Source organism: Hypanus sabinus, chromosome 29 (genome assembly GCF_030144855.1).
Source record: "Hypanus sabinus isolate sHypSab1 chromosome 29, sHypSab1.hap1, whole genome shotgun sequence".
Lineage (NCBI taxonomy): Eukaryota > Metazoa > Chordata > Chondrichthyes > Myliobatiformes > Dasyatidae > Hypanus > Hypanus sabinus.
This window is the reverse complement of record NC_082734.1, coordinates 5,562,370-5,706,548: the sequence shown is the minus strand read 5'-3', so window position 1 is coordinate 5,706,548 and position 144,179 is coordinate 5,562,370. Positions and strand designations below refer to the sequence as shown.

At 43.9% G+C, this 144,179-nt stretch overlaps 1 protein-coding gene across 2 annotated transcripts; it reads left to right on the top strand.

The window, feature by feature from the left end:
- Window positions 1-23,328: 23,328 nt before the first annotated feature.
- Window positions 23,329-139,033, top strand: LOC132382917 (receptor-type tyrosine-protein phosphatase H-like). 2 transcript variants are annotated; one of them, XM_059953477.1, is made up of 25 exons: window positions 23,329-23,877; window positions 49,168-49,195; window positions 62,106-62,342; window positions 64,489-64,767; window positions 67,129-67,407; window positions 69,773-70,051; window positions 72,418-72,696; window positions 75,068-75,346; window positions 77,717-77,995; window positions 80,366-80,644; window positions 87,257-87,535; window positions 89,910-90,188; window positions 97,517-97,792; window positions 101,040-101,345; window positions 104,389-104,661; window positions 106,184-106,277; window positions 111,298-111,351; window positions 121,573-121,654; window positions 123,057-123,147; window positions 126,493-126,569; window positions 130,168-130,302; window positions 132,934-133,056; window positions 133,777-133,934; window positions 136,455-136,590; window positions 138,088-139,033. In XM_059953477.1, exons 1-25 carry the CDS (start codon window positions 23,776-23,778, stop codon window positions 138,226-138,228), a joined length of 4,824 nt encoding a protein of 1,607 aa, XP_059809460.1. In that variant the 5' UTR covers window positions 23,329-23,775; the 3' UTR covers window positions 138,229-139,033. The 2 variants fall into 2 exon arrangements, with proteins under 2 accessions (XP_059809460.1, XP_059809461.1); XM_059953478.1 differs by lacking the exon at window positions 69,773-70,051 and having other exon boundaries at window positions 23,331-23,877.
- Window positions 139,034-144,179: the final 5,146 nt, after the last annotated feature.

Below are 144,179 nucleotides of genomic sequence, written 5' to 3'. Positions count from 1 at the left end.
TCACCATGGAGAGTTCCTTTCTCTGAGTCAACTTGGAAACAGACCCTTCAGCCCATCAAGTCAATGCTAGCAACCTAGCATTTACACACACTAGTCCTAACCTGACTTACTTTATTTTTATTTTTATTCAGAGATACACCACAATAGGTGTATTCTTCTGGCCCATTGAGCCTACGCTGCCCAATTACACCCATGGGACCAAATAACCCACTAATTGGTTAGTATTTGGAATATTGGAATTTGGCAGATGAAAGTTTGATTTCAACACTTAAGAGAAGTTTGGATAAGTACATGGATGGGAGGTGCATGTCAATGGGACTAGGCAGAATTAGGGTTTAGTATGGGCCATAGGGCCTGTTGCAGTGCTGTGGTGCTCTGCAGCTATGATTCTATGTGGGAGGAAACATACATCTTCACAGGGAGAATGTGCAAACTCCTTACAAACAGTGGTGGGAACTGAACTGAGTCACTGGGGCTGTAATAGTATTACACTACTGTTGCCACCCCTTTATTCTTCCCACGTTCCCATCCATAATCCCCCCCCCCAACAAAATCCCACCACTCACCTACACACTAGGAGCAATTCACCTGTCAACTTGCACCTCTTTGGGATGAGGGAGGAATCTCTGGGGCACCCGAAGGAACACCATGTGGTCACAGGGAGAACGTGTAGACTCCACACAGACAGCCCCCGAGGTCAGGATCAAATACCTGCACTTCCACTGTCCCCTCCTTTACCCTGACTCCAAAAGACATAGGAGCAGTATTAAACCATTCAGCCCATTGAGTCTACTCCACCATTCGATCATGGCTGATTTATTTTCTCTCTCAACCCTACTAACCTACCAACCCTTTCAGACGTGGAAACAAGCAAATCGGAGGAATCCCTCACGTGGGAGAACGTTCACACAGAGAGCACACAAACTACAAGGATGGTCCTGAGGGCAGGATTGAACCTGGGAATCTGGAGATGTGGGGCTGTGCTACTGTCAGCCTCCCCTCATGCCGGTTTCTGCACAGTGTTGACAAGAGTTAACCATCCACTTTGTACTTTGGCTTCCAAAACTGGCTTGATTTTCATTTGCATCTGTAAAGAGACAGACGTAAAGATGAAAATTAGAAAGGCTACCTTTGCTCATTGCAGCCAAAAAGTTCTATATTAACTTCATCAATCCACAGGACTTGTTTCCAAAATTCATCAGGCTTGTTTAGATTTTAACTGATGAAGTTAAAATAGAACTTTTTGGTCACAATGATCAAAGGTATGTTTGGAGAAAAAGGGATGCAACATTTCATGAAAAGAATACCTCTCCAACTGTTAAGCACGGGGGTGGATCAATTATGCTTTGGGCTTGTGTTGCAGCCAGTGGCACGGGAAACATTTCACCGGTAGAGGGAAGAATGAATTCAATTAAATACCAGCAAATTCTGGAAGCAAACATCACACCATCTGTAAAAAAGCCGAAGGTGAAAAGAGGATGGCTTCTACAACAGGATAATGATCCTAAACACACCTCAAAATTCACAATGGACTACCTCAAGAGGCACAAGCTGAAGGTTTTGCCATGGCCCTCACAGTCCCCCAACCTAAACATCATCGAAAATCTGTGGGTAGACCTCAAAAGAGCAGTGCATGCAAGACGGCCCAAGAATCTCACAGAACTAGAAGCCTTTCGCAAGGAAGAATGGGTGAAAATCCCCCAAACAAGAATTGAAAGACTCTTAGCTGGCTACAGAAAGCGTTCACACGCTGTGATAGTTACCAAAGGGGGTGTTACTAAATACTAACCACGCAGGGTGCCCAGACTTTTGCTTCAGGCCCTTTTCCTTTTTTTGTTTTTCAAAACTGTAAAAGATGGAAATAAAAAAGTAATCTTGCTTAAAATATTAAAGAAATGGGTCATCTTTAACTTTATGCCTTTTGAAAATCAGGTCATCTTTTATTCGCTTAGATAGTCATAGTAACAGAAATTTTGACCGGGGTGCCCAAACTTTTGCATGCCACTGTAACTGACAGGATGATGCAAAAAGAGCTTTACTCTGCAACAATTCCATATGTATCAATGCAATTATGACGAAAGCATCTCAGTGGCTTGTGGCATTGGTGGACGTACATAACAGAGAGCGGATAGAGTGCAGTGCCTCAGGGAGGACCTCCTGCCATCGAGAGACCGGCAACCCTTTTGACTTGAGGGCTAAAAGTGTGGCCTTCCACACTGTGGCATTCTCCCGCTCCACCTGGCCATTACCCCGGGGATTATAACTCGTGGTCCGACTGGTAGCAATGCCCCTAGCTAGCAGGTACTGGCGCAGCTCCTCACTCATAAAGGAGGACCCTCTGTCGCTGTGGATATAGCATGGCTATAGTTTGTTAGGAGTTTGAGGAGGTTAGTAATGCATGATTGTCATTTAACCATACATGAATACTGAGGGGTCAAGGTGCAAAGACACATTACCAGCAGTCACACGCAGTAAGCACAGACACGATCACAATCGGGCAATAAGAGCCCCGACGCCCAGTCCTCAACAAGCCCTCATAGAATATGCATGTGTATAGACCAGACACCCTCCCCTCCTCCACCCCAGCCCACCAATATCACCTGTCGAGCAGTCCTATCACCCACTAGGTGCCACCACGGCTTTGAAGCATATAGAATATTAATAAAAGCACAACCACACAGATATATGTAGGTAGGTAGGCCTCCGTTAGTCTCGATAGACGATGGATTCGCACCTTGGAAAGTTTCCAGGGCCCAAGCCTGGGCAAGGTTGTATGGGAGACCGGCAGTTGCCCAAGCTGCAAGTCTTCCCTCTCCACGTCACCGATGTTGTCCAAGGGAAGGGCATTAGGACCCAAGCAGCTTGGTACCGGTGTCATCGCAGAACAGTGTGTGGTTAAGCGCCTTGCTCAAGGACACACAAAGTCTCAGCCAAGGCTCGAACTAGTGACCTTCAGATAACTAGACAAACACTTTAACCACTTGGCCACACTCCAACTCACAGATATATACTGTGTGCTCAATATGGCAGTGTTCTGGTTAGCATAATGCGGTTACAGCACCAACAACCTGAGTTCAATTCCACCTCTGTCTGTAAGGAGTTTGTACGTTCTCTCCATGACCGCGTGGGTTTCCTCCAGTACATTCCTAGCACATACGGGTTAGTGGGTCAACGTGTGTGTAACTGGGTGGGTCAGAAGGGCCGGTGATCATGCTGTATCTCTAAAGAAAAGGAATAGTTATGACACCTAATGCAATCTCTCACACTCCATAGATATGTGTAACATGGTTTCCAGAAATGGCTGGCACCCTGGGAGTGTGTGAAGCAACCTTGAAACTTACTGCATGGCCTGACTTTGTGTGACGCTCTCCAAATCTAATCTGAGTTGTTCCTGGAGACACAAGAGACTGTTTGATCTGCCAAGTTTCTCCAGCAGGTTCTGCTATTGCTGCCTTGGGAGTATTTGGTATAACAGAGTAGAGGGAGCTTTACTCTGCATGATATCAGCCCTCATCTGATCCAGGCAACGGGGCCTGGAATTTCAGTGGGGGATCGACCTGATATTCAGATGATTTAAATAGATTGAAAAGGCTGAGGGTCGGGCCGGTTCTGCCTGCAACGTTTACTGTGCTCTCTGCTGAGACCAAGTACTGTGGGCCCACCTCAGCTGCTACACGCTTCATGTCTGTGAGCTTCACAGCGATTTGCCCCACTATGTGAAGCTATGGGCCTACCCCGGCTGGTCCAGGTACACAGACTCAATTTGGTTGGAGTACTGTTTGTTGCTTGCTTTGATAGCTTACATGATTTGTGTGTGTTTTTTTTTTCCTTCTTTTTCTGTGCAGTGGATGTTGGTCTTTTTTTAATTGGGTTCTTTCACATTTCTTGACTGCCTGTAAGCAGATGCATATCAAGGTTGTATAACTTACATGTTCTTTGATAGTAAGTGTACTTTGAAACTTTGAAACACGAACCAGTTCTTAATGTGATTTATAAATTGCAAGCAAGCAGTGAATTGAAGTTAAACGCTTGCCTTTACACTTCCTCAAGAGCAGGCTCCCCCACGGACTCAGTGATTGCATACACATCAGTGAAGCATTAACACAATGGGGCTGCGCTCACTGCCCTGCAGTAATCCAGGCAAATATAGACTGGAGTAATTTGCAGCCTCAGGAAGCTTGTAATTACTGTACGGTATTTTGTTTCAGCAGCCGGAATCTCACAGCCTCCGCGTTTTGCAGAGAGGAGTAAATGCCGCGAGGAGGAAGAACGAGCGGGATTGTCCGACCCTCGCTTCCAGTCCTAACCCCTGCGTTTTCAGTCTATCTGGGACAGCGTTTAGATAATCCAAACACCGGGTCAGCCCCCCCAATACCTGGGCACTGCCACAGCGATACACTCTGGGCCTGGACCACGTTGCCCAGCCTGACCTTTCCAAATCGGCTTGCAGTTTAGATTGATCCAACCTCACTCCGAAGCTCCTCTAATTCACTCGCTCTAACTCCATCTCCAACTCTAACACCATCCCGACCATGCCTCGACCTCACTTTGACCACTTCTCCTCAAGCGTGCCAGGCTCCGACTTTGCGTCGCATCCGCACGGCCCAGCCTTCGAGTCGGCCTTGCTTTTGCTCACCTCTTCGTTGGTTGCGGTGATAGTTTACCACAAATTACCACATAAAAAATGTTATTGATAAAGTATTCAGTCTTATTTCTTGCTCTATTAACTATCAGTAAGCTGTTGCCCAACTTCAGTAGCACCACCTTAAACAGGAAATTTAAATTAATATTTGCTATTTTCACACAACTCTCTGCTACTAAACTCTCTACCTTCCTCCTGTACTCCGGCGCATCATTATTTGAGATATGGCCTACGAAAGTGATATCATCTGAAACCTCTAACACTTTGTCTCTTTGTCTCCATTTTCTCTTGTTTGCCTGCATGATGCATCATCAATAACTCACTCTGAGACGTAAGGCGAGATATCGGCTTTTATTGACTGGAAGAAGGACCAAGCAGTGAGTGACCATCATACTACATCCTGGAGACTGAGAGGCCGGGCTCAGGCCTTTATACCGGGGTCTGTGGGAGGAGGCACAGGAGCAGTTGGCAGGGGGCGCGTCCAGACAGGTATACATTGTTCACCACACTGCAATAAACCAGTACTACCACAAGAGGTCTCCCTGTGTCAGAAACACTCAGACATTTTTCACATCAACGCAGTGTAAATGTACTGACTCCAAGAGGACCACAAGCTTGTTGTAGGGTTTGGAGGCTTGCGTCCCTCAATGACCTGGAGAGCTATGCTGGCTGGAGTCCGGGCTTTATGCTTTGGCTCTTGGTAGGGTCACCCATGCCAAACAGGTCAAAGGGTAGAGGCCAGACTAAGAGTGGCCCATCGGACCTCCAGGTTCGGGGGTTCAGCTCAGGGTAAAACAAAATTGTTACGGAAGCAGCAATGATGGATCCTTCTACATCTGAGTGTGACGGTATTCCCAGTACACGTTATTTATGAAGCGGAGAAGCAATAATACAGTTGCATGTTTAGCTATATGTTGTGTATGCTTTTTATGTCAACACAGAGTCAATTACAGAGTACATTTTTAATCTGTTAATATTATTATTCATCTTATGTCCGGTGTGTGATATATGTCCTGTGATTTGCACCTTGGTCCCTAAGGAACGATGTTTTGTTTAGCTGTGTATGATTGAATAACAATAAACTTGAACTGGAACTTGGAGACTTCTCAGTTCAATGACAATTAATCCTGATAATAAATGCTTGTTTTTCCTGTGGGGCCCACAGAATAAAGGGAAGTGCTGAATAGGATAAATAGGACAACACAGAAACATAGAAAACCTACAGCACAATACAGTCCTCTCGGCCCTTAAAACTGTGCTGAACATGTCCCTAACTTAGAAATTACCTAGAGGTACCCTCTACTTTTCTGAGCTCCCTGTACCTGTCCAGGAGCCTCTTAAAAGACTCTATTGTATCCATCTCCAGCACCGTCGCCGGCAGCCCATTCCACACACTCACCACTCTGCGTTTAAAAAAAACTTACCCCTGACATCTCCTCTGTACCTACTTCCAAGCAATTTAAAACTGCGCCCTCTCGTACTATCCATTTCAGCCCTGGGGTAAAGTCATTGACTATCCACATGAACAATGCCTCTCATCATCTTATACAACTCTATCAGGTCACCTCTCATCCTCCGTTGCTCCAAGGAGAAAAGGCCAAGTTCACTCAACCTATTCTCATAAGGCATGCTCCCCAATCCAGGCAACATCCTTGAAAATCTTCTCTGTAGCCTTTCAATGTTTTCCACATCCTTCCTGTAGTGAGGTGACCAGAAATGAATAAAGGATAAAGGAGGGGAAGCTGTGCTTGGAGGCAGATGATGTGGGCAAGGTCCTTTGAGTCAGTATACTCAGCAAGTTGGGTGCTACATTCTCTCTTGCATATTGACTTCCAAAGATTCAATATTTCTCATCTCTGTCCTCAGTGGGTGGAACCATTATTTCAACCCTGTATCGGATCTATCAAACTGTTCATTTACTGTACACTTCATTGAGATCAAAGTAAAGTTCAAAATTCAAAGTAAATTTTATTATCAAAGTACATATACAACTCTGAGATTAATTTTCTTGTGGGCATACTCAGCAATTCTATGGAATAGTAACTACAACAGGAATCAGCCATATTGCAGAAGACAGCAAATTGTGCAAATGAAAATATATATAAATAGCAATAAATAACAAGAACATGAGATAAAGAGTCCTTAAAGTAAGATCATTGATTGTGGGAACATCTCAATGATGAGCGAGTGTAGTTATCCCTTCTTGTTCAAGAGTTCCATGGTTGAGGGGTGGTGTGAGTCCTGAGCCTGACCTCAGTGGTTGGGAAGATGTTGGAGTCAATTGTTAAGGACAAGGTGATGGAGTATTTGGTGACACAAGACAAGATGGGAGAAAATCAGCATGAGTTCCTTAAGGGAAATCTTGCCTGACGATCCTGTTGGAATTCTTCGAGGAGATTACAAATAGGATAGATAAAGGGGATCCAGTGGATGTTATATATTTGGACTTTCAGAAAGCCTTTGACAAGATTCCATACATGAGGCTGCTAATTAAATTAAGAGCCCCTGGTATTACAGGAAAGTTACTGGGATGGTTAGAGCATTGACTGATTGGTAGGAGGCAGTGAGTGGGAATAAGAGGATCCTTTACTGATTGGCTGCCAATGACTGAGATGCAAAGGGACCTGGGAGTCCTTGTGTAGAAGCCCCTGAAGTTTAACATAAAGGTAGAGTCGATGGTGAGGAAGGCAAATGAGAGGGAATGAGACCTCTCTAATTAACAAAGTGTTTTTGTCCATAGAACTGCCACTCACTGGATGTCTTTTTTTTGTTTTTCACACCATTCTCTGTAAACTCTAGAGATTGTAGATATCTGCTGTGCATGAAAATGCTAGGAGATCAGCAGCCTCTGAGATACTCAAACCACCCCATCTGGCACCAACAATCATTCCGCAGTCAAAGTCACTTAGATCACATTTCTTCCCCATTCTGATGTTTGGTCTGAACAACAGCCGAATCTATTGACCATGTCTATATGCTGTTATGCTGTGAGTTGCTGCTGCGTGATTGACTGATTAGACATTTGCATGAACAAGCAGGTGTATAGGAGGAACCTGATAAAGTGGTCACTGAGTATAGATATCACTCTGCAGCCCAAGACTTCCCTCCACTTCTATCAGCAACTCCGCCATGTCATCTGTGATCATGCCTCTGACATCCACATCCAAATTATTCAGATATTTGACAATCAGGAAATGTCCCAGCTTCAGTCTTTCTTGGGACACAGGTGTCCAAACACAAAAACAACTCTCTGTCATCACTCTCTGTTGCACTGGTCCCTCCCACAACATTTTCTGTAACTTAAAATGCCTTTATCACCTCCCTTTCCCAGTTCTGACAAAGGGCCTTTGACCTAAAGCTTTAGCTGCTTCTATTTGCTTCTCACTCTCTCTCCTCACCTGCCCCCATCTACTCCCACTCTTTCCTTCTCTCCCATGGTTCACTGTCCTCTCCTATCAGTTCTCTTCTTCTTAACTTTTTACCTCTTCATCCTATCTCCTCCCAGCTTCCCCTCACCTAGTCTGTCTGATGGCACTCTTGCAAAGCACCTTGGGGGATCTTACCACAATTTATCCAAATTTTTGTTGGGGTCCAGGGATTATTCTTTCTTGCCCCATTTCAGCCTATCCTCCCCTGTATTGTCCTCCTTGCCATCCACAGGACCACACTGAGTCAGCCAGCCACCCTTCAACCACTTAACACCAACAAATTGTGAACAAGGCCCCCTTATTTTCATTTTGACACAAGGGACTCCAGTTGATAGAATCTGGAGCAATACGGAGGAGCTCAACGGGTCAGGTATCTACTTGAAGGTTTTCAAGCCAAACCTTTGACTCTTCATTTCCCTCTATAGATGCTGCCCCACGCACTTGAGTTCCTGCATCTTGTCTAACTTGAGTTATTTCCTGCCCTACATGCTCTTGGCTCTTTGTGGCGATGTGGCTCTGCCATCCCATTGGTTCTAGCAAACACGAGGAAATCTGCAGATGCTGGAAATTCAAACAACACACCCAAAATGCTGGTGGAACACAGCAGGCCAGGCAGCATCTGCAGGGAGAAGCACTGTCGACGTTTTGGGCTGAGACCATCAGGACCCTTCGAAGAGTCTCGGCCCGAAACATTGACAGTGCTTCTCCCTATAAATGCTGCCTAGTCCATTGTTTCTAGAACTAGACTCAGGTGACCCTGCAGATGCTGGAAATTCAGAGCAAAATACACAAAATGCTGGAGGAACCATATAACTAACCATATAACAATTACAGCATGGAAACAGGCCATCTCGGCCCTTCTAGTCCATGCTGAACGCTTACTCTCACCTAGCCCCACCGACCTGCACTCAGCCCATAACCCTCCATTCCTTTCCTGTCCATATACCTATCCAATTTTACTTTAAGTGACAATACCGACAATACCACTTCTACTGGAAGCTCGTCCCGCACAGCTACCACTCTCTGAGTAAAGAAATTCCCCCTCATGTTACCCCTAAACTTTTGCCCACTAACTCTCAACTCATGTCCTCTTGTTTGAATCTCCCCTACTCTCAATGGAAAAAGCCTATCCACGTCAACTCTATCTTTCCCCCTCATAATTTTAAATACCTCTATCAAGTCCCCCCTCAAACCTTCTAAGCTCCAAAGAATAAAGACCTAACTTGTTCAACCTTTCTCTGTAACTTCGGTGCTGAAACCCAGGTAACATTCTAGTAAACCTCCTCTGTACTCTCTCTATTTTGTTGACATCTTTCCTATAAATTTGGTGACCAGAACTGTACACAATACTCCAAATTTGGCCTCACCAATGCCTTGTACAATTTTAACATTACTTCCCAACTCCTATACTCAATGCTCTGATTTATAAATACCAGCATACCAAAAGCTTTCTTCACCACTCTATACACATGAGATTCCACCTTCAGGGAACTATGCACCATTATTCCTAGATCACTCTGTTCTACTGCATTCCTCAATGCCCTACCATTTACCATGTATGTCCCATTTTGATTAGTCCTACCAAAATGTAGCACCTCACACTTATCAGCAATAAACTCCATCTGCCATCTTTCAGCCCACTCTTCTAACTGGCCTAAATCTCTCTGCAAGCTTTGAAAACCTACCTCATTATCCACAACGCCACCCATCTTATATATAGCTGCTCCTGAATCATTGAGTGGGTGTCTTCAGGCTTCTCACTTGAAGTCAATCTGGGAGGACTTTGCATGTTTTTTTTTCCTGTGACCCCTTGCATTTCCTGCAGGTGCTCGAGTGTCCTCCCACATCTCAAAGATGTACCGGTTGGTAGATTATCTGGTTACTGTATGCTGCCCACGGTGTGTGTATATATATATCTATCGGTGGTCAATAGAATCTGGGGACGGTGAGAACAAACACATTCCAAGCTGCAGGAGTACGTCCTGGGAGATTTGGTGGGGAAGGACCACAGTATAGGGTTCTCTGCTACTGGAGAGGGTGCGGCCAGAGCCCGGGTTGGGTGAGGAAACCGCTCAGTTACCGTAAGCAAGCAAGCAATTTTATTTGTGTAGCACTTACCAAACATAAGGCAGTTCAAAGTGCCTCACATGGAACAAGATATAAAAATCAAGCATCAAATTTCAGGCAATATATAAGAGATTAAAATCACAGGAAAAATAGATATGATAAATAGAAGTTACAATGCAGGAGATTCTAATTAAAAGCTACAGCGAAAAGAAAAGTTTTAGGTTTCGATTTAAAAGAGCTTAAAGTTGGGGCAGACTTCAGATCCTCCAGAATGCTATTCCAGATACATGGAGCATACTAACTAAAAGCTGCTTCACCATGTTTAGTTTTGACCCTGGGGACAGTAAGCAGACCCACCTTGGATAGCCTGAGAACTCGGGAAGGTTCATGATATAGCTGGAGATCAGAAATGTACTTGTCCCGAGACCATTCAGTGCTCTATAAACCAATTTTAAAGTCAATCCTCTGGACAGGAAGTCAGTGAAGAGAAGTGAAGTGATATGGTCTACTTTCTTGGTCTTTGTGAGGACTCCAGAAGCAGCGTTCTGAATGAGCTGCAGTTGTCGGAGGGATTTTTTACAGAAACCTGTGAAACGCCTACTAAAAATGAATGCATGGACGAGTTTTTCTAGAACTTGCTGCGACATAAGCACCTAACTCTTGCTATATATTTAAGACGGTTGTAGGCTGACTTTGAAATTGTCTTAACATGGCAGTTAAAATTTAAGTCAGAGTCCATCACATCGCCAAGATTTCTAGCTTGGTTTGTGATCTGTAATGACAAGGATTCTAGGTGAGCACTGACTTATCGCCATTCTTTTTTGGCACCAAAAACAATTATTTCAGTTTTCTCTTAGTTTAACTGGAGGAAGTTTTGACCCATTCAATCAGTGATTTGTTCAATACAGTTTTTAAGTGACTGTGTGGAACCATAGTCACTTGACGGCACAGTTGCATAAATCTGAGTGTCATCCACATAATTAGGGTAAGATACTTTGTTGCTCACCATGGTTTGAGCTAGAGGGAGCATGAGGGAGGGAGTATATGACTTTTGAGGCATTCAGCATGTCATTTTTGTTTGGTTGGATGCCAATCAATACAAAATAGACCTTGCCCTGTAAATACGATATAAATCTCTGTACCGGAAAGACCTACCTAATTTTCCAGTCTGTCCAGTTGTAATAAAGAGCTCATGTGAGTGGAAACTCTGCTATTGGTATATAGGAATGCAACAGAACAGGACTGAAAGCATTGACTATGAATACAAAGAATGAAAAAGTATTGCAATGTTTATTCTTTGTTATGAATAAAGTCTATTTAGATGGTAAAAGTAATACAGTGTGAACGTCTCCTCATGGGAGAGTTTGACAGGAAAGTGTAGAGGGAACTTTACTGTCTGTCTCACGTTTTATTTTTGAATTTAGACCTAGTTCCTCATTTTGTTTAAAAAATAACTTTTTTTAGAACACTTAAATTAAAGTGTTATCCTTGCTAAGTGGATGCACTCTAGTCTGCACTGGATACATTCCAGTGATCGAATGGACTGTGCATCCTCCCTCCCCTCCTGGAGTATTAATGTTTTCTCAGGAGAGTGGCAGGCGGTCGGCTCGTAGAGATACTCCAATGGCCTGTCGACTGGAGTATGAGTGGCACCTTGGCCAGTGCCAGGAACAGACCCTCTGATAAGACAGTGTTAGAAGCATTTCACAATCAGTATCAGGTTCAACATTACCGGCTTATGTAATGAAATTTGTTAACTGTGCAGCAGCAGTACAATACAATGCAACATGATAACTAAAGGAAAAACTGAATTGCAGTAGTTATTTATATGTGTGTGTGTATAAATATGTATATGTAAATTGAACAGTTAAGTTAAAATAAATAGTGCAAAAACAGAAATAAACAAAATACTGAGGTAGTGTTCAAGGTTTCAATGCCCATTCAGAAATCAGGTGGCAGAGGGGAAAAATCTGTTCCTGAATCACTGAATGTGTGTCTTCAGGCTCCTGTACCTCCCTCCCGATGGTAACAATGAGAAGAGAGCAGGTCCTGGGTGGTGGAGCTGCTTAATGATGGATGCTGCTCCTTGAAGATGTAGTGGATACTACAGAGGTTGGATGGAGCTGACTAATTTTACAACTCTCTGCAGCTTACTTTGGTCCTGTTCAGTAGCCCTCTCTCCATACCCAGATGGTGATGCAGCCAGTCAGAATGCTCCCTGTAGTATATTTGTAAAAGTTTCCAATTGCTTTAGGTGACAAATTAAATCTCCTCAAACTCCTAATGAAATATAGTCACTGCCTTGCTTTCTTTGAAGCCACAGTGACATGGTGGGACCAGGCTAGGTCCTCGGAGATACTGGCACCCAGGAAGCTGAAATTGCTCACTCTCCCCTCTTCTGATCCCTCTGGGAGTACTAATGGTACTAATGCATGGATTCCCTCTCCTGGAGGTGATTTGATGTGATGGAGCACAAAGAACTTTATTGTCAGTCTCACCCATTATAAGGCTTACCTGAGAAGTTTGATGGGGCTCTACAAAAACTGCTTCATAATGAATTTAAGATGCAGTTTTTTCCTACTCTGGGGATTGCAAGTGAGTGAGCTTTCCAGTAAACCTATTCAAAGGTGGCCACGTCTGCCCCGGGGCACTTAATCCTCTTCATTCTCCCCTGGTTCCTCCCCTTCTTACCGAACAGCATACTGGCAATTCATAAAGCAAGGAATAACAACAAAATACTTTATGAATAACACTTTTTCCTGTAAAAATATATGGTAAGCTTTAGACATGTCTGCTCTGAATTTCCACAACCACCAGCCTAACTGAATAAACAAATAGTGTAAGAAAGATGGGTTTATGGACTGTACAGAAATCTGATGCTGTTCCTGAATCATTGACTTTGAGTCTTCAGGCTCCTGGACCTTCTCCCTGAAGGTAGTGATGAGACGACAGCATGTCCCAGATGGTGATGCCATCTTCTTGAGGCACCATCTTCTGATATGGTGGAGAGGGTTGTGCCTGGTGATGGAGCCAGCTGGGCCTCCGACTCTCCACTGACTCCTGTAGTCCTGTGCATTGGCGACTCCATACCAGGCTCTGATACAGCCAGTCGGCTTGCTCTCTGCCACACATTTATAGAAATTTGCAAGAGCTTTTTGGTGATACACAAGTCTCCTCAATTCCTGACGAAGTCGAGCTTCAACTGGCACAGTAGCATCGCAGTTGGCATAACGTTATGACAGGGCCAGCCGAAAGATCAAGGTTCAATACCAGCCACTTCTGACAGCCCAATCGAATCAGGAGCGGGAGAGGAAGCAAACCCTAGGTTAGTGAGTGGGATTTAAAAAAGAAAAATTTGCGGTCTTTTGGCATTTTCCAGCATTCCAATCAAATAGTGATTAGCAAAGGCAAATAAAAATAAGGTTGGGACAAGCGGAGCAGCGATTGTTGGAGTGGACCAGTATTAGAGCGTGGACGCCTTGGCTCAACAGGCTTGGGCAAGAAAAGGCTAGGTGAGGTACATAGCTGGTAAGTTTCTTCTTCTTTCATTCTTCCTCTGTTTGTACAGAGTTAGAGCAGTGAGGATGGCTCCAGAGCCTGTGTTGTGTTCTTCATGTGAGGTGTGGAATCCAGGCAGACCTCCAGCCTCCTAGAGAACCACATCTGAACCAGGCACACCAAACTGCAGCTTCTCAGAGAATGTGTCAAGGAAGTGGAGCTACAGCTGGATAACCTTAGACTCATATGGGAGACTGAGGAGATGATAGCTAGGAGCTACAGGGAGGTAGTCACTCCTAAGTTGCAGGAAGCAGGTACCCGAGTGACTGTCAGGAGAGGGAAAGGAAATGGGCAGCCAGTGCAGAGTATCCCTGTGGTGATTCCCTCAATAATAAGTAAAACACTTTGGCAACTGTAGGAGGGTGGAGGGGGGCAACCTACCACTTGGCAAAGACTGGGTCTCTGACACTGAGTCTAGCGCTGTGGCTGAGAAGGGAAGATGGGGAGAAGAGGATTACAGTAGTGATAGGGGATTCCATAGCTAGAGGAGTAGACATGAGATTCTTGGATGCAATAAAGACACCCGGATGGTGTGTTGCCTCCCAGGTACCAGGGTCAGGGATGTCTGAGATCAGGTCCACACAACATTCTAAAGGAGAAGGTGAGCACCAATACTGGCACCAATGATATAAGTAGAAAAAGGGAGAAGATCCTGAAGGGAGAATTTAGGGAGCTAGATAGAAAGCGGAAAAGCAGGACTTCCAGGCTGGTAATCTCTGGATTGCTGCCTGTGCCAAATGCCAGTGAAGGTAAGAATAAGATGATTTGGCAGATGATCGTATGGCTGAGGAACTGGTGGAGGGGACAGAGTTTCGGATTTCTGGAACGTTGGGATCTCGGGTAAGACCTGAACAAAAGGGACAGGTTATACCTGAACTTCAGGGGAACCAATATCCTTGCAGGCAGGTTTGCTAAATGTGTTGAGTGTTTAACCTAAATTGGCAGGGGAATGGGAGCCAGTATGACAGGACTGAGGATGGAGAAGTTGGTATGCAAGCAGAGGCAGTGTGCAGTGAGACTGTGAGAGGGACCAGGCAGATGATGGGGCAAAATTGCAGTCATTAGGATGAGTTGAAGTGTAACAGGGGGACAAAGTTGAAAAGGGTGATGAATACAGTGCTGAAGGTGTTATACTTGAATGCACACAGTAAACAGAATAAGGTAGATGATCTTGTAGCACAGTTAGAGACTGGCAGGTATGATAATTGTGGGCATCACTGAGTCACGGCTGAAAGAAGATTATGGTTGAGAGATTAACATCCAAAAGTATACACACTGTATCACAACAGTTGGTTAGGCAGAGGAGGTGGTGTAGCTCTGTTGGTAAAAAATGAAATAAAGACCTTGGAAAGAGGTGACATTGGATCAGACAATGTAGAATCCTTGTGGGAAGAGTTAAGAAACTGCAAGGGTAAGCAGATCCTGATGGGAGTTATATACAGGCTTCTGAACGGTAGCCAGGATGTGGACTAAAAATAACAACACAAGGTAGAAAATGCATGCCAAAAGGACAATCTTTTGGGAGTCATTGAGGATTTCAATATGCAGTTGGATTGGGAAAATCAGGTTGGTGCTGATTTTGGATCCCAAAAGAGATAGTGTGTAGAATCCTTATGGGATGGCTTGTTAGAGCAGCTTGTGGTTGAGCCTACATAAGGGATCAGCTATTCTGGATTGGGTGTTGTGTGATGAATCAGATTTAATTAGTGAGCTTAAGGTAAAGGAACCCTTAAGAGACTGTGATTATAATATGATAGACTTCACCCTGAAATATGAGAGGGAGAAGCTAAAGTCAAAGGTATCAGTATTATAATGGAGAAAGGGCAGCAACAGAGGCACGAAAGGGGATCTGGCCAAAGGTGATTGCAATGGGACACTAGCAGAACAGCAATAGTTGGATTTTGTGGGAGCAATTCTGAAGGCACAGGATAGATACATGTCAAAAAACATGAAGTATTCTAAAGGGTGGATGATACAACCATGGCAGACAATAGAAGTCAAAGCCAATGTAAGGGCAAAAGCGAGGGCATGTAACAGAGCAATAATTAGTGGGAAGCTTTTAAAAGCCAGCTGAAGGCAACTAAAAAGCCATAAGGAAGGAAAAGATGAAATATGAAGGTATGCTAGCCAATAATATCAAAGAGGGTACCGGATGTTTTTCAGATATATAAAAAGTAAAATACTTTACATTTATTGTCACCAAACAATTGATACTAGAGCGATCACATCATCATCATATCATCACAGCGATATTCGATTCTGCACTTCAAGCTCCCTGGTGCAAATCGAAGTAAATATAATAAACATTTAAATTATAAATCATAATTAGAAAATAGAAAAGGGTAAGTAAGGTAGTGCAAGTCAGGTCTGGATATTTGTATGTACAGACCAGATCTGGGTCAGTAAAGAAGCTGTTCCCAAATCTGGCCATATGAATCTTCAAGCTCCTGAACCTTCTCCCGGAGGGAAGAGGGACAAAATGTGTGTTGGCTGGCTGGTTCATGTCCTTGGTTATCCTGACAGTACTGCTCCAACAGCGTGCGGTGTAAAGTGAGTCCAAGGATGGAAGATTGGTTTGTGTGATGTGCTGGGCTATGCTCACGATCTTCTGCAGCTTCTTCCGGTCTTGGACAGGACAACTTCCATACCAGGTTGTGATGCACCCTAGAAGAATGCTTTCTACGGTGCACCTATAAAAATTAGTGAGGGTTTTAGGGGACAGGCCAAATTTCTTCAGCTAATAGAGGCAAAAGTATCTATTGAACCACAGGAAAATGATGCTGGAGGGTTAGTAATGGAGACAAGGAAATAGTGGATGAAATGGATAAATATTTTGCATCACTCTTCAGCAAGGAAGACACTAGCATTATGTTGGGAGTTCAAGTTTGTATGTTCACCCTGTGATCACATGGGTTTCCATAAGACCATGATATATGAGCAGAATTAGGCCATTTGGCCCATAGAGTCTGCTCCACCATTTCATCATGGCTAATCTATTATTTTTCTCAGCAGCAGTCTCCTCATATCCCTTCATGCCCTGACAAATCAAGGATCAATCAACCTCTACCTTAAATATACATAAAGACTTGACCTCCACAGCTGCCTGTCCCAAAGAATTCCACCGATTCACCACTCTCTGGCTAAAGAAATTCCTCCTCCTCTTTGTTCTAAAAGGACGTCCCTCTATTCTGAGGCTGTATCCTCTGGTCTTAGGTTCTCCTATCATAGGAAACATCTTCTCCACATCCACTCTAGCTAGGCCTTTCACCATTCTATAAGTTTCAATGAGGTCACCCCTCATTCTTCTGAATTCTAGTGAATACAGGCCAGAGCCATCAAACAGTCTTCACAAAACAAGCTGTTCAATCCTGGAATCATTTTCATGAACCTCCTTTGAACCCTCTTCAGTTTCCTCCAGGTGCTCCAGTTTTCTCCCATATTCCAAAGACATACAGGTTAGTGTTAACGAGTTGTGGGTATGCTATATTGGCACTGGAAGTGTAGCAACACTTGTGTGCTGCCAAGTATGGTCCTCACTGATTTAACTTGATGTAACAGATACATTTCATGGTATGTTTCAATACACCTATGTCAAAATTAATCTCTTGCCTTATTGGTTCTACCCAATTAGCATGTGCATCAGCCAATAATCCAGAGAATATCACCTTTGAGGTCTGCTTCTTAACTGGGCACCTAGATTCTCATATTAACTATATAAAAGGTTTTATTTGCCCTGCCGATGGTATTGGTACCTACATGTACCATGACCACTGCATCTCTTTGCCCCAAGCCCAGAGTAAATGTCAGAATTTTAGAAGAAATATGCTGGCGTTGGAGAGGGTCTAGAGGATGTTCATAAAGATGATTCCAGGAATGAAAGGGTTATCATACCAGGAATGTTTGATGGCTCTGGGCCTGTACTCGCTGGAATTTAGAAGGATGGGGAGATCTCATTGAAACCTTTCGAATGTTGAAAGGCCTAGACAGAGTAGATGTGGAAAGGTTGTTTTCCATGGTGGGGGAGTCTAGGACAAGAGGGCACAACCTCAGGATAGGGGGCATCCATTTAAAAGAGAGATGTGGAGAAATTTCTTTAGCCAGAGGGTGGTGAATTTGTAGAATTTGTTGCCACGTGCAGTTGTGGAGGCCAGGTCGTTGGGTATATTTAAGGCAGAGATGGATAAGTTCTTGATTGGATTACGGAAAGAAGGCCAGGAAATGGGGTTGAGGAGGAAAAAAGGGTCAGCCATGAATGAATGGTGGAGCAGACTCGAATGGCCAAATGGCATAATTCCGCTCCTATGTCTTATGGTCTAACCACTGTTCTGACGAAGGGTCTCGGCCCGAAACGTCGACAGTGCTTCTCCCCATAGATGCTGCCTGGCCTGCTGCATTCCACCAGCATTTTGTGAGTGTTGTCTCACATTAAGGGCTCTGTATCTTGTTATTTATATTTGCACTTGCACAGTTTGTTGTTCATTGATATGGTTTAACAGTGACTGCTCTATAGATTTGCTAAGTATTCCCATAGGAAAAAGGTTCTCAGGGTTGTATGTGGCAACATGTGTACTCTGTTAATAAATTTTACTTTAAACTTGGAGATACTCTCTATCCACTCTGCCTATGCCTCTCATAATCTCGTAAACCACCATCAGATCTGCACTGAGAAAACAAGTTTATCCAGCCTCTCGTGACAGCACCAATCAAGTACCCTCCCTGCACAAACATCACACTTCTAAACTAACGTCAGGGTTAAGTTGAACCTACTATCCTTTCTCAGAAAAGTCCACATCCTGGTGATTGCTGCATCATTTGACTTCAAATGACTGATAACTGATAGTGTTGAGTTCCCCAAACGGATGGGGGGGAAGGGAGAGGATCTTCCTAGGTCGGTGAGATATGTGGAATGCCGACTTGCATTCCACAGCCTTTACACTGCTTCCAAAGGTCAAAATACTTCATTATCAAATTACGCATTTATTTAGAGACACAGCGGAGACAACCCCTTCTAGCCCTTCGAACCACACAACCCTAGCAACACTGACAAGCCCCAATTTAACCCTTTCCTAATCGCGGGACAATTTGCAATCACTAATTATCCTACTGACTGGTATATTTTTGGACTGTGAGAGGAAACTAAAGCATTAGGGGAAGACCCAGCCATTCCACGGGGCAAGCTTCCTCCTTACAGAATTCAGCAGGATTAAACTCTAAACACCGGCGCCCTGATCGCCAATGTAATAGCATTATGTTAAACGCTACATTCCCCTAAGAGGATCATTGGGCTTGGAGGTTTGCCTTGTCATTGGGCTTGGAGGTTTGCGCGCCTCAGTGACCTGGAGAGCTACGCTGTCTGGAGTCAGGGCTTTGTGCTTTGACTCCTGGTAGGGTCACCCATGCCAAACAGGTCAAAGGGTAGAGGCCAGACTAACAGTGGTCCACTAGTCCTCCAGGTTCCGGGGGGGCGGGGGATTCAGCTCACGGGCTAACAACCCTGACTGGTCAAACAAAACTGTTACAGAAGCAGCAATGAAGAATCCTTTTACACTTATGTGCAATGGTATACGGCCAACGCCTAACCGAGATGGAAGACCTTCATTGCTGCCCTAAATGTCAGCAGTGCAACAGGCAGTGACTAAATAACCACTACACTACCTTGGTGCCCATCATCGAAATATTTCACTAAATGTCCCGTGTATGTCACTATATACAAACCTGAGATTCATTTTCTTGTGGGCTTTCACAGTAGATCCAAAGAAACACAGTAGAATCATTTTATTGAGATACACCGCCTAGCAACCCACGATTTAACCCTAGCCTAATCACAGAACAATTTACAATGACCAATTAACTTACCGACCTTTGGACTGTGGGAGGAAACTGAAGCACCCAGGGGAAATCTATGTGGTCACAGGGAGAACGTAAAACTCCTAGCTTCCCTCATTGATCAATCAACCAGGTGACTTTATCAACCATTCATCCTCAGGGCAGCCCAGGCTCTCAGAGGCATATCAGAGGTACTTCCACTCTCCCACCCATCCTTTCTCATTTTTTTCCTGCACTGTTAATGAACATTTTCTCTCTTTCCCAGTTATATTTTAGAGATACAGCATGATAAAGGGCCCTTATGGTCTAATGAGCCTGTGCTGTCCAATTTTACACCCGTGTGACCAATTTTACACTCATGTGACCATACAGCTTTGGAATGTGGGAGGAAACTGGAGCACCCAGAGGAAACCCACGCAGTCACGGGGAGGGCAAACAAATTCCTTGCAGGCAGTGGTGGATCTGAAGCCAGACTGTTACCATAGTGCTGATTCTGAATACTGGCCTTGACCTGAAACATTACCCCTGTTCCCCTCTCCATGGTCGCTGCCTGTTATGTTAAATATTCTAGCATTTTCGGGTTTTATTTCAGATCTTCAGCGCTTTAAAAAAAAAAGCATCCATCCTCTCCCCAAGGTCATGTGTTTACCAGCTGGACTGAAAAGACAGCAGGTGTAGCTGTTTGAGGCCTCTGCACTTGGGCAATCGCTCTCTCTCTCAATGGTGGGGGAAGAGTCTGCTGTCGATTCTCGAGCTGGAGAAACTTGGAATAAAAAGCAGGCTGTTACATCCAAACAACAAGCTGTTTGTTGGTCTCCCCTCTCACTGCGGAAAGACTCCCCTGTGTCCCTTGTTAGTGAGAGAGGGAGCCGATTGTTAGGTGAACAATGGTTTTTGTTGGACTGCAGATCATGGGCTCCTTGGGGGCTTTGCTGTTGCTTGTTTGGAGGGGGGTGGGTGCTGATGCTTCCTGCTGGGACGAAAGTGGGGGGTGGGGGTGGGAAGCGGAGGGTTCATGCTTTTCTGCTGCTTGTGCATGGGAGGGGTTGGGGTTCTAACGTTTTCTGTTATTCAAGGTTTTTCTTTTGTTTTGTGGATGTCTGTGAAGAGTAAGAATTTCAGGTTGTATATTCTCTGATATTAAATAGAACCGTTGAACCTTTGAAAATCAAAATCTAAGCTACAATGTTGTGAAAATAAAATTACATGGATTAACGCCTTAATCAGCTTCTCGCACACACTGAGGGCAATGCATCCTGTGGATTGCTATGCTTTGGATGGTAACTTGAAGCCATGATTAGATTTTTAAAAACTGTAAAGCGTTTTGACAATTTCAGTAATAGCTTCCAGCTATGGGCACTTTATGGGAAACCTCCTGTACAGCATTCAGAGAGAGAGGTTGTATATTGCTGCTATGTTATATGTGCTGGCTATCTTGTCCGTGAGAGGAGTAGGCCTCAAGCCACGGTGTCGCCTGGTTAATTACGGCCACCAGGAGAGAGGCATCGGAGCTGGTGTGCTCCACCGGGGACAGTGTGGCGTGACATTCAGGCTGGGGTCAGTGCTGCCCCTCCTAATGTTCACTGGGCAGAAGACAAGCCCTACTGAGGTAGTCTGCAGATTTCTGCGACGTCAGGTGATTCCCTCTTTTAGAGCCCGGCTTTTTCTTTCCATCTTATACATGCTATGTGTGCTTTGTACTATGTGTGAATGGCTAAATGACAATTAAACTTGAATTGAATTGAATTCATTAATAAGTCACTTTCACCCACAGAACTGCTGCTCAAAGGATGTATATGTCTATGTATACATCCATTGTACATGTGCATGTATACGTCCATGTACATGTATATATACATGTACATGTTCTATGTACATCTCAAGAGTTGATGTCTTTTGGGAATAGGTTGTTCCATAAATCTAGATGGAGGTGAGATGAAGGAGTTAATACTTGCAGAAACTAGGCTGTTTAGTGTCTGCAATTGGAAAGAGGTGAATGAATGGCTTAATCTGAGAGGGGTAACAGTCAGCACTTATGGCAGAACATGAGTAAGTGATTTAATCTGCTGGAAACTGGCAGCTGTCTGTAGCTGGGAAAAGCTGACAGAAGGGTTTGTCTGTTGCAAAACCCTACGTTGGAGAAGTTCTGAGTGAAGGCATGGAATTACCAGAAAACTTACAGTTCAGCATCTGTACATGGGAAGGCATGAAAGGGTTAAATGTGGTGTAGAGTGGTGCAGTCTTCACGTGAGGGAAAATGGACCACTCATTGTCTGATTAAGGGCGCGGATGCAAATGTAAATTGAATACAGTGGATTCTGGTTAGTTGGGACACATTAGCACTAGTACATTATGGCTCAATTAAAAGGCTGCCCCAACTAGATGAAGTTTCATGGAAGTAGTTAAAATGACATAAAAAGACAAACTACCATTTAACTGAGTAACCAATTGTGTATTTAAATGAAATACAGAACAAATTAGAACACCTTCAATACTATAAAACTGTATATTAGTTCCTCATAGCTATCGATGGAAGAATTGATCGAGTGTATACTGTTGAATGCTTTTGGTTGATTGATGAACAAAATCAATGTGGACAACTAGTGTAGATAATGGACTGCCTTCATACAATGTCTGCCGCAATTTCACCGGCCATATCTTTATTTTCATTGTAACATTCAAGAAGATTGTCGTACCTTCAAAGTCCTCATAGTTCCTAACTTGTTGAAGTAGTGAAATGGTTTCATTTTTGGTCCCAGACACTTCTGGCATTTCCAAGCCTGAATGCTTGAAACTGCATTGAGCAAAACAGTTCTGAGTTGTCTTGCTGCTTATTTCTTGCCAATTACCATTAACAAAGATCACTGTTTTTGAACATGCAACTGACGCTAATTACAAAATTTGCTCTAAGCACAGTGTAGTGCCTAACAGCCACACAAGTGCGCATGACTAACCTTAGTTAGAAACTGTTCGGCAACAATCTCCTGTCCCAATTAAGCAGCTTAGTGTCCCAAATAAATTAAGGGAATCCCAGCTATTTTCTCGATTTGTTTGTGCTCTTCAAGAGTTGCCCCAAATAAGCAGCTGCCCCGATTAACCAATGGCCCAATGAACTGGAATCCATCACATTCAAAACCTGGATGAGGAAGGAACCTGGATTAGCCCAGTCTCAGAGTTAACCAGCCAAGGGAACAGGCTGCTGACTGAGCATGGGAATAACGAGTGAATATCATAAACTATGCCAGCCAGTTGTGCAGCGGTATCCACACTAGACTTCAAGGCGATGGGTCCTGGGTTCGAATCCGGCCGGCTCCATACACACTTTCCAAAGGTGGCCACCCGATGCACCACAAGGCACAGAGAGGAATAACATAACAACATTCAAACTATAGGGAATAGACTATTCAGAATCTGTCCAGGGAAAGCGTTAATGAAAATTTAAACAAATGGTGTAGATGGTGAAAACCAAAACTAAAAGCACACAATGCCAGGACAGGCCCAATCTGTATGAAGAGAAACAGGATTAATGATTTGATTCAATGACTCTTCATCAGAACCAGGAGAGAGAATAAGGGAACTGATTGAACTGCAGGGAGAGCGGTTTCCAGGGCGACCAGAGTACAATAGTTAATTTATTGTGAAGGCAGTTATGGCTTGTTTCTGGGCAAAGTGTAGCAGGTTGAGTTGATAATCTAGGCTGCCCAGAGCCACCCTCCCAGCGGAAAGAGTTGTTTTTTTCTCATTCCACTGACTGAAAGCAAGAGAGTCTGCGCAGAAGAGACAATGCATACACCTGTACAGATTGAAACTAAATCCCCTGTGGCAGGCAATGGAATACCTGAAACTTCTTGAAATAAAGAGCTGCTTTTCCCTCACCTGGAGCTGACATGAAAACAAAACCCAGCCGGCAATCCCACGGCTAGAAATGCACTGCGGGACTCTGCAGGCAGTGTCTGGGTCAATACCCCCTGCCACCTTTTGCGATCGGGGGGGAAAACACACACCTGGGACTGAACTGTGCTTCTGTGCAGAGAGCGGCTGCTAATGGGCTGGTGACATACACACGTAGCAAAATCGAGCAGGTTCATGAACTGACTGCTACTTTCACTTCCTTATTGGGTTGGGCTGAACACACAGAGCAAAAGTCAAGATCACGCCATTGCAACTCAGTCATTAATGGAGATTCTGTCACAATGACAAACAGCTTAACACCAGCACAGGGAAGGAAATGATGGTATCTGCCGGCGGAGGTAAATGAAAGGGAAGATTCTGAATAGGATGAGGTGGTCTTGGATGGAAAGAGGAATGAGACCCTTTAACTGCTGGCTGCTGCTGCTACCACTGCTCTTGACTTGGGTGAGTCAAACCTTTTCTGTCACACTATTTAATAGACTGTTTAGTTTCACTTGGGTATGACGGCGCATTGTCCCAGTCTTGGGAGTTAATTATTTTAGGAAAAGAAAAATGGGGAGATATAAAAAAAAATCATATGTGCAGTGTAACAGAAAGACAAGTTCCATGAAGGGTCTGTTAAAGAACTGTGAGGGTAACAGAGAAGGTTATTTAAATTAATTAATTTAAAGATACAGCGCAGATTAAGCCCTTCCGACCCTTCACTTCAAGTTGTCCCAGCAACCTCTGACAACCCGATTTACCACTAACCCAATCATGGGACAATTTACAATGACCAATCAACCAGTACGTCTTCAGACTGTGGGAGGAAACCAGAGCACCTGGGGAAAAGCCACACGTTCTGCAGAGAGGACTCGCAGAGAATGCCTGAATGAACTCTGAACTCCAACACCCCGAGCTGTAATAGTGTCGCGCTAAGCGCTACGCTGCCGTGGAGCCCCCTCCCCCCCCCCCAGATCCAGATCCCCACTGCCTTATAAGCAAAGGGAATCATTGGGGAGGACATACCAAGACTCCTTGCCGGAATCGAACTCCGTGCTCTGAAGCCCTGAGCTGTCATTGTGTCATGCTGGGATGGTTGAGTTATTACAGGGAGTCGGGGTTAGGGTGAAGGGCTGTTTGCAAAATGATTACAGCCGGCTATGAGACCCCTTCAGGAGGGCGTAATGGTGGCCTACAGTATGACAAGAAGAGGGTGAGGACAAGAAACCTCTTCTCAGGCCAGAAATGGTTAATAAAAGGGGTCATAATTTTCAGATGGTTGGAGGAAAGAATAATTTTTACATTGTACTGCTGCTTCAAAGCAACACCTTTCATGGAACCTGTCAGTGATATTAAACCTGATTCTGATTCTAATTCCAAATTTGATTCTGATCCAGATTCTATAAGAATTCTGATTCTGAAAGGGGATGTGAGAGTTAAGCTCTTTACACAGTGAGTGGTGGATACGCGGAACTCCCTGTCAGGGGCAGTGGTAGAGGCAGATACATTGGGGGCGTTTGAGAAACTCTTAGATAGGGACATGGATGATTGGAAAATGGAGGACTATGGAGGTTCGATTAGTCTTAGAGTAGGTGAAAAGTTTGACATGACATTGAGGGCTAGAGAGACTGTACTTTGCTGTAATGTTGTATGCTCAATGTGTTACAGTAAGGGGAGTGTTAAAACCGGGGTGAGCATGACGGCACAGTGAGGACCTGTTATATTGGGGGGCTCTTACTCTAAGAGGAGTAATGGAAGTTGCGGTAAGGCAAGGGTAAAAGACAACGTCCAGGCATGGATGACTGTGGCAGTGAGTAGTCACACCCAGACAAGGAAGAGCTTTGAACTGAGACTGCTAGAGTCAACTTGCCCATTGCAGGCAGATGGTTGGGGGGTAATTGCGTTAGTGTGCACTGACGACAGATGAGTGAGATCTCTCTGTTGAGACTTTTCTGGAAAGCTCTTCCAAAACCATTGCATCTCTTCACACAATAGGAAGTGCTGGAGACAGATAAGAAAGGATTAATGGAAGAATGTGAAACACACTCAACAACTTAGGAACAATTGCTTTACTAACTTCAAAGTTTTAGCTTGTAGTTTCAATTGACTTTTAACACCACTTGTGAATTGTGTTATGATCTCGCCAAGGAATTCAAACATATATAATTTGGCAAGTGGTCAACATCCGTATCTGAAAAGCCAATTCTGTCTAAAAGTAACACACAAAGGTGCTGGAGGAGCTCAGCTGGTCAGGCAGGATCTATGGAAATGAATAAACAGTCGATCTTTCGTGATGAAACCCTTCATCAGGACAGGAAAGGAAAGGGGAAGGTACCAGCACAAAAAGGGTGGGGGAAGGGGAAGAAGAATGAGCTGGAGGTGACAGGTGAAGCCAGGCAGATGGGAAAGGTGAATGGGTGGAGAAGAAGGAATCATAGGAGAGGAGAGAGGACCAGAGGAGAAAGGGAAAGAGGAAAGGACTCAGGGGTAGAGATGAGCAGAAAGGAAGCTGTAAAAGGTCACAGTAAAAGGGGATAGAAGAAGATGGGAGGAGGAAGGGAAAAAATTATTTTACCAGAAAGAGAAATCAATATTCAGATTTGTGCTAATTAGACAGGAGATAAGTATAGCAAGTTTTCTGTCCTGAACCGTGTGAGTGCCAGGGGCCATGCCTTGCTCCTTGTGCACAAATAAAATAAAAGTATATTTGAGTCATAAGAGTGCGTGTGTTCTGGGCCCAGTTCTTTTAGTTATTTTATCACTGGTAATACAGTGATGAAATCAGGGAGTGATAAGGTAAAGGGAATGTAACGCCAAGAGAGTGCTGCAGAGAGAAATGATGCAATATTGAGGGTGATATGATAAGGTAACAGCTTCTTACAGGAAGAGGGATGTTACAGGAAGGCCAAACTTTTCATGAGTTCAGAAGAATTGAGGGTTATTCCACTTCATCGGAATACTTCTCAGTTCCTAGGGAAGTCTCGATTGAGGAGACGTTTGAACGTAACAAAGCCAAATACCAGGAGATGGTAGGGCAGTGCCAGAGACAGGGGTAGAGGGTGCGATGCGAGCCTACAGAGGTGGGCTGTCGAGGTTTCCATGGCTGCTCACTCTGTAGAACCTACTCTCTCCTTGGATGGTCTCTCCATTGTGGGGGTTGCAAAGAAAAGAGCCACCAGGATGGTCACAGAGGCAGCTGAGTGAGCCTCCACACGGACATGGACCAACGCTGATGGGACACATGCCAGGGACTGTCAACCCAGGCTGGGTCACCTGGGTGAGGGTGCCTGATGTTGAAAGCACCGAAATACTCGATGATCCCAGGTTACATCACTGATGATGTGTCCCAGCGCAAATGAGAATGTACCTCAGCATCTTTACTGAACCATTCCCTTACTGCCTAGCGCCATTGTCCCTCTCTGTAAACTCACCTCACTGTAATACTGTTAGTAACACTCTGTCAGGCCCTGTAAAACTCACCTCACTGTGATACTCTGTGTAACTCTCTGTCCCTCTGTGAATCTCACCTCACTGAAATACTCTCTGTAACACTGTCCCTCTCTGTAAAACTCACCTCACTATGATACTTTCTGAACTGTCCCTCTCTGTAGAACTCTCCTCACTGTGATACTTTTTGTAGGCATCTGTTAGTCTCGTGAGACTATGGATTTGCGCCTTGGAAGGTTTCCAGGGCGCAGGCCTGGGCAGAGTTGTATGGGAGACCGGCAGTTGCCCTTGCTGCAAGCCTTCCCCTCTCCATGCCACCGATGTTGTCCAAGGGAAGGGCATTAGGACCCAAGCAGCTTGGCACCGGTGTCATCGCAGAGCAGTGTGTGGTTAAGTGCCTTGCTCAAGGACACAACACGCCGCCTCAGCTGAAGCTCGAAGCAGTGACCTTCAGATCACTAGACCGATGCCTTATCCACTAGGCCACGCGCCAAACCTACTTTCTGTATCTCTGTAAAACTCACTTCAATGTGATACTTCTGTAAATTCCGTAACACTCTGTCTCCCTCTGTAAAACTCTCCTCACTGTGATACTCTGTCCCCCTCTGTGAAACCCTCACCAACCAGTAATCACCCCTGCCCTCTTCCTGATCCAGACTGTAACACCACAAACATGACAAAGTCTTCAGATGTTGGAAATCCAAAGCAACATACACAAAATGGTGGAGAAACTCAGCAGGGCTGTCAGCATCTCTGGAAAAGAGTGAACAGTCAATGTTTTGGGCTGGTCTGAGACCCTTCTTTTGGACTTGAGAGCAAGGGTGAAGGAGTTAGACCAAGAAGATGGGGGGAGGGGAGAGAGAAGTGCAAGGTGATAGGTGAAAGGTGAAACCTGGAGATGGGGTATAGTAAAGAGCTGGGAAGTTGTTTGGTGAAAGAGATAAAGGGCTGGAGAAGGAGGAATCTAATATGAGAGGGCAGAAGATCATTGAAGAAAGAGGGTAGGGGGGAGAGTGCCAGAGGGAGGTGATGGGCAGGTAAGGAGATAGGGAAACAAGAATGGAGAATGGTGAAGGTGGGCAATTACCAGAATCGCCTCCAACCTGAGTTTGGCCTCATCATGGCAGTAGACAAGGCCGTGGACTGACATGTCGGAATGGGAATGGGAATCAGAATTGAAATGGGAGGCCACCGGATGTGTGGTGGATGGAGCAAAGGTGCTCGATGAAGCAGTCTCCCAATCTACTACACACCATGTCTCACAGGATGCCACACTGGGAGCACTGGTTACAGTAGCTATGACACCAACAGACTATCAGGTAAAGTGCTGCCTCACCTGGACGCACTGTTTTGGGGACCATAAGACCATGAGACATCAGAGCAGAATTAGGCCAACGGCCCGTCGAGTCTGCTCCACCATTCCATCATGGCTGATTCAATGTCCCTTTCATCCTCATTCTCTCGCCTTCTTCCTTTGACACCCTGATTACAGTTTCATCCACCCTCATCCTGTTTCGCATTCAATGGTGAGCACAATCAAAATGTTAAAACAAAATGTGTGAACCCCTCAGCATTCTAAAATATCTGTTGAATGTGTCTCACTCAAGTGACTTTTCTGATGTTTCCTATTTCTCAGTAAGGCTGAGACCTCGAAAGGAGGAGCAGCCCAATTGGTACGTGCTATAGTGTCAAACTTCTACATCGAAGCTTGTTTTTCAGGATTTCCTTTCATCATACAGGTTGTTTGAAAATTTCAGCACTGATTCCCCTGGTTACTCACAAGAAATTACAATGAATTTTGACTTGAAAATTTCTTAAACAACACATGCAAAATGCTGGAGGAACTCAGCAGGTCAGGTGGCATCTATGGAAATGAGTAAACAGTCGATGCTTCCTATCAAGACCCTTCATCAGAATTGGAAAGAAAGTGGGAAGAAGCTGGAATAAAAGAGTGGTGGGGAGGGGAAGAGGCTGGCTGGAAAGTGATAGGTGAAGCCAGGTGGGTGGGAAAGGTCAAGGGCTGGAGAAGAAGGAATCTGATAGGAGAGGAGAGTGGACAATAGCAGAAGGGGAAGGAGGCTGGCTGGAAGATGATAGGTGAAACCAGGTGGGTGGGAAAGGCCAAGGGCTGGAGAAGAAGGAATCTGATAGGAGAGAAGAGTGGACCATAGGAGAAAGGGAAGGACAAGGGGACCCAAGGTGAAGTGATAGGTAGGTGAGAAGAGGTGAAGGGTCAGAGTGGGGAATAGAGAAAGGGAGGGGAGGGGGAGTTTTTTAAACTGGAAGGAGAAATCAATATTCATGTTACTGGAGACCACCCAGGAGTAAGCATTTTTTTACTTAACACGTCTATCTACATTTCCTTCTTGGTGTGACTCCCTTCACTGTAATGACTTCATACTTTTACTCCCCCTGCTGTAATCTTCCCCTGCCTGGGACAGTGCCTTGCTGTAAAGGCTGATTTATACTTGTGCGTAGGGGTTACGCCATAGCCCTGGTTTTCACTTCTGCTTAGGCTCTACGCCATAGTGAGCATGCGTTGGTGTGCGCCAGAACGCTAGTTGGCGGTGGGGTTTCTATGCCACTGTGTTGAGTTTCTTCGTGAGAGACGTGGACGAGGAAATGCATTTCAAACATTCTCGCATGTCAGCAGGTAGATTTGACGATTTGGTTCCTCTATTTCATAATGGTGTACAGACACGGCGGAGAAGAAGCAATCGGAAACACGTAGGAGGAAATGCAATGCTACTAAGCGGACCAATCACAGTTGTTGCAGTCTGCATCGCCGCAACGCTTGAGCTACTTTTTTGGGGAGGTGCACGTCACCCTACGGCGTAGGGTACGCGGTACCTACGGCATAGATGCGACGTACAAGTATAAATCAGCCTTTACACCCTCCACACCTGGACAGCATTCACATTCTAACCTTCCCCTCGAAGGAAATTCCCCTCACTGTACAATGAAACACGCTCCTTGCAGAGGCGTTGTTTCTGTGGTAACATTTCCATTGTTGGGACTCTCTTCTCACCGTAGTACCCTCCACGCAGTAACACTCCCCTCCTTGTAACATCCTAATACCCCTCTCATACCACCCTCTTGCTGACATGGTGGTCCAGCAAGTGAGGTAATTTATTACTTAGGAATAGAAGAAATAGGATTCAAAGTTAATTTATTATCAAACTACATAGATGTCACCATCTACAGCCCTGAGATTCATTTTCTTGCAGGCTTTCACAGTAAATACAAAGAAGGACCTTCGAATCGATGAAGACCTACACACCTAGCAAAGGTGGGCCAGTAACCAAGGAAGACAAACTGTGCAAATGCAAACAATGTAATGATAGCAATAAATAATGGTGGGAACACAAGTTGTAGGGTCCTTGACACTTGGTGGAGTCAGTTCAGAGTTGAGGTGAGTGAAGTTATCCATACTGGTTCAGGAGCCTGATGGTTATAGGGTAATAACTGTTCCTGATCCTCGTGGTGAGGGACCTGAGGCTCCTGTCACAAACAGGAGAAAATCTGCAGGCGCTGCAGATCCAAAGCAGCACACACAAAATGCTGGAGGGACTCAGCAGGTCAGGCAGCATCTATGGAGAGGAATAAACAGTTGTCGTTCCGGGCCGAGACTCTTCCTTTCCAGTCCTGATGAAGGGTCTTGGCCCAAAACATCGACTGTTTACTCTTTTCCATAGATGCTGCCTGGCTTTCTGAGTTCCTCCAGTATTATTAAGTCTCCTGTGCCTCCTTTCTGATGACAGTGGTGAGCGGAGAGCCTGACCTGGATGGTGGGATCCCCAATGATGATGCTGCTTTCGTGTGGCAAGAAACCACACTCCACTTCAAACATACCCAATGACTTGGCCTGGCAATGGATACCACAGATTCACCACTCACTGGCTAAATAAATTCCACCTCATCTCTGTTCTAAATGGACATCCTTCTATTCTGAGGCTGTGCCCTCTGGTCCAAGACTCTCCCACTATTGGAAACATCCTCTCTAGGTCTTTCAATATTTGGTAGACTTCAATGAGGTCCTCCCCCTGCCCATTCTTCTATGGCCCAGCAAGCATAGGCCCAGGAGCCAAAAAAAAAAACACCTGCTCTTCATATGCTAAGCCTTTCATTCCTGGGATCGTTTTCCTATATTTCTGGAGAGAATCATTCAAGCCTGTTTAAAGTACCTAGTCTTTGTTGGACTCTCTTGATTGCAATTATATCCTTCCTTACCTAAACGACCAGACTTATACCTCATATTGTCTTACAGAACATAGAACAGGACAGCACAGGACCAGACACCTTGGGGTTTTCTGATTTACTTTTGAGCTGGTTCAGCACAACATTATGGGCTGAAGGGCCTGTTCAGGTTCTGTGCTGTTCTCTGTTCTATTACAAACTGATCCCTATGGAACATCAGTGCTCATGCCATTCCAGCACCACCCTCTGTCTTCTGTGGACCAGCGAAATCTGAGTCTAAACTACCAGGTGACTGTAGATACTCTGCATTTTAATTGTTTGAATCATCCTACAAGGAGGGACTTTTTCAAATGCCTTACGGAAGTTCATATAGTGCCCCACCCTCATCTTGCCTTTTAATGCATATTTTGCATTCTTTTTCTTACCTCAATGCTTCCATTTTGTATTTTAAAGTATATATTTATGACTGAGCAATATTGCAACAATAATTTCCTTCAGGGTAAATAGTTTTATCTTATTAAGCAACTTTTTCACCAACTCAAATATCTCAATCAAGTTTGAAATCTGACGCAAAGCAATGTTGTCAAATCAGTCCATGTTTCCCCAAATGAAGGCAAACCCTAGCAATAGCAATACTCTCCAATGGCTTCCCTACCACTAACGTGGGGCTCTCTGGTTTATAGTTTCCTGCTTTATCCCTATTTCCCTTCTTGAACAAAGGAACAACATTGGCTATTCTTCAGTCCTCAGGAACCGCCCCCCCCCCCCCCCGACCAATGGGGTGGTGCAGGCTCACATCAAGGTTTTATATCATTTCAATATGATCCCTTTACTCTTACACTTCAGTCTAAGTTGGTGTTGGTGACTACTTACCTACAGCAAAACCCAGAACAAAGGAAAGTACTAAACATTTTATTAATAATGATCACCATTAGCAATGGAGAGATGTGCAGAGGCAAGTCTAGACCCAGGGAGGTGAGGGCAGAGGCAAAGGCGAGGCATGGTAGAGGCAAGAGTCAGGGTGGTCCCGATGACTGATTGATTTAAGCACTCAGCCAAATTGGAAACATCGGGTACTGGCTGAATCATGGCGGTAGGGGCCAGGCCCCAGAGCAGCCCAAGAGTGAGGAGCTGAAAAGCTTGAGCATGTAGATATTAAGAAAGAGGATGTGCTGGAGCTTTTAGAAAGCATCAAGTTGGATAATTCACTGGGATTGGACAAAATGTACCCCAGGCTACTGTAGGAGGCGAGGGAGGAGATTGCTGAGTCACTGGCGATGATCTGTGCATCATCCGTGGGGACAGGAGAGGTGCCGGAGGATTGGAGGGTTGCGGATGTTGTCCCTTTATTCAAGAAAGGGAGTAGAAATCCTTTCAAGAAAGGGAGTAGAGATTCTGCAAAAAGCGCAGAATCAAATATTGTTGTGATGATTGTACGCTCTAGTATCAATTGTTTGATGACAATAAAGTAAAGTAAGTAAAGATAGCCCAGGAAATTATAGACCAGTGATTCTTACCTCAGTGGTTGGTAAGCTGATGGAAAAGATCCTGAGAGGCAGGATTTATGTACATTTGGAGAGGTATAATATGATAAGGAGTAGTCAGCAAACACGAGGAAATTCAAACAACACACACAAAATGCTGGTGGATCACAGCAGGCCAGGAGGCATCTATATGGAGAAGCACTGTCAACGTTTCGGGCCGAGACCCTTCATCAGGAGTAGTCAGCATGACTTTGTCAGGGGCAGTCTTTGTCAAGGGACTTTGTTTTAGGATGTGACTAAACACATTGATGAAGGAAGAGCAGTAGATGTAGTGTATACGGATTTCAGCAAGGCATTTGACAAGGTACCCCATGCAAGGCTTATTGAGAAAGTAAGGAGGCATGGGATCCAAGGGGACATTTCTTTGTGAATCCAGAACTGGCTTGCCCACGGAAGGCAAAGAGTGGTTGTAGATGGATCATGTTCTGCATGGAGGTCAGTGACCAGTAGTGTGCCTTAAGGATCTGTTCTGGGACCCTTACTCTTCATGAATTTTATAAATGACCTGGTTGAGGAAGTGGAGGAATGGGTAGTAAGTTTGCTGATGACACAAAGGTCGGGGGTGTGGTGGATAGTGTGGAGGGCTGTCAGAGGTTACAGATGGACATTGATAGGATGCAAAACTGGGCTGAAAAGTGGCAGATGGATTTCAACACAGATAAGAGTGAAGTGGTTCATTTTGGTAGGTCAAATATGATGGCAGAATATAGTATTAATGGTAAGACTCTTGGCAGTGTGGAGGATCAGAGGGATCTTGGGGTTCGAGTCCATAGGATGTTCAAAGCAGCTGCGCAGGTTGACTCTGTGGTTAAAAAGGCATATGGTGAATTGGCCTTCATCAATTGTGGAATTGAATTTAGGAGCCGAGAGGTAATGTTGCAGCTATATAGGACCCCACTTGGAGTACTGTGCTCAGTTCTGGTTGCCTCACTCCAGGAAGGATGTGGAAGACATAGAAAGGGTGCAGAAGAGATTTACAAGGATGTTGACTGGATTGGGGAGCATGCCTTATGAGAATAGGTTGAGTGAACTCGGCCTTTTCTCCTTGGAGCGAAGGAGGATGAGAGGTGACTTGATAGAGGTATATAAGATGATGAGAGGCATTGATCGTGTGGATAGTCAGAGGCTTTTTCCCAGGGCTGAAATGTTTGCCACAAGAGGACACAGGTTTAAGGTGCTGGGGAGTAGGTACAGAGGAGATGTCAGGGGTAAGTCTTAAACTCAGAGAGTGGTGAGTGCGTGGAATGGGCTGCTGGCAACGGTGGTGGAGGCGGATACGATAGAGTCTTTTAAGAGGCTTTTAGATAGATACATGGAGCTTAGTACAATAGAGGGCTACAGGTAAGCCTAGTAATTTCTAAGGTGGGGATATGTTCAGCACAACTTTGTGGGCCAAAGAGCCTGTATTGTGCTGTAGGTTTTCTATGTTTCTATGAACAACCCAATGTAAGTGCATTGGTCTGGGTGGCAATGGATGGCCTGGTTCTGCCCAGCTCTGCCTGATGCTCCATGACGTTTACTTGGCTCTGCACTGAACTGAGGCTGTGGCCTGTTCCAGCCACACTGATTCCTGGTTTTGTGTCTTTTGTAAGACTTGAGTTCTGAACGCCATTGGCTTAATTTTATTGTTTGCGTGATTTTTTTCTCTCTGTGAACATTGGGTGTTTGATGGTTTCTTTTGGGGGTTTCTTTGTTTTGTGGCTGCCTGTAAGGAGCCGAGTCTCAAAGTTGTATGACGAATACATCATTTGATAATAAATGTACTTTGAACGTTGGAATCCTATCGCAAAAAGTACCAAACTATTGTTTGTCTACTCAATGGCTTGCTGTGCTGCCATTAACTTTCAGTGATTTGTGTGGAAGGATACCCAGGTCCCTCTGAACACTAGCAACTTTTAGTTGAGCAGGAGATCATCTATTTTGGTGAAGTAAATACAGAACTGGAAGATTAACTCCACTTCCTCATTATTTTACTAGAATGGATTACTTCAGGTGTTTCCGCATTTTTATTCTTTCTCCTCACCCATTTGCTTTGCTGCCTATATTCAACCCCACCCCCACCCCCGAAAACATCTCTACATCCCATCTTCACCTCAGCCCCAGGAATCACAACTGCAGATTACGAACAGTTAGTTCTCTAGCCGTGGCCCCTCCCTCCTCTAGCTAATTAGTCAGAGCCTTCCAACATGAGGGCAGTCATTTGATTCTTGGTATCCATTCAGTGTTCAGTAACCAGTCCTTAATCCTAACCACCCTTCTAATTTACGTGTGACATCTCATCAAAAGTTTACTGAAAGCCCAAGCATACCACAATGGTTTCCTCTTAATCTATTTTGCTACTTACCAGCTCAGAAGCATTTAACACATTCTGACATCCTTTCCCTTACAGCTCAGTTCTGAAGAAGGGTCTCGGCCCAAAACTGTTTATTCCTCTCCATAGATGCCACTTGATCTGCTGAGTTCCTCCAGCTTTTTGCGTGTGTTGCTTTGGATTTCCAGCATCTGTGGAATCTCTCGGGTTGAAATAACATATTCGCCAAATATGCTCTCAGTGGCCACTTTATTAGGTACATCTGCACACTTATTCATTAATGCAAATATCTATTCAGCCAGTCATGCGGCAGCAACTCAATGCACACAAGCATGCAGGCATGCTCAAGAGGTTCATTTGTTGCTCAGACCAGACATCAGAATGGGGAGGAAATGTGATCTAAGTGACTTTGACCGTGGGATGATTGTTGGTGCCAGATGGGGTGGTTTGAGTATCTCAGAAACTGCTGATCTCCTGGGATTTTCATGCACAAAAGTCTCTAGAGTTTACAAAGAATGGTGCAACACACAAAAAATAACATCCAGTGAATGGCAGTTCTGTGGCCAAGAATTCCTTGTTAATGAGAGAGGTCAGAGGAGAACGACCAGACTGGTTCAAGCTGGCAGGGAGGTGACAGTAACTCAAATAACCACAAATACAACAGTGGTGTGCAGAAGACCATGAACATACACTCCGTGGCCACTTTATAACGTACAGGAGGAAGCCAAAAACATGGCGGCTGAGTGTATTTTCTCTTTCATCAATATGTGTAGGATGTGCTCATTAGTCTAGTGAGGTCCCAGAGGAGTAGCCAATGTTGTTCCTTTGTTCAGGAAAGGAAATGAGAAAAAATACTTGTGATATTCTGCAAAATTAGGAAGCATCCATGGAGACAGAAAAAAAATTAACATTTCGGGTCAGTGGACTGAAAAATTAAGAAAAGGAATATGTTTGAAGTTGTGAAGGGAAGGAGGGGTGAAGCTAACAAAGGGAATTTCTCTGATTAGAGGGACCATACGACCATAATTTATAGAGCCAAACTTGACTGCATTTGGTGCGGTGTGAAAGTGAGAACCAGACTCAAGTTAATCATTTCTGATCTCAGTGAAGGGGAGTAAGTAGAGGTCGAATGAGATCAGTACAGAATTGAAAAAGCAAACAAAACTACTAAGCATGGCAGTTGCTGGTCATCTGACAGGAAGGACGTGCTGAAAATATAAGACACAGGAGTAGAGTTAGGCCATTCAGACCATCAAGTCTGCTCGACTATACCATCATTGTTGATTTATTATCCCTCTCAACTCCATTCTCCTGCTTTCTGTCGGTAACTTTTGATGCCCTGACTGATCAAGAACCTATCCACAACTGTTTTAAATATTTTCAATGACTCGGCTCCACAGCTGTCCATGGCAATGAACTCCGCAGATTCACCACCCTCTGGCTAAGGGGTACCCTCATTGAAACCTATCAAGTGTTGAAGGACCTTGATAGAGTGTTTGTGGAGAGGATGTTTATTATGGTAGGGGAGTCTAAGACCAGAGGACACAGTCTCAGAATAGAGGGTAGTTCTTTTAGAACGGAGATGAAGAGGAATTTCTTTAGCCAGAGATTGGTGAATCTGTGGAATTCTTTGCCATGGGTGACAGTGGAAACCAAGTCTTTAGGTTGATATATTCTTGATTGGTCAGGGCACAAAGGGGTGTGGGGGGAAGGCTGAGTGGAAAATTGGAGCAGCCATGATGAAATGGCGGAGTAGACACGCTGGGCCAAATGGTCTCATTCTGCTCTTATATCTTATGGTCTGTGGTCTTATGGTCTAAAAAAATTTCTCTTTGGCTCTGTTCTAAATGGACGTCCCTCTGTCCTGAGGCTGTGCCCTCTGGTCCTAGACTCCCCCACTATATAATATGCAGCAGAGGGTGGTGAACCTGGAATTCATTGTCACCGATGGCTGCAGGGGCCAAGTTATCAAGTATATTTAAAGCAGAGTTTGATAGGTTCTTGGTTAGTCAGGACATCAGAGGTTATGGGGAGAAGGCAGGAGAATGGGATTGAGAGTGATAATATGTAGCTGATCAGCTGGTCTCTGGAAAGAAGACAAGTCAATGGGACAGGTAGCTGATATTACTTTAGAATAGGCCAGATCTGAGTTCAGTGATGACCTGTGAGGGCTCCGCGAGGAACAGTGTGGCAGGTTGAAGATGAAAGGTTAGCATTGGAAAGGGAAGGAGAATTCAAGTGACAGGTAGCTCAGAAAGAGCTGTGTTTCTGCCCCCTGGGTTCCCTCCTCCATTTTCTCCCGTGGTCCTCTTTCTTCTCCAGCTCTTGACTCTTCCCCCCCCACCTGGTTTCCCCTCCCTCCATCTTCTTGGCCTGTCTCCTACCTCCCCCCCCACCCCCCCGTCTTGAAGAAGGGTCTCGACCCGAAACATCGACTGTTTACTGTTTTCCATCTATGCTGCCTGGCCTTCTGAGTTCCCCCAGCGTCTTGTGTGTGTTGCTTTGGATTCCCGGCATCTGCAGATTTTCTTGTGTTGGTCACCATTGTTGTTGTCTGACCTGCTGAGTCTTTTCAAAGTCAAAGTCAATGTCAATTTATTATCAAAGGTAAGGTGTTCAGCGGAAGGAATTCTGCAGTGAGTGGGGGGAGGGGATTTACAGTGAGATTATGCCAAAATTACATTACTGTATTACTATAAAGGTTACCACTCTATGAAGTTACAAATAGTGGGCTGCTTTCAATGCTCGAAGTAAATTTATTATAAAAATACATATATGTCGCCTTATACTACCTTGAGATCCATTTTCTTTCAGGTTTATACAGGAAATGTTTAAAAAGAACAACAGAATTTACAAAAAATTGTACATAAAGAAAAACTGACAAACCACCAATGTGCAAAAGCAGATATACTGTGCAAATATTTTTTTAAAAAATCAGTAACACCGTTCTTAAATCCTGATGAAAGGTTTTGGCCCAAAATGTTGGCCATTTAATCTTTTCCGTAGATGCTGCCTGGCCTGCTGAGTTCCTCCAGCATCTTGTCAGTGTTTCACAGTTCTTACTTCATTTTCCCAGCATTTAAAATTTTTACATTCGATTGGCCCTCTTGTCTTATGCCTATTTATAAAATCTGTCTATTCATCATAAATTATCCACACTTCCCTGTTTTTGCTCCTTTCCTTTTCTTGACATTACTGTCACTTTCTCACCCAAAATCCCAGCAATAGTGTATTACAGGGGGTGTGACAGAGTGAGGAGTTTAACAGAAGGCATGCTACAGCAGTGGATGAAAACATGACCTAGTAAGCGGATTGTGACAGATTTGTGATTATAACAAAAATTACATTATTACAATAAAGGTTGTCACCACACAAGGTTACAAATGTGGTCCGCTTTCAAAGTTCAAAGTAATTTTTTCATCTTCTTTATCATTATGTGCCGTGTCACACAGCGTGGGTGATCAACCGCGATTGTTTTTACAGTTCTTGGCGAATTTTTCTACGGAACTGGTTTGCCATTCCCTGACGAAGGGTCTCGGCCTGAAACGTCGACTGTACTTCTTCCTATAGATGCTGCCTGGCCTGCTGCGTTGTGTGTGTGTTGCTTGAATTTCCAGCGTCTGCAGATTTCCTCGTGTGTGTGCCATTCCCTTCTCCTGGGCAGTGTCTTTACAAAGATGGGTGACCCCAGCCATTATCACCACTCTTCAGAGACCGTGTGCCTGGCATCACTGGTTGCATAACCAGGACGTAGCCCTGGACAGCTGCTCACATGACCATCCACCAGCTGCTCCCCTAGCTTCACGTGACCCTAGTCATTGTGAAATTTGTTAATGTTGCGGCAGCAGTACAATGCAATACATGATAAATATAGGAAAAAAAGAATTAGAGTAAATATCTATAAAAATAGTTAAATTAAATATAGTGCAAAAGCAGATGTAAAAAAGTGAAGTAGTGCTCATGGGTTGAATGTCCACTTAGGAATCAGATAGCAAAGGGGAAGAAGCTGTTCCTGAATCACTGAACCGGTACCTTCAGGCTTCTGTATCTCCTACCTGCAGGGGACACATCCTGGGTATTTTTCTGAGGCACCGCTCCTTGAATGTGCCTTGGATACCACGGAGGCTAGTGGAGGTGGTTTTACAACTTCCTGTAGCTTCTTGCGATCTTGTGCAGTAACCCCCTCCCCGTATCAGAATAATAATTATCAGTTTAACTCAGTCTGATTACTTACATAGACACCATCATTCACAAAAATCTTGCTTTAAAATACAAAATCATAAAATAACTCCATACCTTACTGTAAGTACAAGACTGATCTAGTTTTAGAGTCAGAGTCCCACAAATTATATTATGACCAATCCTTTATTACAGACAGGACAATCCATAATAACCATCCGGATATCATAATCCAGGATAAACCAGCAAGAACAACTTTCTTAACAGATATCACCATTCCAAACACACAGAAATCACTGAGTGAAAAACACCAGAAATATGCTGAGTTAAAAGAGGAAATTAAAAGACAATGGAACATGAATGGGGTATACATTGTCCCGATGGTAATATCTACAACTGGTATCTTCCCAAAGTCACTACACAATAGCATTAAACAATTAAGGCTGCAGAATAAAATCCATGTAAATCTCCAGAAAGCTACAATACTAACCATTACCAGAATAGTCCCAAAGTTACCAGCAATTCAGAAATGAACGTGCTTAGCTATGTCCTTACCTCAGGTTTTACCGGCTTGAGCAGAGATAAAATAACCAATAATAAAAACATTACTATGGGTATTTCAGCAGGGGAAATGTTTCTGCAAATTGATGTTGTATAAAGGAATATATTCCATTATGGGCATGTTGCAGCAAGAATAGTTACGGTGGTTGTTGCTTACAAACAGCGAAGAGGAAAACAGCAATTCAGTGTTATATTAAGGGGCTAGATATAATGGGTGGGGTTTTACCACATGGATGTTGTGGATCCATAAGTAAACAAAGACAGACCATTACAGGAAAGGCATTGCAGCAAAATGCCTTTTACAGAATGTTTTACAGCAATGGGAATCTAATAAAGATCAGGTTTAATATCACCAGCATATATCGTGAGATTTGTTAACTTTGCGGCAACGGTACAATGCATGATAAGAGAGAGAAAAGGTAGTGAGGTAGAGTTTACGGGTTCAATGTCCTTCAGAAATTGAATGGCAGAGGGGAAGAAGCTGTTCCTGAATCTCTAAGTGTGTGCCCTCAGGCTCTTGGACCTCCTTCCTGACGGTTGCAATGAGAACAGGGATTGACCTTAATGATGGATGCCACCTTTCTGCGGCGTCGCTCCTTGAAGATGTCCTGGATAGTATGGAAGATAGTGCCCATGACAGAGCTAAGTTTACAACTCTCTGCAGCTTATTTCGATCCTGTGCAGTAGCTCCCCCAACCCCATACCAGCCAGTGATACAGCCAGTTAGAATGCTCTCCATGGTACAGCTGTAGAAATTTGTGTGTCTTTGGTGACATACCAAATCTCCTCAAACTCCTAACAAAACAAAGCCCCAGTCTTGCTTTCTTTGTAGCTGCATCTATACGTTGGGTCTAGGTTAGGTACTCAGAGATATTGATACCCAGGAATTGGAAATATTAGAGCAGAAGGACTGGCGCTGTGCCCCTGAAGTTATAACCAGGCTTGCTTCAGTAATGGAATGCTAAAACAGAATGCATGTCATACAAGCAGAATGTTACAGCAGCGGAGGGCCTGCTACATCAGAAATGGCAAGGCTTGAAACAGGTAGATGCAACAAGTGACCTAAAGTTTATTTATTTATCGAGATACAGTACAGAGTAGGCCCTTCCAGCCCTTTGAGCTGCAGCGCCTACCGACCCCTGACTTAATTGTGAGACAATTTGCAGTGACCAAAGTGTCAGGTCTTCAGATTGCAGGAGAAAGGCAGAGCCCCCAGACAAAATCCACACATTCCACGGGGTGGACATACAAGCTCCTTACAGATGGCTTCAGAAGCGAACTCCGAACTCCAGCACTCTGAGCTGTGATAACCGCTACACCATCATGATTATTGCTCTGAAGGTTGCGGCTTAACCAGGCAAGGGATGAGGTTGTGTTTGTCATCATTGTAATAGTGCCAGGGCCCACACTATTCTGTTTTCAGTCTCCATGCAATTTTTATTTTTCCCTGGGCCAGACTAATGGTCCTTCGAGTAAATCCTGGTCAACACATCAGATAGACAAGGATGCATCGTATTCCTCTAAAATAAACGTGAACCATTTGACCTACCCTCATCCTAAACACAAAAAAATCCCTTTGTCCTATCCACCTCTCTCAGTATCTTCTCTGCAACCTCAGCATCTCCAACACCATCACACTGAGCACAGGGGCTCCCCAGGGCTGTGTGCTCAGTCCACTGCTGTTCACTCTGCTGATCCACGAATGTGCAGCAATACACAGCTTGAATCACATCAAGTTGGCCAATGACACGACCGTGGTGGGTCTCATCAGCAAGAACGATGAGTCAGCATACAGCGAGGAGGAGCAGAGGCTAACGGACTGGCGCAGAGCCAACATCCTGTCTCTGAATGTGAACAAAACAAAAGAGATGGTTGTTAACTTCAGGAGGGCACGGAGCAACTACTCCCTGCTGAACATCGACGGCTCCTCGGTAGAGATCATTAAGAGCACCAAATTTCTTGGTGTTCACTTGGCAGAGAATCTCACCTGGTCCCTCAACACCAGCTCCATAGTCAAGAAAGCCCAGCAGCATCTCCACTTTCTGCAAAGGCTGAGGAAAGTCCATCTCCCACCTTCCATCCTCACCACATTCTACAGAGGATGTATCGAGAGCATCCTGAGCAGCTGCATCACTGCCTGGTTTGGGAAGTGCACCATCTCGGATCGCAAGACCCTGCAGTGGATAGTGAGGTCAGCTGAGAAGATCATCGGGGTCTCTCTTCCCGCCATCACGGACATTTACACCTCACGATGCACCCACAAAACAACTAGCATTTTGAAGGACCTTACGCACCCCTCATACAAACTCTTCTCCCTCTTGCCATTTGGCAAAAGGTACCGAAGCATTTGGGCTCTCATGACCAGACTGTGCAACAGTTTCTTCCCCCAAGCCATCAGACTCCTCAATACTCAGAGCCTAGACTAACATGTACTTCATTTATTATTATATTATAATTTGTCCTCTACTGTGCCTATTGTCTTGTTTATTAATCATAATGCCCCTGCACTGTTTTGTGCACTTTATGTAGCCCTGTGCTGGTCTGTAGTCTAGTGCAGTTTTGATGTTGATTTACATAGTCTAGTGTAGCCTTGTGCTGTCTCACATAGTCTAGAGTAGTTTTGTGTTGGTTCATGTAGCACCAGGTTCCTGGAGGAACGTTGTTTTGATTTTACTGGGCACCGTACCAGCAGTCTATGGTCAAAATGACAATAACCTTGACTTGAAATTACCTTCCTCTCAGTTCTGAGGAAGGGTCTCTGACATGAAGTATGTCAGCAGCTCGAAACATCAACTGCTTACTCCAGATGAGTCCCTCCAGCATCTGCAGAATCTCTTGTTTGCGTGGAATATGGCTTTTTCTCTTTCGACAGATGCTGCATACTGCCAGCTTCCTCTTAGATCTACAGCGTTTCATTTGTTTTCATTCCAGTTCAGTCCACTTTTTCTTTTCTATTTTCTTCCCATATTCCTTCATCTTTTTTTTTAAGTGAGGGGAACTGTATTCAGCTCCTTCTTGAATAAATGTAACTGTCTATCGCATTTAGAAGATCCCTTGGCTTCACAGTCCTAAACTGCCTGGCCCATACCGGATTGTGGGCTCTGGTTCTGAACTTCCTTAACATTTCTGTTTTATGAGGAAGTGAGAGCTTGGTACGAATAGTTGCATTAATATTTAACTTGAAGGTTGCAGTGCAAGCACGACTGAGGGTGAACCTAGAAAAATGCAAATATTATCACAATGTCCCGACATCGTGATTTTCTTTTCTCAAGCACTTTTCAGAATGTTCTGGAAGCAGTAATGCCTCTGCATCTCTCTCTGAGGCCCTGGAAAAGAGTTAGGGATTCAAACGTTTAGAGTACACGAAATAGAAGAAAAGTGCGCAGAGCTCATTTCCTGCTGTGGTTTTCTTCTGTAGATCCAGGCAGACTTACTGGAACTTTCCACTCAGTACAATAAAGTGCCTCTCAGCTTTAGGGACCTGGTTTCAACCCTGCTTTCTGGTGTGGAACCACCAACGTGGATTTTATACCAAAGTTCTGCTGATACATTAATTGGCTGCTATAAATTACTTCTTATTTATTGATTTATTTGTTTGTTTTCCTTAGAGATTTATTTATTTACTGAGATACAGCACAGAATAGTTCCTTCTAGGCCTTAAAGCAACACCACCCAGCAACCCCCGATTAAACCCCAGAATAACCACGGGACAGTTTACAGTGACCAACTAACCTACCATTCAGTATGTCCTTGGAATGTGGCAGGAAACCAGAGCACTCAGAGGAAACAGGAAGACCATACACCGTAGTGGGCACTGTTCCTTCTTAGCTGCGCCGCGGTAATTGAAATACTCCCGTGCGCATAGCCTTTGTTGCCGCACAGATGGAATTTTCTTTTATATGATGTAAATAATAAAGTTCCATGCACCATGTAAACATTTTCAGCTCAGCGCAATGGCTGTACAAAAAAAATTAGAGAGTTGGTGGTAGAAATTGTACTCGGGTCGCTGGCACTGTGGTAGTGTTGTGTGAACTGTTAGGCTACTGTGCACTCTTAGTGTAGGTTAATGGCAATGAATAAAACAGCCAAAGGAGATTGGCTGAGTAGACATGAGAGAGAAGTTTACATGAGTGTAGAGAAATAGTGGGAGGGAGTTGGAAATTTTGAGCTTCCTCCTTTGGGATGTCATGGACCCAATTGGCCAAATGGCCTTTACTTTTTTTATATAAGAATCACTTCAGTAACACCGAGCCGTGTGTGATAACACTCTTTAAAGTTGCGCAGTGTTAAGGCAGCAGTGATTGTTATCAACCAGTCTTACAAATGGCACAAACGTAGCCTGGCAACTCCAGAAGCAGCAAGAGAATAAGAAATAGATCATGTTTCAGCGGTTAATGGAGGGTAACCTGCCTGAGGGCACGAGGAGATCTCCTCTCCTGTTCCACAACTAGACTGGAATAAAATGCTGCCATCCAGTGTTTTGATGGCTACCATTCCCAATGCAATGCTTTTGTTTACCCAGATTTATATATACCCAGAAGCACTTTATTGGCTGCCTCCTATACACCTGCTCGTTAATGCCAAAAGCATGTAGACATGGTCAAGAGGTTCAGCTGTTGTTCAGACCAAACATCAGAGTGGGGAAGAAATGCGAACTAAGTGACTTTGACCATGAAATGATTGTTGGTGCCAGATGGGGTGGTTTGAGTATCACAGAAACTGATGATCTCCTGGGATTTTCACACACAGCTGTCTCTAGAGCAAGGTTTCCCAACCCGGGGTCCACACAGCCCTCGGTTAATGGCATAAAAAAGGTTGGGAACCCTTGCTCTAGAGTTTACAGAGACCAGTGCAATAAACAAAACGCATCCAGTGAGTGGCAGCTCTGTTGGTGAAAAGGCCTTGTTAATGAGAGAGGTTAGAGGAGAATGGTTTAAGCTGAGAGGAAGCCAACAGTAACTCAAGTAACCACGTATCAAAGCAGTGGTGTGCAGAAGCTCATCTCTGAATGTGCAACACATCAAGCCTCAAAGTGGAGGGGGTACAGTGGCAGAAGGCCACGGGCATACACTCAGTGGCCACTTTACTACGTTCAGGATGCACCCAGCAAAGTGGCCACCAAGTGTATTTGCTTGAATTAGCAAAGGGATGGGGTTTGAACTCTTGTCTCCAGGCCTCTGTACGCTTCCACCATCAACCACTGTGTGACCAAGCAGAAGGGAGTAGATAATCCGCCCCAGGGATAAACAAATGCCTGTGGGGTTCCACTATTGGGCCAACTTTATGAATCTAAAACTGGAAATCTAACTTTATGAATCTAAACTGGAAAATAACATCAACCCAACAGGAAGCAACATGTCAATAATAAATATTAATCTCATTTCTTGTTGGGATATGAATCAGGAAATAACTTTTAATTTACATCAGCAAAATTCCTCAGTGTTATTATTTCAGAGGAACTGTCCTGCAATTATAAAGAAAGCACATCAGCACCTCTACTTCCTTAGAAGTTTGCCAAGATTTGTCATGGCATTTAAAACTTTGATAACCTTCTTTAGATGTGTGGTGGAGGGTATATCGATTGGCTATATCACAGCCTGGTATGGAAACACTGTTGTCCTTGAACAGAAAATCAAAATAGAGTAGTGGATACAGCCCAGCTCACCTTGGGCAATGCCCTCCCCACTTTTGAGCATATTTACAGACCGCTGCATTCATCTTCAAGGACTCCCACCGCCTAGGCCATGCTCTCTTCTTGCTGCTGCCATCAGGTACAAGAAACAGGAGCCTCAGAACTCACACCAGCAGGTTCAGGAAAAGTGATTATCCCTCAGCCATCAGGCTCTTGAACCAATGGAGATAACTTCACTCAACTTCATTTGCCCCATCACTGAAATGTTCCCATAACCAATGGACTCACTTTCAAGGACTCTTCATCTCATGTTCTCATCATTGCTTCTATTTATTATTATTATTTTCTTTTTTGTTTTGTATTTACAAAGTTAGTTACCTTTTGCACATCGACAGTTTGTCAGTACTGTTGGATGAGGTCTTTCATTGTTGCTATTATGGTTCTTAGATTTACTGAGCATGCCCAGAAGAAAACAAATTTCAGGGTTGTAGATGGGGCATAGCTGTACCTTGATAATAAATTTACTTTGAACTTTTAAAAATATTCCAGAATAATAAAATTATAAACTTTTATTACATCTGCAAGGGAATTGCAAAAGGCTAAACTTCCTTCTCAATGCCAATAATACTTAGATTTGTCATTAAGGTACAAAGGTCGTAAGATTTAGGATTCAATAAACTCCCACCGTCCACACCTTCCCTTATCTTTGGCTGTATTATTATTGAGGTACAGTGTAGCCCTTCCATCCCTTTGAGCCAGGCCTTCCAGCAACCCCTGATTTAACCCTAGCCTAATCACAGGGTAATTTACAATGACCAATTAACCTACCAACTGGTACGTCTTTGAAATGCGGGAGGAAACCAGAAGGCCCGGAGAAAACCCACATGTTCCGTGAGGAGGTGCACAGACTCCTTATAGCTGATGTCGGAATTGGGGGCGGCATGCTAGCGCAGTGGTTAGCACAGCACTTGACAGTACCAGTGACCCAGGTTCAATTCCTGCAGCCGCCTGTAAGGAGTTTCTACGTTCTCCACGTGACTGTGTGGGTTTTCTTTGGGTGCTCTGGTTTCCGTCCACCGTCCAAAGACGTAGTGGTTAATAGGTCAATTGGTAATTGTAAAGTTGTCCCCTGATTAGGCTAGGGTTAAATCGGGGGTTGCTGGGCAACACAACTCAAAGGGCTGGAAGGGCTTACTCCACACTGTGTCTCAATAAAAATAATTGAACTCTGAACTCAGATGCCACGAGCTGTAATGACATCGCACTAACCGCTATGCTACCGTGACATCATAGTCTAATTGAGTCCACAAACTGGCCCTTCAGCCCACAATCTCCATTCCTATCATTCCAACCACCTGCTTGTATCATAGATTGGTTGGATAATATCTATGCTGTCAATACAACACTGATTCTACTTACCCCTGCAAGTGGCCTAAGTGCTACACCTGCCCATTCACCTCCTCCCTCACCTCCATTCAGGGCCCCAAACAGTCCTTCCAGGTGAGGCAACATTTCACCTGTAAATTTCTTCTTTCTTTATCAATCTTTTTATCAATTAAAAAAAGTATATATATATAAACAAGAGGAGAATTATCTCAAATATCGATATCAATAACAGTTCATATAAAAGGTAAAATAAACATTATCAAGATCATACATAGTATTTCTTCACTATTCTTGGTTGGTGCGGCTGTAACGAAACCCAATTTCCCTCGGGATCAATAAAGTATGTCTGTCTGTCTGTCTGTTAACCTAATAGTATATAATAAAAATAAGATAATCGATTCTCCTCTTATCATTCCATGAAAAGAAGAAAAAAGATAAAGAAACTTTTAACATTTTTATATACATAAAAACCCACTAAACAAAAAAAAAGAAGAGAGAGAAAAAAGGAACTGGGCAGCTCATACTGAGAGTAAAAGCAAGAAAAAAAGAGAAACTTTGATCAAATCCAAAGTTTTGAGAAAGTAACTGTAAGAGCAATAAATCAAGCCATATAAAAATATTGAATATAAGGTCGCCAGGTTTCTTCAAATTTAAAGGATGTATCAAATGTTTGACTTCTTATTTTCTCTAAACTTAGACAGGACATAATGGAGGTAAGACCTGCAAATTTACTAAGGTCATCTACTGTGTCCAGTGCTCCCGATGTGGCCCCTTCGACATTGGTGGGACCCATTGTAAATTGACCCGCTTGACCCATCGTCAGTTGATGGCTCTCATCTGTACTCAATGGATTTTAGAAGAATGAGAGGGGATCTCATAGAAACCTATCAAAATGTTGAAAGGCCTTGATAGACTACATGTGGAGAGGATGTTTCCTATGGTGGGGGAGTCCAAGACCATAGGACACAGCCTCAGAACAGAGGAATGTCCATTTAGAACAGAGATAAATTTCTTTATTCATGGAGTGGCGAATCCATGGAATTGTTTGCCACATGTGGCTGTGGAGGCCAAGTCATTGGGTACATCTAAGGCAGAGGCTGATAGGTTTTTGATTAAGACAGGAAGGGATATGGGGAAAAGGCAAAAGGTGGAGCTGAGAGGAAAATGGATCAGTAATAATGAAAAGGCAGAGATGAATTGATGAGCCAAAAGGCCTAATTCTGCTCCTATATCACCAGACAACAATTTTTTTTGATATTTGTTTCCTCGGAAATTTTTTTCTTTATGATAAACCACTTGAAGTTGAACACAAATAACTTCAGACTACTTGTAATATGTAGGAATAAGGAGAAACAAAAAATAACTGTTGTCAAAAATAATGCATCTAATTGTATAACGTTGCTGAACCTTTGCAATAGTTCAACAAAGCTAAAGATGTTTTGTTGATGATATTCATTTGTACATAGTGTCTTAGGCTTCTTGCTTAAGTGTCCAATAATAATCAGCCAGCGTTGATGGATTCCAGTTGCCCTGATACTGTTTCTCCATGACCGCAATGTCCTGGTGAAACCTTTCACCGTGATCGTCACTGACAGCGCCAAGATTTGCAGGGAAGAAGTCTAACTGGGAATTTAGAAAATGAATCTTTAGGGACATGTTGCACTTCATGGTTTCAGCTTACCTTGTAGGCAACATTTTAATTAACTTGATTTATGAATAGAAATAACAAACACAGGAGACTTTTTTAAAAAAAGATGCGATAGTGAAATTCCATGGCAATTTTCATGATGAGTAGGCCAAAATCCATAAGATACACCCAAAAGTATTAAGAAAGCAAAATCTTTGTTATCTTATAACTGTTACCACTCAGTAACATAATAAATGGTTGTAGTGGTGGGTTTGTCAGAATCAGGTTTATTATCACTGACAAACATCATGAAACTTATTGTTTTGTGACAACAGTACATAACAACAATACATAAAATAATATGCCACAATTAAAAAAGAGAGAAGTTTCATAAAACTGATGGCAAAGGGGGAAAAGCTGTTCCTAAAACTCCTGAGTGTCACCAAGCTCCTGCACCTCCTCTTTGATGGTGTAATGAGAAGAGGGCATGTCCTCGATGGTGATGGCCCTTAATGAAAGATGTCACCTTTTTGAGGAACCACCTTTTGAAGATGGTGCGGAGGCTTGTACCCATGATGGGGTTGGCCGAGTCTACAACCTGCAGCCTCCTGTAATCGTGTACTGTGGCCCCTCCACACCAGGCGGTGATGCAGCCGGTCAGAATGCCCATCACCATGAATTTGTGGGAATTTGTTAGTCTTTGGTGACATTACAAATCTTCTCAGACTCCTGATGAAGTATAGTAAATGGTGTTCCGTCTTTGTGATGGCAATTTATGCAAAGGAATGCAGGAAGTAAAGTCATCATTGATATGAGATCAGTTATCATTATAGTTACTTAATAATGTTCTCTCTTTCTTCATCAACAGGAAGGTGTTTGCAGTCAAGATTGCAAAGGTAAGCTCCATAGTTGTACTTAGTTTCGATGATCATTTCTAGTTGAGCATGCTGCCAAATTAAAAACCACCATTATGAAGTTTGAAGTTCAAACTCCATTTATTACCAAAGTATGTATAAATTATACAACCTTGAGATTCATCTCCACACAGGTAGCCACAGAACAAGTAACTTGAAAGTACCCATTAAAAAAAAGACCAACACAATACCCAAAGTGCACAGAGGGAGAGAGAAAAAAAAACACAAATTGTGCAAACAATAAAAGTAAACAGCATTCAGAACTAAAGCGGGTCCAAAGACATGGAGCCCGGAGCAGCCGGAGTGGGCCCACAAATGGAGCTCACAGACCAGAGGTCCAAAGCAGGATCAGTGCCGTGGAGCGCGGAGTAAATGTCACGGAGCAGCAAGCAGAACAGTCCTGACACCTGGCCTTTTCAATCCAGTAGAAAAGGAAAACTAAATCAGCATTTCAGGTGACCTTTCCTCAGAACTGTCCAACGTTTTTTTAATTAGTAGAGAAGGAGGAGTGTGGAGAGGACAGGAGCGACATCTGTGCTTTACTGATGGCATAATTGGCTAGCTGTAAATTTAAGTTAGGTTAATGACAAAATTCAAGTTCATGTTTAATTATCATTCAACCTACATGAATATAGCCAAACAAAACAGCATTCTTCCAGGGCCAAGGTGCAAAACACATTACCAACAGCACACTGCACATAGTACATAACACAGAGAGCACATAGGGTTACAATTCTAGAAGTCCCTGTGTGGCATGATGAGATTGACAGTAAGTTGTCCAGGTCCAACTTGTTCTTCCACTGAGTGAACACTGGAGTGCAGCACCAAGTGAACAGTGGAGAGCAGCACTGAGCGAATAGTGGAGGGCAGCACTGAGCAAATACTGGAGAGCAGCACAGAGCGAACATTTGTGCGCAGCACCGACCGAACACTGGAGTGCAACACCAAGTGTACACTGGAGCACAACACTGAGCGAGCACCAGAGAACAGTTCCGCCTTGGCACTCCTCCCCTGAGCTTCTCCAAAGAATCAAACGGAATTGATTGTCATGTGAGAGAGGATAATTTAATGGAGTACAGGGAAATAAGGAGAGGGGTAAATCCAACTGGTGTAATTACACTCTTCACCTGGAAGACAACAAGCAATTTGATGGTTCATAAGTCTCTTTCTATATCATTGTAAGACTAGATAACACATGGTGGTTGTTGTAATGTATCATTATCTAGTTCTTTTCTGAGCCAGTGGTGACCTTTTCTGCTTGGAGATAATCTTGGATTACTGCATGATTGTTGGCAGATGCCCACATGTTTACAGTCAAGAGTGTAGTTGGTAGACATGTGTTGTCTCAGCATATTCATAGGCAATAAAGAAAAACAGTCAAAAGAATAAAGATCAGCTTCTTCCTTGTTAATATCGAACAGAGTTGGTGAAGTAAACATGGAGGAAGCTGGACATAGTCAGCAGGAAGGACAGCAGCTGTGCAGACAAAAGCAATGTCAGCATTTCAGATCAATGACCTATTGTCAGGTCTGGCCAATTTTGATGCAAACTGAAAGGGCTGGTTATCTGGATTTGTTGATTTGGCAAGGTACAATCCTTGGGATTTAACAGTGAATTCAACACTTTAGCTCATGTGGTGAAACTGTGGAACTCATTGCCACAGGCAGCTATGGAGGCCAGGTCATTGGGTATATTTAAGGCAGAGATTGATAGATTCTTTCTTTTTCTTTTTCTTTTTCAATATTTTTATTAATTTTCACATAGAAGAATACAGAGTACATGAGGATATATATTATGAATCAAAAAAAGATAGAATAGTACCAAATACATTATATTTAAATCACACTTGCAATCGCAGTACCCTATATTCGTAATCAACCATGTACATTAATTAAATTGTAATTTGAATTGTAATAATTATATTATAAAAAGGAATCTAAACCCACTACCAAAGTTGAAGCTGTATGGTAAAGAAAGAAAGATGAGAAAAAAAAATCCTTATCACATAGTGATTTATTTTATTAGCCAACATCTGTACTTTAACACCACATCAAAGGTTTTGAAAGTAGTTCAAGAATGGTCCCCACAATGTTTGAAAGTCTTGATTAGAATCAGAAATGGAACAACGGATCTTCTCTAAATTTAAGCATGACATAACATCACATAACCATTGAGCATGAGCAGGCGGAGCAACATCTTTCCATTTAAGCAACACCACCTTCCTAGCTTATAAGAGCCAATATATGCAGGTTTAATTGCAGCATTGAAAAGAAATTTGGATAGGTACATGGTTGGGAGAGACGTGGAGGGCTATGGTCCAGGTGCAGGTTGATGGAGGAAGGCAGTTTAAATGGCTCGGTGTGGACTAGATGGGCTAAAGGGCCTGTTTCTGTGCTGTAGAGCTCTATGACTGTCTTTAAGACTATTATAGCAAAGTAATTCGGAAATATTCAAGGTCAGAAGATAGAGTCAATGTGTAAAGTGGTTGTTTGATTTGGCAAATAAATTGCAAGTTAGCATAATGTGAAGAAATGTAGCATCATCCACTCTAGTTAAATGAATAAAGGTAAAGTATCTTCCAATTAGAACCATCAAAAAGTACGTACAGGGTCAGGCCTTTGGTCCATCTAGTCCGTACTGAACCATTTAAACTGCCTACTCCCATTGGCCTGCCCACCATGCCCCTAACATCCATGTGTCTATCCAAACTTCTGTTAAACGTTGGCATTGAGCTCACATGCACCACTTGTGCTGGCTGCCTATTTACACTCTCACCACCCTCTGAGTGAAGAAGTTTCCCCTCATGTTCCTCCTAAATATTTCACCTTTCATCCTTTACCCATGACTTCTAATTGTAGTCTAACCCAACCTCAGTGGAACAAGCCTGCTTGTATTTATTCTATCTATACCCCTCATAACTTAGTATATAATATACTAATAGATTTGATTATACTAATAGATAGATTTGATTCTCTATCCAATCTCTCTCCAAGTGATAAAGTTCTAGCCCATCACAAACAAAAGAAAACTGCAGATACTGGAAATCCAAACAACACATACAAAATGCTGGAGGAACTCAGCAGGCCAGGCATCATCTATGGAAAAGAGTACGGTCACTGTTTTGGGCTGAGACCCTTCAGCAGGACTGGAGAAACAAGCATGAGGAGTCAGAGTTAGAAGGGAGTGGAGGAAGAAACATAAGGCAATAGGTGAAACTGGGAGGGGTGAAGTAAAGAGTTGGGAAATTGATTGGTGAAAGAGATGCAGGGCTAGAGAAGGAGGAATCCAATAGGAGAGGACAATCGTAATTTCCAGTAATATCCCCCACTTCTCTATTCCCAATCCCCTTTTCCCTCTCTCACCTTATCTCCTTTCCTGCCCACTGCCTCCATCTGGTGCTCCTCCCCCTTCTTCTTTCGTCCGTGGCCTTCTGTCCTCTCCTATTAGGGTCTGGGTAAACTCAGTTCAAAGTAAATTTATTAATTAATTTAATTAGGCATCTGTTAGGCATAGATTTGTGCCTTGGAAAGTTTCCAGGGTGTAGGCCTGGGCAGGGTTGTATGGGAGACCAGCAGTTGCCCATGCTGCAAATCTCCTTTCTCCACACTACCGACATTGTCCAAGGGAAGGGCACTAGGGCCATTACAGCTTGGCACTGGTGTCATTGCAGAGCAATGTTAAGTGCCTTGCTCAAGGACCTTCAGATCACAAGACCAACGCCTTAACCACTTGGCCACACTCCAACAAGCATAAATTTATTATTAAAGCACATATGTATCACCTTATACTACCCTGGGGTTTATTTTTTTGCAGGCATTCACAGCAGAACAAAGAAAGAAACAATAGAGTCAATGAAAACTATACACAAACACTAATTGAAAGTTCAAAATTCTGATAGGGTGATTAGTCTGCAAATAGTAAAGTTCATTACGTAGGACTTTTACACTGAGGTGAAGAGAAAGTGGGCGATGACCCTGTGGGATTCCCTATTGCAGAAGGCTGTGTAGACATGTTTCTTTAAAAAAACTTCAAAATGCATTTTTTATCAAAGTATGTGCAGTACTGTGTAAAAGTCTTAGGCACATGTAAATAAACTCGGATGCCTTTGAAAATAATGAAAAGTTTCCAAATATCAAAAAAATGACTATAAAGAGCAGTAAACAGTAGAAGTCTAAATCAAATCAGTGTTTGGTGAAACCACCCCTTTGCCCTTGCCTTACCAGCTCTCTTAGGTACACTGTCATGCAGTTTTACAGGAAAATCATCTGGTAGATTGTTTCAAGTATTTTAGAGTACTTGCCACAGTTCTTTAGACTTTGGCTGTCTCACTTGCTTCTGTCTGTCCAGGTGATCTCAGATGATGTTGGGATCAGCGCTCTGTGGAGACCATACCATCTGAAACCATATAAACAATCTAGAGTGCTGAGTATGTCACCTTGAGATTTATTTTCTTGCGGGAAATCACACTGGATACAAAGGAAAACAATAACACCAATGAAAAACTGCACACAGAACAAAGATAGACAAACAACCAATGTGCAAAAGCATTTAAACATGAAGTAAATAGATCTACACAGGCGAAAGTTAACAAGAGGCCGGCCAATGGTCACACTGGACTTCGAGGCAAGTGGTCCCAGGTATGAATCCGGCTGGCTGCTGGCAAGCTTTCAATCGAGCGCCGAGCTAGCAACTCAGCCTCTGTGAAAAACAGACAATGCGCCAGTTAACAAGGGACATAAAGAGGACAGGAATATACTAGGGAGGCAGATTGTCTCGAGCAGTTGTCGAGCAACTAGCACCCTGCCTACTCTGATTTGGGATTTTCTTCCGTCAAATATCACACTCACCAATCTCTGAAGTCGTTGGTAAAATAATGTCATATCATTGCACGATTGTAAACAATACCATGCAAATAAACCTATTTAGTTGTTTAGCAGAAGTGCCATTGGAAACGGCCAAACTGATGGCTGAAACCTTTAAACTTTAGAATTGTGGGTGGAACGAAATTCCTAAGCACTGAGTTATATCAACAGGGTGTGTAACCTGTAAAAAATACCTAGGTGAAAGGGATAGCTGCATGTGCCTTATACTAAGCCAATAACAGTTAAAATCAGGACAAGTACCTTGTAAAAACACAAAATGCTGGCAGAACTCAGCAGGCCAGACAGTATCTATGGGAGGAGGTAGTGACGACATTTCGGGCTGAAACCATTCATCAGGAGTGACACGAATTCCTTGTCTTGTATTTACCAACTAACTTTGACCTTCAGTGGAGGGAAATTTTACACTTGATGTAGAATGCTCTTCTAAGGTGACTAGATCATTCAAAGGCAAGACAAAAATAATTGCTGTTTACTTCAAGCGTTTAACTTGGTAAAATGTTGTATGATCAACCCCATCACATTGGGTCCAGCTCAGCGCACTAACAGAACTAGAGTGGCTTATGTAATGTTCTCAGCATGCAAGTAACTCCTTCAAGGTCATTGCGTTCACGTCAATGATCAGGCGAGATCTGCACTCAGTAGCCTCTCTAGTTGGTACCTCCTGTACCTAATAAAGTGGCCACTGAGTGTATGTTCAAGGTCTTCTGCTGCTGTAGCCCATCCTCTTCAAGGTTCGATGTGTTGTGCATTCAGAGATGCTCTTCTGCACACCATTGTTGTGACACAAGGTTACTTGAATTACTGTGGTCTTCCTGTCAATTTGAACCAGTCTGGCCACTCTCCTCTGATGTCTCTCATTAACGAGGAGTTTTCACCCTCAGAGCTGCCACCTGCTGGATATTTTTTGTCTCTCGCACCATTCCCTATAAACTCTAATGAATGTTTTGCATGAAAATCCAGGAGATCAGCAGTTTCTGAGCTATTCAAACCACTCCGTCTGGCATCAGCAATCATTCCACAGTCAAAGTCACTTAGATCACATTTCTTCCCCATTCTGAAGCTTGGTCTGAACAAGAACAGAACCTCTTATGAAGTTGCTGTTGCATCATTGGCTGATTAATGAGCATGTATACGGGTGTACCTAATAAAATGGTCACTGAGTGTGAAACAGTATGAACCTTCAGCTGCAAAAGGGTCCAGATTGGCCAAGGCGAAGTCAGTCTTGATTTGTCATAGCAAGGTCAGGTCTGGATTGTCTGAGGACAGGTGTTGAATAAAGATTGGTCAAATTAGTCAGGACTGGATTGGTGAAAATCAATCCAGTCTGGCCCTGGCCAGGAGTATAAGATGATGAGAGGCATTGATTGTGGTTGGAGGCTTTTTCCCAGAGCTGAAACAGCTAACATGAGAGGGCAGTGTTAAGGTGTTTGGAAGTAGGTACAGAGGAGAGGTCAGGAATAAGTTTTTTATGTAGAGAGTGGTGAGTGCGTGGAATGGGCTGCTGGCGATGGTGGTGGAGGTGGATACAATAGGGTCTTTTAAGAGACTCCTGGACAGTACATGGAGCTTAGAAAAAAAGAGGGCTATGGGTAACCCTTGGTAATTTCTAAAGTAAGTACATGTTCGGCATAGCTCTGTGGGCCAAAGGGCCTGTGTTGTGCTGTAGGTTTTCTGTCTTTCTAGACCAGGTCAATTAATGTCAGGTTTTAATTTTGTGGCCAAACCAATGAGAGTTCTTGTCACTTTATATTATCTTCAAACCGCATGAGCAGATGTTAAGGAAACATTTCACTAAAAGAAGTGAGGAATCTGTTTACTCCCTTTCTCAGGTCTGATTAAGCAGCTTCAATCTGAAACGTTATCTCTGGTCCCTCCACAGACACCGCCTGACCTGCTGTGTCTCTCCAGTATTTTCTGCTTTATTTCACATTTCTGGCATCAGTTTATTTTTATGTTTAAGTAGTGATCTGTGCCTATTTTCAGATTAGCGCTACAGGAAGGTTGCAATAGTACAAGAGAGGATGCAGAAGATGTTGTGCGTGCTACTGGTTAGGGAACCTAGAATAACTTCCTATGGAACAAAGATGTCAAGGGGAAATTTAATTGAAGTGAAATTAAGTTTTAAGTGTCTACTGCATGGTGCGCTGAAGGAGACATTTCCCTTACCAGAGAGGTTGGTAACTGAGGATATATTTAATTGGTGGGATAATCAGAAGGGAGTTGAGAAAGGTCTTTTTTTCCTCAAAGAGTGGATGATCCAGAATTCATTGTCTGAAGGACAGATGGAGGCAGAAGGCCTCATAATCTTAAAAAAAAAGCCCTCAAAGAAGCATCTGAAGAGTTGTAACATACTGGGTGCTGAAAAGTAGGAATAGCATAAATACCCATTTTAGACCATAAGACAGAAGCAGAATTAAGACATTTGGCCTGTCGTCTGCTCCACTATTCCATCATGGTTGATTTAGTAACCCTCTCAACCCCATTCTCCTGTAACCTGACTAATCAAGATTCTATCAACCTCCACTTTAAATATATTCAATGACTTGGCCTCCACAGCTATCTGTGGCAATGAAGTCTACAGGTTCACTATCCTCTGACTAAAGAAATTGCAGTCATCTCTATTCTAAATGGACACACTGTAGCGGTGTGCTACACGCAGCGCTAAAATTACGACACGGAGTCGGTAACTGCAGTCGAAGGAAAAAACCTTATTCGAAATCTTCAGCCTCACTTTTAAGCCTCCCTCAACCTGCCCCCCGTGGCGCAGAGGCTCCAAAGCTCTGTGCTCGCAAACCCCCGTAGGCTATCTAATTGTGAGTCGGTTCGGATGTACCAGGAAATGGGTCGCCACAACACCTCTATTCTGATAATGTCCCCTCCGGTCTAGATTGCCCCACTGTTGGATACATCTTGTCCATATCTAGGTCATTCAATATTGAGAGGCGGAGGATGAGAGGTGACCTGATAGAGCTGTATAAGATGATGAGAGGCATTGATCGTGAGGATAGTCAGAGGCTTTCTCCTAGGGCTGACATGGCTAGCACGAGAGGGCACAGTTTTAAGGTGCTTGGAAGTAGGTGCAGAGGAGATTTCAGGGGTAAGTTTTTTACGCAGAGTCCAGGAATGGGCTGCCGGCAACTGGTGTGGAGGCAAATATGATGGGGTCTTCTAAGAGACTCCTGGACAGGTACATGGAGCTCAGAAAAATAGAGGTCTATGGGTAATTTCTAAGGTAAGGACATGTTTGGCACAGCTTTGTGGGCTGAAGGGCTTGTAGGTTTTCTTCAATGAGAACCCCCCACCACATTCTTCTAAAATCCAGTGAGTGTGGGCCCAGAGCTCCTTCTACGTTAACCACTTCATTCACAGAATCATTTCCGTGAACCTCCTCTGGACCTTCTCCAACGCCAGCATATCCATTCTTAGATAAGGAGACCAAAACTGCTCACAGTACACAAAAAGCAGTCTGCCCAATGCTAGTATTGAAGTTAGTATGGATATGATAGACTTTCAGATTTCTATAATGCTTGGATCTGTGAAAGAGTAGAAACACCCTTTGGCAAGTAGGAAGAACAGTAAAAAAAAATTTGTTAACCTTTGTTCCATTACTGAATTCCTGCAACTTTGTTAGCTTTCTGTTCTAATGTCCCTTTTTGTTTCTTCCCTTAACTACAATACAACACAGGAGGCCTTTGGACCCATTAAGGCAATGCTTCCTCTTGGCAGAGAATTTCTATTGTACATCTTCCTTGTAGTTCACTAATTTATGTTCCCTTAAATGGCCATCAACTTTCCCCTCGATAAACACCAGAGATTCTACAGATGCTGGAAATCCATAGCAACACAAACCAAATGCTAGAGTGTCGTGCTGTATCTGTAATAAACAGTTGATAATTCAGGCCAAGCACTTCCTTCAGGACTGAGAAGGAAGTGTCTAAATTAAAAAGTGGGGTGAGAGGGGAAGGAGCCTAGCTGGAAGGTGATAGCTGAAGCCAGGAGGGTCATGGGCTGGAGAAGAAAGGATCTGATAGGAGAATGGACCATAGGAGAAAGGGAGCCAAGGTGAAATGGTGAAAGGCCATAGTGGGGAGTAAAGGAAGGGGGGATTTGTTTACTGAAAGGAGAAATCAATATTCATGCCATCAGGTTGGAGGCTACCCAGACGCTCTACCCAGGTAGCTCTTCTTTGCACAAGAGGAAGCCATGGACCAACACGCTGGAATGGGAATGGGAATTAAAATGGTTGGCTACCAAGAAGTCCCGCATATGGTGGATGATGCAAAGGTGCTCGATGAAGCAGTCCCCAGCTTATGATGGGTCTCACCAATGTAGAGGAGGCCATGCCAGGACGACCCCAGCAGATTCGGAGGTGAGGTACTGCCTCACCTGGAAGGACTGTTTGGAGTGAGGGAGGAAGTGGCTGGACAGGTGCAACACTTGTGCTGTTTGCAGTGCTAGGTGCTGAGAGGGAGATTAGTGGGGAGGGACAAATCAACCAAGGAATCCGAAAGAAAGGATCCCTCTGGAAGGCGGAAGGTGGGGGGAGGTAAAGATATGTTTAGTGATAGGTAAACATAGTGGTTACAATAACTAGTTAAATTCTCAACATATACACTCAGTGGCCACTTTATAAGGTACATTTGTACACCTGTTCATTAATGTACATATCAAATCAGTCAATCATTTGGCAGCAATTCGATGCATAAAAGCATGCAGACAGGGTCAAGAGGTTCAGTTGTTGTTGAGACTAAATGTCAGAATGGGGAAGGAATGTGATCCAAGTGACTTTGACTGTGGAATGATAGTTGGTGCCAGATGGGGTGATCTGAGTATCTCAGAAAATACAAATCTCCTGGGATTTTCACACGCAATAATCTTCAGAATTTACAGGGAGTGGTGTGAGAAACAAAAATTCATCCAGTGAGTGGCAGTTCTGTGGGCAAAAACACCTTGCTAAGGAGAGAAGTTGGAGACAAATGGCCAGACTAGTTCAAGGAGACATGAAGACGACAGTAACTTGAGTAACCATGCATTACAACAGTGGTGTGCAGAAGAGCATCTCTGAATGCACAACACATTCAAACTTCAAGTGAATGGGCTACAGAAGCAGAGGACCATGTATAAACAATAAATGGTCACTTTATTAGGTACAGGAGGTACCTAATAAAGTGGCCACTGAGTGTATTTGGGTCAATGTGCCCTGGCATGAGGAACTCAGAGAAGAAGGTGCATACATTCAGCACCTGAAGTCACTTGGGCCCCTAGAGCTGGGGGTACTGCCTGTAATTCCTACACCATTGTACTACCTTGACCTCCACAAATCCAGAAAGATTGGGACCTACCTGCACAATGCCGGGTGAGTGTTTTTTGCTGAATCACAGGCAGCTGAGGTAAGGATTAAATAAATAAACACCTCTAATCCTCTTAATGATCACCTCACCCTTCCTTTAAAGTATTCTGCAAATAAAATGTAGGATAATAAAGAAAAAAGAAATGACAAATGAAAAGCAAGTGAGATTCATTGAAGTACAGTACAGTTCTACACCTTCGCTGACATGAGTTTAAACCGCTTCCTGAGAACTTTAGTTGTGAACATCTTCCATCTTTCATTGTGCACATGTTATTCTTCTGACTCGCTGTCAGCAAAGAACTGAAGCAACTTCCCTTTTTGCTTCTTTATATCACAAACTGTGAAAGAACCGTGTTATGCAAGTTGCAAATGCTTTTCACAGACACCACTGTTGAGTTTTTTCAGAACTTCCACCTTGTATAGATAACGTATGGTGTTTGCACTTTGCATGACAAGAAGCACTTCTTTTATTCATTGAAGACATGACTGGAGCTCAGTAAGCACAGGTTATAGAAATAAATGCAGAATAACACCCAAGAACAATGCTCCTTTTGTCCGAACCCATATTACTGATTGACGGATTCGAGGTAGTTGACCTGTATCTATACACTTTTCCCGCAACCTGTGAACTCATAACATTAGTTATAAGTTGTTGAGACAAATCTCAAGGTTATATCATGTACACTCTTTCCTAAAGGTTCACAAAGTCAGGAAGTGAGTGTGGAAAGGAAAAGCAGAGGTAACAATTCAGGTTAAAGATTAATATTCTAATAAAGTCTATTCAACCTGAAACAGTTCTCTTTCCACAGATGTTCCCTGGGTGGCCCCAGCATTTTCTGGTATCATTTCAAATTTCTGCAGTTTTTGATTTTTATTTACAGTTCAAAGAGCCACCTGAGAAGAGGGCAATCGCTCCCTTACCCCACTTCTCTTGCATACTGAGTGGTGTGCAGAAAAGGCAATTGAATGTAGCAGAACCGAGGCAAGACAAGGCAAGGCAGCGGGCTCGTTGTCGGGAGGAAGACAGATCCGAGGTGCGACCATTTTAAGTGTCATGCTGAATTGGAAAGATCGGTTCCAGGCCAAATCAGGGTTCATACACCAGAGCAGATCAGGACAACTGAAACTGATGTTCGCACAGAGATTTAAGCACAGGGCCAAATCGGAAAGGACAGATTCAGGCCGAATCGAGGCGGTAGGGGCCTGGCCCCAGAGCATATCGAGGCAATTGAAGCTGATGTTTGGACGTCGATTGAGGTGCTGGACTAGGCTGAAAAGGTCAGGGTGTCAGGGCCTGAGGTGAGAGAGGGGTCAGTTCAGCCCTCTGCTCTATGACTCTGCTCAGTGCAGATCTGTGGCAATCTCTTTGCAGACTTCAGTTCAGAACACTTGTGGTTATTGTTTGCATGGTTGTGGTTTTCTATGCACATTGTGTGTTTGAGTTTGTTTTTAAATAGATTCTTTTGAGTTTCTTTGTTTCGGGACTGCCTGTAAAGAGACGAATCTCAAGGTTGTATAAGGTGTACGTACTTTGATAATAAATGAGCCTTGAACTTTTGAGTTGCTAAGAGGCAGAGATACTATTAAGATACTGGAAATACTCCATGGCTCCAGCAGCATCTGTGGAGAGAAAAACAAATTTAATCTTTTAAATCAATGTCCTTTCATCTGAAAAAAAATTGCGTTTGGATGGAGAAGAAGTAAGGTGGGGTACAGAGAACCAATGGGAAGGTAGGTGATAGTATAGAGGTTAGGAGATATCCAATGATAAGAGAGCTGATGATGCAAATGGAAGCCTGTGTGGATTAGATCTAGACCAGGAGCTCCCAACCTAGGCGTCCATGAACCCCTTCCTTAATAGTACTGGCCATTGGCCATTTGGACGACGATTTAGGCACCGGGCCAGATTGAAAACGTCAGGGTGTTGGGGCCCAAAGTGAGCTTTACTCACTGCTCAGCTCTGCTCTGAACGGATGGACTCTCTCTATTGACGCTATTTGCGTGTGTTTATTGTTGGCATGATGTCTTTTTCTTTCTCCCTGCACATCGGGTGTTTGACAATCTTCTCTTACGGGTTCCTTTGTGTTTCTTTGCCTGTTAGGAGACAGTCTCAAGGTTGTATAATACATACTTTGGTAATAAATGTACTGTGAACTTGCAAAAAAAGGCTGGGAACCCCTGGTATAGAAGAACCTTCTCAATCAAAGCATCTGTCAGCAGCTAGTTGTGGAGAGCGCAATGTGACTCATGATGTTGGGTCAGTCATTTTCACAGCTACCTTTTTAAGGTCATTAACCAGACCTTTCACAGAGTCTGCTGAGTGGGGCTCTAGGTGGCTCTAGAACAAGAGGTGTGACCTGTGGACCACTGCTGCTTGGGCCTGATCAACCCTGGCTGGATCGCCTGGGCAAGAATATCTAATGTTGAAAGACCCAAGTCACCCGATGGCCCAAGTTACATTGCTGGTGATGTGACCCAGCGCAACCTAGGATATATCTTGGCATTTTCATATTGAATTGCTTCATGGGCCATGGGTTTCCCATGGACATCCCATGATGTTTCACATAAAATAAAATGTATGAATGTTCTAATCATTTTCTTTTCTAATTTTCTAATCATTTTCTTTCCAAAACTGTGTCTCTCACTCTCAACAACCTAGCTATTGAAGTCCTGCCTGTCAACACGACTGCTCTGAAAGTTGACTGGAGCTCCATAATTGAAAACTTAAATAATTTATCAATATCACTTATCGATATCACCATTGGTCAAGATACAAGAACCATTAGCAGCAGCAAAAAAGAAGAGATCATTGATAAACTTGAACCTGGGACGTACTATAATATTTTCTTCAGTGCTGAAAATGGATCATTCAACTGTAATCTATCATCAACAACAAGTAAGTTCATTATAAATCGCAAATTAAAGCAAGACATGTGAAGTCATCTGAGAATAACTCTCCAACCTCACCCCCCTCGCTCGCGAAACCCTGTGGCCCTGAAGTCATTTGGTTCTTTACTTGAGCCTAGCCAACAAATTGGGTGTTCTATAACTCAGGCCCCTGTGGGAAGCAAGATAAGACAATATAGAGATCCTCAAACATGATGGTACTGAACAAGGGCTACTTGTGTGATCTACTATTGTCCCCTCCCTCTTCACGCGTGTTCTCCTGTCAAAAGCCTTGGATGGCACTCTGAGGCCTTTGGGAAATGCAGACACCTATTCCTCTGGGGCAAGGGTGCATCAAGATTCCAAAAGTGATGATGAAGGCCTGTGAAAGAAAAAAAAGTTTTCCTTTTGCCTTACAGGAGATTCAAACCTCTTCACAGCAAAATAAATCCTCTTGAAGAGTACTCACTGCTATTCCTTTAGTAGTCTGCTTAAAGGGATAGCAGGGGATATCATTTGTTTCGGAAATACTGAGTGAGGGATAAACATTGGCCATACACACCAGCAAAAACTCTCTTATACTTCAATGAATGAATGGTACCATCCCTCAGTACTGGACAGATAATGTCAGCTAGGTTGTTGGACTCTATTTACTTAAAGATACAGCGCAGATCTCCCTCTTCTGGCCCAACAAGCCGCGTGGTAAATTGTCCTGTGACTAGTCTGGGGTTGAATCCATGTATTTAATCCTGGCCTAATCACAGGACAATTTACAATGAGCAATTAACCTACTAACTGCTACATCTTTGGACTCTGGGAGGAAACCAGGGCACCTGGAGGAAACCAATTGAACTCAGAATGTACAGAAAAGTATGAAGAAATAGATTGTCCAAGGTAGCCTTCGAATTCATATTCAGTTTCCCATACCTTGCAACTTGCCACAATACAGCCTCCAGCTCACAGTTGGCATATCTTACATCAAGCCAGAATGAGCACTCACACTAAACCTTACTCCACTTCCACATCCTCAGCAGGAACCAAACCAGAATCAAATTATTCTCCACATTCCATCCTCTGGAAATGTACCCCAGACTATACCCACTATAGAGACCCCTCAAGCGATGATATGTCTCAGTGAGTGATTGTAGAGTACTGCATTGGAATCATTGGTGATAGCTGAGATATCAAATTTAGCCAGCAGCACTTCCTTTAGACCAGGATAGTTGTATGACCTCTCTTCATCGATTTACCTATCAGTAGGGCCACTAGCTGGCAGGCTAACTCCTCCTCCAGACATAGCCATTTCTGGGCCATTTTCTCGAACCTGAGGAGATAGCTTCCAATGTCATCACCTCGTTGATAAGCAGGCATCTTGAGACCCTTCCGAAGGCTTTGCAGTTTCCTCTTAAAAGCCTTGTCTCCCCTCTGCCTGATAGTCAGACAGGGACTCTGAACAGATCTTCCAGGAAGGTTCGGAGGTGGTTCCATTTGAAGGCCCTTCTACTTCTGGCCTGAGTTTGGCCCTGGGCTGAAGTTCTTCCTCTTCTGAGGCACCATAAAGCCAAGCCGAGCTCATCAGCTCAATTTAAGACCCATTATGAGGGATGTGCACACACTCAGCACAACGACAGCAGAATGACAAGGCAACGTTTGCGTATGTGTAAATGTGCATGCGTAAGGAGTGTGTTTACCAAGTGCTCCCATGAGAGACATTCCAGGTAGTTTTCAATCACGTTTATGCCTAATAAGGTCAGATATTTGATAGCATGCTGGGTAGCACAACACTTTACATGGGTTCAATTCACTCCGCTACTTGTAAGGAGTTTGTACGTTCTCTCCATGACCTCTGGGTGCTCCGGTTTTCTCCCACAGTCCAAAGTTAGTAGGTTAAGATTGGTTATTGTAAATTGGCCAATGATTAGGCTAGGATTAAACCAGGGGATTGCCGGGCAGCGTGGCGCAAAGGGCCAAAAGAGCCTATTCCACAAGTAAGGAAATAAATAAATAACTATGTCTGTTTGACTGTGAGGTCACTGCTTAACTATACACAGAGTCAAAGAATACCACACACCTTGAAAAGGTCTCACTATCCAAGAGCAATCAGGATGGAGGATGTCTCCCAATAATTAACCATCCCTTGGCTTTTCTCTTGACAGATCCATCACCAGTCACTGGACTTAAAGCAGTAGACAGGACAACAAATTTATTAACAATTGGATGGATACAGCCAAATGATGCAAGAGCTGTTAACTATACCTACAGAATTACAGTCACTAATGTGATTAAAGGTAGCAGTTCGATCCACAACACAACAAAAGGCCAGACAAATTTCACAGCGACAGGCCTGGATCCTGGAGATCAGTACATGCTATTGGTTGTGTCAGTAACTCCGGAGAACACACTGAGCTCTCCTGTGAAGGTGACAAGCACCACAAGTAAGTAATTCTGTAAGGATTAATACCTGCTCCACTGTCTCAGTCACAACAGTTTCGATATTATTTTATGTTTAACATTCTTATTGTGTTCCTTACCTTATGGTTTTTTATGCTGTGTTGGATCCAGAGGAACAACTATTTAATTCTCCTTATTCTTGTGTCAGATAGAGTTAGAAGACCGCCACTTCTTCTTGTTGTTCCTTTCTGCCCTTGTGGTGCATTAGATGGCAACCTTGCCTTTTATTTAGCATTTTTGTCTGTTTTTTACAAGGCCGAGCTATTAGCTTGATACTCAACCCAGCACAAATGGAATGCGTGCAAGGAAATGGCCGGATTTGAGCGTGGGACCACTCGTAACAAGACTGTTGGAGATCCCACTTCCCCACTGGAAGGCGATATGATGAGCATAGCTCAGAAAAGAGTCCCTTCACAACATGAATTTGGCCGTCTGAGTGATGGTTTCCTACACTACGTTTCCATCTCGGCTGCTGTATGGACTACAGATTCATTTCCTTTATCTTTAACTTTTTTCAATACAAAAAGAATTATAGGCATGATGACATGAAAACTAAGATGAGGGCCCCTTCATCTGCCACAATCGGTACTTCCCAGTGGCACAAAATTTTAATTCCCATTCCCATTCCAGCTCGGACATGTCAGTCCATGACCTCCTCTTGCACCGAGCTGAAGCCTCAGGGTGGAATATCAAGACCTTCTATTCCAACTGGGTAACCTCCAACCAAATGGCATGAATTAGGAACATGACTGGCACAGCTTTGTGGGCCGAGGGGTCTGTATGTTTTCTATGTTTCAAATATCACTTTCTCCTTCTGGTAGAAAAACTCTTCACCGCACACCTTCCTCCTCTATTCCCCACTCTAACCTTTCAACTCTTCGCATCTACCTGTCACTTCCCCTAGGTCCACTACACATTCTCTGTCTACAATGGTCTGCACTCGTCTCCTATCAGATTCTCCCTTCTCCAGTCTCTTACCTTTCCCATCCACCTGGCTTCACCTATCACCTTCCAGCGAGACTCCTGCCCCTGTCACAGCTTTTTTGTCTGGCATTTTCCCTCTTCCTTCTCAGTCCTGAAGAAGAGACACTGCCCGAAATGTCGACTGATTATTCCTCTCCACAGATGCTGCCTGACCGGCAGAATGCCACCAGCATTTTGTGTGCGTTGCTCTGGATTTCCCGCATCTGCAGATTTCTCGTGTTACTCATTGTAGTGGTTTTTGATTAAACAGCACGGTGCGATAAGTAACATTTAGATTTTGAGAAATGAAGAGTGGCTGAACTTCAGTAAGCAGAATGTTACAAAAATTTGCAACTTACTTGCACATTTGGCAACATCCACTAATATTAATGAAGTACTTAATCATGTTTATGCTAGATGATAATTGCTTTAATATTAAACGGAACTACTAAAGTTAGGGTGAAAACAAGAAATTGATTTAGCTGGTCTAAGACTGAGCTGCACATTGTGAAAATTAATGCTATGCTTTTGAAGAATGAAGTTTGGCTCAACTTCAATAAACAGGGTGTTGTAACAACTTACAAGACCGTTGCACAATTTGCAACAGATATTTCAAATCAAGTTGAGAATTAACTGAATGAAGAATATTGCGATATTGGGAATATTGAAATAACAACCTGATAGCATGAATACTCAATCTCATCTTCTGGGAAAAGAATTTCCATCTAGCTCCTATCTTCTATTAACACTCTGGCCTGTCACCACTTCCCACCTGCCTATCACCTCCCACTGTAACCCTCCCCTCTCCTCCTATAGTTCACTCACCTCCCGCATCAGATTCCTTCTTCTCCTGAACATTGCCTATCCCAACCATTTGGCTTCAACTATCACTTTCCAGCTATCCTGCTTCTCCGCTCCTCACCTTTTTATTCTGGCATCTTTCTCCTTCCTTTCCAGTCCTGAAGAAGGGACTTGGTCCAAACTATCAACTGCTTATTCATTTACATAGGTGCTGACTGACCTGCTGAGTTCCTCAGGCATTTTACATGTGTTGATATTGGGACAGGTGTGTTAGGTCATCGAATGACCATCTCTTAATTGAAAATCCTCTGATATTCTCAAAGTCACCAGTAGTGATCATATTCTCCAACAGTGCAGTAGTCTCACAGTACACACTCTCTCATCGGAGAGACACCACGTAATTTTTAATTATATTTATCCCAGATGATGTCAGATATCTCTGCCTGACTGTGAGGACAATGCTTATCCATACCCAGAGCCAAAGTATAGCGCACACCTTGAAAAGGTCACACTATCCAAGAGCAATCAGGATGGAGGATGTCTCCCAATAATTAACCATCCCTTGGCTTTTCTCTTGACAGATCCATCACCAGTCACTGGACTTAAAGCAGTAGACAGGACAACAAATTTATTAACAATTGGATGGATACAGCCAAATGATACAAGAGCTGTTAACTATACCTACAGAATTACAGTCACTAATGTGATTAAAGGTAGCAGTTCGATCCACAACACAACAAAAGGCCAGACAAATTTCACAGCGACAGGCCTGGATCCTGGAGATCAGTACATGTTATCGGTTGTGTCAGTAACTCCGGAGGACACACTGAGCTCTCCTGTGAAGGTGACAAGCACCACAAGTGAGTAATTCTGTAAGGGTTAATACCTGCTCCACTGTCTCAGTCAACAACAGTTCCGATATTATTGTATGTTTAATATTCTTATTGTGTTCCTTACCTTATGGTTTCTTAAGCTGTGTTGGATCCAGAGGAACAACTATTTAATTCTCCTTATTCTTGTGTAAAATGGAGTTAGAAGACCGCCACTTCTTCTTGTTGTTCCGTTCTGCCCTTGTGGTGCATTAGATGGCAACCGTGCCATTTATTTAGCATTTTTGTCTGTTTTTTACGAGGCCGAGCTATTAGCTTGATACTCAACCCAGCACAAATGGAATGCGTGCAAGGAAATGGCTGGATTTGAGCGTGGGACCACTCGTAACAAGACTGTTGGAGATGCCTTTACCCCACTGGAAGGCGATATGATGAGCATAGCTCAGAAAAGAGTCCCTTCACAACATGAATTTGGCCGTCTGAGTGATGGTTTCCTACACTATGCATCCATCTCGGCTGCTATATGGACTACAGATTCATTTCCTTTATCTTTAACTTTGTTTCAATACAAAAAGAATTACAGGCATGAAGACATGAAAACTAAGATGAGGGCCCCTTCATCTGCCACAATCAGTACTTCCCGGTGGCACAAAATTTTAATTCCCATTCCCATTCTAGCTCGGACATGTCAGTCCATGACCTCCTCTTGCACCAAGCTGAAGCCTCAGGGTGGAATATCGAGACCTTCTATTCCAACTGGGTAGCCTCCAACCAAATGGCATGAATTAGGAACATGACTGGCACAGCTTTGTGGGCCGAAGGGTCTGTATGTTTTCTATGTTTCAAGTATCACTTTCTCCTTCTGGTAGAAAAACTCTTCACCGCCCATCTTCCTCCTGTATTCCCCACTCTAACCTTTCAACTCTTCGTATCTACCTGTCACTTCCCCTAGGTCCACAACACATTCTCTTTCTCCAATGGTCTGCACTCGTCTCCGATCAGATTCTCCCTTCTCCAGTCTCTTACCTTTCCCATCCACCTGGCTTCACCTATCACCTTCCAGTGAGACTCCTGCCCCTGTCACAGCTTTTTTGTCTGGCATTTTCCCACTTCCTTCTCAGTCCTGAAGAAGGGACACTGCCCGAAATGTCGACTGCTTATTCCTCTCCACAGATGCTGCCTGACCGGCAGAATTCCACCAGCATTTTGTGTGCGTTCCTCTGGATTTCCCGCATCTGCAGATTTCTCGTGTTACTCATTGTAGTGGATTTTGATTGAACAGCACGGTGCGATAAGTAACATTTAGATTTTGAGAAATGAAGAGTGCCTAAACTTCAGTAAGCAGAATGTTAGATCAATTTGCAAGTTACTTGCACATTTGGCAACTTCCACTAATATTAATGAATTACTTAATCAAGTTTATGCTAGATGATAATTGCTTTAATATTAAACGGAACTACTAAAGTTAGTGTGAAAACAAGAAATTGATATAGCTGGTCTAAGACTGAGCTGCACATTGTGAAAATTAATGCTATTCTTTTGAAGAATGCAGTTTGGCTCAACTTCAATAAACAGTGTGTTGTAACAACTTACAAGACCGTTGCACAATTTGCAACAGATATTTGAAATCAAGTTGAGAATTAACGGAATGAAGAATATTGCAATATTGGGAATACTGAGATAACAACCTGATAGCATGAATACTCAATCTCATCTTCTGGGAAAAGAATTTCCCTCTAGCTCCTATCTTCTTCTATCCACACTCTGGCCTGTCACCACTTCCCACCTGCCTATCACCTCCCAATGTAACCCTCCCCTCTCCTCCTATAGTTCACTCACCTCCCGCATCAGATTCCTTCTTCTCCAGAACATTGCCTTTCCCAACCATCTGGCTTCAACTATCACTTTCTATCTATCCTGCTTCTCCGCTCCTCACCTTTTTATTCTGGCATCATCTCCTTCCTTTCCAGTCCTGAAGAAGGGACTTGGTCCAAACTATCAACTGCTAATTCACTTACATAGGTGCTGACTGACCTGCTGAGTTCCTCAGGCATTTTACATGTGTTGATATTGGGACAGTTGTGTTAGGTCATCGAATGACCATCTCTTAATTGAAAATCCTCTGATATTCTCAAAGTCACCAGTAGTGATCATATTCTCCAACAGTGCAGTAGTCTCACAGTACACACTCTCTCATCGGAGAGACACCACGTAATTTTTAATTATATTTATCCCAGATGATGTCAGATATCTCTGCCTGACTGTGAGGACAATGCTTATCCATACCCAGAGCCAAAGTATAGCGCACACCTTGAAAAGGTCACACTATCCAAGAGCAATCAGGATGGAGGATGTCTCCCAATAATTAACCATCCCTTGGCTTTTCTCTTGACAGATCCATCACCAGTCACTGGACTTAAAGCAGTAGACAGGACAACAAATTTATTAACAATTGGATGGATACAGCCAAATGATACAAGAGCTGTTAACTATACCTACGGAATTACAGTCACTAATGTGATTAAAGGTAGCAGTTCGATCCACAACACAACAAAAGGCCAGACAAATTTCACAGCGACAGGCCTGGATCCTGGAGATCAGTACATGTTATCGGTTGTGTCAGTAACTCCGGAGAACACACTGAGCTCTCCTGTGAAGGTGACAAGCACCACAAGTGAGTAATTCTGTAAGGGTTAATACCTGCTCCACTGTCTCAGTCAACAACAGTTCCGATATTATTTTATGTTTAATATTCTTATTGTGTTCCTTACCTTATGGTTTCTTAAGCTGTGTTGGATCCAGAGGAACAACTATTTAATTCTCCTTATTCTTGTGTAAAATGGAGTTAGAAGACCGCCACTTCTTCTTGTTGTTCCGTTCTGACCTTGTGGTGCATTAGATGGCAACCGTGCCATTTATTTAGCATTTTTGTCTGTTTTTTACGAGGCCGAGCTATTAGCTTGATACTCAACCCAGCACAAATGGAATGCGTGCAAGGAAATGGCCGGATTTGAGCGTGGGACCACTCGTAACAAGACTGTTGGAGATGCCTTTACCCCACTGGAAGGCGATATGATGAGCATAGCTCAGAAAAGAGTCCCTTCACAACATGAATTTGGCCGTCTGAGTGATGGTTTCCTACACTATGCATCCATCTCGGCTGCTATATGGACTACAGATTCATTTCCTTTATCTTTAACTTTGTTTCAATACAAAAATAATTACAGGCATGAAGACATGAAAACTAAGATGAGGGCCCCTTCATCTGCCACAATCAGTACTTCCCGGTGGCACAAAATTTTAATTCCCATTCCCATTCTAGCTCGGACATGTCAGTCCATGACCTCCTCTTGCACCAAGCTGAAGCCTCAGGGTGGAATATCGAGACCTTCTATTCCAACTGGGTAGCCTCCAACCAAATGGCATGAATTAGGAACATGACTGGCACAGCTTTGTGGGCCGAAGGGTCTGTATGTTTTCTATGTTTCAAGTATCACTTTCTCCTTCTGGTAGAAAAACTCTTCACCGCCCATCTTCCTCCTGTATTCCCCACTCTAACCTTTCAACTCTTCGTATCTACCTGTCACTTCCCCTAGGTCCACAACACATTCTCTTTCTCCAATGGTCTGCACTCGTCTCCGATCAGATTCTCCCTTCTCCAGTCTCTTACCTTTCCCATCCACCTGGCTTCACCTATCACCTTCCAGTGAGACTCCTGCCCCTGTCACAGCTTTTTTGTCTGGCATTTTCCCACTTCCTTCTCAGTCCTGAAGAAGGGACACTGCCCGAAATGTCGACTGCTTATTCCTCTCCACAGATGCTGCCTGACCGGCAGAATTCCACCAGCATTTTGTGTGTGTTCCTCTGGATTTCCCACATCTGCAGATTTCTCGTGTTACTCATTGTAGTGGATTTTGATTGAACAGCACGGTGCGATAAGTAACATTTAGATTTTGAGAAATGAAGAGTGCCTAAACTTCAGTAAGCAGAATGTTAGATCAATTTGCAAGTTACTTGCACATTTGGCAACTTCCACTAATATTAATGAATTACTTAATCAAGTTTATGCTAGATGATAATTGCTTTAATATTAAACGGAACTACTAAAGTTAGTGTGAAAACAAGAAATTGATATAGCTGGTCTAAGACTGAGCTGCACATTGTGAAAATTAATGCTATTCTTTTGAAGAATGCAGTTTGGCTCAACTTCAATAAACAGTGTGTTGTAACAACTTACAAGACCGTTGCACAATTTGCAACAGATATTTGAAATCAAGTTGAGAATTAACGGAATGAAGAATATTGCAATATTGGGAATACTGAGATAACAACCTGATAGCATGAATACTCAATCTCATCTTCTGGGAAAAGAATTTCCCTCTAGCTCCTATCTTCTTCTATCCACACTCTGGCCTGTCACCACTTCCCACCTGCCTATCACCTCCCACTGTAACCCTCCCCTCTCCTCCTATAGTTCACTCACCTCCCGCATCAGATTCCTTCTTCTCCAGAACATTGCCTTTCCCAACCATCTGGCTTCAACTATCACTTTCTATCTATCCTGCTTCTCCGCTCCTCACCTTTTTACTCTGGCATCTTTCTCCTTCCTTTCCAGTCCTGAAGAAGGGACTTGGTCCAAACTATCAACTGCTTATTCATTTACATAGGTGCTGCCTGACCTGCTGAGTTCCCCAGGCATTTTACATGTGTTGATATTGGGACAGTTGTGTTAGGTCATCGAATGACCATCTCTTAATTGAAAATCCTCTGATATTCTCAAAGTCACCAGTATTGATCATATTCTCCAACAGTGCAGTAGTCTCACAGTACACACTCTCTCATCGGAGAAACACCACGTAATTTTTAATTATATTTATCCCAGATGATGTCAGATATCTCTGCCTGACTGTGAGGCCAATGCTTATCCATACCCAGAGCCAAAGTATAGCGCACACCTTGAAAAGGTCACACTATCCAAGAGCAATCAGGATGGAGGATGTCTCCCAATAATTAACCAACCCTTGGCTTTTCTCTTGACAGATCCATCACCAGTCACTGGACTTAAAGCAGTAAACAGGACAACAAATTTATTAACAATTGAATGGATACAGCCAAATGATACAAGAGCCGATAACTATACCTACAGAATTACAGTCACTAATGTGATTAAAGGTAGCAGTTCGATCCACAACACAACAAAAGGCCAGACAAATTTCACAGCGACAGGCCTGGATCCTGGAGATCAGTACATGCTATCGGTTGTGTCAGTAACTCCGGAGGACACACTGAGCTCTCCTGTGAAGGTGACAAGCACCACAAGTAAGTAATTCTGTAAGGGTTAATACCTGATCCACTGACTCAGTCAACAACAGTTTCGATATTTTTTTTATGTTTAATATTCTTATTGTGTTCCTTACCTTATGGTTTTTTATGCTGTGTTGGATCCAGAGGAACAACTATTTAATTCTCCTTATTCTTGTGTCAGGTAGAGTTAGAAGACCGCCACTTCTTCTTGTTGTTCCTTTCTGCCGTTGTGGTGCATTAGATGGCAACCGTGCCATTTATTTAGCATTTTTGTCTGCTTTTTTACGAGGCCGAGCTATTAGCTTGATACTCAACACAGCACAGATGGAATGTGTGCAAGGAGATGGTCGGATTTGAGCGTGGGACCACTCGTAACAAGACTGTTGCAGATGCCACTTCCCCACTGGAAGGCAATATGATGAGCATAGCTCAGAAAAGAGTCCCTTCACAACATGAATTTGGCCGTCTGAGTGATGGTTTCCTACACTATGCATCCATCTCGGCTGCTCTATGGACTACAGATTCATTTCCTATATCTTTAACTTTATTTCAATACAAAAAGAATTACAGGCATGAAGACATGAAAACTAAGATGAGGGCCCCTTCATCTGCCACAATCGGTACTTCCCGGTGGCACAAAATTTTAATTCCCATTCCCATTCCAGCTCGGACATGTCAGTCCATGACCTCCTCTTGCACCAAGCTGAAGCCTCAGGGTGGAATATCAAGACCTTCTATTCCAACTGGGTACCCTCCAACCAAATGGCATGAATTAGGAACATGATTGGCACAGCTTTGTGGGCCGAGGGGTCTGTATGTTTTCTATGATTCGAATATCACTTTCTCCTTCTGGTAGAAAAACTCTTCACCGCCCACCTTCCTCCTCTATTCCCCACTCTAACCTTTCAACTCTTCGTATCTACCTGTCACTTCCCCCTAGGTCCCCAACACATTCTCTGTCTCCAATGGTCTGCACTCGTCTCCTATCAGATTCTCCCTTCTCCAGTCTCTTACCTTTCCCATCCACCTGGCTTCACCTATCACCTTCCAGCGAGACTCCTGCCCCTGTCACAGCTTTTTTGTCTGGCATTTTCCCTCTTCCTTCTCAGTCCTGAAGAAGAGACACTGCCCGAAATGTCGACTGCTTATTCCTCTCCACAGATGCTGCCTGACCGGCAGAATGCCACCAGCAGTTTGTGTGCGTTCCTCTGGATTTCCCGCATCCGCAGACTTCTCGTGTTACTCATTGTAGTGGTTTTTGATTGAACAGCACAGTGCGATAAGTAACATTTAGATTTTGAGAAATGAAGAGTGGCTGAACTTCAGTAAGCAGAATGTTACAAAAATTTGCAACGTACTTGCACATTTGGCAACTTCCACTAATATTAATGAAGTATTTAATCAAGTTTATGCTAGATGATAATTGCTTTAATATTAAACGGAACTACAAAAGTTAGTGTGTGAAAACAAGAAATTGATTTAGCTGGTCTAAGACTGAGCTGCACATTATGAAAATTAATGCTATGCTTTTGAAGAATGAAGTTTGGCTCAACATCAATAAACAGGGTGTTGTAACAACTTACAAGACCGTTGCACAATTTGCAATAGATATTTGAAATCAAGTTGAGAATGAACGGAATGAAGAATATTGCAATATTGGGAATATTGAGATAACAACCTGATAGCATGAATACTCAATCTCATCTTCTGGGAAAAGAATTTCCCTCTAGCTCCTATCTTCTTCTATCCACACTCTGTCCTGTCACCACTTCCCACCTGCCTATCACCTCCCAAAGTAACCCTCCCCCTTCCTCTTATAGTTCACTCACCTCCCGTATCAGATTCCTTCTTCTCCAGAACATTGCCTATCCCAACCATCTGGCTTCAACTATCACTTTCTATCTATCCTGCTTCTCCGCTCCTCACCTTTTGACTCTGGCATCTTTCTCCTTCCTTTCCAGTCCTGAAGAAGGGACTTGGTCCAAACTATCAACTGCTTATTCATTTACATAGGTGCTGCCTGACCTGCTGAGTTCCCCAGGCATTTTACATGTGTTGATATTGGGACAGTTGTGTTAGGTCATCGAATGACCATCTCTTAATTGAAAATCCTCTGATATTCTCAAAGTCACCAGTATTGATCATATTCTCCAACAGTGCAGTAGTCTCACAGTACACACTCTCTCATCGGAGAAACACCACGTAATTTTTAATTATATTTATCCCAGATGATGTCAGATATCTCTGCCTGACTGTGAGGCCAATGCTTATCCATACCCAGAGCCAAAGTATAGCGCACACCTTGAAAAGGTCACACTATCCAAGAGCAATCAGGATGGAGGATGTCTCCCAATAATTAACCATCCCTTGGCTTTTCTCTTGACAGATCCATCACCAGTCACTGGACTTAAAGCAGTAAACAGGACAACAAATTTATTAACAATTGAATGGATACAGCCAAATGATACAAGAGCCGATAACTATACCTACAGAATTACAGTCACTAATGTGATTAAAGGTAGCAGTTCGATCCACAACACAACAAAAGGCCAGACAAATTTCACAGCGACAGGCCTGGATCCTGGAGATCAGTACATGCTATCGGTTGTGTCAGTAACTCCGGAGGACACACTGAGCTCTCCTGTGAAGGTGACAAGCACCACAAGTAAGTAATTCTGTAAGGGTTAATACCTGATCCACTGACTCAGTCAACAACAGTTTCGATATTTTTTTTATGTTTAATATTCTTATTGTGTTCCTTACCTTATGGTTTTTTATGCTGTGTTGGATCCAGAGGAACAACTATTTAATTCTCCTTATTCTTGTGTCAGGTAGAGTTAGAAGACCGCCACTTCTTCTTGTTGTTCCTTTCTGCCGTTGTGGTGCATTAGATGGCAACCGTGCCATTTATTTAGCATTTTTGTCTGCTTTTTTACGAGGCCAAGCTATTAGCTTGATACTCAACACAGCACAGATGGAATGTGTGCAAGGAGATGGCCGGATTTGAGCGTGGGACCACTCATAACAAGACTGTTGGAGATGCCACTTCCCCACTGGAAGGCGATATGATGAGCATAGCTCAGAAAAGAGTCCCTTCACAACATGAATTTGGCCGTCTGAGTGATGGTTTCCTACACTACGCATCCATCTCGGCTGCTCTATGGACTACAGATTCATTTCCTATATCTTTAACTTTATTTCAATACAAAAAGAATTACAGGCATGAAGACATGAAAACTAAGATGAGGGCCCCTTCATCTGCCACAATCGGTACTTCCCGGTGGCACAAAATTTTAATTCCCATTCCCATTCCAGCTCGGACATGTCAGTCCATGACCTCCTCTTGCACCAAGCTGAAGCCTCAGGGTGGAATATCCAGACCTTCTATTCCAACTGGGTACCCTCCAACCAAATGGCATGAATTAGGAACATGATTGGCACAGCTTTGTGGGCCGAGGGGTCTGTATGTTTTCTATGATTCGAATATCACTTTCTCCTTCTGGTAGAAAAACTCTTCACCGCCCACCTTCCTCCTCTATTCCCCACTCTAACCTTTCAACTCTTCGTATCTACCTGTCACTTCCCCCTAGGTCCCCAACACATTCTCTGTCTCCAATGGTCTGCACTCGTCTCCTATCAGATTCTCCCTTCTCCAGTCTCTTACCTTTCCCATCCACCTGGCTTCACCTATCACCTTCCAGCGAGACTCCTGCCCCTGTCACAGCTTTTTTGTCTGGCATTTTCCCTCTTCCTTCTCAGTCCTGAAGAAGAGACACTGCCCGAAATGTCGACTGCTTATTCCTCTCCACAGATGCTGCCTGACCGGCAGAATGCCACCAGCAGTTTGTGTGCGTTCCTCTGGATTTCCCGCATCCGCAGACTTCTCGTGTTACTCATTGTAGTGGTTTTTGATTGAACAGCACAGTGCGATAAGTAACATTTAGATTTTGAGAAATGAAGAGTGGCTGAACTTCAGTAAGCAGAATGTTACAAAAATTTGCAACGTACTTGCACATTTGGCAACTTCCACTAATATTAATGAAGTATTTAATCAAGTTTATGCTAGATGATAATTGCTTTAATATTAAACGGAACTACAAAAGTTAGTGTGTGAAAACAAGAAATTGATTTAGCTGGTCTAAGACTGAGCTGCACATTATGAAAATTAATGCTATGCTTTTGAAGAATGAAGTTTGGCTCAACATCAATAAACAGGGTGTTGTAACAACTTACAAGACCGTTGCACAATTTGCAATAGATATTTGAAATCAAGTTGAGAATGAACGGAATGAAGAATATTGCAATATTGGGAATATTGAGATAACAACCTGATAGCATGAATACTCAATCTCATCTTCTGGGAAAAGAATTTCCCTCTAGCTCCTATCTTCTTCTATCCACACTCTGTCCTGTCACCACTTCCCACCTGCCTATCACCTCCCAAAGTAACCCTCCCCCTTCCTCTTATAGTTCACTCACCTCCCGTATCAGATTCCTTCTTCTCCAGAACATTGCCTATCCCAACCATCTGGCTTCAACTATCACTTTCTAGCTATCCTGCTTCTCCTCTCCTCACCTTTTTATTCTGGCATCATCTCCTTCCTTTCCAGTCCTGAAGAAGGGACTTGGTCCAAACTATCAACTGCTTATTCATTTACATAGGTGCTGCCTGACCTGCTGAGTTCCCCAGGCATTTTACATGTGTTGATATTGGGACAGTTGTGTTAGGTCATCGAATGACCATCTCTTAATTGAAAATCCTCTGATATTCTCAAAGTCACCAGTATTGATCATATTCTCCAACAGTGCAGTAGTCTCACAGTACACACTCTCTCATCGGAGAAACACCACGTAATTTTTAATTATATTTATCCCAGATGATGTCAGATATCTCTGCCTGACTGTGAGGCCAATGCTTATCCATACCCAGAGCCAAAGTATAGCGCACACCTTGAAAAGGTCACACTATCCAAGAGCAATCAGGATGGAGGATGTCTCCCAATAATTAACCATCCCTTGGCTTTTCTCTTGACAGATCCATCACCAGTCACTGGACTTAAAGCAGTAAACAGGACAACAAATTTATTAACAATTGAATGGATACAGCCAAATGATACAAGAGCCGATAACTATACCTACAGAATTACAGTCACTAATGTGATTAAAGGTAGCAGTTCGATCCACAACACAACAAAAGGCCAGACAAATTTCACAGCGACAGGCCTGGATCCTGGAGATCAGTACATGCTATCGGTTGTGTCAGTAACTCCGGAGGACACACTGAGCTCTCCTGTGAAGGTGACAAGCACCACAAGTAAGTAATTCTGTAAGGGTTAATACCTGATCCACTGACTCAGTCAACAACAGTTTCGATATTTTTTTTATGTTTAATATTCTTATTGTGTTCCTTACCTTATGGTTTTTTATGCTGTGTTGGATCCAGAGGAACAACTATTTAATTCTCCTTATTCTTGTGTCAGGTAGAGTTAGAAGACCGCCACTTCTTCTTGTTGTTCCTTTCTGCCGTTGTGGTGCATTAGGTGGCAACCGTGCCATTTATTTAGCATTTTTGTCTGCTTTTTTACGAGGCCGAGCTATTAGCTTGATACTCAACACAGCACAGATGGAATGTGTGCAAGGAGATGGTCGGATTTGAGCGTGGGACCACTCATAACAAGACTGTTGGAGATGCCACTTCCCCACTGGAAGGCGATATGATGAGCATAGCTCAGAAAAGAGTCCCTTCACAACATGAATTTGGCCGTCTGAGTGATGGTTTCCTACACTACGCATCCATCTCGGCTGCTCTATGGTCTACAGATTCATTTCCTATATCTTTAACTTTATTTCAATACAAAAAGAATTACAGGCATGAAGACATGAAAACTAAGATGAGGGCCCCTTCATCTGCCACAATCGGTACTTCCCGGTGGCACAAAATTTTAATTCCCATTCCCATTCCAGCTCGGACATGTCAGTCCATGACCTCCTCTTGCACCAAGCTGAAGCCTCAGGGTGGAATATCCAGACCTTCTATTCCAACTGGGTACCCTCCAACCAAATGGCATGAATTAGGAACATGATTGGCACAGCTTTGTGGGCCGAGGGGTCTGTATGTTTTCTATGATTCGAATATCACTTTCTCCTTCTGGTAGAAAAACTCTTCACCGCCCACCTTCCTCCTCTATTCCCCACTCTAACCTTTCAACTCTTCGTATCTACCTGTCACTTCCCCCTAGGTCCCCAACACATTCTCTGTCTCCAATGGTCTGCACTCGTCTCCTATCAGATTCTCCCTTCTCCTGTCTCTTACCTTTCCCATCCACCTGGCTTCACCTATCACCTTCCAGCGAGACTCCTGCCCCTGTCACAGCTTTTTTGTCTGGCATTTTCCCTCTTCCTTCTCAGTCCTGAAGAAGAGACACTGCCCGAAATGTCGACTGCTTATTCCTCTCCACAGATGCTGCCTGACCGGCAGAATGCCACCAGCAGTTTGTGTGCGTTCCTCTGGATTTCCCGCATCCGCAGACTTCTCGTATTACTCATTGTAGTGGTTTTTGATTGAACAGCACAGTGCGATAAGTAACATTTAGATTTTGAGAAATGAAGAGTGGCTGAACTTCAGTAAGCAGAATGTTACAAAAATTTGCAACGTACTTGCACATTTGGCAACTTCCACTAATATTAATGAAGTATTTAATCAAGTTTATGCTAGATGATAATTGCTTTAATATTAAACGGAACTACAAAAGTTAGTGTGTGAAAACAAGAAATTGATTTAGCTGGTCTAAGACTGAGCTGCACATTATGAAAATTAATGCTATGCTTTTGAAGAATGAAGTTTGGCTCAACATCAATAAACAGGATGTTGTAACAACTTACAAGACCGTTGCACAATTTGCAATAGATATTTGAAATCAAGTTGAGAATGAACGGAATGAAGAATATTGCAATATTGGGAATATTGAGATAACAACCTGATAGCATGAATACTCAATCTCATCTTCTGGGAAAAGAATTTCCCTCTAGCTCCTATCTTCTTCTATCCACACTCTGTCCTGTCACCACTTCCCACCTGCCTATCACCTCCCAAAGTAACCCTCCCCCTTCCTCTTATAGTTCACTCACCTCCCGTATCAGATTCCTTCTTCTCCAGAACATTGCCTATCCCAACCATCTGGCTTCAACTATCACTTTCTAGCTATCCTGCTTCTCCTCTCCTCACCTTTTTATTCTGGCATCATCTCCTTCCTTTCCAGTCCTGAAGAAGGGACTTGGTCCAAACTATCAACTGCTAATTCACTTACATATGTTCTGACTGACCTGCTGAGTTCCCCAGGCATTTTACATGTGTTGTTATTGGGACAGATGTGTTAGGTCATCGAATGACCATCTCTTAATTGAAAATCCTCTGATATTCTCAAAGTCACCTGTATTGATCATATTCTCCAACAGTGCAGTAGTCTCACAGTACACACTCTCTCATCGGAGAAACACCACGTAATTTTTAATTATATTTATCCCAGATGATGTCAGATATCTCTGCCTGACTGTGAGGCCAATGCTTATCCATACCCAGAGCCAAAGTATAGCGCACACCTTGAAAAGGTCACACTATCCAAGAGCAATCAGGATGGAGGATGTCTCCCAATAATTAACCATCCCTTGGCTTTTCTCTTGACAGATCCATCACCAGTCACTGGACTTAAAGCAGTAGACAGGACAACAAATTTATTAACAATTGAATGGATACAGCCAAATGATACAAGAGCTGTTAACTATACCTACAGAATTACAGTCACTAATGTGATTAAAGGTAGTAGTTCGATCCACAACACAACAAAAGGCCAGACAAATTTCACAGCGACAGGCCTGGATCCTGGAGATCAGTACACGCTATCGGTTGTGTCAGTAACTCCGGAGGACACACTGAGCTCTCCTGTGAAGGTGACAAGCACCACAAGTAAGTAATTCTGTAAGGGTTAATACCTGCTCCACTGACTCAGTCAACAACAGTTTCGATATTATTTTATGTGTAATATTCTTATTGTGTTCCTTACCTTATGGTTTTTTATGCTGTGTTGGATCCAGAGGAACAATTATTTAATTCTCCTTATTCTTGTGTCAGGTAGAGTTAGAAGACCGCCACTTCTTCTTGTTGTTCCTTTCTGCCGTTGTGGTGCATTAGATGGCAACCGTGCCATTTATTTAGCATTTTTGTCTGCTTTTTTACGAGGCCGAGCTATTAGCTTGATGCTCAACCCAGCACAGATGGAATGTGTGCAAGGAAATGGCCGGATTTGAGCGTGGGACCACTCGTAACAAGACTGTTGGAGATGCCACTTCCCCACTGGAAGGCGATATGATGAGCATAGCTCAGAAAAGAGTCCCTTCACAACATGAATTTGGCCGTCTGAGTGATGGTTTCCTACACTATGCATCCATCTCGGCTGCTATATGGACTATAGATTCATTTCCTTTATCTTTTACTTTGTTTCAATACAAAAAGAATTACAGGCATGAAGACATGAAAACTAAGATGAGGGCCCCTTCATCTGCCACAATCGGTACTTCCCGATGGCACAAAATTTTAATTCCCATTCCCATTCCAGCTCGGACATGTCAGTCCATGACCTCCTCTTGCACCAAGCTGAAGCCTCAGGGTGGAATATCGAGACCTTCTATTCCAACTGGGTACCCTCCAACCAAATGGCACGAATTAGGAACATGATTGGCACAGCTTTGTGGGCCGAAGGGTCTGTAAGTTTTCTATGTTTCAAGTATCACTTTCTCCTTCTGGTAGAAAAACTCTTAACCGCCCACATTCCTCCTCTATTCCCCACTCTAACCTTTCAACTCTTCGTATCTACCTGTCACTTCCCCTAGGTCCACAACACATTTTCTGTCTCCAATGGTCTGCACTCGTCTCCGATCAGATTCTCCCTTCTCCAGTCTCTTACCTTTCCCATCCACCTGGCTTCACCTATCACCTTCCAGCGAGACTCCTGCCCCGCCACAGCTTTTTTGTCTGGCATTTTCCCACTTCCTTCTCAGTCCTGAAGAAGAGACACTGCCTGAAATGTCGACTGTTTATTCCTCTCCACAGATGCTGCCTGACCGGCAGAATGCCACCAGCATTTTGTGTGCGTTGCTCTGGATTTCCCGCATCTGCAGATTTCTCGTGTTACTCATTGTAGTGGTTTTTGATTGAACAGCACGGTGTGCTAAGTAACATTTAGATTTTGAGAAATGAAGAGTGGCTGAACTTCAGTAAGCAGAATGTTACAAAAATTTGCAACGTACTTGCACATTTGGCAACATCCACTAATATTAATGAAGTATTTAATCAAGTTTATGCTAGATGATAATTGCTTTAATATTAAAAGGATCTACAAAAATTAGTGTGAAAACAAGAAATTGATTTAGCTGGTCTAAGACTGAGCTGCACACTGTGAAAATTAATGCTATGCTTTTGAAGAATGAAGTTTGGCTCAACTTCAATAAACAGGGTGTTGTAACAACTTACAAGACCGTTGCACAATTCGCAACAGATATTTGAAATCAAGTTGAGAATTAACGGAATGAAGAATATTGCGATATTGGGAATATTGAGATAACAACCTGATAGCATGAATACTCAATCTCATCTTCTGGGAAAAGAATTTCCCTCTAGCTCCTATCTTCTTCTATCCACACTCTGGCCTGTCACCACTTCCCACCTGCCTATCACCTCCCACTGTAACCCTCCCCCTTCCTCCTATAGTTCACTCACCTCCCTTATCAGATTCCTTCTTCTCAATGTTGTGTTTCCTTTCTTTCACAACGTTAGTAGGGGGGTATTTTGTTTTTTTCTTTATTTTCTATTTTTCTTCTATTCTTTTGCCTGGATGATTGGTGTGGACACACATAGCAACATGGAGACTTCTAAAAAGATTTCCCAGGATACAATGAAAGTTGAAAGATTAGGTATTATTATAGATTGGAGTAACATAAATAAAAATAATGACTAATTTATTGAATTTTTTAAGTTTTAATGTTAATGGGCTTAATGGACCAATAAAAAGAAAAAGAATTTTAACATACATTAAAAAAATGAAAATAGATATAGCTTTCTTACAAGAAACTCATTTAACGGATATAGAACATCAGAAATTAAAAAGAGACTGGGTTGGAAATGTTATTGCAGCTTCATTTAACTCAAAGGCAAGAGGAGTTGCAATTTTGGTTAATAAAAATTTACCAATTAAAATACAAAATGTATTAATTGATTCGGCAGGAAGCTATTTAATTATACATTGTCAAATTTTTTCAGAACTATGGACTCTTATGAATATTTATGCACCAAATGAAAATGATGTAAAATTTATACAGGAGGTCTTTTTGAATTTGGCTAATGCACATGATAAAATATTAATAGGTGGAGATTTTAATTTTTGTTTAGATCCAGTTTTAGATAGATCAACAAAGGCTATTACAAAATCAAAAGTAGCAAAATTAACTCTATCATTGATGAAAGATTTAAATTTGATTGATATATGGAGAAGAATCAATCCAAAAGAAAGGGATTATTCATTCTATTCAAATAGACATAAAACATATTCAAGGATAGATTTTTTCCTATTATCAACAAATACTCAAGATAGAGTGAAAAACGTGGAATATAAAGCAAGAATATTGTCTGATCACTCTCCTTTAATAATGACAATGATAATGATAGATAAAGAGGAATCAATTTATAGATGGAGATTTAATTCAATTTTACAAAAACGTCAAGATTTTTGTGATTTTATGAAAAAGCAGATTCAGTTTTTTTAGATACAAATTTACATTCAGTTGATGATAAATTTATATTGTGGGAAGCAATGAAAGCATATTTGAGAGGCCAGATAATAAGTTATACTTCTAAAATTAAGAAGGAATATATGATAGAAATAGATCAATTGGAAAAAGAGATTATAAAATTAGAAAAAGAATCTCAAAGAAATATGACAGAAGAAAAACGAAGACAACTTATTAATAAGAAGTTAAAATATAATACACTCCAGACATATCGAACAGAAAAAGCAATTATGAGAACTAAACAGAGATATTATGAATTAGGTGAAAGATCACATAAAGTTCTTGCATGGCAGTTAAAAACAGATCAGATTTCTAAAACAATAAATGCAATTCGAACAAAAGTGAATGAAATTACTTATAAACCTCTAGAAATTAATGAGGCTTTTAAGAATTTTTATTCTGAGTTGTATAAATCAGAATCAAAGAATGATGACGTTAAGATAGAAGAATTTTTATCACAAATAACTCTTCCAAAATTAAATACAGAAGAACAGAAGGGATTAGGTATGTCTTTTACATTGAAGGAAGTTGAAGAAGCTTTGGGATCACTTCAAAGTAATAAATCTCCAGGAGAAGATGGTTTTCCACCTGAATTTTATAAAAAGTTTAAAGATTTATTAATTCCTCCTTTTATGGAGTTAATATATCAAGCGGAAAGAACGCATAAACTTCCAGAATCTTTTTCAACAGCTATTTTAATAGTATTGCCAAAAAAAGACAGAGACCTTTTAAAACCAGCATCATATAGACCTATTTCTTTATTAAACACCGATTATAAAATAATAGCAAAAATCTTATCTAATAGATTATCTAAATGCTTACCAAAATTAGTGCATATGGATCAAACAGGATTTATCAAAAATAGACAATCGGCAGATAATGTAACTCGGTTATTTAGTATAATCCATTTAGCACAAAAGAGGGAGGAAATGAGTGTGGCAGTTGCTTTAGATGCAGAAAAAGCATTTGATAGATTGGAATGGGATTTTTTATTTAAGGTATTGGAAAAATATGGACTAGGAACATCATTTATAAAATGGATTAAAACCTTAAATACTAATCCCAAAGCTAAAGTAGTGACAAATGGTCAAATTTCAACATCATTTCAGTTAACAAGATCAACTCGGCAAGGTTGCCCACTATCACCTGCTTTATTTGTGTTGGCAATAGAACCACTAGCTGAATTAATTAGAATGGACCCAGATATTAAGGGTTTCAGAGTTAATCAGGAAGAATTAACTTATTTGCTGATGATGTTCTACTTTATTTAACAGATCCATTACATTCACTACGCAAATGATCTTATAGACTAGAAGAATATGGGAAAATATCGGGTTATAAAATAAATTGGGATAAAAGTGAAATTTTACCTCTTACTAAAGGAGATTATAATCAATGTCGATTAATAACTCAATTTAGATGGCCAGCAAATGGTATAAAATATTTAGGTATAAGAGTTGATAATGATATAAAAAACTTATACAAATTAAATTACTTACCACTTTTGAAAAAAATTCAGGAAGATCTTGAAAAATGGATGGCATTACCAATAACATTAGTAGGTAGAGTAAATACTATAAAAATGAATATATTCCCTAGATTACAATATTTATTTCAATCATTACCAATACAATTACCCCAGAAGTTTTTTCAAGAGTTAAACAAATATGTGAGGAAATTCCTCTGGAAAGGTAAGATGTCAAGAATATCGTTGGAAAAATTGACATGGAAATTTGATCTAGGAGGATTACAACTTCCAAATTTTAAGAATTATTATAAAGCAAATCAACTTAGATTTATTGCATCTTTTTTCGAGAAAGATAAACCGGCATGGATTAGAATAGAATTAGATAAAATAGGAGAAAACGTACCAGAAGATTTTATATACAAATGGGAATCTAAATGGATATGGGAAAAGAAAGAATCTCCTATATTAAAACATTTGATTGATTTATGGAATAAGATAAATGTTGATGATGAGACAAAAAAATCTTTATTAGCAAAGAGATCTTTAATTCAAAATAGACTTATTCCTTTCACAATGGACAATCAACTTTTATATAATTGGATTCAAAATGGGATTGGATATATAGGGAATTGTTTTGAAGGAGGTATATTAATGTCATTTGATCAATTAAAGAATAAATATAAAATATCAAACAACACTTTATTTTGTTACTTTCAATTAAGGGCGTATTTAAGAGAAAAATTAGGTCAAACAATGTTATTGCCGAAATCTAATGAAATAGAAATTTTAATTCAAAAAGGAAATATTAAAAAATTTATATCTTGCATGTATAACTTGATTCAAAGGCAGGTAATTAAACAAGGAGTCCATAAGTCAAGACAAAAATGGGAAAGTGATTTGAATATTAAAATTGAAGAAACAAATTGGTCAAGACTATGTCTTGATAGTATGACAAATACAATAAATGTTCGGTTAAGATTAGTGCAGTATAATTTTCTACATCAATTATATATTACACCACAAAAAATAAAAAAAATAAATCCAAATTTATCGAATCAGTGTTTCCGATGTAACCAGGAAACTGGTACTTTTTTACATTCGACATGGTCTTGCTCTAAAATTCAACCTTTTTGGACAAATTTAAGACTTTTACTGGAACAAATTACAGGAACACAATTTCCTCATAATCCAATATTATTTTTACTAGGTAATATTGAAGGGATAAAACCGAAACTTAAACTAAATAAGTATCAGAAAGAATTTATAAAAATTGCACTGGCAGTAGCCAAAAAAGCTATTGCAGTTACTTGGAAATCGGATACACATTTAAGTATAGATTCTTGGAAGAAAGAAATCTATGGTTGTATTCCATTAGAAAAAATTACTTATAATTTAAGAGATAAATATGAAACATTTCTGAAAATTTGGAGCCCTTATTTACAAAAGACAGGATTAAATATATAGATGCTCTGAAGATGAAACAATTGGTTATTAGGGGAAAGAAATAAATATACATATTAAAGTTATTACGAATTCCATGGAGCATGTGGAGATCTTCCAACAACCAGGCATTCTTTCTTTCTTTCTTTCTTTCTTTCTTTCTTTTTTTTTCTATAGGGCAGTTAGGGGGGAGGGGTTAAGGGGAGGGGGTAAGGGTTATATGCATTGTTTTTTCATACTTTGTAACCATTTAAAAATGCAATAAAAAAAGTTTAAAAAAAAGATTCCTTCTTCTCCAGAACATTGCCTATCCCAACCATCTGGCTTCAACTATCACTTTCTAGCTATCCTGCTTCTCCTCTCCTCACCTTTTTATTCTGGCATCTTTCTCCTTCCTTTCCAGTCCTGAAGAAGGGACTTGGTCCAAACTATCAACTGCTAATTCACTTACATATGTTCTGACTGACCTGCTGAGTTCCTCAGGCATTTTACATGTGTTGATATTGGGACAGATGTGTTAGGTCATCAAATGACCATCTCTTAATTGAAAATCCTCTGATATTCTCAAAGTCACCAGTATTAATCATACTCTCCAACAGTGCAGTAGTCTCACAGTACACACTCTCTCATCGGAGAAACACCACGTAATTTTTAATTATATTTTTCCCAGATGATGTCAGATATCTCTGCCTGACTGTGAGGACAATGCTTATCCATACCCAGAGCCAAAGTATAGCGCACACCTTGAAAAGGTCACACTATCCAAGAGCAATCAGGATGGAGGATGTCTCCCAATAATTAACCATCCCTTGGCTTTTCTCTTGACAGATCCATCACCAGTCACTGGACTTAAAGCAGTAAACAGGACAACAAATTTATTAACAATTGAATGGATACAGCCAACTGATACTAGAGCCGATAACTATACCTACAGAATTACAGTCACTAATGTGATTAAAGGTAGCAGTTCGATCCACAACACAACAAAAGGCCAGACAAGTTTCACAGCGACAGGCCTGGATCCTGGAGATCAGTACATGTTATCGGTTGTGTCAGTAACTCCGGAGAACACACTGAGCTCTCCTGTGAAGGTGACAAGCACCACAAGTAAGTAATTCTGTAAGGGTTAATACCTGCTCCACTGTCTCAGTCAACAACAGTTCCGATATTATTTTATGTTTAATATTCTTATTGTGTTCCTTACCTTATGGTTTTTTATGCTGTGTTGGATCCAGAGGAACAACTATTTAATTCTCCTTATTCTTGTGTCAGGTAGAGTTAGGAGACCGCCACTTCTTCTTGTTGTTCCTTTTTGCCCTTGTGGTGCATTAGATGGCAACCATGCCATTTATTTAGCATTTTTGTCTGTTTTTTACGAGGCCGAGCTATTAGTTTGATATTCAAACCAGCACAGATGGAATGTGTGCAAGGAAATGGCCGGATTTGAGCGTGGGACCACTCGTAACAAGACTGTTGGAGATGCCACTTCCCCACTGGAAGGCAATATGATGAGCATAGCTCAGAAAAGAGTCCCTTCACAACATGAATTTGGCCGTCTGAGTGATGGTTTCCTACACTACGCATCCATCTCGGCTGCTGTATGGACTACAGCTTCATTTCCTTTATCTTTAACTTTGTTTCAATACAAAAAGAATTACAGGCATGAAGAGATGAAAACTAAGATGAGGGCCCCTTCATCTGCCACAATCAGTACTTCCCAGTGGCACAAAATTTTAATTCCCATTCCCATTCCAGCTCGGACATGTCAGTCCATGACTTCCTCTTGCACCAAGCTGAAGCCTCAGGGTGGAATATCGAGACCTTCTATTCCAACTGGGTACCCTCCAACCAAATGGCATGAATTAGGAACATGATTGGCACACCTTTGTGGGCTGAAGGGTCTGTATGTTTTCTATGTTTCAAATATCACTTTCTCCTTCTGGTAGAAAAACTCTTCACCACCCACCTTCCTCCTCTATTCCCCACTCTAACCTTTCAACTCTTCGCATCTACCTGTCACTTCCCCCTAGGTCCCCAACACATTCTCTTTCTCCAATGGTCTTCACTCATCTCCTATCAGATTCTTTCTTCTCCAGTCTTACCTTTTCCATCCACCTGGCTTCACCAATCACCTTCCAGCGAGACTCCTACCCCTGCCCCAACTTTTTTGTCTGGCATTTTCCCCCTTCTTTCTCAGTCCTGAAGAAGGGACTCTGCCCAAAATGTCGACTGCTTATTCATCGCCACAGATGACGCCTGACCGGCAGAATTCCACCAGCATTTTGTGTGCATTCCTCTGGATTTCCCGCATCTGCAGATTTCTCGTGTTACTCATTGTAGTGGTTTTTGATTAAACAGTACGGTGTGATAAGTAACATTTAGATTTTGAGAAATGAAGAGTGGCTGAACTTCAATAAGCAGAATGTTAGATCAATTTGCAAGTTACTTGCACATTTGGCAACATTCACTAATATTAATGAGGATTTTAATCAAATTTCTACTAGATGATGATCTTTTTTAATATTATAAGGAACTACTAAAAGTAGTGTAAAAACAAGAAATCCATTTAGCTGGCCTAAGATTGAGGAGCACATTGTGATAATTAATGCCGTGATTTTCAGTAATGAAGTTTGGCGCAACTTCAATAAACAGAGTGTTGCAACATCTTGCAAGTCTCTTGCTCAATTTGCAACAGATATTCGAATTCACATTGAGAATTATTGGAATGAAGAATATTGCGATATTGGGAATATTGAGATAACAACCTGATAGCATGAATCCTCAATTTCATTTTCTGGGAAAACAATTTCTCTCTACCTCCTATCTTCTTCTATCCTCATTCTGGCCTCTCACTGCTTCTCACCTGCCTATCACTTCCCCCTGGACTCCATCTCCTTCTTCACTTTCTCCTGTAGTCCACTTCCCTGCCTTATCAGGTTCCTTCTTCTGCAGAACATTACCTTTCCCAACCATCTGGCTTCAACTATCACTTTCTAGCTATCCTGCTTCTCCTCTCCCCACCTTTTTATTCTGGCATCTTTCTCCTTCCTTTCCAGTCCTGAAGAAGGGACTTGGTCCAAACTATCAACTGCTTATTCATTTACATAGGTGCTGCCTGACCTGCTGAGTTTCTCAGGCATTTTACATGTGTTGTTATTGGGACAGGTGTGAGAGGTGATCGAATGACCATCTCTTAATTGCAAATCCTCTGATATTCTCAAAGTCACCAGTATTGATCGTATTCTCCAACAGTGCAGTAGTCTCACAGTACACACTCTCCCATTGGAGAGTCTCCAGGTAATTTTTAATTATATTTATCCCAGATGATGTCAGATATTTCTGCCTGACTGTGAGGCCAATGCTTATCCATACACAGAGCCAAAGAATACCACACACCTTGAAAAGGTCACACTATCCAAGAGCAATCAGGATGGAGGATGTCTTCCAATAATTAACCACCACTTGGCTTTTCTCTTGACAGATCCATCACCAGTCACTGGACTTAAAGCAGTAAACAGGACAACAAATTTATTAACAATTGAATGGATACAGCCAACTGATACAAGAGCTGTTAACTATACCTACAGAATTACAGTCACTAATGTGATTAACGGTAGCAGTTCGATCCACAACACAACAAAAGGCCAGACAAATTTCACAGCGACAGGCCTGGATTCTGGAGATCAGTACACACTATCGGTTGTGTCAGTAACTCCGGAGGACACACTGAGCTCTCCTGTGAAGGTGACAAGCACCACAAGTAAGTAATTCTGTAAGGGTTCTTTCAATACAAAAATAATTACAGGCATGAAGAGATGAAAACTAAGATGAGGGCCCCTTCATCTGCCACAATCAGTACTTCCCGGTGGCACAAAATTTTAATTCCCATTCCCATTCCAGCTCGGACATGTCAGTCCATGACCTCCTCTTGAACCAAGCTGAAGCCTCAGGGTGGAATATCGAGACCTTCTATTCCAACTGGGTAGCCTCCAACCAAATGGCATGAATTAGGAACATGATTAGGAACAATTAGGAAGCATCTGTATGTTTTCTATGTTTCAAATATCACTTTCTCCTTCTGGTAGAAAAACTCTTCACCGCCCACCTTCCTCTTAAGTGATTCTGTAAGGGTCAATACCTTCTCCACTGTCTCAATCAACAACAGTTCTGATATTATTATATTTTTAATACTGTGTTGTTTATCTTATGGTTTTTATGCTGTGTTGGATCCAGTGTAACAACTATTTAATTCTCCTTACTCTTCTGTCAGGTAGAGTTAGGAGACAGCCACTTCTTCTTGTTGTTCCTTTCTGCCCTTGTGGTGCATTAGATGGCAACCGTGCCATTTATTTAGCATTTTTGTCTGTTCTTTATGAGGCCGAGTTATTAGTTTTATACTCAACTCAGCACAGATGGAAAGTGTGCAAAGAGATGGCCGGATTTGAGCGTGGGACCACTCGTAACAAGACTGTTCGAGATGCCACTTCCCCACTGGCCGGTGATACAGGATAGTCACAACTCATGATAATATGTATTGGCTGAGGTACAGGTGATGGCAAGCAGAGGGCATCAGATTTACCCAGCTTGGACAAGAGTCCCTTCACAACATGAATTTGGCCGTTTGAGTGATCGTTTCCTACACTATGCATCCATCTCGGCTGCTGTATGGACTACAGCTTCATTTCCATTATCTTTACTTTTGGTTAAATACAAAAAGAACTAGATGTATGAAAAGGTGAAAACTAAGATTGAGGGCCCCTTCATCTGCCACAAATTTTAATTCCATTTCCCATTCCAGCTCTGACATGCCAGTCCATGACCTCCTCTTGTGCCAAGCTGAAGCCTTAGGGTGGAAGAGCATCAACTTCTATTCTGTTTGGGGAGCCTCCAACCTAATGGCAATAATATCCAATTCTTCTTCTGGTAGAAATGCTCTTCCCCACCCACCTTTCTCCTCTACATCTGTCCCAGTTCCTGCAAAACCTTCCTCTCAAACGCATCTCTCCCATTTCCCACACATCTGCCCTCACCCCATCCGCCCGCCACCCCACTCGGGATAGGGTTCCCCTTGTCCTCACCGACCACACCACCGGCCTCCAGGTCCAACATATAATTCTCCACTACAACGGGATCCGACTACCAAGCAAATCTTTCCCTCCCCCCCGCTTTCTGCTTTCCGCAGGGATCGCTCCCTATACGACTCCCTTGTCCACTCGTTCCCCCCCATCACTTCCCACCGATCTCCCTCCTGGCACTTATCCTTGTAAGTGGAACAAGTGCTACACCTGCCCTTACACTTCCTCCCTCACCACCATTCAGGGGCCCAGACAGTCCTTCCAGGTGAGGCGACACTTCACCTATGAGTCGGCTGGTGTGGTATACTGTGTCCGGTGCTCCCGACGTGGCCTTTTATACATTGGTGAGACCCGACGCAGACTGGGAGACCATTTCGCTGAACACCTACGCTCGGTCCGCCAGAGAAAGCAGGATCTCCCAGTGGCCACACATTTTAATTCCACATCCCATTCCCATTCTGATATGTCTATCCATGGCCTCTTCTACTGACAAAATGAATCCAAACTCAGGTTGGAGGAACAACACCTTTTTTTAAATTAAACAAAATATACTTTATTCAAAAATATAATTATATACAATAACCATTCAAAGACTTTCAATTCTTTACAGTTGGTACCATTACTGTCTTTACATTTTCAAAGTTCAAAAGTTTTGCCACCCACATGGCACTTTGTTCTTTCATATTTACATTCAGGGGGTATAACCCCAACCCCACACCCCTCAACTCCCACGGGAGAAGAACCCTAGAATGTGGTCCTTCCCCACCAAGTTTGTGTGTGTCCCTCAGCACGTACTCCTGCAGCTGAGAATGTGCCAGTCGGCAGCATTCCCCCACGGACATCTCCGTGTGCTGGTAGACCATCAAGTTTCGGGCCGACCAAAGAGCATCTTTCACCGAGTTGATGATCTGCCAGCAGCACTGGATGTTGGTCTCGGTGTGCGTCCCCGGGAACAGCCCGTAGATCAGAGAGTCCTCTGTTACGCAGCTGCTGGGAATGAACCTCGACACTGCCCCTTCCATGCTCCTCCACACCTTCTCCGCGAACCCACGGTGTGCAAAGAGGTGGGTCACCAACTCCTCCTCACTGCAGTCCTCTCGTGGGCAGAGGGGTGTGGAGACGACATTCTGGGCGTAAAGAAACATCACCTTATATACTAGCTAGGTAGCCTCCAAACCTGATGGCATGAACGTTGACTTCTCTAACTTCCGTTAATGCTCCTCCTCCCCTTCTTACCCCATCCCTGATATATTTAGTTTGTTTTTTTTTCTCTCTCTCTCTCTCTGCCCATCACACTGCCTGTTCTCCACCTCCCTCTGGTGCTCCTCCCCCTTCCCCTTTCTTTCTCCCTAGGCCTCCCGTCCCATGATCCTTTCCCTTCTCCAGCTCTGTATTACTTTTGCCAATCACCTTTCCAGCTCTTAGCTTCATCCCACCCCCTCCGGTCTTCTCCTATCAATTCGCATTTCACCCCCCCCCCCCCACTACTTTCAAATCTCTTCTATCCTCACTCTGGCCTCTCACCACTTCTCACCTGCCTATCATCTCCCCCTGGAGCCCACCTCCTGCTTCCCTTTCTTCTGAGACTCCTAGAGTCTTAGGTCTCAGCTCTTCACAACATGAATTTGGCCATTTGAGATGGTTTCGTACACTATGCATTCATCTCGGCGGCTGTACCAAAAAGAACTAGAGATATGAAAAGATGAAAACTCATTGTGGGGACTGCTTTATCTGCCACAAATAGAACTTCCCGGTGGCCAAAAATTTTGATTCCCTTTGGCATTCCCATTCTGGCATGTTGGTCCATGCCCATGCCCTCCGCTTGTGCCGTGATGAAGCCACCTTCAGCATGGAGGTGTAAACCTATTCCATCTGGGTAGCCTCTAACCTGGTGGCATGAATATTGATTTCTCCTTACGGTAGAAGAATTACCCACCCCCACCACCCTCTTCCTCTATTCCCCACTCTGACCTTGCCCCTACCCTCACCTACCTATCACATCCTCCTAGGTCCCCAACTCTTTCCCTTTCTCCCATGGTCCACTCTCCTCTCCCTTCAGATACCTTCTTCTCCAGGCCTTGACCTCTCCAATCCACCTGGCTTCACCTATCACCTTCCAGCCAGCTCCTTCCCCTTTTCCAGCATTTTCCCCCTTCCTCCTCAGTCCTGAAGAAGGGACACAGCACAATACAGGCCCTTCAGCCCACAAAGCTGTGCCGAGCATGATCCTACCTTAGAACTACCTAGGCTTACCCATAGCCCTCTATTTTTCTAAGCTCCATGTAGCCATCCAGGAGTCTCTTAAAAGAACCTATTGTATCCACCTCCACCACCGCTGCCAGCAGCCCATTCCACACACTCAACACTCTCTGCATAAAAAACTTATTCCTGACATCTCCTCTGTACCTAAGACGTAGTCACTTCTCATTGCTACCATCAGGGAGGCGGCACAGGAGCCTGAAGAGAGAGAGAGAGAGAAATAAAGAAAAACAAAATATGTTTCAGGAATAGCTTCTTCCCGTCCACCATCAGTTTTCTGAACGGACAATGAACCTATAAACACCTATTTAATATACATAAAGTTTTTCTACATTTATCATGTATTGTACTGTAATTTATTGGTTTTATTATGTATTGCATTGTACTGCAGCCTCAAAGCAACAAATTTCACAGCAGATGCTGGTGACATTAAACTTGATCCGGATTACATCTTTCAGCTAGTGCAAAGACTGCTATTGTATTCCAGGCAGCCACAGTTTGCTTTGTTTAAATCTCAAAGGGAACAAGTGGTGTGAAAAGAAGGAGACATAATAGTGTGATTCTGTGATTGGTATGAAAATCAGCCACTAAATTTTAAGGAATGAAGCTTGGCTTGGTGCATTTGAATACTTTGCAAAAACCTAGCATGGTCTGCAGCAGAAATTTGCATTCATATTCAATAACCAAAGGAATTAATATTGGGTTAAGTTGGTTATGTCATACAGTGAGCTCTCCTGAGGAGGTGACAAACACCACAAGTAAGTAGTTTTATAAGAGTCAGTACCTGCTCCAGTGCCGCGGTCAATAACAGAAGCGTACTGGTTAGTGCAATCGCTTTACAGTGCCAGCAATCACCGAATAGGGCTGATTCCCGTTGTCAGGAGTTCATACATTCTCCCTGTTTCTGTGGGATTTCCTCCAGGTGCTCAGGTTTCCTCCCATACGCCGAAGACCTATGGGTTAGGGTTAGTGAGGTATGGACATACTATGTTGTCATCATGATGTACGACGACACTTGTGGGCTGCCTTAGCGCAGTCCTCGGATTGTGCTGAGCCAATAAGGCAAATCATCACATTTCACTGTATGTTTTGATATGAGGCAGGATCATCATGGGTGTGGACTACGTACGTCCAGAGTGGCAGATAGTCAGACAGTGTATCCATCTTTTGTAAACTCTTCAGTAGCTGCATAGGTACCTGAAGAGTAGACTATCTGTTGGATGGAAGCAACCAACAACTCTGAGAGAGGCAGATGCCAAGCTGTTAAGCTCATCAGTGGGAGGTAGTGCTCTGCTGGCCCACCACCTCGAGGGAGTCTTGATCATAAGCGGGCCGAAACTCCTGAGGACAGGTGGCAGATCAACTGATGATCCCACTGATCATCAGGACAGATAACATCTTAGTCCACGTGTATTTTCAATTCATTAATTAATTCTGAGTTACTGGCCATCTTACACCACTGGTGTACAGGGCAGCAATGAAGGTCCTCCATCTCTGGCAGTCTTCAGGGCTTCCTGCATCCTGTCAATAGCTTCCTCTCCGTTTTCACTCGTCATTCATGTAAGTCCCGGGTGGAGACTCAGGAATACCGTCGCACTCAGATGTAGAAGGATTCTTCATTGCTGTTTATAATTACAGTTTTGTTTGACCAGTCAAGGTTGTTGGCCCTGAGCTGAACCCCAGAACCCGGTGGACTGGTGGACCACTCTTAATCTGTCCTCTACCCTTTGACCTGTTTGGCATGGGTGTCCCCACCAAGAGCCGAATCATGAAGCTCTGACTCCAGTCAACATAGCCCTCAAGGTCTCTGAGGCACACCTCAATCATTCTGTGGTCCCCTTGGAGAATGTTTTCATACACGTGTGTGAAAAAGAAAGCTAATCACTATGTCTGAACCAGCCATTACTGGAATAATTATCACAGGGTGCTCTTGTTTACCAGGCAGTTCTGAATAAAAATAAAATTTTGGTGCCCATTTTTCTGCGTGCATATGTACTCGATATTTCAAGGACTGATTTCCATGTGAAACCATTCCACATTAAAGAGGATCCCACACCCTGGGAGATTTTTATCTGAGATCCTGAAGGCAATTGGTTGACCAACAAGGGTAAATGCCTGAGGAACCAGCAACAGCACTCTGAGGACAGACTGTGTGGGGGCTCAGATCTACAAGGTAGTCACAGCTCATCGTAACAAGTCCTGACTGAGCTGCAGGTGATGGCTGTGCAGAATGGATGGGCATGCAGATAAGCATAGGTCAGAGGAGAGTCCCAGACCTTCAGAATATGAGTATCAGGTTGTGGCCAGCTGATACTTTACAAAATTAGTTGCTGCCTGTTATGCTGGCGGTACTTAGGGCCGCAATGAAGGTCCTCCATCTGTGTCTGTCCTGGGCCATCTCCTCTTTTCCCCCCAGGTGTGGTTCAGGGTCCTCATTTCTGCCTCTATGCTACGGCACCAAGTTGTCTTTGGTCTCTTGTGCATCCTCTGTCCTTCAGGGGTCCAATGAGATGCTGTCTTGATGATGGAGTTGGCCTCTCTTCTCATCACGTCCCCAATCCATCTCCAACGTTTCCTCATGATTTTGGCTGTGTCCTTTTGATGACACAGAAGGAGCAGGGCATGGTTGGAGATCCTTCTTGGCTGGAAAATAAGGAGGATCTTCTGGAGGCTCGTGGTGTGGGATGGCGACAGCTTGGCAAGGTTGTTCTCTGTCGTGACACATACAAGAGTGTGGACAGAGCACAGTTTCACTTCGGTGCGGATGCTGTACTTGGCTGATCCCCATACAAAGCTGTGTATTAATCTCAGCTGATGCAGAGACTGCTGTTGCATTTCGTGCAACTGCCATTTATTTTGTTGTAATACCACAAAGGAACCAGAGGTGTAAAAACATGGAAACTGTGCTAGCCTGCGACGGTGCTGCATGGTTTGAAAATGAACACCAAGATAAGCAGTACACACAAGATGCTGGAGTAACTCAGCAGATCAGGCAGCGTCTATGGAAAAGAGTGAACATTTGATGTTTTTGGCCAAGACCCTTCCTCAGGACTGGAAAAGAAATCAACCCTGTCGTCATTCCACGCCAAGATAAGCAGAAAAATTTGCAGCTGTCTTGTATATCTAGCAACAGGAACTTAACAGAAGTCAATTTTGTTTGAAAAGGAAATTAAGAATATTGGGGTAGGTAGGTTTGGGCTGGCTGATGGTGTAGTGGCATCAGCACTGGACTTTGAGGCAGATGGTCACGAGTTCAAATCCGGCTGGACCCATCTGGGCAGCAGCAGCATCTGCGTGGAAGAAAGGCCTGGCAATCTACTTCTGTAGCTTGCCACAAAAGCACTACGGACAGCTACACCATCCATAGAGTCACCATGAGTCGACAACTCAACAGCAGTCAACGATGTTGACAGCACTGTGGGTGTACCTACACCTCAGGGACTGCAGCGGTTCAAGAAGGCAGCTGATCACCATCCTCTCAAGGGGAACTAGGGATGGCTTAGCCAGTGACGCTCACATCCCGTAAATGAATGAATAAAAAAAGTTTATGCCATAAAGTGAGCATCAGTTCATTTAACATCCAATGGTAATAAGACAGATTTTAATCAAGTTTATGCAAGATGACATCAGATATTTCTATCGGACGGCAAGGTAACTGCTTATCCATGTACAAAGCCTAAGAATAGCACTCACCTTGATATAGGCGCAGTACCCAACCACATTATTTAACCTCTCTTGGCTTTTCTCTTAACAGATCCATCACCAGTTACTGAACTCAGTCAAGTAAACGGGACAACAGATTCGTTAACAATTAAATGGACAAAGCCAAATGATGCAAGAGCCTCTACCTATACCTACAGAATTACAGTCACTAATGCAAGTGGTACCATTTGGACCAGCAAGACAGAAAAAGATGAGACAACATTCACACTGAAAAGCCTGGATCCTGGGGATCAATACAATCTATCAGTGCAGTCCGTAACTCCGGAGAACACATTGAGCTCTCCTGAGGAGGTGTCAAGCACCACAAGTAAGTAATTCCACAGGAGTTAGTGCCTCGGAACCTGATCCCACATCTGAACCAGTCAGTACTGAAACAAACCTTACCATTTAATAACACTGGCACACGTCATGAAATTTGTTGTTATGCAGCAGCAGTACATTGCAATATATAATAATAAAAAATATAAATATTTTTTGATTTGGAGAATACACTTTACAATGCTCTGAACACTACATGAGTGATGTAAACGGGGGTCACTGGGTATGTATCTATAGTATTGTGCATATGTCTCAGGCACATATATATAGTTAGGATGCCTAAAAGTTTTGCATTGTACTGTAGTAATTTTATGTATTGCTGCCACAAAACAAAACAAATTTTGTGACATAAATTAAGTGATGATAAACCTGATTCTGATATGGGCCTCTATTGTGGGCTGAGAGTGGAGAGGGGGCAGGAAGGGGGGAATCATGGATGGGAAAAGGGGAAGGGAGTGGGAAGCACCAGAAGGGCATTCTGTAATGATCAATAAACCAATTGAATGGAATTGAATGACCTAGCCTGGGTGTCTTAGTGCTGGGTGTGCCTACACCCTAGCCATTCCCCTGCCCCATTATCCTTCTCTGCCACCTGTCCTACATCCCTCCATCACCACTCCCAACGTCAATTTACAAACTCACTCTCTGCTCCACATTGACAAACACAATACTGTGCAAAAGTCTTAAGTCAAAAGTCAAAAGTCTTAGTTATATATACATACCTAAATCTTTTCCACAGTACTTTATATATCAACTAAATTAAATAAGTAACGCAAAAATAAAGGAAAAAAAATACTGAGGTAGTGTTGATGGGTTCAACGTTCATTCAGAAATCTGATGGTGGAGGGGAAGAAGTTGTTCCTGAAACTTTAAGTATGTGTCTTCAGGCTCCTGTACCTCCTTCCTGATGGTAGCAATGAGAAGAGGGCATGTCCTGGGAGATGGGGGTCCTTGATGATAAATGCTGCCTTTTTGAGACATCGCTCCCTGAAGATATCCTGGATACCAGGGAGGCTAGAGCTCGTGATGGAGCTGACTAAGTTTAGAACTCTCCGCTGCTTACTTCAATCCTATGCAGTAGCCCCCCATCCCCCCCCAAACCAGACAATGATGCAGCCAGTCAGAATGCTTTCCACAGCACATCTCCAGAAATTTTCAAGTGTTTTAAGTGACAAACCAAATCTCCTCAAACTCCTAATGAAATATAGCCACTGCCTTGCCTTCTTTATAGCTGCATCGATACGTTGGGATTCCTCAGAGATATTAGCAGCCAGGAACTTGAAACTGCTCACTCTCTCCAAATCTGATCCCTCGATGAGGATTGGTTTGTGTTCCCTCGTTTTACCCTTTCCGCCTTTCCGAAGTCCACAATCAGTTCTTTGGTCTTACTGACAGTGAGTGCAAGGCTGTTGCTGTGACACCACTCAACTAGCTGGTATATCTCGCTCCTGTATGCCCTCTCATTGCCACCTGAGATTCAGTACGTGTCCTAGGTGATGTTTTCACAGATCTGAACGAAAATATAATTCTCCCTTAATTTTCTGCATGAATAGTGAACCAAGATGGATAAGATTTCAGGGTCAGACTCTCATGTGTAACTGTTTCATATTAAAGTGAGTTTCTGTGAAGTGCTTTCTGATGGGAGCGATTACTAAAGTTCCACACACTGAAAGCACAGCAGCTGATGATGTTTAAGGCAACATATTGACAACCAGGAACACAGACAGAAGCAGTCAGAGGCTGACTGGATGTGCACTCAGATTAGCTCATGTCAGAAGAGAGTGAAAGGTTTTCTCTATATGCGTTGGGGGACTGCGCTGATGTTTTTGTAATCAATGCATCTGTCTCCGCTGATTCAGAGACTGCTGTTACATTTTCTGCAACCACAGCTTGTTCTTGTTAAAAAATCAAGAGGAGCTAACGGGATGAAAAGAGGAACACTGTTTTTGCTGTTTAAGAAATGTGAATCTCAGTGTAAAAGTTATCACCAAGCTTTTAAAGAAGCACATACAGAATGTTGAAAGGATTGTGCAGGCCAGGTAGCTTCTATGGAAAAGAGTAAACATTCGATATTTCAGGCCAAGACCCTTCATAAGTCCCGAAGAAAGGCCTCAACCCAAAACGTCAACTGTCTACTCTTTTCCAAAGCTGCTGCCTAACTGAGCTCCCCCAGCATTTTGTTTGTGTTGTTTTGGATTTCCAGCATCTGCTGATTTTGTCCTGTTTTTAAAGAAGTTAGCTGGCCACTGGCATGGTGCCACCTGCACTGGACTTTGGGGCGAGTGGTCCTGGGCTCAAATCTGACCAGCTCTTCACACGCCTTCCATCCGGGCTGAGTTGAGCATCGAGCTACCAACTCGGCCTCATAAAACATACAAATGCGAACGAAATGGCCAGGTTGCCACCTGATGCAAGAGGGAACTTTACCCTTTACCTTTTAAAGAAGCAGCTGGAAACACTGCTTAAGCCACAAATGATATAACCTCTGTGGTCACTTTACTGGATATCTCCTGTGCCTAATAAAGTGGCCACTGAGTGTATGTTCATAGTCCTCTGTGCTGTGGCCCATCCACTTCAAAGTCTGGTGAGTTATGCATTCAGAGTTGCTCTTTTGCACACCACTGTTCGAGCGTGTGGTTACTTGAGTTACTGTCACATTCCTGTCAGCTTGAACCAGTCTAGCCATTCTCCTCTGACCTCTCTCATTAACAAGGCATTTTCACCCATGGAACTTGCGCTCACTTAATGTTTTATTTTTGCACAATTCCCTGTAAACTCTAGAGACTGTTGTGCGTGAAAATCGCATGAGATCAGCAGATTCTGAGATACACAAATCACCCTGTCTGGCACCAATAATCATTCCCCGGTCAAGGTCACTTTGATCACATTTCTTCCTCATTCTGATGTTTGGTCTAAACCACAACTGAACCTCATGACCATGTCTGCCTGCTTTTATGCATTGAGTTGCTGTCACTTCATTGGCTGATTGGATTCCAATAACGAGCCGGTGTACAGGTGTATCTAATAAAATGGCCACTGAGTGTACATCTCCAGATAAATGAGTGCCAGGAATTTTCTAAAGAATTTCCCATACCTGGATCCCCTCAATGTATGGCTGTAGTCACTGATAACCCACACACAAAGGACAAAGACTAGCACAGGCCTCGCTTTAGGGAGACCACAGCATGGAGGACTTCTCACACCAATTAACCCTCTCTCTGCCATTCTCTTGACAGATCCATCATCAGTCACTGATCTCTCTGTGGTCAACAGGACGACGGACTCATTTGCATTAAAATGGAAAGCACCAACTGACTCAAGAGCCCTTTCCTATACCTACAAAATCACTGCTACCACTGTTAATAGCAGGTCTAACAACATAGATCCAAAGTCTGGCCTAGGCAAAGTTTTAACAACAGATCCAGGCAGTACGGAGTTCATAGTGAGGGAACTGATTCCGGGGGAAGAATACAAGCTAACCGTGGAGTCAGAAACTCCCGAGAACACCCTGAGTGCCCCTTTGATGGTGACAAGCACCACAAGTAAGTAACAGTGGAGCAGTATAAAAGAGCCACTAATTATGCAACCAATATTACTCAGCTCCCTGTGGAGCATAGGCCATCGATGACCTCCCATCTCCATCGTCCTCTGAAGTCAATGGTACTCCAGAACTGATTCCAGGATTGAATAGCTGTCATATGGTGAACGTCTGACACTTGTGGGCCTGTATTCACTGGAATTCAGAAGAATGAGGGGTGACCTCATTGAAACCTATCGATTGGTGAAAGGGCTTGATAGAGCGGATGTGGAGATGTTTTCCTATGGTGGCAGAGTCTAAGACCAGAGGACACAGCTTCAGAATAGAGGGGTGTCTTTTTAAATGGGGATGGGGAGGGATGTCTTTAGCCAGAGAACGGTGTATCTGAAGAATTCATTGCCACAGGCAAATGTGGAGGCCAAGTCTTTATGTATGTTTAAGGCAGAGCACGATAGATTCTTGATTAGTCAGGACATGAAGGGATATGGGGGAAAAGGCAAGAGATTGGGGCTGACAGGAAAATTGGACCAGCCATGATGAAATGGTGGCGGAGACTCAATAGGTTAAATGGCCTAATTCTGCTCCTAAATCTTATGGTCTTATAGTATGTTTGGAGTTCATCAACGCTTCTGCAATCAATTGTATCCACGGTACAGGGGATTGCCTTATACAGCTTCACCAGAGCCCTGTTGGCTGGCCTTACCCATTTCCACCTCTCCTGATGGGGTTGTAGGGTTAGATTTTGAGAGAAATACAAATTTGCCGACTCTAATATCACTGGTGGTGACAGTCAAACAAGATGCACAAGTCCAGGTGAGACAGTATTCATGTTGAAAAAACTTATTCTTGGGCCCCAAAACAAGCTGATGGTGGAGCCAGTCATTCCTGGAAGAACACTGAGTTCCCCTGTGAAAGTGGCAAACTCTCCCTCCACCTCCCTCCTCCCTCTCTCTCCCTCCCCCCCTCTCCCTCTCATTCTCTGACTCGACATAGCCTGACTCTCTCAATGTACTGTTCCCTGTGTGATCCAACCTAAGACAAAACTTCTGCTTACACCAAGAAGGACCCCCTTTTTTTACCCTTCAAAACCTCTTACACTGTACCTGCACCGGTACAATGACTTAGCCTTTTCCAGAAAACCACGTTTTTCACCATCTTGCACTGTTATGGATGAGAACTTGTATTCGCTTAACTTTCTCAAAACATTGCTGTGGACCTGTTCTCATGTACTTTCCAAAACAGTCCCCTCCAAGTTCAAAGACAGTGTCCTCATGACTTCCAATTTATTTTAGAATATACCACGGCGGAATCACATTTACCTTTTCCCTTCCACCAGCCAAGGGTGAAAATACGTAACGTGTTGAAGACTGGGATTTGGAGTTTGGTGTGTCCATGAGGCACCCTGCAATCTACTTTTTCCGGGCAATGTTACATGTGATAGTCTGTGTGTCAATTATGCCCCATATCAAAGCTAATGAATTTAACTTCAAAACGAAACTTCTCCAATGTCTTCAGGAGCATCTAAGATTCTGGATGAATATCTCTCACTGAGGTACGATCATTGGAGTGGCCAGCCACTACTTAGAAAGCCTGTATGGATGTGGTGATCCCCACACAAGTAATTCTGTGCTTCTTAAAGTAGTTGTACAATTGGAAACTCTGCACAAGGCAGGCACTCCCACAGTTTCCCCAGTTGAATCGTACTCTGATACCCCATCCACAAAGCCATTCTGATGGTCTTTTCAGCTTCTTTATGCCTGGTTTGAGTTCTGATTTCATATTTCGGAAAAGTGGGCTGAAAAATGGCAGATGGAGTTTAATACAGACAAGTGAGAGGTATTGCACTTCGGAAGGAAAAAACCAAGGTAGAACATACATGGTAAATGGTAGGGCACTGAGGAGTGCAGTATAACAGAGGGATCTGAGAATACAGATACAAAATTCCCTAGAAGTGGCATCACAGGTAGATAGGGTCATAAAAGAGAGCTTTTGGTACATTGGCCTTTAGAAATCTAAGTTTTGAGTATAAAAGTTGGAATGTTATGGTGAGGTTGTATAAGACATTGGTGAGGCTGAATCTGGAGTATTGTGTACAGTTTTGGTCACCTAATTACAGGGAGGATATTAATAAGGTTGAAAGAGTGCAGAGAAGGTTTACAAGGATGTTGCCGGGACTTGAGAAACTGAGTTACCGAGAAAGGTTGAATAGGTTAGAACTTTATTCCCTGGAGCGTAGAAGAATGAGGGGAGACTTGATAGAGGTATATAAGATTATTATGGGTATAGATAGAGTGAATGCAAGCAGGTTTTTCCACTGAGGCTAGGGGAGAAAAAAACCAGAGGACATGGGTTAAGGGTGAAGGGGGAAAAGTTTAAAGGGAACATTAGGAGGGGCTTCTTCACACAGAGAGTGGTGGGAGTGTGGAATGATCTGCCAGATGAAGTGGAAAATGCAGGTTCACTTTTAACATTTAAGAAAAACTTGGTCAAGTACATGGATGAGAGGTGTATGCAGAGATGTGGTCCAGGTGTAGGTCAGTGGGACTATGCAGAAAAATGGTTTGGTATAGCCAAGAAGGGTCAAAAGGTCTGTTTCTGTGCTGTAATGTTCTATGGATTCAGGTTTACTCATTAAATGTACAGTGAAATGCGTGCTTTGTGTTAACAACCAACCCACCTCAGGATGGGCTGGGGGCAGCCTATAATTATCACATTCCAGTGGCAACATAGCATATCAATAATATTCAGCAGAACAAGGCAGAACACAACAAAACCCATAAAGTGCTGTGGGTTTCTCAGTTCCTGGTAACTCTAATCCCACCTGACTTTCAATAGAAAAGAAAAGACAGATCTTTCTCCATCCTCACCACTCTACCTGTGTCTCTATCTTCATGTTATATTATTTTTTCCTCGGTTTGATTTTGGGTTTAATTTCAACTGCACCTGCCTTTGCAGCCTCCCCCTGCCTTGCTGGCCAGTGTAAAGTTCACTTTAGTTTGTGTCACCAGTGAGAGAACTGAACTCAGGCTGTTCCATCCATTTTTCAGTTCCTGGTACTATTTCCAACTTCCGCTGCGCTGGGCGGACAGGATACACGATCAGGGTGGAGTGGAATGAACCGAAGGGCACGTTTACCAGTTTCAAAGCCATCACTTCTGACGATGACCATCTACTGGAGAATCGTACCATTGAGAAGGATAAGGGAACACTGAGCATTCCTAATCTTCAGCCTGGACGCAAGTACACGATCAAAATCACCACGGTGAGCAGGCAGACGTACAGCGAGCCCGAGGTCAAGGAATGCTGGACCAGCTCAGATCGTGAGTATTCTGAATGCAAATATTTCCTCCTCCACTGTTATAAGATCAAAAGCCCATCTTTCAAAGGGTCGTGGTGTCACCCCCCAATCTGCTGCTCAACAGTGCACTGCTATGGGGCCATGCCTGTCCTTGCCCAGAGCGGACACCTCTATGCATGTATCTCCGCACAGCAGCCTCTTCCTCAGCTCTTTGTTCACACACCTGGAACCTTGGTTCCTCATTTCGTCCATCTAGCTGCTGAGGATCTGTTTTATATGGAGCTTTACATCTTTGGCAGAGCTTGCCGCATGCAAATTGCCTGTCAAATTTCACATTTTGGACACTTCTGAGAGATTGAGTCTAAGTTTTGGGCACAGAATGAAGAAGACAATGAAATGGTGTAGAGCCATAGAGAGATACCGCATGGAAGGAGACACGTTGACTCCCCAAGTTCGTGCCAGCTATCAACCATCCACTCTAATCCTATTTTATCTTTCACTACATTCCAATTTTTTCCCCCAGATTTTGCCACTCACTGCACTCTCGAGGCAATTTACAGTGGCCAAATAATATACCCATCTTTGTGTCACAATATGCGCTGGCAATAATCTGTTCTTGGCCCTCAGAGGTCTTTTTAAACAAGCGACACTGGGGATTGAGATGCTCTATGACGTGGGATAATGTGGTTTACTGCCAGAATCTCACGCACAGCTGGTAATCATGCAAATTTAACTTGCAAACCACAAATAAAATGAGCATGCATACAATTGCACGGGGATAAAAATATCTGTTTTAACGTTCACCGTTTGGGTTTGAAATCTCAACGTAATTTAATCTCAAAATAGCAGAAATCTGGGATTTAAATACCACAGTAGCATAGCAGTTAGGGCAACCCTATTACAGGCCAGGGCGTTTCAGAGTTGAATTCCGTCTGTAAGGAGTTTGTACGTGAACTCTGGCTGCTCCAGTTTCCTCCCACAGTCCAAAGATGTACCAGTTAGTAGGTTAATTGGTCATCATAAATTGTCCTGTGTTAAATGGATGGGCTGCTGGCTGGTGGCTCGTTGGGCCTGTTCCACACTGAATCAATAAGCAAGTAAATAATACAATTGTACACTGGCTCGGACTGCCCCTAGGTTTGGTTCGGGACACAGTGGCCAGTTGACATCATGGGATGACTGGGGTCTTAATGACAAACTGGATTGGCTGATAAGCCAATGCCTAACTCCTTTCTTTGGGATAGTGCCATGCTGCTACAGCTCAGAGCGTCGGAGTTCCGAGCTCCGTAAGGAGTCTCAGTACATCCTCTCTATGCAATGTGTGGGTGTTCTCTGGGGTCTCCAGTTTCCTCCTAGAGTCCAAAGATGTGCCCGTTAGTAGGTTAGTCAGCCACTGTAAAGTGTCCTGTGATTAGGAACAATCAGGTTTGTCGGGGGTTGCGGGGCAGCACAGCTCGAAGAACCTTTTCTATGCTGTAACCCTAATAAATAGGTACATAGACAGCTAACTAACTAACTGACCATGCACTTTTTGTACTTTATAGCCATTATCATAGGAGCGATTGTGGGCTCTCTGCTGGGTCTGATCGTAATTTGCATGCTACTGTTCTTCATCTTCTACAGAGCCAGGCGTCAGAGGTAAGAGAACTTGCTCGAAGGATGGTAATGAATATGTATGATGGGGATTTTAAAGAAACTGACAATGCCCAGTCTATCTCACCACTGACAGCATCATTCATAAGTGCACTGTGGCATTGTACCCTGCCTTTGCTGTGTGCTGTTGGTAATGCGTTTTGCACCTTGGCCCCAGTGGAACGCTGTTCCATTTGGTTATATTTATGTATTTTGGGCAGATGGGGCTCATCAGCTGTGGTTGGCATCTCATTTAGGAGAAGGAAAACTCTGATTACAAACCTCCACTGCTTTGCAGCTAGACCCACTCATGGAGAAGGCTTCGTAAATAAATCCCGAGGAAAAATCCAGAGATGGTGTCCTTAACTCAGTCTTGCATTGAGTTCAATGCTGACTGGTAACTCCTGAGATGCCGCTGGTGCCAAACTAGATCGGTCTCTGCTGTCCTTTTGGATTCATCAGCTGCGTGGAGAGGTGGAGCCCGCTGCATGGGCCACAGCTTGCTCTCCATATCGTGCTGTGCTGCCCTGCCTGCATACTAGATGCATATCAAGTAGACAGCTAGGATACAAAGCCTGTGGTTGACTCCGATCTCCCTCTATTCATGTACGGTTGGATGACGATTAATCTTGAATGTTGGAATCCCAATTGGCTCAAGTTACTATGTTCTCCCTCCTCGTTCGATTGTTCCACTGCGATACATCTTATAATTACTTAGGTTTTATTTAGAGATACAGCACAGAACAGGCCCTTTCAGCCTTTCCAGCTGTGCTGCCCCAGCAACCCCGACAGCCCCAATTTAGCACTAAACTAATCACGGGGCAATTTACAATGACCAGTTAACCTGCCTACATCTTTGGAGTGTGGGAGGAAACCGGAACATCTAGAGAAAGCCCACGCGCTCCACAGGGAGGACGTACGGACTCCTTACAGGTAATGCTGGGATTGAACTCCAAACTCTGATATCCTACGCTGTAACAGCTTCATGCTTAACAGTATGCTATCATGGTGCCCATGACCCATGGTGAAACTATTTGAAATACTTTCCTTCCAGTTACTTTTAAGTGAACATAGAAACGTAAAACAGAAGGAGCACACACTAAACACTGGAGGAGCTCAGCAGGTCACGCAGAATCAGTGCAAAATGACTTTTCGAGCCGAGACCCTTCTTCAGGATTGAGAAGGAAGGGAATGCCAGAATAAAAAGATGGTGGGGGGGGAGCAGAAGGAGGCTAGCGGGAAGGTATAGCTGAAGCCAGATGTGTGGGAAAGGTCAGGGGCTGGAGAATAAAGGATTTGAGAGGCGAGGAGAGCGGACAAGAGGAGAAAGGGAAGGTGGAGGGGACCCAGGGGAAGTAATAGACTGGTGAGAAGAAGTGGAAGTCAGAGTGGGGGATAGAAGGGCTGGGGGAGGGGGGAGAAATTTGTTCACCAGAAGGAGAAATTGATATTCATACCATCAAGTTGAAGGGTACCCTGACAGAATATAAGGTGAGGCTCCTCCACCCTGAGGATGGCCTCATCTTGGCACAAGAGGAGGGTATGGCCTGACACATTGGAACAGGAATAAAACGGAACCCTTTATAAATGATAAAGTTCAGAGTAATGTACCAACTTAATATCCTGCTCGTACTGTACGAGAACCTACTTTCTGAAGATCTATCATTAGGAAGTGTAAAGTAGGCCTCAGTTTGTATGTGGTTCTTGTGCTTCCTGCACTAGGAAGTTGAGCAGGAAGTTGCTTATAATTTTTTTATTTTCTTCTGCATGAAGGAGCTTTACTCCATATCTAGCCCATATTTTTTTCTGCTATCTATGGTCTTCCATTGGCTGGCGTTGACCATGGATGTTGGATCCTAGCTGTCGAGGTCGATATGCAAGTCAGGCCAGTACAATGTGGAGACCGAGCTGTTGCCCATACAGGAGGCTGCCCCTCTCCACGCAACTGATGAATCCAAAGGAATGCCAGAGACCAATACAGCTTCAGTGTCTCGGGAGTTGCCAGTCAGGATTGAACACAACATAGGACTGCCTTAGCGGCTCCAGCTCTAGATTTTTCCTCAGGGTTTACTCTCAGCCTTCCCCATGAGTGGGTACAAGGCAGCAGACGGTTGAGATCAGGGTTTTCTTCCTCCTAGATCAAGGGTTCCCAACCTAGGGTTCAGGGTCCCCACAATTAATGACATAACAAAGGTTGGGAACCCCAGTCCCAGATGAGTTGCGAGCTTATCCCCAGCTATGACAACTTTAAGAAACTTTTTCTCTGCTATAAATGACCTTTATGTTAACCCATCTGTCGTTGATGGAGATTTACTCAGTGGCTTTACATTCTTTTTCTAGTTTAGAGCTCAAGTTTATTGTCATTCCTCACACAGATATATATAGCTAAATGAAAACAATGTGCCTCTGGAACAAGGTGCAAAGCACAGTATTTCACATACAAAAAAATTCTGTGGATGTACAAGTTGACATAAAATGCATATAACTTTATTCTAAATCTAACTCTGAGTGATACGATAATGTAAGGAGATTTCATATTTTTAAGCTGTTGTTGCGTGAATGAAGTCACTGGAGAGAACTTCTGGTAGGTATGAAGCTGTTTCTTTAATCGACAAATTATCACCAGGCGGGGAGATATACATATATAATAGAGAGAAAGAGAGAGAGAGAGGAGGAAGAGGGAGGAGAGAGAGGAGGAAGAGGGAGGAGAAAGAGGAGGAGGTGGAGGGAGAGGGAAAGATTATCTGTCTGGTCTGCATTTTAAATTTAATCTTCAATGCATATTCAAATCGGAAGGCTAGTGGCTGATGCCAGTTAAAGTAATTTATTACATGAGCTAGCCCGAAAAATCGTTCTAACAAACCAACCAATTAATGACGCCAGGTCTGGAAATGGGGAGTCATAGGAGTTCTCAGTGGAAGGTATTAATGGCGAAACCGTGATCTGATGGAACACTATTCACGTCATTCAGCAATCCACCTATTTTAAAAGTGCGCCAAAATTTTTCACTCACCTACATTTTGACTCAGCAACACCTTAATTTTAAGTTTTAGTTTTGTTTCCACATTCTTTTTTTAAACTCTCCGCCTTTTTTTATTAATCCTGCATGACCTGTATTACGTGGATCATTTTTGTTTGATAAAGTCCCTGTTAAATTCATTAGGACATTTTAGTAAGTTAAATTTTAATATATTGAAGTGCTTTTTGCAGTGGCATTTACATCCTCTGTGATGAAATGCTTTAAGAAGGGGCCATGAAGCATATCTTGTGTCAAGATGAAGCCACCCTCAGGGTGGAGGAGCAACACCTTATATTCCACCTAGGTAGCCTCCAATATCAATTTCTCCTTCCAGTAAAAAATTCCCCCCTTCCTCTATTCTCCACTCTGACCTTTCACCTCTTCTCACCTAACTATCACTTCACCCTGGGACCCCTCCTCATTCCCTTTCACCATAGTTCACTCTTCTCTCCTATCAGATTCCTTTCCTCCAGCCCTTGACCTTTTCCACCCACCTACCTCCACCTATCAACTTCCAGCTAGCCTCCTTCCCCTCCCCCTCGCCTTTTTATTCTGCCATCTTCCCCCTTCCTTCTCAGTCCCGATGCAGGATCTCAGCCTCCAAACCTCAACTGTTTACTCATTTCCATTGATGCTGCCTGACCTGTTGAGCACTTTGTGTGCGTGTTGCTCTGGATTAACACACTCCATCCTGAGAAGTAAATTAGATCCACTCCAAGTTGCCTACTGTCACAACAGGTCAACAGCGGAAGCCATTTATTTCATTTGCTCCTCACTCGTCTCTGGATCATCCAGATAGTAAAGACGAACAAGCTATAGAATAACTATCATAAATTCTGCAGCTCACATTCTCAACATAATTTATTCCCTATCTTATAATTTATGTGATTTATCTTCTTTTTCAGATTGGTTGTTTGTCAGTCTTTGTTATGAATAGATTTCCATAACTTCTGTTGTATTTCTTTATTTTCCTATAAATGCCTTCAAGAAAATGAATCTCAGCGTAGTACATGGTGACATACACTCAGTGGCCACTTTATTAGGTACAGACATTACCTGGGAAAGCGACCGCTAGTACATTTCTGTATCTTCCTGGCCTTCTGCCGCTGTAGCCCATCCACTTCGAGGTTCGACTTGATGTGCATTCAGAGATGCTCTTCTGCACACCACTGTTGTAACGTGTGGTTATTTGATTTACTGTTGCATTCACTCAGTTGGAACCAGTCTGGCCATTCTCCTCTGACCTCTCTCACTAACAAGGTGTTTGCACCCACAGAACTGCTGCTCACTCAATGATTTTTGTTTTTACACACCGTTGTCTGTCGACTGTTGTGAGTGGAAATCCCAGGAGATCAGCAGTATCTGAGATACTCAAACCGCCCCATCTGGCACCGATAATCATTGCACAATTAAAATCACTTAGAAATCACATTTCTTCCCCATTCTGATGTTTGGTCTGAACAACAACTGAACCTCTTGACCATGTCTGTATGCTTTTATGCACTGAGTTGCTGCCACATGATTGGCTGATTAGGTATTTGTATTAACGAGCAGGTTTGCAGGTAGAGTTATACAGTATGTATTGCGAGGCTAGATTTATGCAGTACAATGCCATGCATATATTTCAACCAATGCAGAAACTGGCATTGCATTTCCTGCAACTGCAGTCTTCTTTTTTAAATCAAGAGGAACTATAAGCATGAAGGGATGCAGGGGGAAGGCAGAACATTGGGGCTGAGAGGAATAATAGATCAGCCATGATGAAATGGCAGAGTAGGACTCAATGGGCCAAAAGGCCCAAATCTGCTCCTATATCTTATGGTCTCATAATGCAGTGAAAAGGGTGAAACAATTCTTGCTGGTCTTGATATTCGCATTGTATTGCAGGTGTACAGTTGTACCAAATAAAGTGGCCTATGAGTGAATATGTACTTTGACAATAAATTTACTTTGAACTTTAAAATTATAGAGATTGACATTAGTTATTTTTTTTAAATAAAATTCCAGGAAGAAGCAGGATCCAGGATCTTCGTCAATGGGCGTCCTTTTTTCAGAATACAAGTAGGTGGAACTTTTCTCCTGTTGCTCCGAGTACATCTCATCTTCCCCTTGAAAGCTGGCAGGTTGCTGTGTGAAACTGCAGCTGAAACCCCTAAACCTATGCAGGCTGCAATCTAAGTTGCCACAGCCTCTTTCTCCGAGAAGCAGTGATTGCAGAGTCCTCTGGCTTATAAGCATCGACACCTTGAACACAGATAATAAGTCCATGCGCACATGGCATCAACCAGTGATATAAGTCCCCAGTGACAGACAGACAAATATACTTTATTGATCCGGAGGGAAATTGGGTTTCGTTACAGTCGCACCAACCACGAATAGTGTAGAAATATACCAATATAAAACCATAAATGATTAAATAATAATAGGGAAATTATGCCAAGTAGAAATAAGTCCAGGACCAGCCTATTGGCTCAGGGTATCTGACACTCCAAGGGAGGAGTTGTAAAGTTTGATGGCCGCAGGCAGGAATGACTTCCTATGACGCTCAGTGTTGCATCTCGGTGGAATGAGTCTCTGGCTGAATGTACTCCTGTGCCTAACTGTCTCTACTGTTCCATATGTGAAGAGGGATGGATGGAACAAACAACAATGGAAAGCTTCTGGCTACAGGATCTTAACTAAAAACTTACAGTCCCAGACGTGGGTTGTTTCACCATTCTCTCCCCACCCCAATCCCATGTTTGCCAATATCAAAAGAAGGAGGTTTCCTGAGCAGAAGGTCTTTGGTTTCTGTCCTGGTGTTGCCACCATGAAATTAATTTAGTCTATTGAAGACTTGGAGAAGGTGGCATTGGTATAACAGCCTAAGTGTGCCCTACCCACTGTGAGGTACTGAGAGTGTACCCTTCCCTCAAAACAGATCTACCCACAAAGACTAATTTGGAGTATCGTGTGCAGTTTTGGTCACCTAAGGTTGAAAAAGTGCAAGGAAAATTTACAAGATGTTGCTGGGTCTGGGAGGACTGGAGTTATCAGAAAGGATTGAATAGGTTAGGACTGTACTCTTGAGAACATAGAAGACTGAGAGGAGATTTGATTGAGGTGTTCAAAATTACAAAGGTTGTAGAGAGGGTAAACACAAGCAGGTTTTTTTCACCGAGGCTAGGTGAGACGACAACTAGAGGTCATAGGTTAAATGTGAAAGGTGAGAGGTTTAAGGGGAACATGAGGGAAACTTCTTCAATCAGAGGGTCATGAGAGTGTGGAACAAGCTGCCAGTACAAACCATGCATTCAAACTCGATTTCAACATATAAGAGAATTTTGGATAGGTACATGGATGGTAGGGGTATGGAAGGCTATGGTCCCAGTTGCAGGTCAATGGAAGTAGGCAAATTAAACGGTTTCAGCATGGACTAGATGGGCCAAAGGGTCTGTTTCTGTGCTGTACTTCTCTATGATTCTATTAGTCTAAGCAAACTGATTATGTTGATTATGCTATAATAAGCTCCAACAATTATGTGCGCACTGTAGGCATATATATATGTAATTGTAACCCTTACCCAACAGGCTGGTATATGTCTAGGGGAAAAAGGAGATCCAGCCACTCACCAAACCACCTCCCGTACACGCAGGTGCTGTGAGAATCGAGTTTTATGCCTCGCACCCGCCAACAGTATCAAACCCACAACAAATACCGTTATGACATAGACTTTAAAGAGTTTACTAAAATTAAAAGAGTAGTAGGCAATACAATATATATATATATATACAAGGAAAAAAACAAAAGGCACCAACTTATCAAAGTTCAGTCTGTTTAGTGCACTCATTGGAGCTCAATCAACGAACCATTCGACCCCTCGTCGCTTGCCTCCGACCTCCACGTCTTCGCCCCTCGGACCACGTCCGGGAGTCCTCCGAGCAGTGCAGCGCATGTCCACCTTCCTCGACGTCTTCCTCCCGCCAGAAAAACCCGCGAAAACCCCTCCCCCAAGTTCCCAGCATCACGACACAATAACATTCCCCATTGATTAACAAATGAATACAATTACCATATCAGCCATTCTAAAATGAAACAACGGCGAGAGAAACACTTATCCGACAAAGAAACATTCCTACTTGTAACAAACCAAAGAGGCCATTTTGAGTAACATACCCAGGACATTGTACATTCTCTCCCCACCAGCAAATGTCATGCCCTCATGGCATTACTAGAGGTCCCCAAAGCTTCTTGCAACACACAAAACCCAACCCAGGTGCAGAAAGCAGTGACATAACCACCCAGAGCAGTAGAAATCACACTCGGTTCTCCCGGTACCACATATGTCAACCGCTCCGGGGGACGCCTAATCCTCTGAGATCTCCATACCCCTTCTGCCCCACTGGGCTCCCTCGTCACCTGCGAACCCACTGTCTCGGACACCCCAGGTCTACCTGACAGACCCGCACCCCCTTCCTCACAGGGGTCCTCCCTCACCTGAGATCTCTCCGGCTCACGCTCGGGTTCCACCCTCTCTCCCACCAATGTAGGCTGCCTCTCCATCTGACTCTCAAGGCCTTCCCTCCTCTCACCCAATTCAATATGGGAAGGGCCAGGAGCCTCCTCTCCTGGTACTGGAGCACCAGCGAATGGGAACAGGACCCACTCATCTGAGTCGTCCTCCTCTGAATCGGTAGCCATTCCCGGGTGAGGGACCCGTCCCCGCTCTTCAGCAGCGGGCTCTTCCCATTCTCCGCGCCCTTGCAGAGTCCTTGTACTGGGCGTAACCTCCCACTCGGGCTCCTTATCCACCTGCACCGCTTGACCCAGTGGCAGCAGGTGATTCCTATGGAGTACCTTGATAGGCCCTTTCCCATCCTCAGGTTTCACCCAGTAAACGGGCAGGTTCGGCATCTGGCTCTCTATTACGTAGGGGCTGGCCGCCCATCGATCTGCCAACTTGTGCTTACCAGGGAGTCCCAAATTCCGTAAAAGGACCCGGTCGCCCGGTAATAATTGTACAAACTTCACCTTTCGATCATACCGCATCTTATTCTTCTGATTTTGTTTGGTAGCCGCCGCCTCGGCCAACTCGTACGCCCGCTGTAACTCCCTCTTCATGTCGGACACGTACTTTAGATGGGACTTCCCGGGAAATTCACCCACTCCACCTCCAAAACACATGTCAATGGGCAACCTCGCTTCCCGCCCGAACATCAGATAATAGGGTGAATACCCTGTAGCCTCATTGCGAGTACAATTGTAACAGTGAACCAATTGTCCAATATGACGACTCCACCTGCTTTTCTGCCCAATCTCCAGCGTCCCGAGCATATCCAACAGGGTCCTGTTGAACCTCTCTGGCTGAGGATCTCCCTGTGGGTGATAAGGGGTAGTCCTGGATTTCTCAACCCCACCATAGTCAGTAATTCATGGATAAGCCGGCTCTCAAAGTCCCGCCCCTGATCACTATGGATTCGCCTGGGAAGGCCGTAATGCACAAAATACTTCTCCCATAAAACCTTCGCCACTGTCGTCACCTTCTGACCCTTAGTGGGAAATGCCTGAGCATAGCGAGTGTAATGATCCGTGATGACTAATACATTCGCGGTGTTGTTGGTGTCAGGCTCAATCGACTGGAAATCCATACATACCAGGTCCAGAGGTCCCGCACTCTGCAAGTGCGACAGTGGAGCCGCCAATGCTGGCAGGATCTTCCTCTGGATGCAACGACGGCATCCCCTACAGTATTCTTCGACGTCCCCCCTCATCCGGGGCCAGTAGAACCGGTCTTTGAGTAATCCATATGTCTTTTCCACCCCCAAATGTCCAGAATCATCATGTAAGGCCTGGAGTACAGCCTGGCGATACTCCTCCGGCAGGACCAGTTGCCAACAGCAGGGTTGGTCCGGAGGCGTCGTTACCCGGTACAAGATTTTGTTCTTTAACTTCAACCGAGACCACTCCTTCAACAACAGAGGCACGCATGGGTGTTTCGCCTTCTCAGCCAACGCCCCATCCCCCTTCTCGACCGCTCTCCACACTATGCCAATGCCCGGGTCATTTTGCTGAGCAGCTGCCACTTCCCCCGGACTCAGTTCCGGCAACTGTTTAGTCCGCAGTGTGGTCAGGTCGCAGTAAGCTAGGGGTATGGCGTCGTCAAAACCCCCAAGTGGTCCACGGCTCGTTCCAGCCTCCCTCTTCTCTCGGCCTTCACGGTGATAACAAACTGACACATCGCCTTCACTCCAGGGGCAGGGACACTCTCCCACTCCTCATCCCTCTCCTCCTCCCCCGGCTCCCGACGTGACAAAGCATCCACATGGACATTCTTGCTTCCGGGGCGGTACCTCAGGCTGAAATCATATACCGACAATGCCGCCAGCCACCGATGTCCTGTGGCATCCAGCTTCGCCAAAGTCAAAATATAAGTGAGAGGATTGTTATCCGTTCTCACCTCAAACTTGGCTCCGTACAGGTAATCGCCCAGCTTGTCCACCACCGCCCACTTCAGCGCCAGGAACTCCAACTTGTGAGTGGGATAGTTTCTCTCCGATGGCGACAAGCTTCGGCTGACAAAGGCTACTGGTCTCAATGCTTTGCCATGCTCCTGGTACAGAACAGCCCCGAGACCCTCTCGGCTGGCATCCATGTGCAGCACATAGGGCTTCTGGGGATCGGCAAAAGCCAACACTGGGGCCTGGGTCAGTGCCCTTTTCAAAGATCGGAACGCCTCTTCACATTGATCATCCCATCTCAAGCCAAAAGGTTCCGCCGGGTTCCAGTATCCTCCAGCGTCCTGCCTCTGGTTCCCCGTCCTCTTCTTCCCCACCGGGGGATAGCCACACAACAGCTGAGTCAACGGGTGACACACTTTGGCGTATCCTTTCACAAATCGCCGGTAATACCCACAGAACCCCAAAAATGAGCGCAGAGCACCCACTTTCTGGAGTCTCGGCCAGGTGGTCACGGCCTCTATCTTGGTTGGATCAGTAGCCACACCCTCTCGCGAAATGATATGGCCAATGTACTTAACCGACGACTTGCAGAACTGGCATTTGTCCAGGGAAAGCTTCTACCCTTCTTCATTAAGCCGGCCCAACACCTTCAACAGCCTCTCCTCATGTTCCTCCAAAGTCGATCCAAACACTATCAAATCGTCCAGGTACACCAGCACCTCCAACAGATTCATATCCCCCACAGTTCTCTCCATGAGCCTCTGGAAGGTGGCTGGGGCTCCCGATATGCCTTGGGGCATTTGTTCGAACTGAAAGAACCCCAGCGGGCAGATAAAAGCGGTCTTCTCTTTATCGGCCGCACTCATCGGGATCTGGTAATACCCACTTCTTAAATCCAGCACACTGAACCATTTCGCACCGCTCAGGCAGGCCAATGCATCCTTGACTCTTGGGACAGTATATTGATCAGGGACAGTTCGCCGATTCAACATCCTGTAGTCAACACACATGCGCACTCGCCCATTCTTCTTCCGTGCCACCACTATTGGGGACGCATAAGGACTTCGAGACTCAGCTATGATTCCGGCCTCCTTCAACTTGCACAAGTGCTGTCGCACGTCCTCAACATCTGCCAGAGCCAGCCGCCGGGATCTCTCTCGGAACGGGGTGTCTTCCGTCACCCGGATGGCGTGGCGAGTGCTTTTGGCGCAAACTCAAACATCAAACTCGCCCCGAGAAAAAACAGTTTCCATCTTCAGCATCTTCTCCACTAGCCGGTGTTTCCACTCCGGTGACACAGGGGAATCCCCGAAGTTAAAGGCTCCAGCGGTCAGCTCCCTTCGTTGCTCCGATCCCTCCCCGTTAGGGAACCTCACTGGTGCGCTAGACATTACCGTCACCGGGAACAGATGTGCCAGCGGCATTCCCCTCTTAAAGGTGATTTCTCTTGCCGTGGTGTTCCTGACACTTATAGCTATACGCCTTGCATGTACCACCCCTGGTCTCTGCACTTCGGGCCTCACCAGCACCCCCGCCGGAAATCGTGTCTCCCCTTCAAGATCATCTGGGGTGTCTACTAACAGGGCTTCTCCCGTTGGTACTCCTGGGAATCTGGGGATCCCCATCACTAGTGCTACCTCCCCTGGTCGGATCACCTTGGGCCTCGCCTGCGTACACCACACCGTCCCTCGTTTACACTCCGAGTCCAGCCCTTGGGAGGCAAGCCCTTCTGCGAACACTGCTCGAAACACTGGATGCACCGAGAGGGTCTCCAGAAAGTCTTCCCCCCCTTTCTCCTTACAAGCTCCCAGGAGCCGTCGCACAACTGGGGAGTTAGTCCCCACCAGGAGGGCAGCACCACCGGTTTCCACCGGGTCAGGACACACCAACACCAACGTCTCAATAGCTTCCGACACTCCCACATCGCCCTCCGAGAACTCCAATCTCACCGATAGGTATCCATCGTACGGGTAGTCACCCTCGCTCACACCCCAAATCTGCAGGGCGTCAAATGGCGTTACGGGCAAATGCTTTAGATATTGATTGTAGTAAGAACGGTACAATAAGGTCGCCTGCAATCCCGTATCAAGAACGGCTTTTGCGTAAATCCCCTCTATCCGTAGACCCACACTGGCACGGGGTCCTACCAGCCCATCCGGAATAGAGGCGTGGGCACCCGGTGGTCTTCCGGCTGATCTCTGGGAACGTGTTCCTTTAGTCATAGGGGGGCTTGTCCTCCGCGGGACTCCTTGTCTCTCACAATCCCACCTAAAGTGTCCCTCCTCTCCACAGCTATAGCACACCCTCGGCCTTCCACAGTCCCACCTGAAATGCCCCTCTTTCCCACAGTTAAAGCACACGCTGCCTGCCACCCCTCCTCTCCCAGGACGGCTCCTGCTCCCAATCCACTGCACTGATCGCCCCTGAGAATAGGTACCTCCCCTGTCCCTCCCCTCCAAAGGAGGTTCCCTACTCCCCAGGGGATTGTCATTCCTCCACCCAGCCACCACTTCCTGTATCGCTGAGGATCGCTCCCATAGGCCCGCGCCCCTTTTCCGCCCCAACGCTCTCTCTTCCTCTCGCACCTCTCTAATCAGTTGCCCGAAGGATGGAGGGGGACCTTTCCTATAAGCCTGCCGGATAGTCCACGCCACCTTGTCCTCCTCCAGAGGGCCACTGAATAGCTGACTCATCCTCACGCTAGCCACGTCAGTCGCCTTCACTACCCCCCGGTGCCGCAGCCCCAAGAGCATCCCCTCCATCCTAAATATGTACTCGGAGAGCTTTTCCCCTCTCCATTGTTCCAGGCGTTGGAACTCTGCTAAAAGCAGCCAGGGTTCCCCTGACAACCCAAACGCTCCCTCCAAAACTTCTAGGCATTCCAGGCTTCTCAGCTTTCAACTCCCGGACGGTTTTGGCTGCTAAACCCCTCAAACTTCCCAGCAATCGCTGTCTCTTCTCCTCCTCTGAGCCTGGCCACTCCTCTAACATCAAAGACGTATGCTCGATCCAGGTCTCATAGTCCACCTCCCCGTCCAGAGTAGGCTTGGCTCCGGAGAACACCCCCAGCTTCAGCCGTGGCCTCTCGGCCACTCCCACCAGGGAATTAAGTGCGGCTGCCAGCTCCGAGGCTTCCACCCTACCTGGGGAGCGGGGCTTAGTCACGACTCCCTCCTCCCACCTCCCTTTACTAGTGCCGGGCACCTCTCTGGGGTCCACCTCTAGCTCTAGCTCTTCCCCCGATGTCTCCTCAGCCTCATCCTTGTCGGAGTGGAGCCCCCACAGCCCCTCCTCCCCCGGAACACTGACCGTCACCGGCAGTTCCACCGTCCTGACGTCAGCACTCGTACGAACCAACATCCAGCTGGACTCTACCTCTTTACCACACCGTCTAGCTACCAATTCTACCTGCCCAATACCCTTCACCGAACTTAAGCCCTGCACTATCGAGTCTCCCGAAACTCGAAAATCCACTCCGCTCACTACGCATGCGTACTGTACCGGTACACCTTCCAACTCACACCAGCTAACAATCTTATCTCTGTCCATCTCCGCTCTGCTGCCTGCGCGATTCCACAGCCCCTGACAATCCAATCCGGGACGAGCACCCCACAAATGTAACCCTTACCCAACAGTCTGGTATATGTCTAGGGGAAATGGAGATCCAGCCACTCACCAACCCACCACCCGTACACTCAGGTGCTGTGAGAATCGAGTTTATGCCTCGCGCCCGCCAACAGTATCAAACCCACAACAGATACCGTTATGACATACACTTTAAAGAGTTCACTAAAATTAAAAGAGTAGTAGGCAATACAATATATATATATAAGGAAAAAAACAAAAGGCGCCAACTTATCAAAGTTCAGTCAGTTTAGTGCACTCGTTGGAGCCCAATCAACGAACCATTCGACCCCTCGTCGCTTGCCTCCGACCTCCACGTCTTCGCACCTAGGACCACGCCCGGGGGTCCTCCGAGCAGTGCAGCGCACGTCCACCTTCCTCGACGTCTTCCTCCCGCCAAAAAAACCCGCGAAAACCCCTCCCCCAAGTTCCCAGCATCACCAGACACAATAACATTCCCCATTGATTAACAAATGAATACAATTACCATATCAGCCATTCTAAAGTGAAACAACAGCGAGAGAAACACTTATCCGACAAAGAAACATTCCTACTTGTAACAAACCAAAGAGGCCATTTTGAGTAACATACCCAGGACATTGTACATAATGGGAACTTTTTCTTTATTTTGTTTGTTATAGTTTATTGAATTTGCATGGGTGTGTCAGTGTTCAAATGAGTGATGGTTTATTTTCCATCAAAGGGAATTCAAATTTTTATGTTTGTAGTTAACCGAACCATATTTACTGTAGATGTGTCTATTTATTACTCCCCATGCATTGTCGAGGCATGTTTGTGTTCTCAGTAACAGCTGATTCATTAGGGTGGCACAGTAGTGTAGTGGTCAGCACAACACTTTACAGTACAGGCAACCCGATTCGATTCCCGTTGCTGCCTGTACCCATGGGTTTCCTCAGCGGCTCTGGTCTCCTCCCACAGTACAGTGACATACTGGCTGGTAGGTTAATTGGTCATTGCAAATTGGATTAAATCGGGGGGGGGGGGGGAGGTCGCTGGGCAGCATGGCTTTAAGGGCCAAGAGGGCCTATTCTGTGCTGTATCTCAGTAAGTAAATAAGTTATGAGCCTATGCTAAGAGAGTTATATTGGTTGAATAAATCTTCACAGCAAGCTACCACAAGAAAGTGCTGGGGTAGCCCAGCAGGCCAAGCAACATCTGTGGAGGCAAAAGTACGGTTTCAGGATGAGACCCTGCATGTCCAATTTCAGCCCAACACATCGACCAGCCCCTTCTCTCTATAGATGCTGCTTGACCCACTGACTCTTCTCTGCTCCACATCTCAGCATCTCAGTTCTCTTGTGTCGCACCAAGAGCCATGATACAATGAGCTCTCTGGCTTTCTGTTTTGTTGATTAAGGGATAAATCCCCACAGGACAGTTCCTCTGCTATTCAAAATAATGCCATTATTAGTTTGATGCCACCAAAGAGAGAATGCATGGCCTTGGTTTAATGTCTCATCTAAAAGATGGCCCTTCTGACATCTGGCAATTACTTGGTTTATTGAAATCGAACGTGGAGTAGGCCTTTCTGACCCTTCGAGCCGCTACATCCAGCAGTCCCCCAATTTAATCCAAGCCTAATAAGCGGGATAATTTACAGTAACCAATTAGCCTACCAACCGGTAATCAGAATCAAAATCAAAAGGAGGTACAGGAGTCTGAAAACACAGTCAACGATTCAGGAACAGCTTCTTCCCCTCCATCATCTGATTTCTGAATGGACATTGAACCCATGAACACAACCTCACTACGTTTTTTAAAATTTCTGGTTTTTGCACTACTTATCTGAATTTAACTATTTAATATATATGTATACACTTGCTGTAATTCATTTTTTCCTATATTTATCATGTATTGCATTGTACTGCTGCCGCAAAGTTAACAAATTTCAGGACATATGCCGGTGATTTTAAATCTGATTCTGATTCCACTGGTACGTCCTTGGACTGTGGGAGGAAACCAAAGCACCCGGAGGAAACCCATGTGGTCACGGGGAGAACGGACAAATTCCTTACAGGCAGCGGCAGGAATTGAACCCGGGTTGCTGGAACTGTAAAACTTTGTGCTGACCACTAAGCTACCGTGCTGCCCACTAGAGGATTAGCCCAGATTTCGGTGCGAGGTTTTCAACGCACACCTGAGTCAGAGGCAAGAAATCACCGGTTGAAGTATATCTGTATTTTTATACTTTGTTCATCAGGCCCATTCCACTGAGTGAATACGAGAGGTACTTCCAGAAGAAGCATGCAGACACAGATATTGGATTTGCTGAGGAGTATCAGGTATGTATGTTTTGTTCAAATGTTCACTCTGAGTGCCTGAGCAAAGAAGGTACAACTGTGCCTCTCCTTTCTTAGAAGTTGGTGCAGATACAGCATGTCATCTAAAACTTTAACAAACTTTTATAGGTGTACAGTGGAGAATATTGCGACTGGTTGCATCACAATCTAGTATGGAAACATCGATGCCCAAGAACAGGAAAAAAGCCTATAAAGAGTGGTGCATACAGCCCAGTCCATCACAAGCAAAGCCCTCCCCATCATTTGAGCACATCTACAGGGACCGCTGCCACAAGAAGCAGCATCCATCATCAAGGCCCCCCCCCACCCCCCAACCATCCAGGCCATGCTCTCTTGTTGCTGCTGCAATCAGGAAGCAGGCACAGGAGCCTCAGGTCCCGCCCCTATCAGATTCAGGAACAGTTATTACCCCTCAACCATCAGGCTCCTGAACCAGCGTGAATAACTTCACTCACCTCAACTGATTCCACAATATGAGTCCTATGGACTCACTTTCAAGGACTCTACAACTCATGTCCTCAGTATTATTGATATATATTTAAAAATTTGCACAGTTTGTCTTCTTCTGCACTTTGGCTATTTGTCAGTCTTTATATGTAGTTCTTCATTGATTCTACTGAAGTTCTACTGCGAATGCTGCAAGGAAGTGAATCATAAGGGAGCTTATGATGACAGATACAACTATGAAAATAAATTTACTTTGAACTTTGAGAACTTACCGAGAATATGCAGTGTGCTGTTAAAATATGCCATTGCATAAACCAGTAAGCACAGTGTTGGGCACAGATCCTGCCCTGGGCTCACCGTATAAATGTAATTGCGAAGAAAGCACAACAGCATCTCTACTTCCTCAGGAGTTTGCGTAGACTTGGCATGTCATCAAAACCTTGGCAAACTTCTAGAGACGTGGTGGAAAGTATACTGACCGGCTGCATTACGGCCTTGTAGGGGAACACCAATGCTTTTGGGCAGAAAATCCTACAAAAGGTAATGGATTCAGCCCAATACATCATGGATAAAGCCCTGAGCACATCCACATGCAGCAGCATCCACCATCAAGAATCCTTACCACCCAGGCCAAGCTCTTTCCTCACTGCTGCTATTAGGTCCTTGATGCTGGATGCTCCTTTCTCATGGCCACGCTCCTTGTGGATGTGTTTAATGCTGGGGAGGGCTTTTCCTGTGGTGGACTGGGCAGTATCCAATACTTTTCACAGGCTTTTCTGTACATAGGCATTGGTGTTTTCACACTATTGCATTGTGCCTAGGCACAGTCCAGTGCCACTGTAGGTATGGTACTGTGCCTAGAGCATATACTATGCAGTCCAATAAGTTTGGGTTCTCCTGACACGGCTGACAAACAATCTTCTTCAATTCATTGCAGAGTCTGGCAAACGTCGGCATAGAACAGTCAAAGGAGGTCTCCCAACTCTCAGAGAACAGATCAAAGAATCGATACACGAACATTTTTCCTTGTAAGTACTCAGCTTGGCATTTACTAGGTAACTATGAAGACCTTGGCAATGGTCTTTTCTGCCTGTGTACCCACTCATCCTTAGCTCTCCTGATAGTGTTGCCCATGGATTACAAGTGACCTATACCGCAGAAGGAGGCTATTTGGCCCATTCATTGCATACAGATACCTATACTCCATCCAACCTCCTACCATCTTTACCATATAGAACTATTCCCTTCTCCCTTGTCAACAATCCCCTTAAATGCACCTATATTATTCACCTCAGCCACCCCATGTGGAAGCAAGTTCCTAGTACTCGTTGGGCAAATATCTTACCTCTGAACTCTTTGAATCTGTTTTGATTGCCTTGGTGATTTTTTTAGCAGCATATGGAGAAGTGCAGATGTTAATCGATCTGTGCCCTTTGCCTAAGATGCTCATGCATGGTTGAATGACAATTAAGATTAAATTGAATTGAGAAGCATTTTCTGCTGGTTGGGGATTTCAGAACTGGGGTGGTGGTGGTGGGAAACAGTCTAAACATTAGGGCTAGGACTTTGATTGCAACTTGACCTGCAGTGAGTGGTAACAATTTGACACTTCCTTAGCAAATATTAGTTTCATACTTCTTGACAATAAAGGAGGCAATTAACCCATTGAGTTCATAACAACTCACAGAGCAATTCCCCCCATAGTTTTCCCCCACTTTCCCATCAACGGGTCCTAGCATCTGCCATTCACTCCCGCACTATAGGTATTATACAGCGGCCAATTAACCCAGTAACCCACATATCTTTGGGATTTGAATTTATTTTTATTTAGAGATACAGCACAGAATAGGCAATTCTGACCCTTTGGGCCACACGTCCAGGAACCCCAGACAACCCCCAATTTAACAATAACCTAATCACAGGACAATTTATTGTTGTTCTTTTCCATACCTTATAGTGCATCGCTCAGCAACCTTGCCATTCCTTTAGCACTTTTGTCTTGTTTTTTTACGAGGCTGAGTTGCTAGCTCGACACAAAACCCAGCACAAACGGAAAGCGTGCAAGGAGCCGGACGGGTTTGGATCTGACCGGGTTGCCTCAAAATCTGGTGCGGATGACACGATACCACCAGCCGGCTTGCGGGGTAACTTACAATCTCCAATTAACCTACTACTGCGTCTTTGGATTGTGGGAGGAAACCGGAACACTCCACAAAGATTTCAGGGAACATGATTCTTAGTCATCGCTTGATTGTTGCCGTCATTGTTGGATTTGATTGTCGCTGTTGTCGGAGGAATTCTGTATTTCAACTAGTGAAACCACCCTAGTTCTGGGCCCTAGCACTGACCGATCGCGATTCTTCAGTCTAGGTGAAGTCCCGAAAACTGAGCGAAAATAAATAGGGGTTCAATCCACAAGCATAGCAAGACACACAGAGGCAGACAAACTATTTGATGTTTTGTTCTCATGCCACTAACTCAGCAAGGTTTCTTTCATTCAAACAACTCGTGCTCATCGACAGACATCCTGATGCCACTGTGCCTGAGGCCAGGGAAGACTCCAGCCGCAATCAGCAAACGTTTAACAACCTGACGGTGTTTAACTTGTACAGACACCTTACATGCTGCGAGCCCACAAAGAGTTAAAGTGTCACTTGGAGCAGTTCAGAATTTCATCCAATATTTTACAAAATGTGACATACCACAATACATGGAGAAAACCCATGCATTCCATGGGGAGAAGGTACAAACACCTTACAGAGGATGCCGGGATTACCCTCCCAACTCCGATGCCCGAGCTGTAATAGCATTGCGTTAACTGCCACATTACTGTGGGATGTGGGAGAAAATCAGGGCACCTGATGGAAACCAGTCCGTTCACAAAGGGAACGTGAACATTCCACGCAGACAGCTCTGGGGGTCAGGTTTTGAACCCACAGTGCTGGAGCCATGAGACAGCTGCTTTACTGGCTGTGCTCTTGATGCTAAAATAAGCTTAAATCTGAAAATCATAGATGTGTACATTGATGGCAAGACCAGCACTTATTGTCCATTTTAATTATTTGCAAACTGAATGAGCTGCTGAGGCCATTTCTGAAATAAGTAAAGCTTGAACCAATTCTGTGAGGCGAACACGTTAGATCGGAAAGACAAATCTTCCTTGAAGCACCGGTGTAAGCCAGGTGGGCCTTTAAAACAATCCAATAATTTCATGGTCACACTATTGCTTTTTCATTTATTCCCAATTCATGCTTTGAAATAGTAAAATAAATCTCTAGTGAGACTGCACTCGGAGGGGAGTGACCATTCCTGTGGAAGAATCTGTAGGCCTGTATGGGAGGTCACCTTAGATTCACCAGAAGTAAGTCCTGAACTCCTCTAGATATTAAATATTTAAAAAACTGGCTTTATAGTGGTATGTAAATGAAGATTTTAAAAATCAACGGCAAACTTTTTCAAACATCTATAGTTGTGTGGTGGAGAGTGTATTGACTGGCTGCATCACAGACTGGTATGGAAACACCAATGCCTTTGACTGGAAAATCCTACAAAAGGTTGTGGATTCAGCCCAGCACATCACAGGTAAAGCCCTCCCCCCCCAACCATTGAGCACATCTACATGAAACAGTGTCGTAGGAAAGCGGCATCCATCATCAGAGATTCCCATACCCAGGCCATGCTCTTTTCTCACTGCTGCCATCAAGTAGAAGGTGCAAGACCCTCAAGATTCACACCGCAAGGTTCAAGAACAGTTAATACCCATGACCATTATGCCCTCAAACAGAAGGGATATCTACACTCACTTGCCCATCTATTGAGATGTTCCCACAGCCAATGATCTCACCTTAAGGTCTCTTTATCTCATGGTCTCGTTATTAATTTCTATTTATTTATATTTGCATTTGCACGGTTTGTTATCTTCTGCGCTCTGGTAGACCTTTCATTGATATTATTATAGTTACTATTTTATAGATTTGTTGAGTACACATGCAGGAAGATGAATCTCAGGGTTGTATATAGTGACAAAAATGTACTTTGATAATAAAATTTACTTTGAACTTTGAGCAAACAGATCAAAGCAGACAGTGAGAAACATTCTTCTCGTTTCTGTTTGGATAGTATCTGGGTAAAAATGTCACCACACCAAAAATCTTAAGTGACTTAAGGAGAATGTGGGTAGATAAACAGGTGCAAGGGACCAAATGTTCTATTACTGTTTGTCAGTACCAATGCATCTGTCAAAGGTGTTACCTTCAGGAGGTTATGAAGGACAGTTCATCCCTTGTTGATGCACAAAGTGGCTTCTTATTCCATTGAAGAGACTGCATTTACTGTGTGTTGCTCCTTCCAATGACATTTCTTTCCTCTTTCAGATGACGCTGCCAGAGTTAAACTTAGCCCACAGCGCGGTAGCAGCTCTTCAGATTACATCAATGCAAGTTACATGCCTGTGAGTTTCACACACTTGTATCTGTTACTATGGACCCACCCCCACCACCACCCAAAACATTCAAAACAAACGATTCCGAAAATCTGTGACTATCTCGGTCAGCTCTCCAAACTGTGAATGGAAAGGACTGAGGAGACAAAGTTTCAACCCATTCAGCTCCCCTGCTCTTGAAAGATTATCTATATCTGAGGTTACTTCCTTATCTGGATGATGATCCAAAAAATCTTGATGATCTTGAAAATTATCTCAGATAATCCAAAAATCTGAGATGCAAAGGGACTTGGGAGTCCTTGTGCAGAACACCCTAAAGGTTAACTTGCAGGTTGAGCCAGTGGTGAGGGAGGCAAATGCAATGTTAGCGTTCATTTCTAGAGGGTTAGAATATAAGAATGGGGATGTGATGCTGAGGCTTTAAGGCACTGGTGAGGCATCACCTTAAGTATTGTGAACAGTTTTGGGCTCCTTATATAAGAAAAGATGTGCTGGCATTGGACAGGGCTCAGAGAACTTTCAGAAGGATGATTCTGGTAATGAAAGGGTTATCATATGAGGAACTTTTGATGGCTCTGGGCCTGTAGTCACTGGAATTTAGAAGGATGAGGGGGGATCTCATTGAAACCTTTCGAATGTTGAAAGGCCTAGACAGAATGGATGTGAAAGTATGTTTCCCATAGTAGTGGAGTCTAGGACAAGAGGGCACAGCCTTAGGATAGAGGGGTGTCCATTTAAACAGAGATGAGGCGAAATTTCTTTAGCCAGAGGGTGGTGAATTTGTGAAATTTGTTACCACAGGCAGCTGTGGAGGCCAGGTTGGTGTATTAAGGGCAGATTCTGATAGGTTCTTGATTGGCCACAGCATCAAAGGTTATGGGGAGAAGGTCGGGGAGTGGGGCAGAGAGGGGAAGAAAAGGATCAACCAGGATTGGATGGCAGAGCAGACTCGATGGATCAAATAGCTTAATTCTGCTCCTATCACTTTTGGTCTTATAATCTTACTCAATTAGAGAGTGAGTTTAACATTTATTTTGTTTTTGTATATCCCATGAGAAGGGAGCACAATGCATAAGTAATCCTCTCAGCATAGACTCGCAATGAGTCAGCTGTTACTAAGAATACAAGACAACAGCAACGTAACTCTGGGGAATGGGGAATAACAATGAAAAGGACAGTTCTGATAAATATCCACATCTAAGGAAAGTATGATTTGGGTAAACACAAACATAAAAGTTTGAATGTCCCTTTCAAAAATATTTTCCTCCTCTATAACTTCTTTAAGTAACTCAGTAAAAGATGCTGGATCGCTCATCTTATGTGTCTTTTGAATATGTAGAGCAACCAATGGGCCCTTCACACTCTCAAGCAATTGAATTTTCTCGGACAACTGAATGCCCCCTTTGTGGTACAATCAATGCAGCAGTTAGCCTAACCTGAAAAGCTAGGCAGAGAGTTTCTCGCCTTCTTCTTGGAATGTGTGTCTGAACTTCACCATGAGATCAGCTGAAATTTTTTTAGTGCCAAAGGTGTTTTCCAGAGCCTGCACATAGTTAGCTGATGTGGCTAAAGGATTTTCTATGCAACGTCAGTAAGACAAATAAATTGAATGTGGACTTCAGGAAGGGGAAGTCGAGGGAACACACACCAGTCCTCTTCGAGGGGTCAGTGGTGGAAAGAATGAGCAGCCTCAAATTCCTGAGCGTCAATGTATTAGAGGATTTATCCTGGACTTGATGTAGTCATCAAGAAGGCATGCTAGTAGCTCTATTATTTTTAGGAGTTTGAGGAGATTTGGTATGTCACCATGGACTCTTAATAGATTTCTACAGTGGAGAGCATCAGTTGCATCACTGATTGGTATAGAACAGGTGTCCCCAACCTTTCTCATACCATGGACCAATACCATTAAGCAAGGGGTCCATGAGGCTCCAATGTGCAGGTTCAGAAGAAGCTACCTTCAAAAGGTGATGCCTCAAGAAGGTGGTATCTATCATTAAGAACCCTTACCATCCAGGACATGCCCTCGTTTCATTACCACTATTGGAGAGGAAATGCTGGAAACTAAAGACCCACACTCAGTGACTTAGGAATAGTCTTATCCCCTCTGCCATCAGGTTTCTGAATAGCCCATGACCCATGAACACTACCTTGCTATTCATCCTTTGTTGTTAAAGTTATTGCAATTTTTATGCCTTGCACTGTACTGCTGCCACAAAACAACAAGTTTCACGACATATGTCTAAATTCTGGGCCTCTGTATCTCCCTCTGCAAATGGGTCCTTAACATCCTCACCAGAAGACCACAGTCCGTGCAGATCAGAAATAACATCCGCACCTCACTGACTATCAACCCTGGCACACCTCAAGCATGCGTGCCAAGCTCACTGTTTCACCAGGACGTCCTCAGCTTCCTTCAATACCATGTGTAGTGTACAATCAGGGTGGTGGGAAGGAAATACATCTCCACCAAAGGGGCTGTAAGGAGCTCCTTCCCTCCACTGTCTTGCAGGTCAACCTCAGGCAAGGTGTAGCACCTGCTTAGCCCCTGATCAGCGTCACAATGAAGACATGGGAGCAGGTGGTATATGGTTGTATGAGCAGCCGGTGCATATCACAAGTCCTGGTTATGCAACCACTGATGTCACCCAATGGCAAACCACTTCTGCAGAAAAATTTGTCAAGAACAATCATGGTCAAAGATTGCCCATGCCATACGTCGCAGCACCTAATGATGATGTCATAGAGCAAGGCACATCATGATGATGTCATACGGCATGGCACATGATGGCGATAACGAGTGCACAATCTCTGAGACGTCCGCGACACTCACTCCTCTCTCTGCGGCACTGAGGCCAAGGCTGTGAGCCTGCTCCGGGCTTCATGTCTGCGAGCTCCGCAATGTTTGGCTCCGCTGTGTGATGAACTGAGGCTGAGGTTGTGGCCTGCTCCAGGCTTTGTGACTATGGACTCACTTTCATTCTGAACACTGTAGTTTGTTTTCATTGTTTGCTCAATGTGTGTGTTTATTTCTCTCTTTGTGCATTGAGTGTTTGTTGGTCTTTTTTAAATGGGTTAGTTTGGGTTTCTTGTTCTGTGGTGGCCTGCAAGGAGACGAATCTCAAGGTTGTATAATTTATACGTACTTTGATCATGAATGTGCTTTGAACTTTTAAACTTTGAACATTATCTGGACTCTCAGATGTTGACCACACACACTGAACAGTGCCAGAGAGGTGTAGTGTCCATGAGTTTCTTTGTGTAGGTACAAGCACATGGCCAAAGATCAAGCAACAAACAGAGCTCGTCACTGTAAGTAGCAGTGCCTGGTACAAGAACAGATTGAGGCCACACCAGATTAACATTTGACCCTTACACCCCAAGGAATATATCATCTTTGCTTGGTGTCCCACGGGGTAAATGACTGTTCTGGGTGTTAGCTGAGTTGCCTTACTAAAAGTCATCTTTTGCACCCCCACCCCTACTCTTTCCCCTCCCATTCAAAGCATCTAGCCTCACATAGTCCATCCAGGAGGGTACTCCACCCAGCAGTTTTCTCTCACTCCTGTTGGCTTTTCTTCAGGCCTTTCCTTCTGTTTTCTCATAGGGTTACAACGTCGAAAAGGCATTCATCGCTGCCCAGGGACCCCTGCCTCATACAGTGGCGGACTTCTGGCAAATGATTTGGGAGCAGAAGTCAAGGGTCATTGTGATGCTGACCAACTGTATTGAGCTAAATCGGGTGAGTCCCTAATCCTTAACGACTGGAGATTAGCTTTATTTGTCATGTGTACATCGAAACATACAGTGAAATGCACCGTTGGTGCCAAATGAAATCACCGAGGTTTGTGTTGGGCAGCCTGAAAGAGTTGCCACACTTCCTGTTCCAATGTAGAGTGCCCACACCTCACGAACCCTAATGTACAACTTAGTAATGCCAGTAGCAGCTCCAGAATTCAGGGTTCTACCCTCAACTGTTAATTGGCTGCAGAGAAATTAAATAGTAAACAGTGAACTCTCCAGGTTAGTTTTGGTTTCTCAAGCCCTGTAAGCCGGGAAGAGGAAAAATGTTTTCAGCCAAAATGAACATCTTGTGATGATTAGGCCCTCCTCATGTCTTAGGTATTAACCATATAACAATTACAGCACGGAAACAGGCCATCTCGGCCCTTCTAGTCCGTGCCAAACGCTTACTCTCACCTAGTCCCACCGACCTGCACTCAGCCCATAACCCTCCATTCCTTTCCTGTCCATATACCTATCCAATTTTACTTTAAATGACAATACCAAACCTGCCTCTACCGCTTCTACTGGAAGCTCGTTCCACACAGCTACCACTCTCTGAGTAAAGAAATTCCCCCTAAACTTTTGCCCTGTAACTCTCAACTCATGTCCTCTTGTTTGAATCTCTCCTACTCTCAATGGAAAAAGCCTATCCACGTCATAATTTTAAATACCTCTATCAAGTCCACCCTCAACCTTCTACGCTCCAAAGAATAAAGACCTAACTTGTTCAACCTTTCCCTGTAAGTTAGGTGTTGAAACCCAGGTAACATTCTAGTAAATCTCCTCTGTACTCTGTCTATGCATTTATTTTATTGAGATACAGTGCTGAACAGGCCCTGCCGGCCCTCCGAGCACCGCCAAGGAGGCCCTCAATTTAACCCAGGGCTAATCATGGGACAATTTACAATGACAATTTAACCTACCAACTGATGCATCTTTGGACTGTGGGAGGAAATCGGAGCACCCGGAGAAAACCCACACATTCCATGGGGAGGATGTGCAGACTCCCTACTGATGACGCTGGAATTGAACTCTGAACTCCGACACCCAGAGCTGTAAGAGCATCCTGCTAACTGCTACACTCTCGCAGTTCAATTAAAATTTGGAAAACTGTATAACTGTGGTAGTGTACACATTAACCACCTGAGAGATAAGAAAATCTCCAGATGCTGGAAATCCAGAGCAACACACACAGAATGCTGGAGGAATCTAAACAGTTGATGTTTCAGGCCGAGATGGGAATAAAAGAACAAGCTGAGAGACTACTTGAGAGATTATAAAGTTAAGGCTGTGGCTGTCTTGCCACCAATCAAAAGCCATAGGCAAACAAGCTGCTAACCCTGTATGGTGAGATCACACCAAAGTGAACTGACAGTGACTGCCCTTTTAGGTGTAAACCAGTGTTTGGAGCTGGACCAACTGTTACGTACCCCGTAACTAGGTGTCTTACCAGCAAAGACAGAAGTATCTGTTGGAGTCTGGTACTATTTTCAAAACAGTGTTTATTAGTAAAATATACAAATCAATATCAACAATGCAAATATACAGATAATACACGTTAGCAATACTAAACCTAAAAGTGTGGGTATAATAATAAACAAGCTCTATCGTTGTCTAGAGGATAATGAATTGTCATATGTGAGTATAAAGTTCAGTTCAGTTCATACAGGCTGAGGTAGTTGTTGGTCGATGTGTTGTAATTGTTGGAGAGAGAGAGAGAGAGAGAGATCAAACAGTGACAGCCAGTCAAACCTTCCTTTACGATCTTGATCCGTCAATGTGTTGTTGTGGCCATTCAGGTATGACCCCCCTGTCCTTTAGCTAGACCGTTCTTCTATCGTCACCCAGGCAAGGGTGGACACACACACAAGCCCCCACCGGCCTCACTATAAACACTGTGAGTTCAAATTGACCGATCCTTCGTTCGGTCTCCGATGCCCCACACTTTTCTCGTGGGTTCCAACACTTAAGCAGTGCTCACTAGTGTGTCTCTTGGTGTGTCTGAGGGGTGTCTCCCCAGACCTCACTTTTATCCCTACTCACGGGTTCTCAGATGTCAATCAGTTTTGAATGGCTTAGCCCAGCAAACCAGCCCACTCCGGCTGTCCATTGAGGAATTTTAATAAACAGAATGGTACCAAGTAAACAGCCCTCTCTGGAGCCGTGAGACTTACAGGAGTCATAATATGGTCTCTCTCCCCTGGTGTTATCTCTCCCTTGTCTGAAGCAGATGTTCCAGTCCCAATATGTTTTTGTTCCATCTCTTTCTCTTTCATTAACAACCTGGCAACAGTAATGGTTTGTAATTCTCCCAGGGGAGGGGGACGTGGGCAACTCTGTACCCTTCTGCCCATCAGAGCTGTTCATCCTTCGTAACACAACCATAAGGCTTCCTGTGTAAAAATTGATCTTGGAATCGAGCTTTTATGCTAGAATGGTAGTACTTAGTCGCAGTCAGTATTAATCCTCACCGTGCAGAGGATTGCAGAGCCAACTTCTTCCCCTGGCAGAACCCTGACCTGCTGCTCAACTTGTTATCACTTACCTTTTGTGAATCCCGCCTTAAACTTGTTTTAATTGTTTCCAGGTCAAATGTGAACACTATTGGCCAATGGACAACAAAACATCCGTCTACGGGGACATCGCAGTGAACGTCATTTCAGAAGAGGTTTTGCCTGAGTGGACGATCAGGAATCTCCACGTCGAGAAGGTGGAGTGTCATTTGCAAAGGGACAAAGAGAGAACTAGCTGATCACTGACTGATCAAAAGGGATAGCTGATCAATGATTGATCAAAAGGGAGAGCTAGCTGATCAATGATTGATCACAACCATAAGTCTTTTATCCTTCAGAAGTCTTTAAGAAGGTTTGAGACAGATTAAGAGCATGGGCAAAGAAATGGCAGATGGAATACAATGTTCGGAGGTTGCACTTTGGCATAAGAAATAAAAGGGTTGACTATTTTCTAAATGGAGAGAAAATTCGAAAATCTGAGGTGCAAAGGGACTTAGGAATTCTTGTGCATGATTCCCAAAAGGTTAATTTGCAGGTTGAGTCAGCAGTGAGGAATGCAAATGTTAGGATTCATTTCGAGGGGACAGGAATATAAAAGTAAGGATGCAAAGTTGAGGCTTTATAAAGCTCTGGTGAGGCTTCACTTTGAGTATTGTGAGCAGTTTTGGACAGTAGTGAAGAGTTAAGAATGGAATCAGATTTTTTTGATCATCAAAACAGACTAAAGGAACCAGCGGATCAGCTCATACTCCTAGTGCACTACCTGTAAGGTAATTAGACTAAAGGAACAGGTGATTGTACAGGTGCGATACGGGTACTTCAGGTAACAGAGGGTGATGATTACCTGTGCACCTGCTTGCTAGGGAGGTCTGGAAGGAGAAACAGGATGGGATTAACGCTTTGCCTTCTTCAAATAGGCTGGATGCTCACAGCCCCGTACAGTCACCCAGATGCATTACACCTCGTGGCCGGATCACGGTGTTCCTAACACCACGGACAAACTGCTGCAGTTCCAAAAGTATGTCCGGGATTACATAAACGGGAATCAGGGGGGACTCCCTGTTGTACATTGTAGGTAAGATGCTCAAAAGTCTGGCTTGTTCATTTTTGTACACAAGTTGAGATTATATCTTAAAAGCACTCCAAGCTTTTCACTACTGCTTTTTGTAAGCTAGAATTCCTTTTCATCCAGTCTCTGTCTTGTGAGTTCTTCATTTATGTGTTCTCTAGGGATTAGATAATTAATTTCTCATCCTTACGCACATTGTCCAATTCAATTTCCGAGCAATAACAAGGCACTGATATCTGGAATAACACTGATTGAGATATACACTCAGTGGCCACTTTATTAGGTACAGGAGTGGAACCTGGTGTGGTTTTCTGCTGCTGTAGCCCATCCACTTCAAGGCTCGACATGTCCTACATTCAGAGATGCTCTTCTGCACACCACTGTTGTAACATGTGGTTATTTGAGTTATTGTCACTGTCCTGTCAAGTTGAACCAGTTTGACTTCTCATATTAACAAATAAAAACACAAAATGCTGGCAGAACTCAGCAGGCCAGACAGCATCTATGGGAGGAGGTAGTGACGACATTTCGGGCCGGAACCCTGCTGAGTTCTGCCAGCATTTTGTGTTTTTATTTATTTCCAGCATCTGCAGATTCACTCGTGTTGTCTCATATTAACAAGGTGTATTCACCCTCAGAACTGCCGCTCATTTGATGTTTTCTTTTGCAAACATGAGGAAATCTGCAGATGCTGGAAATTCAGGACTAGATGAGGGGTCTTGGCCCAAAGGGCTGAATGGTCTACTTCTGCACCTATTGTCCCTGTAGATGCTGCCTGGCCTGCTGTGTTCCACCAGCATTTTGTGTGTGCTGCTTGATGTTTTCTTTTGTTTTTTGCACCATTCTCTGTAAACTCTAGAGGCTATTGTGTGTGAAAATCCCAGAAGATCGGCAATTTCTGAGATACTCAAACCACCCCGTCTGGCACCAACAATCATTTCACGGTCAATGTCACTTGATCACATTGTCAATGATCACATTTCTTCCCCATTCTGATGTTTTGGTCTGAAAAACAATTGAACCTCTTGACCATGTCTGCATGCTTTTATGTACTGAGTTGCTGCCACATGATTGGCTGATAGGATATTTGCATTAATGAGCAAATCACTAATGAGCATCAGTCAGTAGTACAGACTCAAATTCTCAACAGACTGCTCCTGAAGCACCAATGTCTGGTGTCAAGATGAAAGAAAAACAAGAAGAGAAAGAAACTGATTCAGAAACTTTGGAACTAAAACAAGAAATTAAACAAGAGGTTTAATTAATAATAGGTACAGGTGTACCTAATGAAGTGGCCACTGAGTGTAACCATTAACATGAGCTGTGGAAACTTGATTTAATGGACAATGTGTTAGTAACAAGGCACTGAGGGAGGGGTTACTGAACATCAGTGAGGCGGCTGTAGTGTTTTGATTTTATAGGTACAGTAATAGGCCCTTCTGGGCCCATCGACCCACACCCATGTGACCAATTACCCTACTAACCTGTAGGTCTTTGGAATGTGGGAGGAAACCAGAGCACCTGAAGGTTACAGGGAGAATATACAAACTCATTACAGACAGCGGTGGGAAGTGGTGGTGTAATGCGTTATGCTAACTGGTATGCTACCATGATTACATCGGGAGAGATACAGCTAGTCAGGCAAAGTGCTGGAGGAGAGAGGTTTTTGAGTAACTGAGGGAGATAGATTATTATTGGGGTGAACACCTGATTTAATCAGAATTTTTTATGACTGATGATATTGCCATCAATATCCTATGATATAGGAGTAGAATTAGGACATTTGGCCCATCAAATCTGCTCCACCATGGCTGAACCATTTCCCCTCTCAGCCCCAATCTCCTGCCTTCTCCCCATATCCCTTCATGCCCTGAATAATCAAGAATCTGTCAACCTCTGCCTTAAATATATTTAATGACTTGGCCTCCACAGCTGCCTGTGGCAATGAATTCCACAGATTCACCACCCTCTGGCTAAAGAAATTCCTCCTCATCTCCATTCTAAATGGACGCTACTCCATTCTGAGGCTGTGTCCTCTGTCTTAGACTCCCCCACCATAGGAAACATCCTCTTCAGAGCCACTCCATCGAGGCCATCGAAACTAAGATAAGATCAATATATCAACTGTGCTTAATTACTTACTGACCATTAAGAGTGAAGGCCATCTCTGGTGGTGTTCAAGGCTTCCTTCATCATGTCAGTAATTTTCTCTTGGTTTTCACTGCTGTCAGTCATGCAAGTCCCAGATGGAAACTCAGGAATAGCATTACACTCAGCTGTTTCTGTAAAAAAATTTTATTAGACCAGTCAGGGTTGTTAACTCTCAGCTGAACCCTCAAACCTGGAGGACCAGTGGACCGCTCTTGGTTTGGCCTTTGCCCCTTGCCCTTTGCTTTTTGGCATGGGTGACCTTACCAAGAGCCAAATCAAAATTCTCTAGGTTATTGAGGTACACAGGCCTTCAAAGCCTATGACAAGGGATTCCTCTTGGAGGAAATGTGTTTAATGTCCCTGTTTAAATTTTAGTGCAGGTGTTGGGCGGACTGGCACTTTCATTGGCCTTGACTACCTAATGCAATGTGTGGAAAAGGAGTTATTGGTTGATGTTTATGGAATTGTCCGTAAAATGAGGATGAATCGGACGTGCATGGTTCAGACCGAGGTGAGGAGTTTCTACATTTTTATTGACTTTGTCATTAATCATGATCAATTTCAGTGAATTTCTCTCCATTGTCATGTTCCTGACTGTTACCTAAGCGCGGAGCAAGATTGACAATGGAATAGTATGATTAAATGCATTTATTTATTTATTATTTATTGAGGTACAAAGTGGAATAGACTATTCTGGCCCTTTGAGCCATGCTACCCAGCAACTTCTGATTTAACCCTAGCCTAATCACAGGACAGTTTACAATGCCAAATTAACCTACCAAATGGTATGTTGTTAGACCGTGGGAGGAAACCAGACCCCCCCAAAGGAAACCCATGCAGTCGTGGGGGGAACATACAAACTCGTTAGAGGCAGCAGCAGGAATTGAACCCGGGTTGCCTGCACCGTAAAGCATTGCACAAACCGCTACGCTACCGTGGTGCACTGAGTAATGTCGGTAGTGTGCTGGGTAACTTATAATGTGAGAGCAACGAGCCAAGACGCCTGAGTCAATAAAGACGTGTACACTCGAAAGCACACACAAAGGGGGGAGGTGGAGGTGGGCAAGCCCAATCACTGAGCGATCAATCGGTCGCTTGCGATTGATATTGGATTCTTGCTATCGATCCACCTTCCAACTCCCAACCAAAGGGAGTATTTGATTGGACAGTGTGGAGGGAACTTGACTTTATTTTTAACATGTGTTTTGGGATGCGGACATTATTGGTAAGACTCAATTGCCCTCAAGAAGACCGTGATCATAATAGGGACAATACCTGCTGTCTCATCTTTCTCAGTTCGAGGGCTGAGGTCAGAGACCACACCGTCCTGTTGAGTCTTGAGAAGATCAATCTGTTTCATGTTATTTTCTATCAAGGCCAACTCCTTGTACAGCTGATGTAGGACAGGTCACAGGAAAAGCCTTCCCTGCCTAGAGCACAGAGGCTGTCAACCCTTCAGCCAATGTCAAAGCCTCGGCCATTACAGGAAGGTTGCAATTTTTTTTTTAGGACTGAGCATGCAGGCGAATGTTGGATGGCAGAGACCCATTGTCTTCAAAGATTAAAGTAAATTTATTATTGAAGTATGTACATATCACCATACACAACCCTGGGATATGCTTTCTTGCGGGCATTCACAAAACATACAAGAAACTCAATAGAATCAATGAAAGTCCACACCCAACGGGATGAACAAACAACTAGTGTGCGAAAGACAACAAACTGTACAAATACAAACAAAAAAAAACTAATAATGAATAACTGATCAATAAGTAGAGAAAATATGAGATGAAGAGTCTCTGAAAGTGAGTCCAGAGGTTGTAGGAACACTTCAGTGATGGGACGAGTGAAGTTGAGTTCAAAACTCTGATGGTTGAGGGGTAATAACTGTTCTCCCTTCATCTTCTCCAATTAATAACTGCATGCTTTACTTTCAATATTAACGTCTGGATCATATCATCGCAAGTAACACTTGTGTCTCACCTTCCATTGTTTTTTGCTTTTTCAGTCTCAGTATATCTTCCTGCACCAGTGCGTTCTGGACAGGCTACAACAGAAGGACGTCAGTGAACCCATCTACGAGAATCAACAAGACCTCATCTACGAGAACGCCAGTGCCATTAAAGCTGCGTGTAATCACAACCATTAGTCGGAGCTACAGCTGTATTGCATGCACTTTTGTTGCCATAGATACAGGGTGCACTCTGTCTGTGACCGTGGCCGTGCCTTTTTCAATATTCTACCATCCCTGATCATATGAAGACTGGACTGATGTCAGCAGAGTACTATCTCTTTTCGGACCTTTTATAGTCACTGGGGCACCTTAACTGAGTCCAGCTCACCGTCTATCTCTGGTCCGCTATCTCCTCCAGTGCATCCATGTCTGCCGCAGTGTTTTCATGTTTCCCTGTATATATCAAACTGCCTCATTTTCTCTACATATTACACTGTTTCTGTGTCTCTCACACTACTTTCACCAGCCTCTCTACATCTGTCTTGCTTCCTCTGAACGTCACTCAATATTCACATTGAACCCTCCATCCGTCCTACTGTTAGTTTCCGCCCATCTGTCCCACCATTTCTGTGTTTCTCTTGGTCCACGAGGGAGAAAAAAATACAAGCCGGGGACCAATCAGCCCTGGCTGGGCCACCTGGGTGAGGGTGTCTAAAGACCCAAATCTCCCAATGATCCCAGGTTACATCACTGATGTTGCGTCCCAGCACGTCCTAGGATGTGTGGTATCTCAGCATCAAATAGTTTACCTCCACTGACTCAGTCTCATTTCATGGTCTGCGACACTGGCTGAGCAATTGTCTGCGGCTTACCTCCGGTCCATTGTCTCCATTTCTGACCCGCTGTCTGTGACTCCATCTCTGACCTACTTTCTGTCTCAGAGTCTTTGCTGCCATCTCGAAGCTCGCTGCTGAGAGGCACCCTGCCTCCTCCCGCCTTAGATCCGGGTTTGTATGAAGTTTCTCCAGGAGCGGCAGAGAACTATTTCCCTCTGGGGAACTGCCTCCTGACTTCCAGACGAGGGAATGTCCAGATAACCTGCAGTTTATGACAGGGGCACACAGTTGCCTACAGACTACTGCCCCCACCTTACACAGCAAGGCCACAGCTGGGCACTGAGATTGGCCGGACAGAAGAGAGTGCAACCGGACTAATTAATTGCCCGATACTGCAGTGCACTGAGAAAAGGCTGAAGGAGTTCTGAAGTCAAGTAATGGGGGCTATGACACATGGAGGGATCCTTTAAAAGAAAGCAATACAAATCAAAACTGGAATAAGTACTATCACTAAAATTTAGTGATGGTGGGGGAGCAGTGCATCATAACTTATACACACAGCCCATCATGAATGAGAAGAGTGGCAGATAATTAAAAAGCCTGGTAATAAGACCAAAAGATCATAAGATATTGGAGCAGAATTCGGCCATTTGGCCCATTGACTCTCCTCTGCCATTTCATTATGGCTGATTCATTTTCCCTCTCAGCCCCAGTCTCCTGCCTTCTCCCCATTTCCCTTTACACCCTGACCAATCAAGAATCTATTAACCTCTTTATCTATTAAAGACTTGGCCTCTACAGCTGCCTGTGGCAAAAATTCCACAGATTCACCACTCTCTGGCTAAAGAAATTCCTCATAACCTCAGTTCTAAAAGGACACCCTCTATCCTGAGGCAGTGCCCCCGGTCCTAGACTCCTCCTCTCTACTTCCACTCTGTCAATATGATACGTGTGTTCGCAATAACTGGTCTAAAAAACTGGCCCTTCGTTGCTCTGGATTCTAAATCCACACCCAGGGTTCTGCTATTTATCAGCACACGAGGTCACATATTTCTGCTGCGGCAAGTGGGAAAGTCACACACAGGAGAGTGTGTGAGTGTGCACACGAGTAATGCAGCAATATTGTTCACACTGCAGTCAACTGTGGGGCTTTGTGGAAACTAATACCATGACTTCTTTTGACTAACCATTTCCAATAAGAATGTAACAGGAGCAAGAGAATGGTGCTGCCGTTCAATACCATTAGAACCAATCTGACCTTGGTTTCACTCCACTTTCTAACCTGCTCTCTGTTACCTGTGACCCTCCAAGTCCGTCCCAGCCTTGAATATACACCTAGCCTCCGAAACTCTCCAAGTACAGAATTACACGATGCACAACTCGCTGAGAGAAGAATTCCTTCCTCATCCCTGTCTCCAATAATCAGCCCCGTATTCTGAAACGCACTGGTTCTAAACTCCCCCATCCCATGAAGACAGAACATCTCAGCACGTACTCTGGCAACCTCTTGCGAATATTATATACCTCAGGGTCACCTCTTATTTGAATAACCTTTAATAATCCATTCAATAATTGTACATAAAACAATTTTTTTTCCATGGAATACACTGTCCTATAGGAGGCTCTTGGTCACTTCTGTACTGACCATTCTCACTCAAACCAACAAGTGCCAATAATCAATTAGCATTTAAATGTAGTGGTTATATAATTTTTGTATGACTTTCTAATACTGATTAAAGAAAGCACTGTTTCTTATTTACTAAGGGAGTCTGCATTTAGGACTAAGAGCTGTGGTTTCACACTCCTGTGGCCACTGACTCGCATGTGGCCCACAGGTGATTCTGTCTCGGATCACTTCTTGTACAAGAGCCGCTTCTTGCAAAGGCTGGAGGTCACAGAAAACGCTGGAACTGGGAGAGAAACAGGGATTAAATTTATTTATTGTATATCAAGCTCGGTTGCTGTTGATGAGAGAATTTGGGTGTAAAATAAAACAAGAGATGGGAGCCTGTTCGAGAGGGTGTGCATATGAAGAACATCTCCATAGCCCGTTATGCCACAGTGTTCAGGGCAGCAATGAAGGTCCTCCATCTCTATGGCTCAGGGTAAATCATAAGTCATTTCTAATGTATTTTACGGATCAATCTGCTGAACAGATGCAGTGGCGTCTGATATCTCCTCCTGGATGTTATCTGGATTCCTATTCTTGAACTTGTGGCATGTTTAAATCATTCCTTTGACGTGAAAATCTAACCTAAGTGGGAGTAATGTAGGTTTATTCTGAGTAAGTTCCTGGCTTTCACGTGTGGCTTAGATACTTAGATCTGCCGAACCATTACTACAGGCAGGAGAAGGGGCAAAAGCAGGTTACTGGCACCTTAAAGCCAACTGCTCCAGACTGGTGGCTCTTCAGCCGTGGCTGGCAGCTCTTGTAGGAGAAGGAAACCTCTGATCTCAAACCTCCGCTGAATTGTGGCTACACCCACTCCAAGGCTTTGGGAGTAAACCCAAGAGGGAAAAATCCAGAGCTGGAGTCCCTGAGGCAGTCCTACGTTGAGTTCAACGCAGACTGGCAGCTCCTGCGACGCCGGTGGTGCCAAACCATATCGGCCTCTGTGAATTCGTCGACGTTGTGAAGAGGGGAGCCTGCTGCATGGGAAACTGCTTGCTCCCCATATCGTACTGCCCTGGCTTACTCCCCAGCTAGGACACAACATCCATGGTCGACCCCGACTGGTCGTGGTCCTCAAGGTGTAGTGGTGTGATGAGGCATGTTAATTGTATTTACCATGTTGAAAGCATCACATCAATGGAAAAGGTTGTTAAAACAAGAGAATAGTCAGAAAAGACACCCCTGAGGCTGCTATATGGCAACAGGGTCAGAAGCAAGAGAAGGGGATTTGGGCCCTTACACCTGCTCCTTCATTCAGTAAGATCTTAGCTAATCATCCACAGTACTGAGCTAAAGTCTTAGGCACAAATATATAACCAGGGTGATTAAGACTTTTGCACAGTACTGGAATTTGTTGTCAACGTGGAGCAGAGAGCGAGTTTGTAATTCTGGTGGGAGCAAAGGATGTTGGAAATGGCGAGGGTGGAGCGCCATGGGAGGGCTGTGGGACAGGTGGCAGAGAAACAGTGCCAGGGGTTTGGGAGGATGTGGCGTGGGTGCAGACACACCCAGCCCTGAGACACCAGGCAAGGTCATTTGGTTCCTATCAACTGGTCTATTGGTTATTTAAAAAGGGAGATTCGAGAGCTCTCTTTTTGTACAGGTCACGCCTGTCCCAAAGGAGATCCCAATGATCCAGAAATCGGAATCCCCGCCCCCTGCTCCAATCCCTCAGCCATGCATTTATCCTCCACCTCATCCTATTCCTATTCTCACTGTCACGTGGCACAGGCAGTAATCCCAAACCGTATCAGTCTAAAAACATGTTAAAAACATTAGGGGTATTTAAGAGTCTCTTGGACAGGCATGTGGATGAAAGTAAAGTAGAGGGTTACGGGGTAGTGTGGGTTTAGTACTTTTTTAAAGGAATATATGGGTCAGCAGAACATCGAGGGCTGAAGGGCCTTTACTGTGCTGTAGTATTCTAGCGTCTGTCCATTGCAAGTGTCCTATCAGCGGCTATAACTGGAGCACCAATCGTAAGTTAAAAAGCAGAGAAGGTTCAGGGAGACATTGCCTAGCAGTGCGGTCATCGACAGAGTGATCTGAGGCAGAGTGGTAGGCGATAACGGGTCGAGGTGAGGTAAGTTACCTGTGAGGAATAGAAACAGGAAGTATGTCTGTGAGGCCGGAGTTCTGTACTGGGTGTTAGACGTGGGATATCCGGGAGACTCCCAGCCACATCTGCACCAGGTGAGTCAAGCTGCAGCTCCTTAGGGACCAGGTTAGGGAACTGGAGATGCAGCTCGATGACCTTCGTCTGCTCAGGGAAAGTGAGGAGGTGATAGAGAGGAGCTACAGGCAAGTAGTCACACCGGGGCCTCAGGAGACAGATAAGTGGGTCACAGTAAGGAGGGGGAAGGGCAAGAGTCAGATACTAGAGAGTACCCCTGTGGCTGTCCCCCTTAACAATAAGTACTCCTATTTGAGTACTATTGCGGTGATGCACCATCAATAACTCTTGGAGATGGGAGGCAAATGACAGGATTTATTAGCTGCAAGAAATGACCACACAACATCCTGGAAACTGAGGAGGGAGCAGTGCCTCCAACCGCCTTTATACAGGGGTCTGTGGGAGGAGCCACAGGAGCAGTCAGCAGGGGGCATGTCCAGACAGGTATATGCGAGTGTTGTGGCGGCCTACCTAGGGGAAGCAACAGTGGTCACACCTCTGGCACAGAGTCTGGTCCTGTGGCTCAGTAGGGTAGGGAAAGGAAGAAGGCAACAGTGATAGGGGACTCTATAGTTAGGGGGTCAGACAGGCGATTCTGTGGACACAGGAAAGAAATGTGGAAGGTAGTTTGCCTCCCAGGTGCCAGGGTCCGGGATGTTTCTGATCACGTCCATGATATCCTTAAGTGGAAAGGAGGTCCAATATCCTGGCAGGAAGGTTTGCTAAGGCTATTGTGGAGAGTTTAAACGAATTGTTGGGGGGTGGGAACTGAACTGAAGAGACAGAGGAAGGGGTGGCTGGCTCACAAATAGAGAAGGCTTGGAGACAGTGCAAGAGGGAAGATAGGCAGGTGATAAGAGAAGGGATCCGTTCAGACCAATCATTTGAGATGTGTCTATTTTAACGCAAGAAGTATCATGAACAAAGCTGATGAGCTTAAAGCATGGATCAGTACTTGGAGCTATGATGTTATGGCCATTACAGAGACTTGGCTGGTTCAGCAGCAGGAATGATTACTTCTAAAGCCAGGCTTTAGAAGTTTCAGAAAGGACAGGGAGGGAGGCAAAGAGGTGGGGCGTGGTATTGCTGATCAGAGATAGTGTCACAGCTGCAGAAAAGAACTAAGTCATGGAGGGATTGTCTACTGAGTCTCTGTGAGTGATAGTTAGAAACAGGAAGGGGTCAATAACTCTACTGGGTGTTTTTTATAGACCACCCAACAGTCAAAGGGACATCGAGGAGCAGATAGGGAGACAGATTCTGGAAAGGTATAATAATAACAGGGTTGTGTGGTGGGAGATTTTAATTTCCCAAATATCAACTGGCATGCTCCTAGAGTGAGGGGTTTAGATGGGGTGGAGTTTGTTAGGTGTGTTCAGGAAGGTTTCCTGACACAATATGTAGATAAGCCTAGAAGAGGAGAGGCTGTACTTGATCTGGTATTGGGAAATGAACCTGGTCAGGG

What these genes read in the sequence shown, in the direction of transcription:
- LOC132382917 (XM_059953477.1), top strand. Translation starts at nt 23,776, where the DNA reads ATGAAAGGGAAGATTCTGAATAGGATGAGGTGGTCTTGGATGGAAAGA. An exon ending in TAATCTATCATCAACAACAA is followed by an intron (nt 62,343 to 64,488) that starts GTAAGTTCATTA and finishes TTCTCTTGACAG; the next exon opens with ATCCATCACCAGTCACTGGA. An exon ending in ATACACGAACATTTTTCCTT is followed by an intron (nt 123,148 to 126,492) that starts GTAAGTACTCAG and finishes TTCCTCTTTCAG; the next exon opens with ATGACGCTGCCAGAGTTAAA.